Below are 144,179 nucleotides of genomic sequence, written 5' to 3' on the forward strand. Positions count from 1 at the left end.
TTCAGCCAGGATAACTTTGTATTTCTGGAAGAGTTTATTCATGACAGAGACAATGTTTTTCAGAATACATTTTCTAGCATGCAGTTTCTACACATTATGTATAAATTTAATTATGAGAGAAGTGATGCATACTTAGAAAATACAGGGTTAAATGAATATAAAGTTGTCTTTTTCAACTTTAGGATTTTAGGATGTATCAGAGCCTATAATATGTGTCCAGTGAATATCTAAGGACTAATAGAATCTGAAAAATTTAACAAATTTTTTTCTTTTTTTCAAGCCCAGAAAATCATTTTCTTGTGGGGCTAGGGTTTCCTGTAATATGCAATAACATTTTGGAAATGCTGACTATGAGAGAGTTTCATCTCAGTGTTTCTTTATGGACATTGGTGTAGAAATTTTAAATTAATAATTATTAAAATGCCTTGATACTGGAATTTGTACTAATTCACAGTCATTTAGAAATACTAATGAAGACACGAACTGAAGTCTTAGTCAAAGGAGGCCTTAAACATGTTACATTAGCACTATGTTGAACTCTTAGTTATCTCAAATGTTGCAAGTACAGATTACTGGCCATTTAAACTTTGTTTTGCAAGCCTACCTCCCAGTATTTTTCTCTACAATGCATTTTTCCTTTTGGTAAGATCCAGGATCTTGCTGTTACTCCAATGCCAAGAAATTACCTCCACAAAACAACAGTATACAGATTCTCTTCTTAATGTTCTCTGTATCTCACCAATATGACACCAGAATAGCTACGTGTGATATAAATATCTAACTTCTAAATTTCCTGAGCTTTCTTTCCAGCTGGAATTCAGTTCATTTCTGGTTAATTAGCTGTTATGCGAGTTGGCGAGAAATGTTTTGTTGAAGGTTTTTTTCCCCAACAAAAGGAGAGAGGTGTGTGAGATGAATGGTCTTATCTTACAACCTTTGCTCTCTTTTCCTGCCTTTGAACATAGTGTGTGTGGACATGATGATATGGCCAGAGCAGTTTGCCATCACAAAGTTGGTCAGTTTGCAGTCACAAAGTTGAAAAAGTATACACTGGTAATTCAGGGTAGAAGATCAAGAAAACCTAGATTTTTGATGACATTGTTGAACTATTAAAAAACCCATGACAGCTTATCTTTGACTTCTTGTTATGACAGTCACTTGTAATTAGATTTAAACCACACGTGATTTCAATTTCCTACTATTGATAGACCAATGCTTCCTGCCTGGAACAAGGACATTCTAAAGATAGGCCCCTGCATGGGTGCTTCAGAGAATTTGGATGATTGAGTATTGCTTGATCTCATGCCCCAACAACAAATATTTATGTCCCATCTTTTCTTTCTTTTCTGTACTTTGACCTAATATCATAGAAGACGTGCTCTCTGGAAAACTTATTTTAGAACAATAAGATAAAAAACAGGTGTTTTTTTTTTTTTCCCACTCACCGTCACTATAATAGAATATTTTTTTAAAAAATCAAAATATCCTTTCACTACTAAGAAGATGGAGCAGACATACCTTTCTTTATTCCACATTGTAAATAGAATTTACAATTCTGGAAATTATTTATGAAATAAAAAGAGTCTCTGAAAGTGGGAGAGAGGGAGGACAGTTATAGAAGTCCTTGGGACACAAGATAAGGCATACGTATGAGTTGTGTTTTCTTTTCAGCTTTAAATATCCCAAACTTGGGCTGGGTATGGTGGCTCACTCCTGTAATCCTAGCACTTTGGGAGGCCAAGGCAGGCAGATCACCAGAGGTCGGGAGCTCGAGACCAGCCTGACCAACATGAAGAAACCCTGTCTACTAAAAATACAAAATTAGCCGGGTGTATTGTCACATGCCTGTAAATCCCAGCTACTCGGGAGGCTGAGGCAGGAGAATTGCTTGAACCCGGGAGGCGAAGGTTGCGGTGAGCCAAGAACATGCCATTGCTCTCCAGCCTGGGCAACAAGACCAAAACTCTGTCTCAAAACAAAAACAAAAACAAAAACAAAAACCCAAACTTGGAGGTAAAAAAACTGGCAAGTATAGATTAAAAACAAGACCCAATTATTTGTGGGCTACAAGAAACTCACTTCAAATGCAATGTATATACAGGTTTAAAGTAAATAATATAAAAATATATTGTGCAAACAAATTATGTAGGAGTTGCTATATTAATATCACATAACATAGATTTTGAAACAAATAAAATTACCAGAGAAGGACAATATATAAGGATAAAAGGGGCATTCCAGGAAGAACACATAATAATCCCATACGTTTATGTTTTAAACAACATAGCTGATAAATAAATGACACAAAAGCCCATAGAATTAAAGGTTTAAATAGTCAAATCCACAAGTTGGAGATTTCAACATACTCCTATCAACAATTGATAGCCGGCTAAATTGATAGCACGTATATAGAAGAATTGAATGAAGTTATCATGCAACCCAGAGGATTCTAATTTTATAGAAAACTACACTCAACAGCAGCAGAATACACACTCTCTTCAAGTACTCTCTTCAAGTGTGAGGGAACATACAACAAGATAGATCATATCTTCATCCATAAAATCAACTTCAGCAAATTTAAAATCATACAGAACATGTTCCCTGATGATAATGGAATCAAACAAAAAGTAAATAAAAGAAAGAACATGAAAAATACGCAAACACTTGGACACTAACCAACACACTTTTAAATAATCCGTAGGTCAAGGAGGAAGATTCAAGGAAAGTAAAAAGATGTTAAACATCACTAGTTACTAGGGAAATTCAAATGAAAACCACCATGAAATATGACTGCATATCTATCAGAATGGCTAAAACATAATGTGTTGCCGATACCAAAAAAACTGGACCACCTGCACAGTGCCCCCGCCCCCACCGCCTTATTTGCAGATGATTCAAGACCCCCAAATGATGCCTGAAACTGTGGGTAGTACCAAATCCTATAAATACAATTGACTCCTGGACAATATGGGCTTGAAGTGCATGCATCCACCGGTCTATAAATTTTCTTCTGCCTCTGCCATCCCTCAGACAGGAAGATCAGTTCCTTCTGTTGTGCCTCATCCTCAGCCTGTTCAATGTGAGTATGACATGAATGACCTTTATGATGATCAACTTCTACTTAGTGAATAGTAAATAGTAAATATGAGTACATTTTCTGTTATGGTTTTCTTAATAACATTTTATAGCTTACTTTATTGTAACATTACAGTGTATAACGTATACAACACAAAAATATGTGTTAATTGACTATGTTAAGGCTTCTGGTCAGTAGTAGCCTGTTAGTAGTTAAGTTTGGAGAGGGTAAAAAGTTATGCATAAACAGTTGATGCACAGGTGCTGACACTTTAACTTCTGTGTTATTCATAGGCTGACTGTACCACGTGTTTTGTTTGTTTGTTTGTTTGTTTGTTTTTTGATAACCAAGACTGCTACAAAGTAACCGACCTGTAGGTAGCATATACAGCATGAATACACTAAAGAAAGAAATGATCACATCTCAAGCAGGAAAAAGAGCCATAAAGCAAGATTTCATCGTGTTATTCAGAATGGCATGCAATTTAAAACTTATGAATTATTTATTTAATATTTTTGGACCATGGTTGACTGTAACTAAAACCATGGAAACAGAAACTGAAGATAAGGGCGGGACTACTGTACATTACTGTTGAGAGCATAAAATGGTAAATCCATCCTAGAAAGTAACTTGGAAGCCTCTTACAAAACTAAAATAGTAACTACTATGTGACCTAGCAATTCCGTTCTTAGGCTATTAAGAACTAGAGAAATGAAAACTTACATAATAGCCTGTTTACAAATTTGTATAATATTTTTATTATGCACATAAAAGCCCCAAACTGGAAACTTAATATATTATTCAATGGCTGAATAATTAAATTATAATATGCCCATACCTCAAAATACTACTCATCAATAAAAAGGAATAAACTCTCGATGGATGTAGGTGACTCTCCGGAGAATTATACTGAGTGAAACAGCTAATCACAAAAGTTTACCCACTGGATGATTGTGTGACTCCCATCTAAATAACATTCTTGAAGGAAAAATTATAGAAATGGAAAAGAGATTATTAGTTGCCATGGATAATGGGTAGGGGCAGGAGGGAAGTGTGTGTGGCTGCTTAATGGCAACAAGAGGGATGCTGTGAGGGTGGAATGTTCTGTATCTTTACTGCAACAATGTAAAAGTCCTGGTTGTGATATTGGACTATAGTTTTGTAAGATACTACTAGGGGAAATTAAGTAAAGGGTACAGGTGATTTCTCTGCATTATTTATTACAACTGTATATCAATCTACAGTTATTTCAGAACAAAATGTTTATTAGAATAATATCAACAGATGTCTTAAACTGATAATGAATTAAGACATATTAAAAATGGGCTTGACCCCTGAGCCAAAATCTTCTACTTCTTTCAATTATCTTTAATAAATGACTTTAAATGAGAGTAACTGAGGCAAATTGAATGAATAATAGGATTATTAAATACAAAATGCAAAAGCAAAACAACAGAACCAAGTAAATTTTAAAAAGGGATAGCTGAGAGAAGAATAAGTAAAAGTCAAGAGTGATGAAGAGAAGAAAAAAGAAACACAAAAATACGTGAGAATAAATATAAATGTTGAATACCTGAGTATTTATGAAAGGGTTGTTTTATTATAATAGTTTCCTTAAAATGCAATGTCATGCAGTATGTTGTGGTTACCACAGGGATTACAATTAGCATATTAAGTTTATAAAACTCTACTTAGAATTGATACCTACTTAGTTTTAATTGCATACAAAAATTCTGCTCTTATTCCTGTCTCTCCTCCTCATTAGGTTGTCATAGCCACAACTACATTTTATAAATTTCGTGCCCATTAACATAGATTTGTAATTATTGTATTTGTAATTCTTTATTATTGATTTGTATTCATTTTTAAAAATCATATAGGAACCAAAAGAGACTGAAAAACAAAAATTACATTAATATATTAACCAGTTTAGATTTATGTCTATGTATTTACCTTTACTGAAGATTTTTATTTCTTTCTATGAGTCAAGATACTGTCTAGTGTCCTTTCATTTCAGCCTGAAGAACACCCTTTAGCAATTTTTGTAGCATAGGTTTGCTAGCAACTACCAAACTTGGCTTGTGTTAATCTTGGAGTATCCAAGATATTCCAATATATTATTGACTTTGCCTTCATTTTTGAAGGATAGTTTGGTTGTGAATAAAATTCCAGGTTGACATAATTTATTTTTACTGTACTTTAAAAAGTCATCCCATTCTTCTGGTCTCCATGGATTCTGATACAAATATGTTGTTAATCTTATCAAGGATTCCTGTCTGTGATGAGTTGCTCTCTCTTGCTGCTTTCAAGATTTTTACAATATGTCTTGGTGTGGATCTCTTTGCATTAATCTAGAGTTCTTTGAGCTTCTTTATGTTTGGATTTTGTGTCTTTTGTCAAATTTGGAAAGTTGTTCATCATTTCTTTAAGTATTCTTTAATCACCTGTTTCTGTCTCCTACCTTTATTTCAATTATGCATTTATCAGCCTGCTTGTTAGTTTCCCAGACATCTCTTAGGCTCTATTAATTTTTCTTCATTTTTTATTTCTATCTGCTCCTCAAACTGGATAATTTCAATTGGCTTCTATTCAGATCCACTGATTATTTCTTTATCTGCTCAAATCCATTATTGAAACACTCTAGTGAGTTTTTATTTCATTTACTGTACTTTTTAGCACCAGAAATTTTGTTTAGTTTATTTTTATAGGTTCAATCATTTTGTAAAATTTTCTGTATTTATATATGCATAATTCCCCAACTTTCTTTAGCTTTCTTTCCATGGCTTCTCTCAGTTTGCCGAAAATATTTAAGATAATTGGTTTAAAGTCTTTGTCTAGTAAGCCCAATGTGTGTGCTTCTCTTGGGGCAGATTCTGTTAATTTCTTTCTTCAGTAACACATACTTTCTTGTTTCCTTGCATCTTTTATAATTTTTGGCTAAAAATTGAACATTTTGAATATTATAATGTGGGTACTCTGAAAATCTCATTCTCCTTCACATGTTTTTTCTTTTCTTTTTTTTTTTTTTTTTTTACTCCTTGCTATGGACTGTAGCTATATGGTTATTTAGTGACTTTTCTAAATTATTTGGTAAGATCTGTCTGTCATATGTTGTCTCTGAAATCTCTATCTCTTTCATTTTTGTGCATCTAGTGTTTGGCAGAGTTTTTCTTGAATGCCAGAAGCAGAGAGAGAAAGAAGGAAGGGAGGTGGTGGGAGAAGAGGGAAGGTACAAAAATAAAAGTAAGAGAGAGAAAAAGAAAAGGAAAACCCTTCTCCCATTCTTTGTACATTGGTCCCTTGCTGGGGGTGGTGGTAGGATACTCCTTCAGTGCTTAGCCAGTTGGTTTTACGTTCTGCTTTGACACTTAACTTCCTGCTTGTCTTAAGCCTAGTGATTATCTGAAAGTGAAAGCTTAAGGTCTTGGGGGTTATTTTCTGACCATGTGTCCTGTCTTGGGCATGTATACAGCTTTCTAAATTCCTTAGTATGCACAGACAATTTTGATTGCCCTAATTTCACAAATATATTTTCTTCCTTGATTTTCCTCCTAGATTTTAGGTGCTCTATTTTTGGCCTCAATTTTAGTCTCTTGCTCCAAGTAATCACAGCCTTTTCATCTACCTAACAATGTTTATAAGAAATGCCCACTGTTTTTCCCTCCTGAGTTCCACGGTAGGAGAAACAAAGACAAACATCTTGCCATGTAGGGAGTGGTAATAGGAATTAAAAAACAAACAAACAAACAAAAAAAAACAAATAAGAGATCTTAGTTGCCAAGTATATTTCACCACTTAGAGAAGGCATTAAATGAGTCACAATTTTCAGGCTAATGAGGTTGGGGAGTTATAATCTTAGTTGTGATGCTGGTAGGAGAACAACACACAGTTACTGATATTCTTTTTCTATTTAGTCTTTAAAAGGCATTTACTTAAAGCTCTTTTAATCTTTGATCTTTTTTCTATAGAAAATTAAGGCCTTGGATATTTAATATATACATGTATTTAAAAAATTTCCTGTAATTTTCATGTACATTGCATTTTCTGCATTGACAACAACCTTGTTAGAAACATCAATATGCCTTTTTAATTGAATCATCAGGAGACTTAGCTAAAGTTTCAAAGTAAAAAAGTAACAGAGTTAGGATTCAAACCTGAACTTTCTGATTTATCAGTGTTTCCTTTCAATATTTTGGTGATACTCTGTAGAAAACAATTTAGGTTGTTTTTGATTATTTTTGAACTCTTAGTTTGAATTGTATCAGTTTTTAATGGACAATCACATTCCTCATGTTAGTTTTAAAAATGCTAGGTAGTGATGAAAATCAAACCAGAATTCAACAAATGAAGTTTCTGCTGAAAGAAAGATTTGGACTTAAGTCAGTTATGTACTCAAGTCACTTCGGTCTTGAAATATTTAGCCTTTAATGTTGCTTTGAACTACAAAGCAGTGTGTTTCCCATTTCATGATTTTTATTGGTCTGTACTTCAAATATTCGGCTAGGATAAACTATTCTCCAATTACTATTTAAAGTATGTTAAAAGAAGTTCAGGTTTTATGGAAAAAATAATTTGTAGAAACTCCATCAAATAACTAATATATATGCATTGCTGTGAGATGGTAATTCATTCACATTTGTTTTAATTTTCTTCTACTTCCTGCCTGCTACTTAATCACATAAATGTCAGTGCTTCTGAAATATTTAGACTATGTCCTAGAGGTTATTAGTCATGCATCACATAATGACATTTTGGTCAACAATACCTTATTTTTACTACATCTTTTCTAAGTTTAGATATGTTTACACATGCAAATACTTACCATTGTGTTATAGTCCCCCACAGTACTGAGTAGATAACATGCTGTACAGGTTTGTAGCCCAGGAGCAATAGGCTATGCCATATGGCCTAGGTCTGTAATAGGCTATACCATGTTGGTTTGTGTAAGTACACTATAGGATGTTTGCACAATGATGAAATCACCTAATGATGCATTTTTCAAAATATATGCCTGTTGTTAAGCGATGCATGGCTGTGTATGCACCTAGTAGACATAAAATGACTACTGAGCCCCTGTATTTTATGTCATATGTATTGACTTTTCTTTCCAAAAAACCCAAAACACAAAGAAACTCTACTTCAATGTTAATTTCTGCTTAAAAGTAGTTGAGAACATTCTTCATACCATAAGGCACAGGGCATAAATATTTTTTATATGCAAAAGATATGGTTTAATTATTATGAACCAGTATTCATTAAAATAATTTTTCATATAATTTTAATACTGCTTATTATTTAAAGAAATATTTGTTTGTTCTGGAAGACATTATCAAAAGTTTAGTAGGCCAGAATTAAATCCTATATAGTAAGCATGTTCGTCACTTTTCTGGGATCATATATTATAGTTAAATCATCCTGAGAAATGAGCCAGAAAATCTCTGAAAATTAAAAAATTTATAGGACTTTCATTAAATATTTTTAATGATATGATAATATATAATTTCAGTAAATTAAAATTTTTCTTTCTCTCTTTGTCTCTTTTATATTCACATGTATATACATTCTTGTACCAAGCTTATTGTTAGAAGATCACTGGTAAGATTCATGTGGGTATTATGGATAAATCCTAATTCACCACGGTGTTCTCTAAGAATGCATACACAGAAGAGAAAAGGTGAAAATTACAAAGATTTGATTAATATGTAAGCCAGTGCCTAATATTCTGTAATTTATGACTTTCCGGTAAATTTAAATTGAGGAAAGAGCTTAGACTCTTAAGCATCAGGGCTTCTACTTATTACCCTTAGCCAAACAGTGAAACCACACACTCAGACAAAGGGAAGACGGGAATGGTTAGACACTCTTAGTGGCCCCAAAGTTCCCACTTTTCTAGCCATATGAATTGTAAAAGAAGAATGGTGACTACCTGACCCAACAGGCCAGCACTTGCCTATATCTGAGTCAGAAAGTTCAAAGGAGGGAGAGGATTACTGGATTCCCGCCTTTCAGATATAGTAACCCTTGACATTAATGCAATATTACACTATGAATGTCTTTGGCTTTGATACATTAAAATAGGAGTTCCTCTTCCCTATTGAATGAGTTAGGAATAGTTGTAGGAATTACCCTTATAGTGAAAGAGGGATTTAAAAAACTTTCATTAATACTTAATACAGGACAAGAATGTAATCTTTCTCTGAATGAATTTGGGCAAAAAGGCATTTGGAAAGAAATTGATTTCAAGAGAAACAAACCCTACTGATATGTGTTTTCATTAATAGCAATATTTTCAAATATTATAACATTGTAAGTTTATAAACTGTGATATTAAAATTATTCAAGAGATCATAATTTCTTTGTCATTAGATTCAGCTATATCATATATGCCTATAGTAGGTGTAAAGTGATGAATAATTCCCTTTATCTTATGTCATATATATTGACTCTTCTTTCCCAAAAACCTGAAACCACAAGAAACTGGACTTCAATATTAATTTCTACTTAAAGTAGTAAAAATCTATAATTTATGCTGATATTAGAATTAGATTAGGCAAACATATAAAGAAAAGCACTTCAGAATAATAAAAATTCCAGAAGATGAAACATACCAAAAATTACACAAGAAAAGAATGCTGCTATAAGATGGAAAAAGTTACTGAAATTATGTAATTTTTCGAGTAGAACATTTATTTGAATACTTAGACTAAAAGGATTAATGGATTATCCAGAAAAAGTAATGAAAAAGTTCAACACAAATACTGATGATTTTGAAGAATTTTAAAAATCCTACAATTATCAGAAGGAAATTTTAATTTATCAGTGAATTAAATTTTATCTTAACTAGCATATAGGATTTTGGTTTTCATTATATTAAGGTCTGGGAATACAACGATATTGTATATCAACTGTCTATACCTAATTTTGTGGGGAACGTACTAGCCCTTAAATGTTTATTTAGCCTTTCATTGCTTTTCACCTCCTGTGTTCAGGTGTTTCTCCCACCTCAGCCTCCTGGATAGCTGGGACTATAGGCACATGCCACCACACTTGGCTAATTTTTTGCAGAGATAGGGTATATTTGTCTATTTTCATGATGTTGATAAAGACATAGCTGAGACTGGGCAATTTACCAAAGAAAGAGGTTTATTGGACTTACAGTTCCATGTGGCTGGGGAGGCCTCACAATCATGGCAGAAGGTGAAAGGCACATCTCACCTGGTGAGACATGTCTGGTGTCTGGTGACAGACAAGGGAAGAGAGCTTGTGCAGGGAAACTCCCCTTTTTAAAACTATCAGATCTCGTCAGACTTATTCACTATCATAACAGCACGGGAAAGACCTGAACCCATGATTCAATTACCTCCTACTGGGTCCCTCCCACAACATGTGGGAATTCAAGATGAAATTTGGGTGGAGACACAGTCAAACCATATCATTCCACACCTGACCCCTCCCAAATCTCATGTCCTTACATTTCAAAACCAATCATACCTTCCCAACAGTTCCCCCAAAGTCTTATTTTAACATTAACTCAAAAGTCCACAGTCCAAAGTCTCATCTGAGACAAGGCAAATCTCTTCTGTGTATGAGCCTGTAAAATTGAAAGCAAGTTAGTTACTTCCTAGATACAATGGGGATACAGGCATTGAGTAGATACAGCCATTCCAAATGGGAGAAATTGGCCAAAACCAAGGGGATACAGGCCCCATGCAAGTCCAAAATATAGCTGGGCAGTCAAATATTAAATCTCCAAAATGATCTCCTTTGACTCCAGGTCTCACATCTAGGTCACACTGATGCAAGAGGTGGGTTACCATGATCTTGGGCAACTCTGCCCCTGTGGCTTTTCAGGGTACAGCCTCCCTCCCAGCTGCTTTCATGGGCTGGTGTTGAGTGTCTGCAGCTTTCCAAGGCACACAGTGCAAGCTGTTGGTGGATCTACAATTCTGGTGTCTGGCCTTCTTCTTACAGATCCACAGTGGCCTTCTTCTCATAGCTCCACTAGGTGGGGCCCCAGTAGGGACTCTTTGTGGGGACTCTGACCCCACATTTCCCTTCCTCACTGCCCTAGCAGAGGTTCTCCATGAGGACCCAACCCCTACAGCAAACTTCTGCCTGGACATCCAGGCATTTCCATACATCCTCTGAAATCTAAATGAAGGTTCCCAAACCCCAATTCTTGACTTCTGGGCACTGGCAGGCTCAACACCATGTGGAAGCTGCTAAGACTTGAGGCTTGCACCCTCTGAAACCACAGCCCGAGCTTTGCATTGGCCCATTTCAGTCACAGCTGGAGTGGCTGGGATACAGGGCACCAAGTCCCTAAGCTCCACACAGCATGGGGACCCTGGGCCCAGCCCACGAAACCATTTTTTCCTCCTAGGCCTCTGGGTCTATTATGGGAGAGGCTGCTGTGAAGCCCTGTGACATGTCTTGGATACATTTTCACCATTGTCTTGGTGATTAACATTTAGCTCCTTGTTACTTATTCAAATTTCTGCAGCTGGTTTTAATTTCTCCCCGGAAAACGGGATTTTCTTTTCTATTGCATCATCAGGCTGCAAATTTTCCAAACTTTTATGCTCTATCTGCCCTTTAAAACTGAATGCCTCTAACATCACCCAAGTCACCTCTTGAATGCTTTGCTGCTTATACATTTTTTCTGCCAGATATCTTAAATTGTCTCTCTCAAGTTCAAAGTTCCACAAATCTCTAGGGCAGGGGCAAAATGCCACCAGTCTCTTTGCTAATATATAACAAGAGTTGTCCATGCTCTAGTTTCAAACAAGTTCCTCATCTCCATCTGAGACCATCTCAGTATGGATTTCATTGTCCATATCATTAACATCATTTTTGTCAAAACCATTCAACATTTCTCTAGGGAGTTCCAAACCTTTCCACATTTTCCTGTCTTTCTGAGCCTTCCAAATGATTCCAGCCTCTGCCTGTTACCCAGTTCCAAAGTCACTTCCACATTTTCAGCTATCTTTTCAGCAGCACCCCATTCTACTGGTACCACTTTATTGTATTCGTCTGTTTTCATGCTGCTGATGAAGACATTCCTGAGACTTGGCAATTTACAAAAGAAAGAGATTTATTGTACTTACAGTTCCAGCTGGCTGGGGAGGCCTCACAATCATGGTAGAAGGTGAAGAGTACATCTCAGATGGCAGCAGACAAGAGAAGAGCATTTGTGCAGGGAAACTCCCCTTTTGAAAACCATCAGATCTCTTATTCACTATTAGTAGAAGAGCACTGGAAAGACCTGCCCCAATGATTCAATTACCTCCTACTGAGTCACTCCTACAGCATGTAGGAATTCAAGATGAGATTTGGGTGGGGACACAGCACAGCCAAACCATACCATGGGCTTTTGTCATGTTGCCCAAGCTGGTCTCGAACTCCTGGGCTCAAGTGATCTACCTGCCCCAACCCCTCAACGTGCTGGGATTACAGGTGTAAGCCACTGAACCTGGCCCTATTTAGCCAATTTATTTACAAGCAATGGCTTATGAAGTGTACCCCACAGCCCTTAAGAACAGAAACAAAAACACACACACACAATAAAACAGCTATTCAGATACACTCAAGTAGACTGAGATAAACCAAAGAAATCAAATGTTGCAAAGTAATAATCTTAAAGCATGTGATAAGTAACTGTTGCAGAATTACATCCGGGTAATTTTTGTTAACATGATTTAAACAACTTAATATGCCAAAAATAATTCTTGGTATTAAAAAGCACATAACATAGTTTTTCACTGAATGAGACAGAAGTTGAAAAAAGCAAAACCAAAACAAGACAAAGAGGAAAGCTAGAATAAACACTGTCATTTTGGTTTAAATTCCCAGGTATTAGTATAAACTCATGTTTGTTTTCTTAGATATGCCTGCGGACAGATAGATTCTTAAACAAGTATATGCATGGGCTAGTATCTATACATATATCACCTATTTTTGTCCCCTAAGAGAGCCTAGAAGTAGCAACACTCCAGTAGCAATGAACACATCCAGCAACTAGATCTTGATTAATAAATATATCATTTCCTGACAAATGGAAGTAGAGCTCCTCGAAGAAGTGGTTGGTTGCAGATCTGGAGCATGTAAAACAAAAGGTAAAACTGAAGCTCCTTAACAATGCAGCGAACAAATTAAAATAGTATTGGATTATAACTGAAACAATATCTATCTATCTATATAAATCTACTTATCAAAGCATATGACATATATTTTGGGGACAGTAAGGGTGAGTGATTAACCAGATAATTTCTATAATTGTTTTCTTTGTATCCTTTTTTATTCGTTTAGCATTGTTTTCCACTTGTAGATGACTGCCCCTATATTAATAGAGTATTTAAATTTGTGAAATAAGAGTATAGAATTGGCAGCAAGGATATGAGAAAAGAAAACATAAAAAATTTTTAACTTCCACTTCAGCAAATCTGGACTAGTTTAGGTAACTGCAAGGTAGTTAAAAAATAACATTCACGTACAATTTAAATAATGTCTCATATAATGATTTAATTTAAATTTAATAACAGAGTTATTGCAGGTTAATTAAATACCACCTAATGATTAAAAGCATATTTATTTAGATTAACAGCTATTAAATAATCTTATTACACTTCCTATGGTTTTGTTTGAACTATATTTTAAATTATTTAAAATTCTATCTTAGGCCCACTTCTGTTTGAAATAATCTCTTTAAAATTTAAGATGAAATCCTTTTCTTTAACAGCCTCTTTAATCATTTGCAAACTAATTTATCATTAATAAACAGAAAACATTTACTATGAGACAACACATTATGGAGACATGTAAAAGGCTCAATAGAAAAATTAAGGTGAAATGGGAGTAAGCAGATTAATTACGTAGATTAATTTTTCAATGAAGCATGTTCACTTTTATTTAATACTTTTTAAATTATAAAATTTCTCTCATAAATCTCAATATTTGCACAATTTTAAATAGTAATAATAATAGCAAACATTTATTAAAAACATTCGTGTCAGACAGGTTTTTCAGCGTTGCTTTTAGAAAACCTCATTTGATTTTTTTTTTTTTCAGGAGTACATGTGTAGGTTATTTATTTATTTATTATTATTATACTTTAAGTTCTAGGGTACATGTGCACAACGTGCAGGCTTGTTACATATGTCTACATGTGCCATGTTGGTGTGCTGCACCCATTAACTCGTCATTTACATTAGGTGTATCTCCTAATGCTTTCCCTCCCCCTTCCCCCCACCCAAAGACAGGCCCCGGTGTGTGATGTTCCCCTTCCTGTGTCCAAGTGTTCTCATTGTTCAGTTCCCACCTATGAGTGAGAACATGCAGTGTTTGGTTTTTTATCCTTGCGACAGTTTGCTCAGAATGATGGTTTCCAGCTTCATCCATGTCCCTACAAAGGACATGAACTCATCCTTTTTTATGGCTGCATAGTATTCCATGATGTATATGTGCCACATTTTCTTAATCCAGTCTATCATTGATGGACATGTGGGTTGGTTCCAAGTCTTTGCTATTGTGAATAGTGCCACAATAAACATACGTGTGCATGTGTCTTTATAGCAGCAGCATGATTTATAATCATTTGGATATGTACCGAGTAATGTGATGGCTGGGTCAAATGGTATTTCTAGTTCTAGATCCTTGAGGAATTGCCACACTGTCTTCCACAATGGCTGAACTAGTTTACAGTCCCACCAACAGTAGGTGTCATTACCTTCATTTTTTATATATGGAAACTCAGGAACAGAAAAAATTGAACTTTACAAAGAGAACAATTAGAAATTGTCAAAACTAAGGCAGTTTAACATGAATTATCATATTTTTAATGAACAGGCTATACTCATATTACCCATTAAAGTGCCTACATGACTTAGCTGGACCTCTACCCAGCTTTTGTTGCCCAATGCAGTGCCTATGTGACATAGCTAATTTACTACTAAACTTTAATTCTGCTTATTTTTAGGAATTTGGATTTCTGTGGTCAGATATCCTTCTTAGGACTAAACCAGCTAAGGTTGGCAAAATTCCTGATGGCAGTGTACTTCACCTATAGCTTCAGTATAATCCAGTTTCCATGCTAAATGACACTCTCCTTTGTATCATGACAGTTAACAATTACCATGACAATGACCAGAGGAGACTAAGAAAGGCATAAAAGAGGCAGCACCTTGATTCCAGGAAAATCTCTCTCCCCCAACCAAGAAAAGCATGAATGTCCCTCCCCTTTTTCTTAATGACCAATTTCTTAATTAAAAATATCCTATATCTATAACTTTCAGGTTCTCAGGAGCTGAGCTGATTTTCAAGATACTCTCCCACTTCTCCAATGTTGTGGTCATTGAATAAAGCCTACACTGCTTAAGACTTACGTTTGGTTTTGTGTGTTGTCTTTGTAACACTAAATGGAAAAGAATGCCTTTTGGGACAACTGAGACCCCTGGTAACACTCTCACTCTATGATCAAAATGACTTTCTGTGAATTTATTTTTACTTTTAATTGTAAATTTACAAATTATATAAATATATATTTATGGAGCACAAAGTGATGTGATGATTTATAATACAAAGTAGAATAATTAAATAAAGTTAACTAACATATCTATCACCTCAAATATATAGTATTTTTTAAGATGGGAATATTTGAAATGCACTCTGATAGTAATTTTGAAATATAATATACATTATTATTTACTACATTTACCGTGCTTTGCAGTATAACTCAAAAGAGATAAAAAACATTCCTCCTGTCTAATTGGGGCTTTGCACCCTCTGTCATCTCCCCAATTTCCCCAACTACACAATCTCTGATAACCACCATTCTACTCTCTGCTTCTTTGAGTTCCATTGTTTTAGATTCCACAAAGAAGCAAGAATACGCAGTATTTGTCTTTCTGTGCCTGTCTTATTTCACTTAGCATAATATTTTTCAATTTCATTCATGTTTTCACAGATGAAAAAGTTTCTTTTATAAGGTAGAATAGTATTACATTGTGTTTATATGCATCCTTTTCTTTATCCATCCATATGCTGATGGAGGTTGATTCTAAAAGTTGGCTATTGTCAATAGTGCTACAACAAACTTGAGAGGGCAGACATCTCCTCCGCAGACTGGTTTTAATTTTGAGGGGTAAATATTCAGAAGTAGAATTGCTGGAACATAAGCCATTTAATTTTTTAGTGTTTGGAGGAAAATTCTTACAATTTTTTATAATTGCTGTACTAAGTTACATTCCCACCAACAATGTCCACGTGTTCTCTTTTCTCCACATTCTTGCCCACACTTATTTTTACTTTTTGATAACAGTCATTCTAACAGGTGTGAAGTGATACCTTATTGTCATTTTAATTCTTATTTACTTAATGATTGGTGATGTTGAAATTTTTTTATATATAGCTGTTGGCCATTTGAAAGTCATCTTTTGAAAATGTCTATTCATTTCTTGCCCATTTTCTAATCAAATCATTTGTTTTCTTCATATAGATACAATTGTTTAAGTTTCTTACATATTTTTGATATTAGCTCCATTATCAGATGTATGGGTTGCAAAAGTTTTATACCAATTCATAGGTTTGCTCTTTACTCTGTTGTTTTCTTTGTTGTGCAGCTGCTTTTTGTTTTGATGTAATTCAATTTGTCTCTTTAATTTTGTTGCCTGTGCTTTTGGGGTCAAACCTAAAAGTATTATTGCCCAGACCAATGTCTTATATCTGTTTTACCTATGTTTTCTTTCAGTAGCTTCACAGTTTCAGAGCCTACATTTAAGTCTGTAATTAATTTTGAATAGATTTTTGCAAGTGGGGTGAGACAAGAGTCCAATTTTATTCTTTTGAACATGGGTCTCTGGTATTCCCAGCATCATTTATTGAAAAGACTGTCTCGTTTCCAGTAAGATACCAACTGCAAATGGGGTACACCTGCAAAAGATGACTGGGAGAAATGGCCTTCTAATTTGGGAGGTCAGAGTTTGAGATCAGCTTTCTACGGAAGAAAGATGTACTTTCTGTTGAAGGAGAAAATTCAGGGAGCAGTTGATACTGATGAGATGTGGAAACAGATGTTAAAGAACTTAAATATGTAAATGTCAACACTGGGCTTTATATCTAAGAAAGGCATTATAGAGACTGTGCTTGATTTTAACAAAGATCAGATAGGAAAAGTCAGCTTCGTAATTTTTTGTTTGTAATAACTTAGAAAATGCTGAAGGTGTTATCAAAAAAGAAATTCTGAAAGCTCTCAGGCACTGATAGCTGGAAAATTGCTTCTCCAAAACTAAAAGCATCTGACCTAGGAGTTGGTGAAAACCTCACTGATGAGGTGAAGCAAGGAATGATTGTGTAATGGGGTGTTTTGGTGATGAAGAAGTAAGTGAGTAAAAGTTTCTATGATGTAGGGATCATAAAAAAGAGAAGGCTTTAACTCTTTTTTTCTCCTCTGTGAGTGTATGTAAATAAACTTAGTAGCTACATAGGTAGGTTTGCTGCTTCTATTTTGTGAACTCTTGCTCTACATAGAAGAAATAGGATACTACCTCTTCACTTCCCTAACATATTTAGATAAATATTTTCAACTCAATTCATAGTGATGGTTTAAAAGCCTGGATACTATCATTAAATTGATTAAATTTGATTCTAGCTTTGCCATCTAATTGTGACACTTTGCAATTTATACTTTCTGATTCTAGTGAACTTATCTGTAAATTGAGATATCAGTATCATCTTTGTGGAGATCTTATGATGCTTTACAAAGTTACAATCTTTAAAGCACGTTAAATAAAGTCATTATTAAGTAGATTTTAGTATTTTAAAATAATTTTAACTGGATGATTTTATGCATAACTGCTTGTCCATTGGTGTCCTTCATAAGAACAGAATTATTGTGCATTAGGTTGGCAGGACAATCACATTGCATAACCTCACTCAAATTATCCATTAATATCAAGAGATGTTTTACTAAATTCATCAAATTCAACACATATTTTTGGTGGCCGTAGCTTATGTTGTTTCAAGAAGCCAGCTCCTAAATGTGGCCAATAACCCAGTGGTCCCATTGGCCCAGTGATAGTATAATCTTGTTATTCCTTTGACTTATACTATTATTGGACCTAGAAAAAATAAACAGCTTTAAAGTCTAGACTGGTCTTTTGGATTATAGTCAATTGTATGATTTAGAAGATTCTCTGGCTTCATCACACATGAAAAAATTTTGATATGTTTTTGTGGTTTATCTACCTGTTTAATTACTCTCACCAGTCTCTACTGAAATCAGCAGCCTTTCCCCCCCCATTCTGCATGTAATAAAAATGAATTCAACAATTGTCTAAATGAGGTATAAATTATGCTGATAATTAAACTGTCCAATATTTTTAATAATATATTCAAGTGTAAGCAATCAGTAATTTTGATAAAAGTAAAATTAAGAATATAACATTTAATTGTAAATACTCTTTGGAAAGACTATAATAATAGTTCAGTTATAAGTACAATTGTAATGCAAAGCAGAAATTTTTTATTATGGCTTTGTCACAAGTGAGGACTTATTGCTAGGTCAGAGAACACTTAATGTCTTGGTCTTAACTCTCCATCCTTGCTCTGTTCCACATCCACTACTTCCACTTCCACCTCTAGTTCACTGTAGAGAGGCTCCTGCATATAAAGGGTTCTCTCTGTATTTCATAATTCCCAGTGAACATGCTCATTGTAATTTGCACATGTACTGATGTAATTTGTTTTCACTATTGCAAATACAGCCATTTATGGGGGAAAATAATTGATTGCCATTGTATTTGGCTTATGAATAAATGCATTTTTGATTTTATAATTGTATTATGACTTGGCTTCTATTATATTGAAATAAAAAAAATTCAATGGGAAGTTCCCTTCATCCACTGAATTTATTCGTACTTCTACATAACAGCTTCTCCCTCATCCCATTTTTTTCACCTAAATGAACAGTATTGTTTGGCCCAAACATGTTTTTCTGCTTTGGTATCATTGGTGCACAGTATTGACAGAAGAGTATCAAAGATAAGGCTGTGTGGGAAAATGATCCGTTGGCGGATTATCAGTAGGCTTGTGCCTGTGAACCTGTCCAGGAATGTATCACAGGAGCCATTTAAGCAGAGCTATCCCAGATATGCTAGAAAATAAATGTTTTGTAATCTGTAAAACACAGATTAAAACTTTTTTCCCACGTTGAGGCACTAACACCCCAACCCCTGCTCCCAAATAACATTTTATTTCTAGTCAAAAATTTGTCAGTGGAGGTACATCCTGTCTTTATGTACTAGTCTTATGATGTGAAAGAAACTGGAATAGAATAGTTCACTGTTTTTGAGTGGGATTCCAACAACAGACTGAGAGCACTGTGATAAACATGAATAACTGGATATTTAAATTATTCTTGCCTTGGTAAACATTTTTTTCCTAACTTACAGACACAGATTATGAGACACAAGGACATTCACAGGCTTGTCTCAAAGTGGACATGAGTTTGTAACTACACTCAGACATCATTGCAATGCCTCAAGAAGGTTAAATAAACTTCTAGGGATGTGATTCGATTCTTTCTTCCTACTGACTTGAGTGTAGGTTTGTTTCTGGTTTTGTTTTCAGCTTTAAACGAGGGGCACATATACTTTGTTATTTTCCATGTCATTAAAGGGCAATTGATATTGATTATATGATTTAGTGAGGGAAATTTTTCTGAATAGAAAAATAGAAACTCCTAATAAATCTTTTGATATTATATCATAAGACTGAATTCTGGTGGCCCTTCAAAGGGTAGTTTAACAGCATATAATAATAGCACACTAAACCAAGATATAGAAGAAAACTAAGAGGCAATCTATAAAAAAAAAGCTTCCCAATTGTGATGCAGCATATATAGAATATTTAATAAAATGTGTTTGTAATGTATAGAGTGCTTAAGAATTTTCAATGCAGTATTATTCTGGAGGGGTGAACTGATTGTAATTGTGTCTATATCAGGGGTGAGGAGAAGAAATACACAAGCAGTGAAAGGACACAAGTAGTGATAGGACCAGTGCAATTCAAATATTTTATGTTGGGTTAGGATGTATGCATATAGAGAAGAATAGATTTTTCATTTATGGAACCAATTGGAAAAAAAGTAAGAAACATAATGCAATATAAAAATACCATGTATTTATATGTATAAAAATATGACACCTTTCACAAGCATGCATACAAACAAAATAATATACTTTAAGTAAGTAAGAATGGTTGCTGCTGGTAGGAAGAAGATGAAAATATGAACCAAGAGAACAAATGATAAGTTGCTATAAACAGACTCCTAGTCCCCTGACATAAAAAAATGAATCCTATAAAAATTACTGAGAAACGAAAATTCTAATTACAAGGAAATATACAATGAGATTATTTATAAGGATCGGTTTGCTTAGTACAATTCTGAAGTAATGACTAAAAGGACAGTAAAATTCAAAGGAATAAGAAGAAAATAATAAGAATAGCAAATAATATAAAGAATGACTGAAGGTCACTCAAAAATATATTAATTTAAAAATTATTTGTTGAACTTCTATTGTTTTAGGCCTAAGAGACAAAAAATAATCAAGAAGACAAAAACAATCTTGTCTTCACTGGACTTATATTCAAGCATAGTGACATTCCAAATTGTTTGTGTAATATAGTGGTAATGATGAAAAAGTATTTTATACAATAGAGCAAAAAGTCAGACAGCTACACAAAACAATATTTTAAATTGTCATATTTTGGTAATGTCAACTCTTTTCCTAAGAGATTTTTATTGTTGTGTTTATAAATTAAGCATTTATTAATTTGAAATAAATAAAAAAGAAATAAAACATTAAGTATGAATTTTAAAAAGTTATAAAGTATGTTTTTTTTTTTTCTTGCAAACTTGTGAGTTCCTTGTGGATTCTGGATATTAGGCCTTTGTCAATTGGATACATTGCAGAGATTTTCTGACACTCTGTAGGTTGCCTGTTTACTCTGATAATAGTTTCGTTTGCTGTGCAGAAGCTCTTTAGTTTAATTACATTTCATTTGTGAGTTTTTGCTTTTGTTGCAATTGCTTTTGGCCATTTCATCATGAAATCTTTGCCTGTGCCTATCTCCTGAATGGTATTGCCTAGATTTTCTTCCAGGGTTTTTATAATTTTAGGTTTTACTTTTGAGTCTTTAATCCATCTTCAGTTAATTTTTGTATAAGGTGTGAGGAAGGTGTCCAGTTTCAATTTTCTGCAAATGGATAGCCAGTTATCTGAGCACCATTTGTTGAATAGGGAATCCTTTTCCCATTGTTTGTTTTTAACAAGTTTGTCGAAGATTAGAGAGTTGTGGATGTGTGATCTTATTTCTGAGTTCTCTATTCTGTTACACTGGTTTATGTGTCTGTTTTTGTACCAGTACCATGCTGTTTTGGTTATTGTAGACTTATAGTATAGTTTGAAATCTAGTAGGGTGATGCCTCCAGCTTTGTTCCTCTGGCTTAGTATTGTCTTGGCTAACCAGGCTCTTCTTGGTTTCATATGAATTTTAAAATAGTTTAAAATAGTTTTTTTCTAATTCTGTGAAGGATGTCAACTCCATTAAAAAGTGGGCAAAGAATATGAACAGACACACCTCAAAAGAAGACATTCACACAGCCAACAAACATATGAAGAAAAGCTCAACATCACTGATCATTATAGAAATGCAAATCAAATCCACAATGAAATACCATCTCACACCAGTTTCTTAACTTAAAAGTTAAGAAACAACATTCTGGCGCGGTTGCAGAGAAATAGGAATGCTTTTACACTATTGGTGGGAATGTAAATTAGTTTAACCATTGTGGGAGACGATGTGGTGATTCCTCAAAGAGCTAGAACCAGAAATACCATTTGACCCAGCAATCTCATTACTGAGTATATACGAAAAGGAATATAAATCATTCTATTGCAAAGATACATGCACACATATGTTCATTGAAGCACTATTCACAATAGCAAGCACATGGAATCAACCCAAATGCCCATCAATGACAGACTGGATAAAGAAAATGTGATACGCAAACACCATGAAATATTGTGCAGCCATAAAAAGGAATGAGATCATGTCCTTTTCAGGGACAGATGAAACTGGAAACCATTATCCTCAGCAAACTAACACAGGAACAGAAAACCAAACATCGCATGTTCTCACTTATATGTGGGAGTAGAATGATGGGATCACATGGACATGGGAAGGGGAATAACACACACTGGGGCCTGTTGGGGGGTGGAGGGTGGGAAGAGAGAGTATTAGAATGCATGCTGGGCTTAATACCAAGGCGATGGGTTGATAGATACAGTAAACCAGTATGTCACAAGTCTACCTATGTAACAAACCTGCACATCCTGCACATGTACCCCAGAACTAAAAACAATTAAAAATAAATAAATAATAAAGTATAAAGTAAAAAAAGCAGACCTAAGAAAATCAAAATAAATTTTACTTCAGTGTAGAGCATATATTATACTACGTAAATATAATTTACTGTAGTAAATAGTAGTAAAATATATTAAAATGTGTAATAACATCATTTTAACAGAATGCCTTTAAGTGCATCCCACTTTATATTGGAGAGATGAATTAGCACTATTTGAGTTCAAATATAGATTTTGTCACTTCTAACTGTGTAAATTTGGGAAAAATCACCTTTTTCTTTCTGTGCCCTAATATTATCATTTGTAAAGCAGTGATTATAATGGTACCTACACTTAAAGGTGGTCAAAACTACTAAATAATGAGAAACATAAAGCATTCAAAATGGGCCCTCATATTAGTCCTCAGTAAATGACAGCTATTTTCATTATATTATAGAATTATTTATAGGAGGTGTTAGAATATATTTGGATAATTTGTATCAAAAGACTGAAATAGGAATTAGATTCTATTCATAAAATACTAAATAAATTATATTCTGAGGCTGGGAAATATTTACTTGATCATTTCAATTTAGTGGGAAAATTTTACTGTATTTTATTATTAAATAATTGACATTGAGATTAAGTAGCATTCCTTACTTTATTCTAGGTGGCAAACATTGCAGAATGCAAGTCTTGGGTTCTCTCTAGTGCCAGAGATGATTGTTTCTCTTTGCAAACACATTAGAAAACCCTATCACAAGATTGTTATACAGTGTATACTGAAGAACATAAAAGTGTTTCTAAGCACTACTTTTCTGATTGTTCTGGTTTCATTTAATCTGGAGAAGGTTTAGGTATTTTTCCTATGGGTGAGTTATAAAGTTCATGGGTATCAGACTATGAACTGTTACTGCTGCTGTAACGAAGAACTGGCAAGCGGGTGGATACAGAATTAGGATTCGAGCTACCCCTGTTGTGCAGGCTCTCCCATGAGGCTGTCACTTCACATTGTGGATGTGAGATTTAGAGACTTAGGAAATGTCATGAAAGGTGAATAAATGTTGCTTAATAGCAATCCCTATATTTTTGGTTGTATAACTGGCTTTTTTTTGATATTTCAGGAATATTCAAGAATGTATTTAGTTATATAAAAGTTGTATTACTTTTCATACTTTTTTTCAGTTGATAGTTTTTTTTTGAAGAGAATGATAAATAAAGGTTTTTTGTTTTAGATATTTAAAAGCCACAGATAAAACTGGAGTCTGGATAAATTAGTATACAGATATCTAAGACTCAAAACTTTTTTTCTCTGTTTTTATTCTGTTTGTGATCCCTTGAATAAATATTTGGAGAAAAGAACATGTTGTCTAATGCCATGCATTGATTGTGTACTATTCTTTTGCATCTGAGACATGCTAAATAATAGATCAGTTACCTTTGTTCTAAATGTGGGTCATTCTATCTGTCTCAAAAAGGAATCCACAGCTTTTTGAAGCAGGAGAAATTCTATTTCCTGGAAGAACAGGAATGGCCAAGCCTTGTAGGATAAGCTTTGTGAAATGAATTTGTAAATGGATGATATTGAAGTGGATTCAGTTATAAAAGGAGTTAAGTGACAAAAGATGAGCAATGGAGCTAGGCAAGACAAATATGAAAGGGGTCAAATGGTACGGGTCAAGTAGTTAGGGGTGTAAGTTGGCAAATTACTTAACTTGTCTATGACTCATTTTTCTCAACTGTAACATGTTCCCTGTGGGAAAGAATTTTTGAGTGTTAAATGAGTTGGTATATGTAAAGCATGTAGAAGAGGGCCCGCTACATAGTAAGCACTATGCCAATTTTGAATATTTGAGTTCTCATTTTTGTTCTGCATATAGAGACTGAGAATACTTTTGCACTGTGGGATCCTTTACATGTTGGGACCCATGAGTGAAGGGTTGTTTCTTTGGTTGTTCAGACTGCTGAGCTAACCTGTCTTCCTTATATGATCTGTGAATATCACACCTGCAGCATTCTTGAAATAATTCTGGAATACAATTTTTAGGTCCAGAAGTTATGAGATGATTTCTCTGTTTTGATATCCTATCTGTTTTGCTTTTGCAGTGCTGTTTATATGTTTACTTCCAGATTTTCCAAAAGCCCTAGGGTTGCAGGTATAATAATGAATAAGATAAATCAATGGATATATATGAAAAACATACCTACAGTATCAATGAGAAATGGGGCACAAACATTTGTATTAGAGAACATGGGGGTAGAATTTTTATCTTTTTATTTAACTTTTATTTTAGGTTCGGTAAGTGGGAGTTGAAAAAGAGAGTGAGGTGATTTCACCCTAAGTTAAAATCAAAGGGGTGAGTTAAAACCACAGGGTCTTGGAATTAATCCCTAACTAGTTGGAGCTAGAAGTCATGTGGTTCAGATTTGGACAATAGTGTTGGAGCCAGGTAAGGGTCATGGTTTAAAAAGGAAATACTCTGAGCCAAAGTATGCTATATCATCCTGTGAAAAGGAAAGAGCACCTGGAGGAAACCTTTGCCAGGCTTTGTAAATTATATTTTAGGAAAGTTGAGGTAAGGATAATAAAAGACTATTGTTGTGGTCTGAGTGTTTGTGGTCCCCCAGCTTTCAGATGTTGAAATTCTAACCTCTAAAGTGATGGTATTAAGAGGTAGGGTCTTGGGGGGAGACAATTCAGTCTGAGGGTGGAGTCCTCATAAACGGGGTTAGTGCCCTTAGAAAAGAGGCCCAGAGAGCTAGCTCACCCTTTCCATCATGCAAAGACACCTCAGTAAGGCACTGTTTTAGGACTCAGGAAATGGGCCCCTGCCAGACACTGAATCTGCTGATACCTTGATCTTGGACATCCCAGCTTCCAGAGCTGTGAGAAATAAATTTCTGCTCTGTATAAGCTACCCAGTTTATGGTATTTTGTTATAGTAGCCCAAATGGACAAAAACAGCTACTTATCCTAATCAATTCCTACAACCATTATTGGAAGGCCAAAATCCCCCTAATTACCTTAGTGTGACTGAAGATGTTTGGATAGGTCATTCAATTACCAACTATAGAAACCTTAGGAAGAACTTCATTCAACACACACTTTCTTTTTGTCTCCTTCTTTCTCTCTCTCTGCCTTTCTCTCACATACATATATAAATATAAACACACACACACATACTCAATCTTTCTCTTTTTTAAAAAAAAGTGTGAAAAGAGATTAAATTTGGGGACTCCAAATTCATTTAGCCAAAGGGAAAAGTCAAGCTGGGACCTGGGTCATGCAAACCTGCCTCCCCATTTTGGTTCCTAAATAAGATGGCTATAAGATGAAAAGCAACATGCTTCCCCCATATTTTGCCCACTACGAAATTCCTAGTGAGCTGTTAAGATTTCACCATGGCAATTCAAAGTCATAGCTTATCTTTGCAGGTGAGATCATCCCCAGCCCACCAGACACAAATGCATATCTGATTTTCTCTGCCCTGTTTTGTCTGTTATGTTTGACAAAGATACGTCTGTTATCTTAGATTCCCTGCATTTTTCTTGTGCCCCCTTCTTTTATGTCATCTTATGTAAAAAATGCAGATTCACTGAGCCAGACAAAGGCATGCATGACTATTTTTCCCTACCCACCTCTTACATGAAAATTGTATACTTCTCAATATCCCACCCTTTCCCCTTTAAATTTGGAGCCCTCAAAATCATCTTTGGAAAAAGGCACAGACCTGTCTCCCAAGCACATATCATTAACTTTTGCAAATAAATCTCCTAAAATGATTGAGATTTGTCTTGTCATTTTGCTCAATTGACAAAGGTAAAAATGAAACCAATAACAAATTTGATGCCCAGAGGTATGCATAACCAGAATCACATATATCATTGTCTAGAATGCAGCTTTCAAATTTCCAGGCATCTGTTGTTTGTATTACACAAACTATGCTTTTTTACATATCTTTTTTATGACACTTAACTAATATTTGCAAAGTGTAATAGTAGCAAGTATAAATGCCATTTATAAAAAACTAAATGATTTAAAATACAATTTCTCTGCTGTTTATGACAATAGTTGGGTGGGGAATGAGAGTGTGTCAATTCCAAAATTTTCATTAAACTACTTAATTGATTTTGATTTTGCAGGATTTGCCGCCATAGTACATGATGAAAGCTTAATCAAAATGGTAATAAACACTATTAATTTAGTTTCTGCCTTTATGTGCCAAGACAGTTTAAGAACTTTTCTAAAACATATGTTGTTTTTCTATACTGTTACTCTAATGGGCATAAAAACTTTGAATGTCATCTTTTGTGTGAAGCCATTATCATTTGTGTCTGAACAAAGTTCTCACTGATTCCATTAGATTTTCTACGAAATAATGATTGTCTCATATGGCTACAGAATTGTTCTTGGTGTGATTAGCTGTCTATGTTTGAACAGTATTATTTCATTTTGAGTAAAAATACACATTTTAAAAGAGAGTCTAAGGCAAACATAAAAATATTTATAGAATCTAGGTGGTCATACATGATTAACATTTTTTTTCAAATTGGTTACATGTTTGAAATTTTTACAGTAAAATGTTGGAGGGGAATCTGATACAGACACATGGTTAGCAAACTATATAGTATTCTAGAACAACAGTATACAACTGATTTTTATTGGCTTCTGGGATTTTTTTTACTGCTGCATGTACACATTTTTGAAAATTGCTGCTAGCATTAGAATCATTGATGAGTAATATTTTCTCTTAAAGCAACACTAATTAGCATTTAGTTTAGCGTATAGCAAATAATACTTATAGGAAATGTATATTTATGACTGCTATTTTAGTCTTTGTCACTGAGTAGCTTTGAGTAACTTTAGCAGAATTCTAAACTCTTACAGTTTAAGTTTGGGTACCAAATTACATGAGGACAAGGAGTGCTGCTGATAATGACATACCCAAGGCTGGGTAATTTATTAAGAAAAAGAGGTTTAATGGGTTCACACTTTCCACGTGGTTGACGAGCCCTCACAATCACGGTGGAAGGTTAAAGGCACATCTTACATGGCAGCAGGCAAGGGAGACAATGAGAATCAACTGAAAGAGGTTTACCTTTATAAAACCATCTGATCTTGTGAGACGTATTTACTACAAGAGAACAGTGTAGGGGAAACTTTCCCCATGATTCAATTATCTCCCACTGGGTCCCTCTCACAACACATGGGAATTATGGGAACTACAATTCAAGATGAAATTTGGGTAGGGACACAGCCAAACCGTATCAAGGGGTATCTCTATTGTTTACCAGTTGTTCCTCAGCTTTAACACAGAACCTAAAATGGCAGTTTCTTATTCAACATTTGAGGATTTTAAATTTGTAGATAATTTTTTTTCTTCATGGCCATATATCAGGATATTTGGTACTTATGTTTCCAGGCACGTAATAGGTTAATCAGTAAATGTATGGTGAAAGAAGAAGGAAAGAAAAACCAAACAAGCAAGAAAGAAAAAGGAACCAAACGCAGTGGCTCACACTTGTAATTTTAGCTACTCTGGAGGTTGAGGCAGGAGGATGGCTTGAGTCCAGGAGTACCAGACCAGACTGGGCAACATAGCCAGACTCTGTCTCATTAAAAAAAAGAGGAAGAGAAAAGAAAAAAAAAAAGAGATGGAGAGAAAGGAAGGAAAGAAGGAAGGATTGCTTTTTGCTTTGATTTTGCCATTGTCTGTCTGGGAAACTAGTTAAATCCCCTCTGTCTATGCCCTCTCAATATAAGCTACTATTAAAAATTGAATTGAAATAAAAGTATTTTTCTTAATTCGAATCAACTGCCTCTTCTTTCCTCTTCCTTTTTTCATATGTTGCCCTAGATCAGAGAGAACACAGAATGTCATTAGTAAGCTAATGTTTATGCAATGTAAGGGTAATGGAAGAGGGAGGAAAATTTCAGTAGGAAAACCATCAGTTTTCATGTGAATTGCTTTTTTGACTAGTATGCAAGCAGTAAGTTTTAGTGAGGTGAATCATGTTAGAATTAAATCCGCTATATATTATTTGTGATGCTTAAAATTGTTTTCAAAAGCATTTCTATCTGGCTTTTCTAATATGTAGCACTTTTAACAATATATCCTGACAAATTGATCACACTGAAATTTAAATCAATGCATCTAATTGTGTATATCAACTACTATAGGCAATGTGTTGCCTTGTATGTTGTAAAAAAATGTAACGGGAAGAAAAACCAAGCTTCTACTTAGGTCATTGTTATTTTAGAGATAATGGTAAAGAGATTTTAAAAAATGTTAAATTTTGACCTCGGTGCCAGGGATCTTTTATAATAATTAGAAGAAAGAAACAGAAAGAGGTGGGCATTGCATGCCTACCTTACTAATAGTAAATGTCTGTGTCCTCAGGGTTGACCCTCACCTCCCTAATCCACTACACACACAGTTACTTGTTCTACTTTTGTCGGGTTGTAAAACAAATTAAAATCTTTAGCTATGAATGCTGTGGTTGGCAGAGTTAGAGCAGTAGTAGTTCAAAGAATCCCATCTGGCAAGCAAGCTCTAAAAACAAAAATAAACCTTTTTCCATCTCACAGAAGTCCAGAGAGAGAGATTAATTAAAGTCAATAGAGAAAAAAAATACAAAACACTTCCTAGTATTGTGATGATGTTGAGTTTTTTCCTACCCTCTGATGACAAATTCTTTCTGTTTTTACACTTATGTTCTTTGATAAAACAATAGTCTCTTCAAGTAAAATTCAAACATTACAATATTTATAAATAAATCTTGCTGAACCCATATTTTAGGAATCATAAAAGAGTTGACAATATGAATTCTGTCACATTTACGTATTATACTCTTCTTTCTTATCCAGTTTTAACTTCTGCACAGTCATTAATCTTTGGGGTTGGGTTTATTTTTATGTGAGGTTTAACATTTTTCTTGGTCTCTTGACACCCTGTAGCATTGCTTACCACATTTTTCCCTTTGAGCTCAAGTACTTATTTAAATGGCATGGATAGCACTAGACATCTCCCACACTAGGAGGAAATTTGCATAAACACCCTTAGAAGTCTCTGAAGTTCTTGGTGAACATAACGTTGCTCAGGATAATAGGATGCCTGGACAATGGTTTGTCCTTTGATTCCTGACTTTTAGTTGTGGTTTCAGGATCACTTTAGAAGAACCTAAAATTCCTTTAGGTTTTTGTTTCTGTGAGAAGGAAAAAAAATGCTAAATCAAAGCTCCATAGTGTGCTTTCAGTTCTACATTTTAACAGACACTAAAAGCCAAAGAACCAAACTGTCTCTGAAGTATTGTTGGGTAAGATAGCTGGGGAGGAGGGAAAACTGACTGCTTTGTGGTGAAAGAAAGAAATCCAGGGATTCTTTGTGTTGAATGAGATAACACAGCCGTTACATGTTCTCTTACATGCTAGGGAAAATGACTTTCTTCTCAACTTCTTTTCTTTTCCACCTCTTCCCTTACCTCACCTTATTTGCTCATTTGCTCAGTGGGAGAAAGAGTAGCTGTTATGCAAACTCCATGATGTAGTGAGGAGAAAATCCTGAGGTTATATTGTATTTTGTAAGATGGTTTCATATCACCAAACGATGCACAACTGGCAGGATAATTCAGTCTGAAAAATGTATTTCCGTTGTTAAGTTATAAGAGTTCAGGAGAGTAATGATACTTTAATAGCATATGGTTTAATATATTTATTTTGTTTCTTGGTTTTATACACTTGCTTTGATTCAGGTTTTATTTTCATTTTAAAGTATTATGAGATTGTCAAAATATACTTTACATTTTTATTCCTGTTATTTCTAGCTTAAGTCTGCAGTGACTATTACAAAACTCTAAAGATATTTAAAGTCACAAAGGCATTTGTTACACTTCATATTATACTCCAGTACCTCAGATCTTCCTCCCAGCACCACAGTATGGATTAAAATCATGGATCAATTAAAGTTCAGTTTACTGCCACAATATATCATATTAATACTATCAAGTTGCCTGTGGTGTTAGAAGAGGACTAGCAGTTCAGCATATTGGAAAATGGAAAAAAATTCCTTTGTTTTCTTCTTCCTTTCTCAGTTTGAAAGTAAACCATACTGTTTTACAGAAGTGAGCAAAGCTTAAATATGTTTTGATAGTTGTATTAGTCTGTTCTCATGCTGCTAATAAAGACATAACCGAGACTGGGTAATTTATAAAGGAAAGAACTTTAATGAACTCACAGTTCCACATGGCTGGGGAGGCTTCACAATCATGGCAGATGAAGGAAGAGCAAAGGGACATCTTACATGGCAGCATGCAAAAAGAGCATGTGCAGGGAAACTCCCCTTTATAAAACTACCAGATCTCATGAAACGTATTCACTATCATGAGAACAGAAGACGAAAGACCAACCCCATGATTCAATTGCCTCCCACGAGGTCCCTCCCAACAACACAAGGCAGCTACAATTCGAGATTTGGGTTGGGACAGAGACAAACCATATCATTCCCTCCCTGGCTCCTCCCAAATCCCATGTCATCAGATTTCAAAACCAATCATGCCTTCAAACAGTCCCCCAAAGTCTTAACTCATTTCAGCATTAACTCAACATCCACAGTCCAAAGTCCAAAGTCTCATCTGAGACAAGGCAAGTCCTTTCTGCCTGTAAGCCTTGTTTTAGTCTGTTTTCACACTGCTGATAAAGACATACCTGAGACTGGGCAAGACATACCTGAGACACACCTGAGACTGGACAAAAGAAAGAGGTTTATTGGGCTTACATTTCCACATGGCTAGGGAGGCCTCACAGTCATGGTGAAAGTCAAGGAGGAGCAAGTTACATGTTACATGGATGGCAGCAGGCAAAGAGAGAGCTTGTGCAGAGAAACTCCCATTTTTAAAACCATCAGATCTCACAAGACTCATTCGCTATTAGGAGAACAGCACAGGAAAGACCACATAATACAATTACCTTTCACAGGGTTCCTCCAACAACATGTGAGAATTGTGGGAGTTACAATTCAAGATGAGATTTGGGTGGGGGCACAGCCAAACTATATCAAGCCTGAAAAATCAAAAGCAAGTTAGTTACTTCCTAGATACAACGGGAGTATAGGCATTGGGTAAATACAGCCATTCAAAATAAAAGAAATTGGCCAAAACAAAGGGGCTGTAGTCCCCATGCAAGTCCAGAATCCAACAGGGTAGTCGAATCTTAAAGCTCTGAAGTGATTTCCTTTGACATCATGTGGCATATCCAGGTCACACTGATGCAAGAGCTAGGCTCCCATGGCCTTGGGCATCTCTGCCTCTGTGGCTTTGCAGGGTAAAGGCTCCCTCCTGGCTGCTTTCATGGGTCAGCATTGAGTGTGTCTGCAGCTTTTCCAGGTGCACAGTGCAAGCTGTCTGTGGCTCTACCATTCTGGGGTCTGGGGAGCCATGGGCCTCTTCTCACAGCTGCACTAGGCAATGCCACAGTGGTGTCTCTATATGGGGGCTCTTACCCCACATTTCCCTTCCACACTGACTAACACAGATTCTCCATAAGGGCTCCACCCCTACAGCACACCTCTGCCTGAACATCCAGGCATTTCCATACATCCTCTGAAATCTAGGCAGAAGTTCCCAAACTCAGTTCTTGACTTCCTTGTACCCACAGGCTCAACATCACATGAAAGCCACCAAGGCTTGAGGCTTGAACCCTCTAAAGCCACAGTCCACACTGTATCTTGGCTCCTTTTAGCCACAGCCGAAGTGCCTGGGATGCAGGGCACCAACTCCAAAGGCTGCTTATAGCAGGGGGGCCCTGGACCCAGCCCAGAAAACCATTTTTCCCTCCTAGACCTCTGGGCTTGTGATGAGAAGGGCTTCCATAAATGTACCTGACATGCCCTGGGAACATTTTCCCCATTGTCTCAGTGGTTAACATTTGATTCCTTGCTACTTATGCAAATGTATGCCACTGGCCTGAATTTCTCCCCAGAAAATGGGTTTTTTTTTTCTATTCCATTGTCAGGCTGGAAATTTTCCAAACTTTTATGCTCTGCTTCCTCTTGAATGCTTTGCTGCTTAGAAATTTCTTCCCCTGGATACCCTAAATCATCTCTCTCAAGTTCAAAGTTCTATGGATCTCTAGGGAAGGAGTAAAATGGTGCCAGTGTCTTTGCATAGCAAGAGTGATCTTTACTCCAATTCCCAACAAGTTCCACATCTCCATCTGAAACCACTTTAGCCTGGAAGTTATTATCTATATCACTATCAGCACTTTTGTCAAAGTCTCTAGGAAGTTTCAAACTTTCCTACATCTTCCTATATTCTTCTGAACCCTCCAAACTGTTCCAACTTCTGCCTGTTACCCATTTCCAAAGTTGCTTCCATATTTTCATGTATCTTTAAAGCAGCACCCCACTTTACTGGTACCAATTTCCTGTATTGTTCTCATGCTGCTAATAAAGACATACCTGAGACTGGGTAATTTATAAAGGGAAAGAATCTTAATGGACTCACAGTTCCACATAGCTGGGGAGGCCTCACAATCATGGCAGAAGATGAGGGAAGAGCAAAGGGATGTCTTATATGATGGCAGGCAAGAGAGAGCATGTGCAGGGGAACTCCCTTTTAAAAACCATCAGATCTCGTGAGACTTATTCACTATCACAAGAACAGCATGGGAAAGACCCACCCCCATGATTCAATTACCTCCCACTGGGTCCCTCCCACAACACAGGGGGATTATGGAGCTACAGTTTGAAATTTGGGTGGGGACACAGGTCAAATCATATCAATAGTTAACGGAACCTAAATGGTTCTCTATTATCCAATGTTTAATGAGTTGACAAATTGTTGTAGCAGGAAGGACCTTGAATTAGAACCTAGTCAAATTTGAAAAACTACAAACATCTTATTACTTACTAATTGTATGCCTTTGGTCAAGTCATTTTACCTCTTTAGACACCAGTTTCATCGTATGAAATGTATTATTTTAAATTTCTGTAGAGGAAAGATAGAACAATTAAAGTTTCATAATAAAGACTTTGAATGAAATTCCCATGCCATGTCCAACAGACACAGAACACACACACACACACACACACACACACACAATACTGCTGGTTTAACAGCTTAAATAACCTACAATGATCTACAAAGGCAATAAAATAGTCAATTTCTCCTGTCTATTAAATTATAAAGTGCTAATAGATGTTATGGGAATGAGAAATAACTGAGGAAATATTTAAGGAAGATTGGTCTGAACAAATATTTGTTGAGTAAGACTTCAAAAGCATGCGCAAAAAAAGCAAAACTTGACAAATAGGATTACATCAAGCTAAAACATTTCTGCACAGCAAAGAAAATAATAAAGGGAAGGAACAACATATGGAATGGGAGAAAATATTTGCAAACTATCCATCTGACAAGGGATTAAAATACTAAATGTATAAAGAGTTCAAATAACTCAAATGCAAAAAAAAAAAAAAATCCAACCCAAATAATCCAGTTAAAAAAATATACAAAAGAACTGAATAGATATTTCTCAGCAAAAGACATATAAATGACCAACAGGTACACAAAAAAGGACTCACCATCTGTTACCAGATAAATGCAAATCAAGACCACAGTGAGATATCATCTCACCTCAATTAAAATGGCTTATATCCAAAAGATGCAATAGCACATACTGGTGAGTTCATTGCTTTACTACGTCACACTCCTAGTTTGATCTTTGCATGTTTGTTTATTTCTTCACCATCTATGACTTCCTAATTTGGCATTTATGTGTACCCATCATTCTGTACTTACTACATTCACTTTGTCATTTATTGACTAATTCAGTAATTTTCTTTTATTGAGTTTGCACCACCTGTAAGACATTATCTAGTTTATCTCTGTAAATATAAAGTTAAATAAGACATATTTTTATTTTATGAGAAAATAAGTGCAAGTGAGATAAAACAGAATGCAATAAACGTATTAAAGGAAAATGTGGTTATTTAAATTAAAGTAGTGCATAAATATTACATTAAACGAATGTGGTGACTATCAGGATAAAGAAAGTGGTCAGGGAGAAAGTGTTATTTTAGCTGAATTTTGAAATATAAATACTATTTTATTTCACTGAGGAGAAAATCATACATTTCATGGAGAAGGATTGGCACAATTAGTGTATAAGAGCAAGAGGATAAATTATCTAGTGGAAAATGGCAAGTATTCTTATCTAAGGAGAGCATAATGTAGAATAATAATTATAGATAAGGCCTGAAAGGTAGGTTGCTTTCAAATACAGGATGTAAAATTTAAACATTAATCCATTTACAATGAGATCAAGTGTACATTTTTATCAGTGCTCTGTTTGACTAAAATCCATTTTAGAGAAATAAATCAAGCAGGTTGAGGAACAGTATAATAGAAAAATATAGAAATTAGAAGCTAGAAAATCAGTTAGGACCATCATGGTGATACTGACCAGGAGATTAGCAATAAAACAAAAGGTGACTGTGAAAGAAATACAGCAAAATTGCAAACGTCTGGCTGCTACTTGGATTTGAGAACTAAGGGAGAAATAGAAGATAAAAAAGAAGAATGTATTCATTTAAATAAAGAAGCAACGTATTTCAGCAGTAACAGATATACAAATGTAAAATAAAAATTAATGTAGAAGTGTAAAGGAGATTTTGAGGGTTACGTAAGATGACAAGCTTAATATTTAACACGTTGAATATCAGCATATCTAAACTTCTGGGTGAAATTATATTTTTTAAGCAATGCTTCAGCAGTAATCAACATATATGTCAATTTAAATGTGTATTTTTATATATGTGTATGTTTTAACTGATACTTAAATCATATAGAAAGAATACAGTATATAAATTCTACTTTTAAAAGGCTTATAACAGAAAAAATAATAGAGTAATAATTACTACAAAAATTTAATTGGAAAACAGATGCAAACTAAATCGTGTTATATTAACTTTTAGGGATAAAACAGTTCAGGAAACAGTAACAAATTAAGAAGAGGAGGCATTACCTGGAACTATTTCAACAGGTTAATTTCATCAAGTCAGGCAAGGCAACAGCATTTTAAGGAGATAATAAAGTAAAAAAGTAGATACCCTGTATTAGTCAGGGTTCTCTAGAAGGACAGAACTAATGGAATATGTATTTGTATATGTATATATGGTCTGGGATTTCATGTTTTGAAAGTCTCTGCTTATCAAAATAGAATTTGCTAGATACCTGAATATTCAGGGAAAGATATATTATGTATCTATATGCACATTCTGTCTAATAGCCTAAATGACTTAAAAACAGTCTATAAGATCATATGGAAAACGAAACAAGTTATTTGTCCACTCATATGGTCACATTTTAAGATCACAAGGCCACAGTACTTAGGTACTCTGAGAAAAGCCAATCTGTAAATACTGATGGCTGAAATAAATTCTGATGGCTGAACTCTTCCCTTGCTTGGAGTAATAATAACATTTCAAAAATGGCTCATTCTTTTGTAATTAATCCTTGAAGACTATCTCCACGTTCTCTGATTATATTAAGCTAGAATTTAGCTAACTTCGCTTCTCACCTTCACATAACGGCAAGCTTTCCTTCCCCTAGAACACTTTTTTTTTTTTTTTGGCAATGATTTTCTAGGGTAGGTGCTTAGTGTTTTGGTTTTGTCGTTTGGATTGAAAGTTATCAACCAATACCAAACCACAAAATACTTAATATCTTTATAGATACATACATTTTTACAAGAAACAATACTAATAAAGTGTTTTCATTAAAGACAATCATGCCATTTTCATAGTCTCAGATTATACACAAAGATATGAAACATAAAAAATAATTTTTGTACCTAAAATCATGAATGGTTAAATATAAATACTATCTTATTAAAATTTTAAAATTATTTTATTCAACAATTATTATTGACAATCTATTATGTTCAAGGCACTGCTCCATATGCAAATAATATAATTTCGATATAACAAAATGGCTGTTTTCATTGAGTTTACAATCAAACGTGAAAGACAACAAACACAAGTCAATACATCAAAAATATAATCATAAAACACAATTTCAAGTAGTCAAAGGCTATAAAAAGATCAAGAAAAAAAGACTAGAAAATGATGAGTGTATGGAGAGATATTGTTTTATAGGGAATAATTAGAAAGGCTTCTTTGAGATGTGACATTTGATCAGAGATCTGAATGAAATGAACAACTAAGCCCTGGAAAGAACGTGTGGAAGAGAATTTCAGATGAAAATAAGAGCAGATGAGGAAGGCTAAGAAAATGGAGGATGGGAAAAGCAGGAGAGAGATAGATCGGAGGTGAGTGGAATAAGTGAGGGCAGAGGGTTATGAAGCCAAATACAACATAGTAAGCAATAAAACTTTATAGTATAAATAAATGAACATAAATATGGATAAATGGGCTTCATATGAGCTTGAAATAAAGCAAAATGAATAAATATTAGTGATAGAACTCAAAGATCACTCAAGAGAAGAATAACATTATGCTGATTGGCTTAGCTAAAAGCATTGGCCACAGATATCTCATTGCCAGTTACATAAATTTGTGATTTTCAATTCTGGTTTTGAGACACATGGGACACTTTTAATTATCCAAAGAGGTATAACATCATTTTCCAGTCATGTGATTAGAACTTAGAAATGGAAGTGTATTCCAAAATCAACTTAACCTGTCTAGAGTGCCAATAATATAAATGTATGGTAAGATGAAGAGGTAGCATTTTTTTTTAATGAATTTACCTGGCAGTTGACTTTTAAATACAACTGATAGCAACACTGAAAGCATTGTAAAATGCTTCTAGGCACTATCACCTTATTCTGCTATTTCATTTTAGCTTATAACTTAAATACCTGCTTAAAAGTAAACGTGTAATCATGTTTACCTCTAGATTGACTATAACTTAATATAATTATCAAATTTACTTTACTTATTTAGTTCCTATCTATTGTGTGACGCCTAGAATGGCCTTGACAGAAGCATCCTTTTTTAAATACCAAAAGAAAATGATGATGAAGAAGGATATATACTACACCTGCTGAAAGACACTGCCATTTTGTAAGCAAAGCTTGTCCATTTCTTCTTTTCCCTCACTCTATTACAACCTATTGCAACTTTTTAGAAAGGCGCAGTTTCTTTTTTTTTGCTCTAGTTTGTCCTCCAGCTAGGGAAACTATTTAGAAAATTTGTTTCTTTTACTTTGGCCCCATGCAGGCTTGACCTATTTTATCTTGTTACAGTGATGGAGAGCTCCATTCCTGCAAAAATTTAGCTTCAAAGAGTTCTGCTAATGGACGAGATACAGACAGACACCTCCTTACCAGCAGGTACAAACAAAACTTCCCTCTTTAAATCTTTTATTACATTTACCCAATTAATATGTTGAAATATTTTTCAAATTAAGTAAAATGAATGTAGGCTTATAACAATAAATTATTCAGATACAAGTTATACATTATCATACAAAAGATAATGGAGAATTGAGTCATGATTTACATCTACAAATTTTTCTCATTATAATTTTATTTAATATCAATAATAAAAATAATATAATTTATAAAATTAGAGTATATTCAGATTATAATCTTGACAATTTAATTAAAGATCTATGATTAATTATCTTTCTCCCTGTCACTGTTTAAGATAAAAACAAAGATCAAATCTCAATCTCTAGCAAACTCTTTGCTTTTCTCTTTTTCTCTTACAGGATAGTGTATGATATCAATATTGCTTAGTTCAGTTGGTTTTAATATGACACTGTTAGTAGGAATATGCTTAGGAGCATGTACAATGTATGAGTCAAGCTTTTTTTTTTTAATATAAGAACAATTCTGTGCAATGACTAGAGGGTCTATCACTAATCTGGGCCAGCCTTATTTATCTGTCAGCCATTTTTAAAAAATTCACAAGTAAGTGAGTGAGTCAATCAGCATAACCCATTGCCATACTTGGGAACAAACACCAACTGCATATTCCACAGGAAAATTATCTTTTTACTGGAGGCAGTTTCCCAATTATTTGAGTATAATTACTAAATGTTGGCCAAAGTGCTTATTTCATTTTCTCTGTATATTAATGTTGCTTTGGCTGGTAGCTCAAGGTAGCTGAGTTTGCAGTAAACTTTTTTTGTAAAGTCTTCCAGAAGCAAATTTGTGTTATTGAATTTTCTTTAAATGAAAAAATTGGAATTTTGTTCATGGCATTGATTAATTAAGATTCAGGATAAGAGCACACTTTGGTCAATTGATGACACAAGTTGAAAAATTATTCCTATGCTAGTCAATCAACATTAAAATGGGAGTATACATATATTCATATGGAAATACAATGACTAAAATATCATGATTGTATCTAAATAAAATACTTGTTTCTGTTAGGACATGAGTTATTACATTAAGTAATGCCTAAATTCTTGTTTTAAATTTAGCATGTATAGGTATTATAATTTTGATTATTATTATTATTACTATTTTTTAGTTAATTTTAAATTTATTATTAAGAACATAGAAAAAACCTTTACACAGAAGTAAAAAATTTGTTTATATTGCTAGGGAAATACACTTTACTAAACGCATATTTGAAGCATCTGTTCAATGTCTCCAGTTGTTTTTCTCTTACAGTAAGCTTATCAATAAAAGGGATCATTCAGAGAAAATATAACAGAAATTTGTGTTTAAATATATTTAGAAAGATCTCAGTATATAATGTCTAAAAACTCTCAAATAATAAAATATTTGCACTTATACTACGAGTGCAGAAAATTTATAGAACAAACAACTAATTTGGGAGGAAAAGTTTCACATTAAATGTTTCAACTTTACAGTTGAAATAATTTCCCAACGCATGCATGTTGATTCTAACTGTTATAGTAGTTCTGTGTCAGACACTTATGTTTTGACAGTGTCTTTCTGTCAAAGAATTTCTTTTCTCCTCTAGTTCAATCTCCATCTATCCAAACTTCTAAATTTGTCTTGATAATATTTCATTTCAGTTTTTGCCCAATCTTCCACATTTCTGTTTCTTATTCATTCATTTCTTGCATTGCAAATCTCTTTAAAATATTAATGATTATAATAATATAAATAATACTTAAACATTAATTTTGTGCCCTATATTATCCACCTGAGTACTTGAAATTACATTTAATCTTCACAGCAATGGAGTTAGAATTTTATTATATTTATTTTGGAAATAAAGAAACAAAGGCCCAGAGAGGTATTAGATTTTCAAAGTTAAAAATAAGGGGAAAAGATAGATTTAAATTTTGATCCCTCCAAGTTTAAGATTCTGCCCTTTCCATTAAGCCACATGATCTCGCTCGTACCTTTTTGGGGGAATCAATCTTCTTCACATGAATCAAGTACCAGGTATAAGACAGGATAAGTTGCACTACTGGATTGCCTTCTTTCTTGATCTTTCTCTCTTCTTCTGTGTCTCAGTGAGGATTCTCAGTCATCTATGATAAGAAGGCCATACCCTGTTCTAAAGGGAACAGGAAAAATGGATAAACTTTTTGCTAGTATATTTTAGATGTAAAATTTTCCCTTTTAATGAGACCAGATTGAATTATAAACTCAAATTATAAACTCATTTCCAAACATTTTGACTTAATTGGCAAATGATGACTCAAAACATGTATGAAATATTAGAAGTCTGTTTGTTCAAAATCTTTATTTTTTAGTAATAAATTTCATGTTCAAAAGTGAAAAACAAGTTGCTTAAAGTCTATGTCACTCATAACTTGTCATTAATCAGGTTTTAAATTCTTTATTAAATTATATCCTTTGTTGTGAAAGTCTTGTTTTTAACTTATTAAGCTATAAAGATACACAGTATTAACTAGTTTTATACATGATAAAAATTTTTGAAAAACTTTTCAACATAAATTATTTGTATATTGAATCATAGTCCTAAGTAACATAGTTATGACCTAGCATTTATAGTGAAACGTATTTTGAGAGACCTTAATTTTAATATTGGTTTAATCAATTCCATTTTTAAAGCATGTCCTTAAATCAGATTGCAAAGTGGTGATAGTGTGATATAGAGGAAGGTTATGTGTTTTAGCATCAGAAAGTTCTCTATGCGCTGATGTTCGCTCTTGCACACCATATTATATTACTCACGAGTTATGTAGCTGTTCTGAGCTTCATTTTCTTAGTATGTAAAATACAAAGATATTCTTTTGTGAGCAATGTCATAAGAATTAAATATGAACACTAACATAAAACTCCTAACACTGTGATTAGTTCGTCCCCAGTAATTGGTGATGTATCCTTACGGGAAGCTTTTACAACCTAACCCCTGAAATCAGGTTTAGCCCATGACTTATGAGCTGAAGAGATGTGTGTTCTTACTAAGCAGTCATTTTATCCTGTCATGACAACTGACTATGTTCCAAACTGGCTTTCAAGCCAGGTAGAGTATTACAGTGAAGGAGACATGGCTACCTCTGATGAGCATGTGAAGGGAAAGAGAAACAAGTCTTTGTTGTTTTCAGCCCACCGGGCTGATGCAACATTTGTTGTTGTTGATAGTGTTATTAGTGTTAAAGCAATACAATTGAACTTAATTTGGCTGATACCAAAATAATTAGTAAGTGATAGTTATTCTATTAGGCATTTATGATTTACTCCCCAATGTACTGTATTCTTCTAATAGTATGTAAATTCTCTCATGTCATCGAAAATAACTTGATTCACTACAGAGGAGGAACATTTAAGGCTGAGTGCTTTTAAATTATTCCATCATTTCTTTTCAAGAGATGCCCTTTCAGTTGTTGGACTGACTACAGTACAATTAGTTGACTTTCTTTCCCAAGATTAGAGAACCAAACTATGTGGATTAACGTATCGCCAATGCTAGTAAAGTTAAGAAAGTGGTAAACTGAGTTAAAAAAAGTTGAGGCCAGGAAAACCTCTTTTCATCAGGTACACATGACTTCATATACCTACAAGAGTAAATAACCATAATTTTGCAGATGCATTTGGAAAACATCTTGTATACTAGCTCTAAATTTTTGGTGCCTCAGTATCCCAACTGTTTCAAGTTGCTCCTAGATGGAGGATTACACTGAGTCAACTTAGTTCTATGAGGATACAGAGTATGAAGTATAAAAAATAGACTTCCAGATATCTTCTTGAGTTCAAACTTAAGTATCCAAGAATTTTATCTTTGGATTGCAGCCCATAAAATTGTCTAGTAGCACACAGATCTACTGTTTTTATGGAGTTACATTACTAGAGAATGACAAGAATAAAAGAAAGGTGATTGTGTGTCCTTTGAAAATCTGCAAGTCTTTAGACTTCCATAACTAGGAAGCAGGCATCTAATCAGAGAAGCCCATAAAGCTTTCCAGTATTTATATCAAGAGTGTCAGTGAAAAATGACAGACAATGGAGACTCTCCCAATTACTTGAACTAGGATACCCCTTTGGAGACTTGGATTCTGATAAGAAATACATATATATATATATATATATATATATCTATATATATATATGTGTGTGTGTGTGTATATATATATATGTGTGTGTGTGTGTATATATATATATATGTGTATATATATATATTCCTTTGTGGGAGGATATGGATATATTTTATATAAGCATGACCATTTTTAGTGGCTTATATTCAATAAGAAAGATGCATATACACATTGATTAAAATGGTGAACTCTTAGGACATTTGTTATGCTCTACCAGTATTTATTTTCTCCTTTTGATCCGTACTTTCTTTATTTTGGGGAATTCTTATGTTTCAAAGAAAGCTAAATTCAAGAACAAACTAAATTGCCAAATTCCTGGATACAATAATTCAATAAAGAGAGGACATATGATGTGAGTTGCATTATAGGTTCAAGAAATTTTTATGGGAAATCTGAGTGGAAAAATTTCTTCTTTCTGTGGGTGATATTTTGTCCATATATAATTTCTTGATCTACTGCTGCCATTTTGCTATCATAAGAAAGCCAACTTGAGGTGTATATTGACTTATAAACATGAGCATCAGAAAGAGCCAGAAACAAAGATCTCAATAAAAAAACTATATGTTTCACTTCAAGTAACCAGAAAAAGAGGAACAAACAAAGTCTAAATTTTGCAGAATAAAGGAAAGAATAAAGATCAAAGCAGAAATAAAATAAGACTAGGAAAAAAACTCAAAATATCAACAAAAATAGGAGTTGATTTTTTGAAAATATAAACAAAATTTATAAACATTTAGGTAGACTAAGAAAAAAAGAGAGAAGGCAAAAAAAGAAGAGAAAGGAAACAAAAAAAAAAAGAGAGAGAGGAAACATTACAACTGATGCCTCAGAAATACACAGGATTCTAATAGACCATCATGAAAAATTATTCACCAACAAACTGGGTAACTAGAGGAAATGGATAAATTCCTAGAACTGTACAACCTATGAAGATATGAAGATTGCATCATGAAGAAATAAAAAAATTTAAACTGAGCGACAGCAAGTTAGAAGATTGAATCACTAATAAAAAGTTTCTCATCAAAGAAAAGCCCAGGATCCGATGGCTTCACTGCTGAATTCTACTAAATATTTTAAGAAGAACTAATATAAATTCCACTCAAATTCTTTCAAAAAATTGAAAAAGAGTAAATACTTTCAAACTCTTTTTCAAGGCTACCATCACTCTGATACCAAAGCCACTCAAGTACATTATTTTAAAAAATTACAAGCCAATATCCTCAATGGTTTTAGATATACAAATTCTCAACAAACTATTAGCAAATCTAGTGTGTCATATTAAAGGGATCATCAACCATGATCAAGTGAGATTTATCCCTGGGATGCAAAATGTTTTAACATATGCAAATCAATAAATGTGATACATCACATTAACGGAATGAAGGGCAAAAACAATATAATCATCTAATTAGATGCAGGAAAACCATTTGACAAAGTTCAACATCATTTCATGACGAAAACTCTTACCAACTTAGATATAGAAGGAACGTAACTCAATACACTAAAGCCTATATCTAAGATGCCCACAGCTAACATTATTCTCAATAGTGAAAACTTGAACATATTTCCTCTAAGATATGGAATAAGACAAAGATCCTTACTCTCACTATTTCTATTGAACATACTATTGGAAGTCACTTCCAGAGCAGTTTGGCAAAAGAAAGAAATTGACAGCATCCAAATTAAACAGGAAGAAGTTAAATTGCCACTGTTTGCTGATACCGCGATCTTATAATTAGAAAACCTGATGGATTCCACCAAAAAAAAAAAAAACTGTTAAAACTGAGAAATGAATTCAGTAAAGTTGCAGGATATAAACTCAGCAAACAAAAATCAGTAGTTTTTCTATACACCAGTAATAAACTAGCCAATAAAGAAATTAAAAAAGCAATCCCACTTACAGTAGCTACAAAAAAAATACCTAGGAATAAAATTTAACCAAGGATGTGAAAGATCTCTAAAATGGTAACTACTAAACACTAATGAAAAAAATTGAAGAGGACATACACATATGATAAAAAGACACTGTGTGTTCATGGATCGAAAGGATTAATATTGTTAAGATGACCATACTACCCAAAGCAATCTACAGAGTCAACACAATCCCTACTAAAATACCAATGATACTTTTCATAGATATAGAAAAAAATTCTAAAATGTGTATGGAACCACAAAATACTCTGAACAACTAAAGCAATACTGAGCAAAAAGAACAAAGCTGGAGGCATAACATTACCTGACTTCAAAACATGCTACAAAGGTATAGTAATCCAAAGAGCATGATACTGCTGTTACAAAAACAAACAAAGAAACACATGGACCAATTGAACAGAATAGAGAATCCAGAAATAAATTCAGATATGTAAATAGTCAAGTGATTTTCTTTTCTTTTCTTTTTTTTTTTTTTGAGATGTAGTCTCGCTCTGTCACCCAGGCTGGAGTGCCATGGTGCGATCTTGGCTCACTGCAAGCTCTGTCTCCTGGGTTCATGCCATTCTCCTGCCTCAGCCTCCCGAGTAGCTGGGACTACAGGTGCCCACCACCACGCCCGGCTAAGTTTTTTGTATTTTTAGTAGAGACGGGGTTTCACTGTGTTAGCCAGGATGGTCTAGATCTCCTGACCTCGTGATCCACTTGCCTCAGCTCCCAAAGTGCTGGGATTACAGGTGTGAGCCACCGCGCCCGGCCAATAGTCAAGTGATTTTCAATAAAAGTGCCCAAAATATATATTGGGAAATGAGGAAAAGGACACCCTCTTTAATAAATGGTTGTGGGAAAACTATCCATATGCAGAAGAATAAAACTATACCTCTATTTCTCACCATTTGCAGAAACCTACTCAAATTGGATTAAAAACTTAAATGTTTGGAATGGCTATTAATAAAAAGTCAAAAGAAAAAAATAACATGCTGGTGAGGTTGCAGACAAAAGGGAACACTTTTATACTGTCAGTGGGAGTGTAAATTAGTTCAACTATTGTGGAAAGCAGTATGGTGATCCCTCAAAGAGCTAAAAGCAGAACTGCCATTCAACCCAGTAATCCCATTACTGGGTGCATACTCAGAGGAATATAAATCATTCTACCATAAAGATACATGCACATGATTGCTCATTGCAACACTCTTTACAATAGCAAAGACATAGAATCAACCTAAATGCCTATCAACGATAGACTGGATAAATAAAATGTAGTACATACACACCATGGAATACTATACAGCCATAAAAAAGAATGAGATAGTGTCTTCTGCAGGAACATAGGTGGAGCGGGAGGTTATTATCCTCAACAAACTAATGCAAGAACAGGAAACCAAATACCACATGCTCTCAGGTGGGAGCTAAGTGATGAGAACTTATGAACACAAGGAAGGAAACAACAGACACTGGGGTCTACTTGAGGGTGGAGATTAGAAGCAGGGAGAGGAGCAGAAAACATAACTATTGTGTACTGGGCTTAATTCCTGGGTGATGAAATAATCTGTACTACCAACCCCCATGAAGTGAGTTTACCTATGTGACATGTCTTCACATGTACCCCCAAACCTAAAATAAAAGTTTAAAAAATTAAATATTAGACCTGAAGAAGGCCAGGCACGGTGGTATATGCCTGTAATCCCAGCACTTTGGGAGGCTGAGGCGTGTGGATCACCTGAGGTCAGGAGTTCGAGATCAGCCTGCCAACATGGTGAAACCTCGTTTTTACTAAAAATACAAAAATTAGCTGGGCATGGTTGTGGGCACTTGTAATCCCAGCTAGTTGGGAGGCTGAGTTAGGAGAATTGCTTGAACCTGGGAGGTGGAGGTTGCAGTGAGCCAAGATCAGGCCACTGCACTCCAGCCTGGGCAACAGAGCAAAACCCTGTACTCATTACCCCCACCAAAGGAAAAAAAAAAAGACTTGAAGAAAATATAAAACTACCAGAGGAAAACATAGGGAAATGCTTCCGAATATTGGTTTAGGGAAATATTTTATGGGTATGACTTCAAAAGCACAGGTAACAAAACAAAAAATAAATACATGGGAATATATCCAAGCAAAAAGCTTTATCACAGTAAAATAAACAATCAGTAAAGGGACAACCTACAAAATGGCAGAGAATATTTGCAAACTATTCATCTGCAAAGCCATTAATATCCAGAATATATAGGGAATTCAAGCAACTCAACAGAAAAAGAAATCTATTAAAAGTTGGCAAGGGATCTTAGTAGACATTTCTCAAAAGAAAACATAAAAATGTGCAAAAGATGTAATAAAAAATAACATCAGTAATCATCAGGCAGATGCAAGTCAAAACCACAATGAGATATAATCTCACCCCAGTAAGAAACCCAGTAGAATGGCTACCATGAAAAAGACAAAAACTAAACCAAACCAATGCTGGTATTATGTAGAAAAAAGAGAGCTCTTATACACTGTTGGTGGAAATGTAAATTAGTACAACCATTATACCAAACAGTATGGTGGTTTCCCAAAAACTAAATATAGAGCTAACATATGATCCAGCAATCTCACTACTGAATGTTTATCTAAAGGAAAGCAAATCAGTATATTGAAGAGATATCTGCTCCCCCATGATTATTGACGTCAGAGAATATGTGGCATCATCCTTTGTCCATCAACAGATTAATGCATAAAGAAAATGTCATGTATATAGATAATGGAACATTACTCAGCCATGAAAATGAATAAAATTTGTCCTTCAGGGCAACACGGATAAGCCTAAAGGACATTATGTTAAATAAAATAAATCAAGCACAGAAAGATAAATACTACATATTCTCATTCATATGGGAAAGCTAAAAATTTTAAGCTCATTTAAGCTCATGGAAGTAGAGACTAGAAGTATGGTTATTAAAGTTTGGGAAGGGTGGGTAGGATGGGAGACTAGGGAGAGTTTGCTTAATGAATGCACAGTAATTTTTTGTATACTTTCTAACGGCTAGAAGAGAAGATTTTGAACATTTCCAACATAAGGAAATGAGAAATGTTAGGGGTGACAAATATACTAATTATCATGAATTGACCACTACACATTGTACAGATGTATAAAAATGTCACTCTGACCCCCTAAATATGTACAATTATGCATCAATTAAAAGTAAAAAAATAAAAATATACAGTAGTATCATTTTACAAATCTTACACATTCTATGTAAGTTTAATGTTTCGGTTGGCCAGATTTTAACTAATAATTTTAAGTAGGCTTGTTACACTGCTAACAAGTAGAATTCTACTAACTAATAGAATTCTCTTCTAATTTATTCAGTTTTATCAGTAAGTACCAATGTTATAGCTTAGAAAGGGATTTTCTTTTTAAAAACTTGTAAGTAATGCAGTATGATTTACTTCCATTTATTTAGTTTAATATTGGAGAGCAACTACTTATTGTCATCAGTAACAAACTGCAAATGTCCTATTTGCACACATAATATCTGCAATTTGTAGATATAATACCTCTGAATTTAATTAACTTGAAGATTTATGCTAAGATCTTTGCTGATAGAGATTCCAAGATTATGCATTTAAAGTGTATGTACTATTGTATAAAGAAATATTCACATAAAATGTGCTTAAGATCAAAATCTATTCAGAAGTCTAAAATAATATCATATTCACAAATATTTCACTATTATAATTGGTATGAATAATGATAATAAATATTCAGCTTTGTGGTGTGTGTGTGTGTGTGTGCACATCTATGCATATATATTTTCTGGTGTTTGTTAGGCTACAAGTTTAGGTTCTGTGATCAACTTAAACGTCAATGAACATTTTAACGTAACTGACATCTTTCAGGAAATTATTCATTTTAGGGTGATAGGACTGATAATTTACCATAGATTTAAAGATTTTGGACATATAATTCTATATCAGTTCCCTCAGAGTTAATAAAGTAAGACTAGGCCTTGACCAGAAAGATGGGAGAAGCACTTAACCAGTAATAACATGATCTGATAATATTACTCATAAATTAAGAGTAATAAATGTTAGAAGAGTGCAGTGCCTGATTGAGGTAATAAACTTAATTGGCATGCCTGTAGACTTAATAGGAAAATATAGATGTTAGCATTTTATCCGAATTTCTTCTTGTTTTTAGCATACTTAATTATATAAACAAAAGTCTTATTCATCTGAGAATTACGGGTAAAATATTGATTCTCAAATGAGAGAAAAAATAGACAATTTGTTTTCCCATTTTTAAGTTGCCAAAACCTTTAGTCAGACATTGGAAAGGACTAACTCTAACCACCTATTAGAAAATCATGGCGAGTATAATATAAAGCTCGTTCCTGTAATGTAGAGTGTGTTTTATTGGGAGTTTGCCATATACATTTTTAAAGAGATGCTGTGCATAAAGAAACAAATTGTGTCCATCATTAGTGTGGTAACAGCTACAGACCAAGATAGCCAAATTCAGAAATGCTAAGTACCATATAATTAACCAACCATGAAATAATTTGTCTGGCATCTTGAAAGTCTACTTTGCTGAAAAATGATAATGCCAATATTCAGTTTTAAAATGGGGAACCCATTATTACATTTTAACTCAAAGAAATTACATTTTCTGTGTCATCATAGAAGGCAAGAGCCCACAGTTGAAGACAAAAATTTTAGAATTCTATAGAATTCCTGGTGTGTCTATAATCTAATAATATAAAATGAATATTTAAGAAAATTTTTTGAGGTATTGATAAAACATTTATGTTTATGCATGGGTGCATGTGTGTATACTCAAAAACTTTCTAGAAATTAGAGTACAAAAACTCAAAAAATAAATACCAACTTTAGACACATAGAAAGCTATAGTTACTGTAAATTTGCAAAATTTGCCCCTAATTCCTTTTAGGAAGTAAAAGGATATAGTATAGTTTTATGTTAAACAGAGTTTCTTGAATATTACATTATTGTGTGATTATCATACACAACTAATTATTCTAGTCTGACACAGTTTTATAAAATTTATTATTTTCAACATAGTTGGTTTATTATACGTAATATTTAATTAAGTACTAATTTTGAACTCTGAGGCTTTTCTTTTAAATATGTTAGAAAGACTATGATTATTTGAATGTTTCCAAAAAAGTCATTAATGATGGAGAACATTTGACGTAATTTATTTTAAAAAGGATGGCTTTGGAAAGCTCCCATTCAGCAACAAACAAACAAAATATCCTTAATTCATCTTTTGTTAACTATATTCTATGAAGACATTCATCCATTTGAAGGTTATATTACTTCAACAATCACTAAAATTATCAAATTAAATATGGCCCACTTCTCTGACTTCCTTTACCTTCATGTTTCCCTCACCAGCTAATGTTATCATATTTGCCCTGCCATTTTATTTTATATATAATTACAATTTTATAGTATTTTACTGTGCTTTTTATAATGGAACTTAAAAATCATATAGTTTAACATTCTTATTTATTTTACAATATTCAAATATGTGTTTTAAAATTTAAAATAGGCTCAAAAATTAATACATGAACACTCAAGTAATTAAAAACAGCAAAGAAAGCAAAGTTACCCAAAATTCAGATTATTATTGTAAAACAGGATTTATATACATGCACCCACATGTGCCACATACACACCACATGCACACACAATAAGGGTCGTGCCATACTTTAAAATTGTTTAAATATATGCTATTTATCTAATTATTCTATCATAAAATAGTGTGTTGTATGAAGAAATGTATGTATACCATATAATTTTAGTAGACATGTAATATTCCATTGTATAATTCTGTCATATTTTAGTCAATTTTGATTTTAATGAATAAGGATGCAACAATTGACTTGCAAATACATCTTACATACTTGTATATTACCTCCAAAAGGTGAAATTCTAAAAAGAAAATTGCTATTTACAATAATTTACTTATATATTCATCAGTGAGAAACTTGAATACCCAAGAGGCAAAACCTCTCACAGTCCCACATTCCTATCTTTATTATAAAACATATCATTTTATACTAAAGTTAAGATTTATGTATCTGTCTCCCTAGCTCAGCATTTAAGCTCATTTAAGGCAGAGGTTTTAGAACCCTGTCTAATTCATTTTGTAGGAAGAGTTTCCTTATCTATAATTACCCTTCTTAGCATGGTTTCTGCACTCTCTTATTTAAATTGAATACATGCCTTTCCTCCTGATTTTTCTGGAACTCCCAGCATACAACACATGTTCTTTGTAGAGTGTCAGCAATGATATGATAGAGGAACAGATGGCTAAGATTAGGAATAAAGTTATCCCCTTTTCCTCTCAAACCTAGTTTAACAGGCAGGAGGTCTATGGCCATACCACCCTGAACGCGCCCAATCTTTTCTGATCTTGGAAGCGAAGCAGGGCCGGGCCTGATTAGTACTTGGATGGGAAAAGGCAAAAGAAGTAGGGTTGAGGCATTTTCTTTTTTTCTTTTTTTTTTTTTTCTTTTATCATCATTATTATTATTATTATTATTATACTTTAGATTTTATGGTACATGTGCGCAATGTGCAGGTAAGTTACGTATGTATACATGTGCCATGCTGGTGCGCTGCACCCACCAACTCGTCATCTAGCATTAGGTATATCTCTCAATGCTATCCCTCCCCCCTCCCCCCACCCCACAACAGTCCCCGAAGTGTGATGTTCCCCTTCCTGTGTCCATGTGTTCTCATTGTTCAATTCCCACCTATGAGTGAGAATATGCAGTGTTTGGTTTTTTGTTCTTGCGATAGTTTACTGAGAATGATGATTTCCAATTTCATCCATGTCCCTACAAAGGACATGAACTCATCATTTTTTATGGCTGCATAGTATTCCATGGTGTATATGTGCCACATTTTCGTAATCCAGTCTATCATTGTTGGACATTTGGGTTGGTTCCAAGTCTTTGCTATTGTGAATAATGTGGCAATAAACATACGTGTGCATGTGTCTTTATAGCAGCATGATTTATAGTCCTTTGGGTATATACCCAGTAATGGGATGGCTGGGTCGAATGGAATTTCTAGTTCTACATCCCTGAGGAATCGCCACACTGACTTCCACAATGGTTGAACTAGTCTACAATCCCACCAACAGTGTAAAAGTGTTCCTATTTCTCCACATCCTCTCCAGCACCTGTTGTTTCCTGACTTTTTAATGATTGCCATTCTAACTGGTGTGAGATGGTATCTCATTGTGGTTTCAATTTGCATTTCTCTGATGGCCAGTGATGGTGAGCATTTTTTCATGTGTTTTTTGGCTGCATAAATGTCTTCTTTTGAGAAGTGTCTGTTCATGTCCTTCGCCCACTTTTTGATGGGGTTGTTTGTTTTTTTCTTGTAAATTTGTTGGAGTTCATTGTAGATTCTGGATATTAGCCCTTTGTCAGATGAGTAGGTTGCGAAAATTTTCTCCCATTTTGTAGGTTGCCTGTTCACTCTGATGGTAGTTTCTTTTGCTGTGCAGAAGCTCTTGAGTTTAATTAGATCCCATTTGTCAATTTTGGCTTTTGTTGCCATTGCTTTTGGTGTTTTAGACATGAAGTCCTTGCCCATGCCTATGTCCTGAATGGTAATGCCTAGGTTTTCTTCTAGGGTTTTTATGGTTTTAGGTCTAACATTTAAGTCTTTAATCCATCTTGAATTGATTTTTGTATAAGGTGTAAGGAAGGGATCCAGTTTCAGCTTTCTCCATATGGCTAGCCAGTTTTCCCAGCACCATTTATTAAATAGGGAATCCTTTCCCCATTTCTTGTTTTTGTCAGGTTTGTCAAAGATCAGATACTTGTAGATATGTGGCATTATTTCTGACGGCTCTGTTCTGTTCCATTGATCTATATCTCTGTTTTGGTACCAGTACCATGCTGTTTTGGTTACTGTAGCCTTGTAGTATAGTTTGAAGTCAGGTAGTGTGATGCCTCCAGCTTTGTTCTTTTGGCTTAGGATTGACTTGGCGATGCGGGCTCTTTTTTGGTTCCATATGAACTTTAAAGTAGTTTTTTCCAATTCTGTGAAGAAAGTCATTGGTAGCTTGATGGGGATGGCATTGAATCTGTAAATTACCTTGGGAAGGATGGCCATTTTCATGATATTGATTCTTCCTACCCATGAGCATGGAATGTTCTTCCATTTGTTTGTATCCTCTTTTATTTCCTTGAGCAGTGGTTTGTAGTTCTCCTTGAAGAGGTCTTTCACATCCCTTGTAAGTTGGATTCCTAGGTATTTTATTCTCTTTGAAGCAATTGTGAATGGGAGTTCACTCATGATTTGGCTCTCTGTCTGTTATTGATGTATAAGAATGCTTGTGATTTTTGCACATTGATTTTGTATCCTGAGACTTTGCTGAAGTTGCTTATCAGCTTAAGGAGATTTTGGGCTGAGACAATGGGGTTTTCTAGATATACTATCATGTCATCTGCAAACAGGGACAATTTGACTTCCTCTTTTCCTAATTGAATACCCTTGATTTCCTTCTCCTGCCTAATTGCCCTGGCCAGAACTTCCAACACTATGTTGAATAGAAGTGGTGAGAGAGGGCATCCCTGTCTTGTGCCAGTTTTCAAAGGGAATGCTTCCAGTTTTTGCCCATTCAGGATGATATTGGCTGTGGGTTTGTCATAAATAGCTCTTATTATTTTGAGATACGTCCCATCAATTCCTAATTTATTGAGAGTTTTTAGCATGAAGGGTTGTTGAATTTTGTCAAAGGCCTTTTCTGCATCTATTGAGATAATCATGTGGCTTTTGTCTTTGGTTCTATTTATATGCTGGATTACATTTATTGATTTGCGTATATTGAAGCAGCCTTGCATCCCAGGAATGAAGCCCACTTGATCATGGTGGATAAGCTTTTTGATGTGCTGCTGGATTCTGTTTGCCAGTATTTTATTGAGGATTTTTGCATCAATGTTCATCAAGGATATTGGTCTAAAATTCTCTTTTTTTGTTGTGTCTCTGCCAGGCTTTGGTATCAGGATGATGTTGGCCTCATAAAATGAGTTAGGGAGGATTCCCTCTTTTTCTATTGATTGGAATAGTTTCAGAAGGAATGGTACCAGCTCCTCCTTGTACCTCTGGTAGAATTCGGCTGTGAACCCATCTGGTCCTGGACTTTTTTTGGTTGGTAAGCTATTGATTATTGCCACAATTTCAGCTCCTGTTATTGGTCTATTCAGAGATTCAACTTCTTCCTGGTTTAGTCTTGGGAGGGTGTATGTGTTGAGGAATTTATCCATTTCTTCTAGATTTTCTAGTTTATTTGAATAGAGGTGTTTGTAATATTCTCTGATGGTAGTTTGTATTTCTGTGGGATCAGTGGTGATATCCCCTTTATCATTTTTTATTGCATCTATTTGATTCTTCTCTCTTTTTTTCTTTATTAATGTTGCTAGCGGTCTATCAATTTTGTTGATCCTTTCAAAAAACCAGCTCCTGGATTCATTGATTTTTTGAAGGGTTTTTTGTGTCTCTATTTCCTTCAGTTCTGCTCTGATTTTAGTTATTTTTTGCCTTCTGCCAGCTTTTGAATGTGTTTGCTCTTGCTTCCCTAGTTCTTTTAATTGTGATGTTAGGGTGTCAATTTTGGATCTTTCCTGCTTTCTCTTGTGGGCATTTAGTGCTATAAATTTCCTTCTACACACTGCTTTGAATGCATCCCAGAGATTCTGGTATGTTGTGTCTTGGTTCTCGTTGGTTTCAAAGAACATCTTTATTTCTGCCTTCATTTCGTTATGTACCCAGTAGTCATTCAGGAGCAGGTTGTTCAGTTTCCACGTAGTTGAGCGGTTTTGAGTGAGATTCTTAATCCTGAGTTCTAGCTTGATTGCACTGTGATCTGAGAGACAGTTTGTTACAATTTCTGTTCTTTTACATTTATTGAGGAGAGCTTTACTTCCAAGTATATGGTCAATTTTGGAATAGGTGTGGTGTGGTGCTGAAAAAAATGTATATTCTGTTGATTTGGGGTGGAGAGTTCTGTAGATGTCTATTAGGTCCGCTTGGTGCAGAGCTGAGTTCAATTCCTGGGTATCCTTGTTGACTTTCTGTCTCGTTGATCTGTCTAATGTTGACAGTGGAGCGGAGAATGACTTTGACGAGCTGAGAGAAGAAGGCTTCAGACGATCAAATTACTCCGAGCTACGGGAGGATATTCAAACCAAAGGCAAAGAAGGTGAAAACTTTGAAAAAAATTTAGAAGAATGTATAACTAGAATAACCAATACAGAGAAGTGCTTAACGGAGCTGATGGAGCTGAAAACCAAGGCTCGAGAACTACGTGAAGAATGCAGAAGCCTCAGGAGCCAATACGATCAAACGGAAGAAAGGGTATCAGCCCTGGAAGATGAAATGAATGAAATGAAGCGAGAAGGGAAGTTTAGAGAAAAAAGAATAAAAAGAAACGAGCAAAGCCTCCAAGAAATGTGGGACTATGTGAAAAGACCAAATCTATGTCTGATTGGTGTACCTGAAAGTGACGGGGAGAATGGAAACAAGTTGGAAAACACTCTGCAGGATATTATCCAGGAGAACTTCCCCAATCTAGCAAGGCAGGCCAACATTCAGATTCAGGAAATACAGAGAACGCCACAAAGATACTCCTCGAGAAGAGCAACTCCAAGACACTTAATTGTCAGATTCACCAAAGTTGAAATGAAGGAAAAAATGTTAAGGGCAGCCAGAGAGAAAGGTCGGGTTACCATCAAAGGGAAGCCCATCAGACTAACAGCGGATCTCTCGGCAGAAACCCTACAAGCCAGAAGAGAGTGGGGGCCAATATTCAACATTCTTAAAGAAAAGAATTTTCAACCCAGAATTTCATATCCTGCCAAACTAAGCTTCATAAGTGAAGGAGAAATAAAATACTTTACAGACAAGCAAATGCTGAGAGATTTTGTCACCACCAGGCCTGCCCTAAAAGAGCTCCTGAAGGAAGCGCTAAACATGGAAAGGCACAACCGGTACCAGCCACTGCAAAATCATACCGAAATGTAAAGACCATCGAGACTAGGAAGAGACTGCATCAACTAACGAGCAAAATATCCAGCTAACATCATAATGACAGGATCAAATTCACACATAACAATATTAACTTTAAAGGTAAATGGACTAAATGCTCCAATTAAAAGACACAGACTGGCAAATTGGATAAAGACTCAAGACCCATCAGTGTGCTGTATTCAGGAAACCCATCTCACGTGCAGAGACACACATAGGCTCAAAATAAAAGGATGGAGGAAGATCTACCAAGCAAATGGAAAACAAAAAAAGGCAGGGGTTGCAATCCTAGTCTCTGATAAAACAGACTTTAAACCAACAAAGATCAAAAGAGACAAAGAAGGCCATTACATAATGGTAAAGGGATTAATTCAACAAGAAGAGCTAACTATCCTAAATATATATGCACCCAATACAGGAGCACCCAGATTCATAAAGCAAGTCCTGAGTGACCTACAAAGAGACTTAGACTCCCACACATTAATAATGGGTGGCTTTTTTTTTTTTTTGAGACGGTGTCTCGCTCTGTCGCCCAGGCTGGAGTGCAGTGGCGCGATCTCGGCTCACTGCAAGCTCCGCCTCCCGGGTTCACGCCATTCTCCTGGGGTTGAGGCATTTTCTATTGAATATTTTTAAATTACGAACTTTTCAGGTAGAGATTGAAAGTACTTCTAAATTATGGGTGTCTTTATATTGAGATAGATCTATACTATTCAAAGAAATTAACACAAGGAGTGGTCAGAATGTTATATAAACTTTTATCAAGGTGAAAACATAAAAGGCCCAGACTACTCTGCCAAGAAGAGAGAAGTCAAATGCAGAAATCTAGATTCTACATTTGGTGAATTTTACTTATATTATAAATACTGGGAATCTGTAAGAAGTCCCAATATTTTGTCAAAGAATTCCATCACAATTCTTTTTTTTTTTTTTACAGTATTGAAGGATTCTGAATTTTACTACATATTCACCAGTGAATTCCATACTTCCATATGTTTTTATGACAGTAATTATGGGAGGACAGTTTTGGTCAAAAAGCGAAAGGATTTTGGGGAAGATTTTTAAAAATTAATACATTTTATTTTTTAGAGTAGTGTTAGGTTCACAGAGAAATGGAGCAGAAAGCACAGAGTTCATCTATAACTGCCATCCTCACCACACACAAACACAACCTCCCCCATTATGGCATCCCACACCTCAGTGGTATAGTTTATGTTTGTTTGTTTGTTTTATGTTTTGTTTTGTATTTTACAATAAATGAAAATATATTGGCACATTATTATCTCCCAAAGTCCATAGCTTACATTTGGGTTCACTCTTGGTGCTGTACACTCTATGGGTTTTGACAAATGTATAATAACATGTATCCACAACTGTAGCATCAATTAGAATAGTTCTACCGCCCTAAAAATCCTCTGTTCTCTGCCTGTTCATCCCTCCTTCCCCTCAACTCCTGACAACAACAAATTTTTTCCTGTCTTCATAGTTTTGCCTTTTTCAGAGTGTCATGTAGTTGGAATCATACAGTATGTAACCTCCTTATATTGGGGCTCCTTTCATTTAGTATTATGCAAAAAGTTTCTTCCCTGTCTTTTCCTGGCTTGATAACATGTTTTAGTGCTGAATAACATAACATTTTCCAGATGCCTCACAGTTTATTTATCCATTCACCTACTAATGAGCAGGTTATTGCTTCCAAGTTTGCGCAATTAGAAATAAAGCTGCTATAAACATTTGTGTGCAAGTTTTTTGTGGACATACATTTTCAATTCATTTGGGTGAATACCAAGGAGAACAATTTCTGACTCATATGATAAGAGTATGTATAGTTCTGAAAAGAACTGCCCAAATATCTTCCAAAGTGGCTGTACAATTTGCTGTCTACCAGCATGAATCAGTGCCCCTCTTGAACCACATCCTTGACAACAATTGGTATTGTCAGTGTTCTGGATTTTGACTATTCTAACAGGTATGTAGTGGTATCTCATTATTGTTTTAATCTGAAATTTCTTAATGACATATGATAGTGAACATCATTTCATATGCCTAATTGCCATTTGTATATCTTATTTGGTGAGGTGTCTGTTCATATCTTTTGTGCATTTGTTAATTGGGTTGTTTACTTTCTTATTGTTAAGTTTTTAAGAGTTCTTTATATATTTTAGATAATAGTCATTCATCAAATGTGTCTTTTGCAAATATTTTCTCTCAGCTTGCAGCATGTCTTCTTCTTCTCTTGGCATTACATTTCTCAAAGCAGAGGTTTTTAATTTTAATGAAGTCTGGCTTATCAACTATTTATTTCATGGATCATGCCTTCAGTGTTGTATCCAAACCACAAGTCATTGGCAATCCCAAGATTATCTAGGTTTTCTTCCATTTTGTTTTAGCATTCTGTAGTTTTGCATTTAAATCTATAATTCATTTTTAGTTATTTTTGTGATTGGTATAAAGTATGTATCTACATTTTTTTTGCATGTGAATGTTCAGTTGTTTCACTACAATTTGTTGAGAAGACTGTCTTTACTCCATTGTATTATCTGTGTTTTTTTGTGAAAGATCAGTTGACTATATTTACATGGGTATACTTTTGAGATCTCTAGTTTATTCCATTTATTTATTTGTCTATTCTTTTAGCTGTACCATATTACCATGATTACTGTCGCTATATAGAAAATCTTGAAGTCGGGTAGTGTCAGTCTTCCAAATTTGTTCTTCTCTTTCAATAAAGAGTTGGTTATTCTGGATCTTTTGTCTCTCCACATATACTTTAAAATCAGTTTGTCAAGCTGTGGGACAGCTTGCTAAGATTTTAACTGGTATGGCATTAAATCTACAGATTAAGTTGGGAAGAACTGACTTCTTGAGGATTTTGGATCTTCTATCCATGAACATAAAATTTATCTCCTTTTATTTAGTTCTTTGATATCTGTGACTTTTTAGTCTGTCTTATACAGATATTGTATATATCTTGTTAGATGTACACCAAAATATTTCATGCTTTAAATGCTAATGTAAATGTAATGTGTTTTTATTTTAAAAGTTCACTTGTTCATTGCTGATATATAAAAAAGTGGTTGAGTTTTATATATTAACCTTTTATTCTGTAACTTGGCTGTAATTGCCTTTTAGTTCAGGCAGGATCGTGTGTGTCTGTGTGTGTGTTTTGTGTGTGTGTTTATGTGTGCTTTTTTCCAAATCTTTTGCATTTTCCTCAAAGATGATGATGTTATCTGTAACTAAAGTTTTATTTTTTCCTTTCCAGTGTGAAAACTTTTAGTTTCTTTTGCTTGACTTACTGCATTAGCCAGGACTTCTACTATGATGTTGAAAGTAGTAATGAGTGGGTGCATCATTGCCAGGCTCCTGAACTTACTGAAAAACCTTTGAGTATCTCACCACTAAGTATGATGTTGCCTAGGCATTTTGTGTATAGATATTTGCTATCAAGTAGAAGAAGTTTCCCTCTATTCCTAGTTTACAGACAGTTTTTGTCATGAATGGATGTTGGAATTTGTCAAATGTTTTGTTTCCATCTATTGATATAATCATGTGATTTTTACTTTTTAGCCTGTTGATGTGGTGGATTACATTAATTGATTTTCAAATATTGAACCAGTCTTGCATGCCTGAGGTAAATCCCATTTGGCTGTGGTGTACAATTCTTCTTATATACTGTTGGATTTGATTTGTTAATAATTTGTTGATAATTTATGCATATATATAATTATGAGAAATATTGGTATTTAGTTTTCTTTTCTTTCAAATAAAATCTTTGTCTGGTTTTGGTAATAGGGTAATACTGGCCTCATAGGAAATATGCCCTATTCTTCTATCAACTTCTAGAAGAGATTGCAGAGAATTTGTATAATTTCCTTCCTAAATATTTGGTAAAATTCACTACTGAACCCATCTAGGCCTACTATTTCTTGTTTTGGAAGGTTATTACTTATTGATTATATTTTTAAGTAGATACAGGCGTATACAGATTGTTGATTTCTTCTTGTGTTATTTTTGGAAGACTGTATCTTTTATGGAATTTGTCCATTTCATCTAAGTTATTAAATTTGTGAACCTAAAGTGGTGCCTAGTAGTCTTTTATAATACCTTTAATTTTCACAGGATCTATGGGAATATAATCTCTTTTATGTCTAATATTACTAATTTGTGTTCTTTCTTTTTGTCAATTTTCAGGCTTGTCAATTTTCAGGCTTATCAATTTTATTGATCTTTTCAAAGAAACAGATTTTCATTTTATTGATTTTCTTTAGTGATTTCCTGACTTCAATTTTATTGTTTTCTGCTTCAATTTTATTATTTCTCTTCTTCTTCATATTTTAAATTTAATTTGTTCTTTTTTTCTAAATTTTTAAGAGAAGAAGCCTTCAATTATTGATTTCAGGTCTTTCTTGCTTTCTAATATATTCATTCAATGCTATAAATTTTTCTGTAATGCTGCTTTCGCTGCATCCCCCAAATTTTTATAAGTTTTATAAATTGTGTTTCTATTTTTATGTAGTTCAAAATTTTAAAAATCTATCTTGATAGTTTTTCTTTGGCCTATTTTGTAAATGTGTTATTTAATTTTCAACATTTTGGGCTTTTCAAGCTTTCTTTCTGCTATTGATTTCTAATTTAATTCCATTGTTGTCTGAGAGCAGATATTTTTCCATCCTTAGGTGCGACGGGATGGCTAAAGGGGAAAAAAGTTGGGTATTTCGCTTTCCCCACATGGAAAGCTAGAGCTGGCTGGATTTGGGCATTTCTCTTCCCAGGTAGGTCAGGCTGATAAAACCTAGTAGGTTAGCCTCTGGTAAAAATAGTTTCTCCTGCAGACCTTGTTAAAAAGAATAGAATGCCGTAGTGTATTTCAAAATGATTCCTTTTCCCTTCCTCCTCCAAGCAGTAAGAGGGAATTTTTTCCCTAATATTTACTGTGACCACCTGGTAGAACTACTGGAAGTAAAACTCAGAAAATTGTCGGGGCTCTCCTATGCCTGTGATCCCCTGGAGTTTTTAACTTTCTAAATTATGATCCACCAATTACAGTTTAGGATTCCTTATCCTAGCATTTGTTCCCATTGAAGTTTCTTCCTGGGTTTCTGCTCCAGCAAGTTATGATTCTCTGGATCTGTATGTCTGTCTCTCCAATTTGGGGCACAGCAATTTGCACTGTGTTCTCACTTCTCTGACAGCTCTCAGAAGAGTTGCTGATTTCTCAGGTTGTTGAGTTTTTATTTAGAGTAGCAACTTCTAAGCTCCTTCCATGATAGACCTGATAAATTCAGAGTGGAAGTTTTTGATGAAAGATGGCATGAAGATAGTAGAAGCTCTGTGGGATGGAGTGGTAAGAAAACCATAAGTGCTGAGGATAGCCTGAGAATGTTATATAGACTCAACACAGTCCAGTCGTTCTGTGTGTAACTATGTCACAGCTGAAGAGGTAAAATTTCAGACAGTAGTTGGGAAAATTGGAGAGAACAGGCTCAGACATTCTATATCCTGCATATGAATGTTAAAGGGTCATCATGAGAGGCTCTCAGACAGCAATGTTTCTATTCAATTCTGAAATATCTGCAGGGATTTTTTTTTTCCAGATTGATTGTTTTGCTTTTTTGTAGCTTTTATAGAGAGCCTTTCAGTAGCACAATATCAGCCACTGAGCCTGCATCATCATGGCATTTCTCATATGCCAGAAGGTTTATATTGCCAGTGTCCATATTGATCCATTTTATCTGGTTTACCTTTATAGAGCATTTCACATCTTTGTTGATAACATTAACTGAGTTGCTGCAGGATTGAAGCATTGTTCACAGTATATTGCAATAAAGATTGTAAAGTGTATTCAGAATGTAGCAAAATTGACAGGAAGTAGAGCTTATGATTCTGAATGCACTGACAATGGGCCCTTTAGATGATTATCTCAAATATACAGAGTATATTTAGTCTAAATCCAATCTGAAAATTTCTCAACTGCTGTCTGAGTCACACTGTATGGTGTAACATTTCAGAATGCATTCTCTAATAAAAGCATGCGGTAGTACCTTTTCTGTTGCTATGGTTAGTGAAATTTAAAAGTTTCCTTATGGGCATTGTTCTCCTGCTTTACCGGGTAGTTTGTAGATTATTTTCTCCACTGGATTTCAAAATCTACATTTGTCAGCTTTGTTCAACTACTATTTTCAAACAGATACTTCTAATATATACTTTTTTGAAACAGAGTTTTGCTTTGTCACCTAGGCTATAGTGCAATGGCACAATCTCAACTCACTGCAACTCCCGCCTCCCAGGTTCAAGCAATTCTCATGCCTCAGTCTCCCAAGTAGCTGGAATTACAAGTGCGTGCCACCATCAATTTTGATTTTTAATAATCAAATTCTCTCTCTCTCTCTGTATTAAAACGTATACTACTACTGACTACTACTCTTCAGTCATACTATTCTATTATTCACAGCTGGTTATAGGTATACTGTTTTTTTTTTTTTTTTTGAGACAAGACTCATTCTGTCACCCAGGCTCGAGGGCAGTGGCATAATCATGGCTTACTGCTGCCTTGACCTCCCAGGCTAAAGCAATCCGCTCACCTCAGCCTCTCGAATAGCTGGGACTACAGGCATGTGCCACCACGTCTGGCTAATTTTCTGCATTTTTTTTTTTTTGTAGAGATGGTGGGTGTGGAACTGGGCTCAAGCAATCCACCTAACTCAGCCTCAACATGCTGAGATTACATGCACGAGACACCAGCGCCGGCCGGTGTATCCTATTTTTAAATATAGTTACATTAATATCGGAAATTTCCACATATAAAATAGAGTCAAATAAATCCAGAGCCTGTTTTTCTCTAGAGGACAGAGATTTTTCAACTCTTTCAGCTACTCATTTTGGGATATCCAACCATATTGTTAAATAGCATGCTTATAATTATGTTAATAACTTTTTTTCCATTTTAGATAAATCTTTTCTTTGTGGAAAATAAATGGTTTTCTTTTACTTTCATTGCTTATACCACTCCACCACTGGCACACATGTTTTCTGTTCTCTTATCCTTACAATATAATTATTTATTAATTTTGGTTAGATTAAACTTTAGAATTCATGACAATGCAAACATAATTTGCATATTGTATATCAAAAGTATGCTTTTTTTCTTGCACTCCTGTTTTCTCTGAAATTAGTATTCTGTTTGTGCGCTTTCTTTGTCTTCTGTGTATTTAACACTTATTTAACTCCAAATACTATACCTCATACTTCATCTCTTCCATTTTCTTTCTTCTCTCTTCCTAAAAGTATTATTTACATAGTATTCCTCTGGACTGGTCCTAAAACTGTCTTTCATTTTCATTATCCATTTGTTTATTTTTTTTTATTCCAGGATACTTTCTCAGCATTCTCTTTTATCACTTCCATGTACTTTATCTAATTTCCAATTTCATTTCCAGTTTTAAAGAAGAGCTCTTTTTTTGTGATCACCAATTTTTTTTCTTTTAATTTCCTGCATTAGTGTTTTATAAAATTATACTTCAAGTTCTGAGATACATGTGCAGAACGTACAGGTTTGTTACTTAGGTATACATGTGCCATGGTGGTTTGCTGCACCCATCAACCTGTCATCTACATTAGCTTTTTCTTCTAATGCTATCCCCCAGCAGCCCCCAGCCCCCAACAGGCCCTGGTGTGTAATGTTCTGCTCCCTGTGTCCATGTATTCTCATTGTTCAACTGCCACTTATGAGTGAGAATATGCGGTGTTTGGTTTTCTCTTCCTGTGTTAGTTTGCTGACAATGATGATTTCCAGCTTCATCCTTGTCCCTGCAAAGGACATGAACTTATCCTTTTTTATGGCTGCATAGTATTCCGTGGTGTATATGTGCCACATTTTCTTTATCCAGTCTATCATTGATGGGCATTTGAGTTGGTTCCAAGTCTTTGCCATTGTGAACAGTGCTGCAATAAGCATACGTGTGCATGTGTCTTTATAGTAGAAAGATTTATAATTCTTTGGGTGTATACCCAGTAATGGGATTGCTGGGTCAAATGGTATTTCTGGTTCTAGATCCTTGAGGAATCACCACACTGTCTTCCACAATGGTTGAACTAATTTAAACTCCCACCAACAGTGTAAAAGCAGACTTATTTCTCCACATCCTCTCCAGTTTCTGTTGTTTCCTGATGTTTCAATGATCCCATTCTCACTGGCGTGAGACAGTATCTCATTGTGGTTTTTGATTTGCATTTCTTTAAGGACCAATGATGATGAGCTTTTTTTCATGTATTTGTTGGCTGCATAAATGTCTTCTTTTGATAAATGTCTGTTCATATCCTTTGCCCACTTCTGATGGGTTATTTTTTTTTTTTTTTTTTTTTTTTTTTTGAGACGGAGTCTCGCTGTTGCCCAGGCTGGAGTGCGGTGGCGTGATCTCTGCTCACTGCAGGCTCCGACCCCCGGGGTTCACGCCATTCTCCTGCCTCAGCCTCCCAAGTAGCTGGGACTACAGGCGCCCGCCACCTCACCCGGCTAATTTTTTGTATTTTTAGTAGAGACGGGGTTTCACCGTGTTAGCCAGGATGGTCTCGATCTCCTGACCTTGTGATCCGCCCGTCAGATGGATAGACTGCAAAAATTTTCTCCCATTTTGTAGGTTACCTGTTCACTCTGATTATAGTTTCTTTTGCTGTGCAGAAGCTCTTTAGTTTAACTAGATCCCATTTGTCAATTTTGGCTGTTGTTGCCATTGCTTTTGGTGTTTTAGGCATGAAGTCTCTATCCATGCCTATGTTCTGAAGGGTATTGCCATTCAGGTTTTCTTCTAGGGTTTTTATGGTTTTAGGTCTTACATTTGAGTCTTTAATCCATCTTGAGTTAATTTTTGTATAAGGTATAAGTAAGGGGTCCAATTACAGTTTTCTGCATATGACTAGCCAGTTTTCCCAACACCATCTATTAAATAGGAAATCCTTTTCCCATTGCTTGTTTTTGTCAGGTTTGTCAAAGATCAGATGGTTGTAGATATGTGGCATTATTTCTGAGGCCTCTGTTCTGTTCCATTGGTCTATATGTCTGTTTTGGTACCAGTACAATGCTGTTTTGGTTACAGTAGCCTTGTAGTGTAGTTTGAAGTCAGATAGTGTGATGCCTCTAGCTTTGTTCTTTTTGCTTAGGATTGTCTTGGCTATATGGGCTTTTTTGGGCTTCCATATGAAATTTAAAATAGTTTTTTTCTAATTCTATGAAGAAAGTCTATGATAGCTTGATTGGGATAGCATTGAATCTATAAATTATTTTGGGCAGTATGGCCATTTTCACGATATTGACTCTTCCTATCCATGAGCATGGAATGTTTTCCCATTTGTTTTTGTTCTCTCTTGTTTCCTTGAGCATTGTTTTCTAGTTCTCCTTGAAGAGGTCCTTCACATCCCTTGTAAGATGTATTCCTAGGTATTTTATTCTCTTTGTAGCAATTGTGAATGGGATTTCACTCATGATTTGGCTCTCTGTTTGACTATTATTGATGTATAGGAATGCTTGTGATTTTTGCACATTGATGTTTTATCCTGAGACTTTGCTGAAGTTGTTTATCAGCTTAACGAGATTTGGGGCTGAGACGATGGGGTTTTCTAAATATATAATCATGTCATCTGCAAACAGAGACAATTTGACTTCCTCTTTTCCTATTTGAATACTCTTTATTTCTTTCTCTTGCTTGATTGCCCTGGCCAGAACTTCCAGTACTATGTTGAATAGGAGTGGTGAGAGAGGGCATCTTTGTCTTGTGCTGGTTTTCAAAGGGAATGCTTCCAGCTTTTTCCCATTTAGTATGATATGGGCTGTGGCTTTGTCAAAAATCGCTCTTATTATTTTGAGATATGTTCCATCAATACATAGTTTATTGAGAGTTTTTAGCATGAAAGGGTGTAGAATTTTATCAAAGGCCTTTTGTGCATCTATTGAGACAATCATGTGGTTTTTGTCATTGGTTCTGTTTATGTGATGGATTACACTTATTGATTTGTGTATGTTGAACCAGTCTTGCATCCCAGGGATGAAGCCGACTTGATCGTGGTGGATAAGCTCTTTGATGTGCTGCTGGTTTCAGTTTGCCGGTATTGAGGATTTTCGCATCAATGTTCATCAGGGATATTGGCCTGAAATTTTCTTTTCTTGTTATGTCTCTGCCAGGCTTTGGTATCAGGATGATGCTGGCCTCATAAAATGAGTTAGGGAGGATTCTCTCTTTTTCTGTTGTTTGGAATAGTTTCAGAAGGAATGGTATCAGCTCCTCTTTATACCTCTAGCAGAATTCAGCTGTGAATTTGTCTGGTCTTGGGCTTTTTATGGTTGGTAAGCTATATACTGCCTCAATTCCAGAACTTGTTATTGGTCTATTCAGGGATTCGACTTCTTCCTGGTTTAGTCTTGGGAAGGTGTGTGTGTCCAGGAATTTATGCATTCTAGGGATGCCACAGAAAACAAAACTCGGAAGATATGGATAAATTCGAAGTTTTCTTTTCTATGGCATCCCATTCTTATTGATGCAATATCTTCTTGTGTCTCTTTGAGGTAAATAATAAAATCTATTTTTAAAAAACATGTTTTTCCACTGACATAATACCAGAATCCTCCAAATTGCTTTTTTTAGATAATTATTTTGTTCTCCTTTCCTATCATATGTTTTACATATATATCTGGCAATTCTTTGCTATCTGTTCCTACTTAAAAGTGGAAAGTAGAAATCTGATATGGCAGACCTGTCACTGTGATCTTACTTTTTAGGCAACTTAGTCAGAGTCTTTTCTTGGGAACATCCTATGTGTTAGTATGTACAAGCTTCTTGTCTTTTCTGATACCTCATGGAAGCCTCTTCCACACAACTGACTGCTAGGTATGCCACTAGCACACTGGAGATGAGCAGAAAAAGAATACCTGGGTCACAGCATCTGGTACGAGAGCGTTGTCCAATCCTTTGATTTTATAAACTACTCTCTCCTCTCCAGTCGCTCTTGTTTCCTCTCATCTCTCTTGCATTTATTTTTATTTTAACTCTATCCAAGGGATAAAAATCTTTTGCCTGGGAGGAGAGGGGTCAGTTAACATGCTGAAAGGATAAATAATTCAGGGATTCTTAAAAATACTCTAATTCAATTATCTTGATTTATTTCCATACTTCTCCTTTCAGAGGAAATGGTATGGTTCATTACAAAGCTTTTTTTTTATTGGTGGAGGGCATTATAAGATGAAAGTTATGCTGTTTTCATTTTTTTTTGGTATGGCACGTTAAGGATTTTCTGGTTTACATTATTTTGTTATTGCTGTTGCCTCTTCCACTCTCAATCTCTGGATGGTATTTATATGGTATTTTTAAAAAGTACATTTACTAATGTATAGTTTACTAATGTAAATACATTTAATAATGTTAGGACAGTTTCAGTAAGTGAAGGGAGGTAAATATGTTTGCTTAATCTATCATACTTAATAACAAATCTTCGCTCAATATACTTTTGTAGTTTTTTGATAAATCCATTGTTCAAATCCTTTATTACGTAGAAGATTCAATGAGCATTTAATAGTTTTTCAGAGATATGTTACGAGAAAAGATATTGTTTAAAGACTGATTCTAAAAATCTGTTTCCGAGTATAAAAATACTTGGTGTTAATTATTTTTTGAAAGTTAAGAATACAGAAAAACTAAGAAAGTTGATCCTTCTCACCCACAGTGTTACCACGGTTAATATATGCCAACAGTGAGACCATGTTTTACTTTCCAATATAACTTTTTAGGCTAATACAGTATGTAGCTAATAAAATTTATATAACCAGCATTTCAATTGATGATATATAATTACAAGTTTGTGAAAAAAATAATTGAATAACATTGTTTTAATAAATGTTATTCTTCCATACAGATATATCAATAAGCATATACATCTATTATTATTTATGCTGAATATTTAGAGTTTTTCCGAAGTTATACTGTGAAAATCATTTTTACATTTAAGAAATATCATTGAACTCAGTTGATAATTAATATGAAAAACAACTCTTGTCAGAAAGATCAATGTATAAAGTCAAATTATATTTGGTAATCAGTTTTTAAATTGTATTTCTTTAGTTCAGATAACTACACATAGCTTATGAATCAATGTAGATATCTATGGGTATGTTTTGACATTACTTCATCTCATTGGCTTGAAGAAGAAATTATTTTGCATATAAATAGGAGCTCAAAGGGAGCACTATAATGCTTCTTTGCAGCTCTTGTAGACAATTGCTTAAAAAATTAACTGGGTCTAAGTCATTTTGATTTTCAGTGTAACATTTTAAAGACACCATGGGAAATGTATTCATGTATGCAATAGATTCAAAACTGCTTCCTATAGGAAATTTGGGATTTGCATTCTCTCGTTCTTATGAACTTCCCCGGAGTTTTTTAAAAACTTGAGCCTTCAAGTTAAACTTTTCAATTGTCATTATGATTTGTACCACTTGATTATTTTTTGTGTTAAGTATATGAGTTTACCTTCAAACAACAACATAAATTATAAGTAAGAACATCACTGAAATCACAGTTTCAAATCGTCAAGCATGCAGTTCTATAAAAAATCTGATTGACAAAAATAATGTTTATGAAAGATTGTTGTATATGCAATCTCTTTTTTTGCAATATAAATTTATGTTCCTTAAATATGGTTATTTAATCAAATTAATTCACCAACAGATTTGCCTTTTGGTAGGGAAACATTAATATTTTTCTTGGCAACAAGAAACGGCCACATGAAAACATACTTATATTGTAATACAACTGTTTAATACACTTTTAGCACATTATTTATGATTCCATATATAAGCCACATATGAACATTTTTTTCAAACAATTAGGTGCTCTGAAGATCTAATATGAATGTCATGAAAAGGTATCATGAATGTCTTATCATTGTCCCATCTGCAGTTTTATTTATAATGTGTGTTTTATACATATTTTAGAAAAAGTAAAAAGAATAATTGTATTTGATTGTATGCATTTTTGCTTGACAATTATTTCAGCCTTAATGTCAAAAATAATGATATGGATAAATGAGGTTTCAGTGTTGTTGAAGTAGAACAGATTGGGACAGAGGAAAGAGAGAGAGATAAAAAGAAAGTGTTGCTTTACTCTTAGAGTTATGGTGGAGGCCGATAACTGCCTTCACTTGTTACCTCTCAAGTGTTTCTACAATTTAACATCATTTAGTAAATGTGAGAATTATGCTCATTAGATGACCGCTTACATTATTTAGTAATAGTTTGTGTAACTTGGTTTCATTCATAGTTTTGTTCTATTTTGTGTACTCTTGAAATTCTGTGATTTTAAAGCATGTTAAGCTAGACAATATTTTTTTCATAATCATTGCTCTGAGTCCTCTTACAAAAATCAATTCAAATAATAAAGAATAGTTAGAAAAATCTCCACTAATGCACATTTTACTGTCATTTCCCATTTGGAAAGGGGAGAAATATTAGCTAAAGATATATTAAATAGCTATGGTGACACATCTTCAGTCAGCTTCAGTCTGCTTCTATTTAGTATAACAAAAAACATAGACAATCCTCCCAAGTATGTAAGTTAGACAAAATGGGAGATATTTTAGTTTACAAAGCGTATGTCAGTGTTTGTAATTTCTGCATCCTGCCATGTATTTTTATTCAGAATGCATCATTGATTTGAATGGGCAATTCCGTATATGGATTGATGGTATGATATGGTGAATAGCTCTAAAAAGAACCTAAATACAAAATAGCTTGTGGCTAAATGCCTTATCTAAAACGTTAATCCATCTGTTCAAATTAAGCCAATATATGTCTCAAGAAAATAAACTACAAGTAAATAAAACTGAATGATGAAATAACGACTAGATTATCTCTGGGACAAATGTGTTGTGGATATAAAAACATCATTGCTTTTTTTTTTAGCCTATTCTGAAAGGCTGTTTCTATGGTTTTTCACATTTAAAATGGCTGTCTTGAGATAAACACGTCAGTAGTGATAAAGTTGCGCTGAATTATTTTAATTTTACATTATTCTATAAAATGGGCCATAAATACATACAAATATATTCTGTGACACATTCTATATGAATCTTAGAAGTTATCAGCAGTACACATTACATCCTATTCTCCTCCTACATGAAGAGTGGGCAATTGGCACATCCAGATAGAGCAGGTGGTTGTGAAAGGAGTGCCAAGCCAGAATGTGGAACATTTGTAGACATCTGCTATTCTTTTCTGCTACCCCAGGTCACTGATACGAAATAAATGAATTTATCTTATGACTTTTGAAGTCTACTATACACTGGCCTTTAAAAGTTGAAGTTATATACAGGGTTCTATTTGCAAATCTGAAATGATTTTTAATATTTGCGTTGCATAAGTAATGCATGATACAAGATAACATTTTCCCCCAATATGTCAATTTCAGAGGTTAAAAATTTGAAGAAGACATAACTAGAGGGTAAAGCTTGGGTGTTTGGCTGACACCTTGAAAGTAAACTACCTATCAGGTATTATGCTTATTACCTGGGTGGCAAAATAATCCGTACACCAAGCCCCATAACACACAATTTACCTATATAACAAGCCTGCACATGTAAACCTGAACCTAAAGTAAAAGTTTAAAAAGGGAAATATTTAAAAAAGAATGTATTCTGAAAAGAGGGCTAAGGCTAAGGACATAGAGGAAAGGTGTAAGTTAATATTTCATAGAATATCCCCCTTTTCTTGGTGTCTGGAATACTGTCCCCTGGTTCTCTTCTTTGTCAGATCAGTAATCAATACCTCTCTCTTTTCTTCTGCCAAATCCTAAACGTTTCAGATCCTTCATACTTCTGTTCTTGGTCATTTTATATTCTTTCCTTATTGAAGGGGGCTTTTATCATCTCTTGAACCATTCAATACTCTATACTTAGAACTGCTAAAATTTTATTCATGGCCTTGATATTCCTCCTATCTCCAGTATATGAATTTAGGCAGAATGTAAATAAGAGAGAATAAATTGCTACGTAAATGCACTACAGGTAATTTCAAATTCAAAGTGAGCAATTATATCCATTTCTTTTGCCAAATCTATTCTTAGTTTTATCTTTCCCATCTTAAGAGTATTATCAGCTATTCATTGGCTGAAGCAAAAATAATCGTCCAAATGTGTCAGTTCCAAAATTCTAAGTTACTCAATTATCTATATTCCCTTACTAAATATTATCTATATTCCCTGACTAAAACATATGCTGCAAAAGTCTTCTCTCCCTTCAGCATCCCTAACCCCCTTAGCAGATCCTTTCTATTTCTCATGAATAATTGCAACATAACCGTCTTACAGCTTTCTGTAATTTTATTATTTCTTCTCAATCCATTCACCATATTGCTGCCAGAATTTTTACTTAAAAATGCCAGATTCAGTTGTCGCTTTTCTGCTTCAAATCTTTCCATTTTTCTTAATTATTTTTTAATAAATTAAAAGGGTTCTACCTAGCATAGACTAAATTATTCTCATTATCTTCCCTTTATCTTCCCATCCTAAAACAGAGCCACACTCCTTTGTCTTTTCTTGGTATATCTCTTTAAATTTGGTAAATCTGATGAACGCATTTGATAAACACCTATTTCAAACTCAAATTCAAGTGTCATATTTCCTCTGTAGCGTTTTCAATAGCACTGCACCAATTCTGTTCTGCACCTCTATTTTCCCATCAGGTTAGGGCAATCTCCAATTTTCACAGCTGACAGTAACTATATGCTTAAGTGGTAGCCAGACTCACTAGACGGTAAACACCTAGAGTACAGGAATCATTTAAAAATCATGTTTGTATGTCCTATGTGCCCATTGCAGGCACTTAATAGATATTACTCATTGAAAAAAACTGAGCTTGTGACTTTTCCAGTTAAAATGAAAAAACAAACAAACAAACAAAAAAAAACACTAGCAAGCATCTTCCCAGAAAAGAGTAAAAAATGAGCTTGGTGTCCCAGCCAACATTCTTCCTATCAACAAAATGGGCTCTAATATCCAAAGGCAAACTCTCACAGAGCACTCACCTAACAGCTTTAGAATTACTCAGACTGAAATTTCTCCACATTACAGAGCACTTTAAGGGGTGCCTGTGGAAGGAAATGTATACTATAAAACCAAATTCTCATCTCTTCACTGTGTGCAACTCAGTGATAACTGGACTGTTAGAAAGAAAACATTTTGTATGGTTTCTAAGACTTCTGAGTAGTTTTTGTGCTGTTTCAAAGTAATTTAGCTCTGGGGAGGAAGCAGAAGCAACAATCATCAGGCCAGTATCAAAATTAATAGGCTCCGTATTGGCCAGACACAGCTCTTTACTCAGAGTTCTTGCCAGAGTCAAATGTAACATTTCTTTACTTCTAACTTTGATTGTCTTCAGGGACCATCATTGAAAGATGTGCAAGTTGCAAAGTATTAGTTATCTCATTCAACCCATCAAAAAGCAAAGAATAGTATTTTAGGTAAATGAAAACAATGTGGATCCTGAAATCTGAAAGGAAAATTCTTAAAGAATAATAAAGAAAAGAGCAAAATAGAAATAAATGAAAGAGGAAGATTTAACAACTTACCATTTCTTACCCAAGTCTGCAACGGTTTTCATTAACTATTATACTCTTAGTGTCTTTCTAAATACAGTAACAAAGGTAAGAATTTTGCTCCTTGCTTACAAATCTGTACTAGGAGTAATTGTAGTTCTTTTAAAATGGTTTATTTTTTCCACGCCTTCCTCACTTAAGTCAGTGGTAGGATTTACATATAATACCATTTATAGCATACATTTGTGGAATCAATTGTACTGTTTGACTTAATGGCTTATTTCACATTTTACTTCATGGATTATTTCCTTAGTCAAATGTTTATTTTATGTTCAATAATAAAGATGAATGAGAAAAAAATTATTACTCAGTTTCTATTGTATTTTCTCTCATGTGATTTTTTTCCCCTGAGATCTTTGAGTAATAATTCATTTTTGGTAATTATATTTAGATCAATAATCATAAAGTAAAAATTGGAAATTTTATACAGGAGAAGGAATAAAGAGCAAAAATTGAAGATATGAAAAAATTGAAACATATGTAGAATAAATGGCTCAGTGTGGGACTGAAAGCAAACATTTTATTCAAGGCTTATTTTACTTAATAATATTAGTGATTTCCATTGGTGGGAAAGTCAGAATCTCATCTATACCATCATCAGTATTACACCATGATGTTCCTTTGACTAAATTTAATAAAAAATACTTAAATTTTTATCTGATTCATTTATTTAATATCTAAATTTATCATTTAAACCATTTTAATCCCCATCATGTTTGCTGGTTTAAAATAATTAGCTGTGTCATAAAGGCAAATATATATGGCATTCCAACCCAATAAAAGTGAAAAAAAGAAAAAAGCTCTAAACTTTTTTTTATTCATATAATACCAAGGAACCGATTTAACAGTTCCCCTTGCTTCTATGGCCTTTAGTGAAATTATCTTTCTAAAATTAATTATTTTACTAATCCTCTTGGCGTTTTTCTACACAATCCTTACCCCAGATTTTCACACTATCTAGCATATATTAGAGAATAACAATTTTATAGTGTTTTATACTTGCTTGCATATCTGCTGTTTGACTCTAAACAATTTGTCTTTGAGTTATATATCTTTATTGTCTAGCCTATGACTGACATTAAAAGTGAAAAAAATCATTGGTAAAAAATGTTAATTTTATTTATTTATTTATTTATTTTTATTTATTTATTTTTATTTTTTTATTTTTTGGAGCCGGAGTATCGCTCTGTCACACAGGCTGGAGTGCCATGGCGCGACCTGGGCTCACTGCAATCTACGCCTTCCGGGTTCAAGCCATTCTCCTGCCTCAGCCTCCCGAGTAGCTGGGACTACACGTGAACCGCCACCACGCCCGGATAATTTTTTGTATTTTTAATAGAGAAGGGGTTTCACTGTGTTAGCCAGGATGGTCTCAATCTCCTGACCTCGTGATCCACCTGCCTCGGCCTCCCAAAGTGCTGGGATTACAGACGTTGAGCCACCGCGCCTGGCCATAAATGTTAATTTTAATGATAACTATGGGAGGTGGGACATGGCAACTCTCAGAAGAGATTGTCTACAAATGCTTAGTCATGACAGGACATTTTTTCTCTCCACAAAAATTTCTTAATTGTCCTCCTTTTTTAAATCTTCCTGAAAAACCATTACTATTTGCCAGAGGTAGCATTAGACAGAGATAGATCTTTTTATTGTATTTTATTTTTTAATAGGAACTGTTGGCAAATAAAATGTATAGTACATATGAAAGACCATGTCCTTTTCTATGAAGAAAAACACAAATTTAATAGCACTGCGTGTATCTTATCTCAATGTGCACCATTCTTCCCAGGTTAGAGAAGAATTTTCGTATAAAACCACATTATGTTTCAAGTTATTCCTAGACACACACAGGAACTGTAAAGTCATAGACACACATGTCCTCATCTTACAAAATGTATGTAATTATTGGCAATATATTGATGTCAAATAACAATGCACAAAACAAAAAATGTGATAGAATATTTACTATATTTCCTGTGAAGTATTCTAAGCCTCTCTATGTGATCACTTCTTGGAGAGTTTAGTTTGTATACTAAGAACAGCAAAATCATCTCAATTTCTCTTCATGTAGGGGCGAAACAATTTGTTCCTGCTTTTATTTTTTTAAGTCAATTTTTTTCTGTCTATGTAGTCAACATATATTGAAGATTATTCTTCAGATAATTTATATAATAAATATATGATTATATTTTATAAATGTGTATCATGATACATGTATCCACATTTACAAATATGCGTCTATTCCTGTGTATAGCTTTAAATGGTTTTTGTTTTCTTCTCAATGAAGTTATTTCTCACTCTTCTGAATCCTTTATTGGTCTATTGTCATTGGATTTTACACTTACAAAAATGCCTTCCTCCACCAACTTAAATTCCCCCTTCCAAGGATTACTTAGCTTTGGTTATTTCAGTAACATTGGAAAACATACTCTACAAAATGAATGGGAAAAAAGTGAGGTTGGAGTGGTACATAGGAGCCAGGACATAAAAACACACGAAAGACACGTTTATGAGTTAATTTTTTCTAAGATAAATTTTTAAAATCAGTAATATTTTGGTGGTGGCCAGGCGCAGTGGCTCGTGCCTGTAATTCCAGCACTTTGGGAGGCTGAAGGGGGCGGACCATGAGGTCAGGAGATCGAGACCATCCTGGCTAACATGGTGAAACCTTGTCTCTACTAAAAATACAAAACATTAGCCGGGCGTGGTGGCTGGGGCCTGTAGTCCCAGCTCTTTGGGAGGCCGAGGCAGGAGAATCACTTGAACCCAGGAGGTGGAGGTTGCAGTGAGCCAAGATCGTGCCACTGCACTCCAGCCTGGGTGACAGAGTGAGACTCCATCTCATATAATAATAATAATAATAATAATATTTTGGTGGCATGTTTAGTGTTGATAGTTTAAGGGGGTATTTAACCTGCTGTGTGGATAATAAATATAGAGGGGGCACAATTGTAGAGGAGGTGAAAGTTGTTTTAGCAATCTAAGCCAAAGTTGATTCTTGATGTAACATAATGATGTGGCAGGTGTCACAGAGAATAGGCATGGATTTATGAGATTTAAATGTGAGAGAGGGAGAAATACTTGATACCTGGTAGGTTTCCATCTTGCTAACTTCATGGATGACAGTAGTATACACAGAGTTAGAGAACAAAGGAATAAAAACTTGTATGCAGAACAGTAACTTGAAAGATTTTATCTTAGTTTAGGTTGCTTCTAGAAACAGATGCTGAGGAAATTCAAGTAGCTAATTTGGAAGACGATTGTAGGAAATACTGATAGGTGAGGAGAAACTGAAATAGGGATGAAATGCAGCAATGAAGAAGTTGTTATCTGAAAATTATTACTTAAGTTACTATATCCAGTTTCCAGTAGAAAACTGGATCTTGATCCTGCTGGGAAATTGTGGGGCTCTCCATGTGTAAAACATGCACACCATTGTTATCTCAACTGGGAGAAAAGGAAGCTAATATATTTAAAGATCACACAGCTATGTTATTTATAGAAGATTTCTCCTTGGGTATGTTAATTTCCTTCCACTTCTGGCTTGCATGAAAGTGGCAAAGTGGGTTCCAGACACTGAAGTCCTGTGCTGGCAGTTGGATTTGGAGCCAATGTGCACAGAAGAGGAAAAGGAAAAAGAGATGTGTGGGGAAACAACAGCATCTGCCAAAGAATGGATTGAAGAAGAAAAAAGTAGTAAGTTGAAATTCAGGGGAATGGATTTTTCTCCAGAAACAAATATAAAAGAAAACTTCAAGAAAGGTGGAATTATAGCATTGAATCCTTAGGACTCAGGAGGGTTGGGAGGGAGGGATATGGACTAAAGGTAATCCTAAGTTTGTTACTTATGACTTTGCATGAAAACTTTCAGATTAATAGTGCAGGTGAAGTTCATATAGTATATAGTTTTAAAAATTTTGTCTTGTCGATTGTAGTTTGTTGACTTATTATCAGTTGGTGTCCTAATCGTTACTATAGGTCATCAAGTTTCAGTTCGCCTCACTTTTAGACACATAACAGAATTGTGGTTTTTACACTTGAAATTTATGTGGCTTGCTTTGGCCAATTAAGTATGATAACATAAAGTGATACACATGGAACCACTTAATTACCTAGACATCTGCTGCAACAAACCCTAGCAATGAAGATTTCAAATTTTTTGTCTTGGTGGAAAACATACATCTGAATTTCATTCTGCCTTTCTACCCCATGAGTAATTGTTAACTATAGACCTTCCCCTTGAAATATGGCAGGTAACAGGTTCATTCCGTGTATCCCCCATCAATGTCTCACGTTTTGAAGATTCTAAGTATTGCCTCTCCCTTGCTATTCCTTTATTCTTTTTTCCATCTCTACTTTATCTATAATTTTCTAATGCTTTTGCTTTAGTACATTTTTTTCTGGTCATTTTAGTGTAGATTTTGGTGTCTGGTAAATCACTATTTTTTTTCAATTCCTTTAATCTACTGTTTATTACTTTTGTTTCACTAAAACAGACTTTTTTAAAAAATAGCTAATAATCTCATATGTCCAAATGTAATGGTCTTTTAAAAGTCGTTTTAAAAACCCTTTTTATCTATTTGACATTTAAAAAAAATTAAACTATGATTTCTTCCAGTTTTTTCCTCTTTTTGCTTATGTAATGATATAGCCTCTCTTTTCTTGAACATTCTCTGTACTTCAATTTATTCCTTGTTTGTACTAATTTACCTCTTGTACATTAATAATCATTAAATTTATTTTTTCCTCAAATTTACTATTGTCTTCTTCAATATCCAGCCCCTGAGAGATCCAATTAATACTTATTAACTTGGACACTGACCCTTCTTCAGTGCCATATTTTTATTTTACTGGTTTACAAACAGATTATTTCCAGTTTCCTCTGCAAATGACCCTAATTCAGCAAGTGAAAGAAATATTTTGAAGAGCATTTTTCTTATCTCTTCACGGTTGCAAATGTCACTATACTACACTCACTCTGCCATTCAGTGAACTAATATATTTAGTTCGGGGATCTAAGTCAGTGTAAATATTATCATGATATGACAGAATGTAATAGCACACTAAAGAGAATCTATATATAATGCAACAAGAATACGGATCTCTAGAGAGTTGAGCTGGTGCCTTTCAGGCTTTCTAACAAGTAATTTACTAAATACGACTGGTTCTTCTTTTGAGAATTCTCTCCAAATATTATTTTCTTTTCATTCTTACTACTACCTGTCTACCTTAGGACATTTAGATTGTCCTACAAAATCAGGTTATTTTCTTCATTGAAAACATGATAACATAATTGGTTTTATAATCTGATTTTAAAATTTTATATTGACCCTTTTCTCCCTTGTTAACATATTTGAAAGAAATCATTATATAATTCAGGGTCTTCAGTTGAATGTACCACTTCTCTCATCTCCTTGTTTACTTGAATAAAACAACTGCTTCAACAGGCAGGTTAATTTTACCTCAGCCACTTTTCCTTTTTTTTAGTTCTCTATGTACTTGATATTCCAATTAAAAAAGAAAAGTCATTTTTTTTAGTTCTCTACATACTTGATATTCCAATTAAAAAATAAAAGTCATAATTGACATTGCCTATGAGTCGCGCCCCCCCACCACAAAGTATCCTAACATTTAGCTCATGTTATAACTATCTCTACTACAAGGATTTAGAATTCTCTGGTAGTTTCATGATCCTGTAAATTTTTGACTTATGCAACTGTGTTCTGAACTCCAAACCAGTTGCTGTATCTTCTAATGATTTTGCATACTTCCAAGAATTTTAAAAGCAATTGGACTTTCAAAAAGTATTTAATCAATGTTTTTTATGTAATTGAATAAGCGAAGAGTTATCAGATTAAGACAAGCATTCACAATTAACATATTTTCCTTTATATTTTATTTGCAGTAAGAATGCAAAGATGCAAAATGTAACACATTGCTGTCTTCTAAAATATACAGGGAACTAATGGAAAGGAAACTTTAGGCTTAATGTTTCCAGATAATTGCACCTGTTCTCTATTTATCTTTAAATAGGTGCATAATTTATATTCAAACAAATTTTCCTAGTATCTAAAAAAGTAGACACAATTGGAAGATGAAAGCTCTCTTTTAGTAGTATTTAAGAAACAAATCACAATACAAGAACATCATTTCTCACCTATAGTTTTACATTCATGGTAATTTTACATGAGGAAATTAATATAAAGAATATAAGCAGTAACCAATTCAATTTTGATTTTGCAGGTGTAAGATACAAAGATTTTTTAAAGGTTTACTTAATAAGTAAGTTTTATATTATTTCTTTTGTGAATTGTAGTGTCTTTAATACATCATTCATTCTTTTTTTATATTAAAATATAAAGAAATGAGGGTAAATAAGGAAGAAATAAGGGATGCTATGAATTTCAGGGTGCAACAATTATCCCATAGAATATTTCTTTTCTGAAGTTAAGTCAATTGTTAATGTAATCATTGGAAATAGTTTTGGGCAAGTATTTGCTCAATGCTTACTTACGATGTGCAAGGCACCATGCTTTTAATTCCTATAATACAGCATGGCACATAGGTGGTGCTAAATAAGTATTAGTAGAACACATGAAAATGAATGTGCTAAAACTGGTGAGACAGAGATAATACTTAAACGAAATAATCAAGGAAATTACCTCTACAGCAATCTATTTATTGCTAAAAGTCATTCAACAAGTATGTATTTAGTGCCTACCATTTGACTTGTAAGACCAGGAACATGATGGACAAGATGAATCATGAGGTTTATACATTAGTAGGGGAAATAGATAAAGAAATAATGTGATTTTTAGATATGACACCTGTAATCACTATAAATAAAATTAATTAAATATTAGAAGAGTGGGTCAGAGGATGAGTGGGTAGGGAAATTAAATAGGCATTTTCAGGGAAGGCCTAACTGAGGAAACAATAAATGATTGATAGAAAATCAAGACAGCAATTAAGAAGAAAGTAAAATGATAGTTACCTTTTGGTAGCTCATAGAGTAGTTTTTGGTTAAAATATCTTGAACACTCTTAGATATTTCAATAAATAATAAACTGATGTGGGGACATTGAAGGGAAAGGTTTGAGGGTGAGAATAAAAGTATGTTAAGAACAAATCGGAGAAATAATTTTATTGAAGCCCAGCTCTTATGCATGCTCTAGAGAAACACAAGTTAAGTGTGCACATTCATATTTTACAGATAAATTAATATTATATTAAAAACAATATAGTCATTGTTAAGTCAGGACTAAATATTATCCATTCCTACAATCTATAACAATGACCACTTCTTGCTAAATTAAAAGGGAAGATTAGGTTATTATATTTCACAAATATCTCTTATTCTTACTGTTATTTCTCAAGAGATTCTTTGGAACAGAAAGAGGTAATAAAGGGAATAAAAGGAAAAATGCAAAGCCAAGAGTTAAGATGGAAAAAGATTCTTTGCTTGGCCAAATTTAGCCAGACTTCTGAATCTTCTATGTCCACCTGTGCACTTACTTGTAAAATCCAGTTGTAGCAAAGAACCCTGCCAAGGCAGTTTAGCCAGAACCCCTCATTCATCATATCTGATCATCACTGATAACTTATCAGATTCCTTATCCTTCATCATCCCTTAGGCAATATCTGATCACCCCAGTCTGTCTTCGGCAAGAATCTTGTTAGGTCAGTTTAGCCAGAATACTCCTTACACTTGATGTTTCTTGTTTGTAATTTCCTTCCACTGACCCTCACACTGCTCCTTGGCTATAAATTCCCACTTGCCCATGCTGTATTTGGAGTTGAGCCAAATCTCCCACATTGCAAAACCCCATTGCAGTGGTTCCTGCACTTATCATGATGGTCCTGAATAAAGTCTTTTTTTTTTTTTTAACCATGCTTTAAAGCAATTCAAAAATAAAAGTTGGAAAAGAAAATAGTATCATTGAATAACATTTTTCTTTACCAGTTAGGGTGTGCAGACTTGGATTGAATCAGATTCATCGTGGATCTCCAGGACTCTTACCTAGATCCTAAGTGCATGTTTTGAAGACTTTGTCGTCACTCCTGACTGACTGATAGGGAATCCACTGGCAAGTCAGATTCCTGAACTATTGCTCCACTCCAAACAATTGTCATTGAAACTGGTAATGACATATTTTGATTCCTAAGCCATAAGTGAATTGTTTGAAGCTGGGTTAGAGTTCCAGGCTTTTTTATAAAGGCACCTCCTGTGCTGGAAGTTCTTCTACCTGGTTCCTGATCTAGGTAGGGATTATTCCCTGACTCCCTGGGCTGGAAATCTCTGCTTCTTGAACCTCTGTGAGACAACTCTATTCTTTTTATTGGATCCTGCTTCTCCTATGGGAATTTCTCTGTCACAATCTTCCTGAATCTCTGCTGACTATATGTTCTTTCAACTCTGTTCACCCCTGCCAGACCCTTTTCCTTCCCATTTCAAGCTGAACTTCTCAGCCGCTTGAACTTTATTATCCCTAACCTTATACTGGGGGCTCTGGAGGGACATAGTGGCCCCTCAAAAGCAATCACCCAAGGCTAAAAAGGGAGAAAAATAGGAACAGTTTGGAAACTGAGCAAATGAAAAATCCTAAAGGTCTCCTCCACAAATATTGACAAAGAGCTTTTAGCCCTTATTGAGTAGATAACCTTATCTTGTCCCATTTTCATCAGCAATATAATTTGAATTTAAAAATATAAAGTATAGATAAACCAATGAATTTGTATTACTCTCTTTTACAGCCTCACAACACAAATTTTAAAATAAATAGCCATAAGATCTGGTTGCATCTGTCTGCATGTTTATGTATGTATATACGTATATATGTGTGGTTTTATCTTATGTGTATGTGATAATTTCTTCTGGTAGTAATACCAAACAAATTTATAAAACCCCTTAAAGGAGTGCCATTCAAATGGCCTGAAGATAAATGAGCATGCTGGGTGTGGTGACTCATACCTGTAATCTGGACACTCTGAGAGGCTGAGGCAGAAGGATCGTTTGAGTCCAGTAGTTTGAGACCAGCTTGGCACCATAGTGAGACCCCATCTCTATTTAAAAAAATAATAATTCCTGTTTCTTAAAAAAATAGATAAATGAACACTTACATAATTTAAGTACTCCTAAAATTCATGGAAAACAAAACTGCCTCAAAAGATGTTTTTAAGTTTGTGTGAACCTGAATAATCTATGGTAAATAAAATATAATTTTGAACTTCTTGGTAAAATAAAAATATGACTATTGCCTGAATTGGCAGCATTTAATATAATACATACATACATACATTCTTGCCTGGATTTTCTGGTCAGAAAATTTTGTGTTGTCTCTGCTTGATGTTTATGACCATAAAACTATGAATTCCACCTATGAACAAAAGGCACAGTAAAAATAATTTCTCAATTGCTCAATGCGTGTCAGTCATGGAAGTAAGAGAGAGAGAGAGAGAGTAAAAGACCATGTTTAACTTTTTAGTTTCCTTGCTTTTTAGATTTTTTTAAATAATTACCTGATTTGTTAATGGGGAAAATGCTTTAAAACACTGGCTAGATTTGTTTAATTTCTCATGGAATTTTTCACAAACAATTCAAACACAATTGTTGAAAATAAATTAGATGAATGCAAAAGGAATAAACTTTACAAGTAAACATTTCAGAAACAATTCAACTTTAAAAGTTCTACTTAAAAATAATTTCAAAAATCTTTTATTTTTTTAGATAGCTTGCAACCTTAAAGTTGTGTTAAGTTAAACTGAATAATAGGTATTCATTAAAAATATAGACCCAGCTGGGTGCGGTGGCTCACACCTGGAATCCCAGCACTTTGCGATACTGAGGGGGGTGGATTTCTTGAGATCAGGAGCTTGCGACCAGCCTGAGCAACATGGTGAAATCCTGTCTCTACAAAAAATTAGCCAGGCATGGTGACACATACCTGTAGTTCCACATACTTGGAAGGCTGAAGTGGGAGGATCACCCAAGCCCAGGAGGTCAAGACTGCAGTGAGCTGTGACCACACACCACTGCACTCCAGCCTGGGCAATGGAGTGAGACCCTGTCTCAAAAAAACTACGTATCTATATCTATATACATAGATATAGATGATAGATATAGATATAGATATAGATATATAGATATAGACATAGATATATATGGACCCAACCATGGAAAAGTAATCTTGCCTAGTATGGTCAAAGCTGGCTATAATTGGATGGATTTATTTATATGATTTTATTAAAATTAATTTTATTAGTATAGTTGACCCTTTAATAACATAGTTTTAAACTCTATGAGTCCATATATATGAAGAAGTTTTCCCAGTAAATATACTGGAAAATTTTTTTTGAGATTTGCCACAATTTGAAAAAACTCACAGATGAACCATGTAGCCTAAAACCATTGAAAATGTTAAGAAATCGATGTGTCATGAAGGCATAAATTATATGTAATTATATGCTATTTTTTATCTGCTACCATAAAATATATGCATCTATTATTAAAAGTTGAAATTAATCAAAATTTATTAACACAAACACAGACTGTACATGGTGCCATTTGCATTTGAGAAAAGAGTAAACAAATGTAATGATGCATTAAATTATGACTGCATACAATTAACTGTAGTACATACTGTACTGGTGTAATAATTTTATAGCCACCTCCTGTAGCTAGTGCCATGAGCTCAAGTGTTGTGAGTATCCACTTTAAAAGCCATGTGACATTAATTATCTCTGCACGAGCTGTTCAACTCTCCGGTATGTTGAATATCACAGTATAAGTAATCTCTTCTAGTTCTTGTGTATTTTTCATGATGCTAAGTTCAATACTGAAAACCCTGAATAACACTATAGGACCTATATTATTTCTCAAGAGATTCTTGAAGTGCCATTAGTGATGTTGAAAGTGCCCCCAGGAAGCAGAGAATAGTCATGACATTTCAAGAAAAAGTTTAATTGCCTGATATGTACCATAGACTGAGGTCTGCAGTTGTGGTTGCCCACCATTTTGGATAAACAATTTATCCTACAAACTGATGACATACACATATGTTATTAATAAATACAGTATAGTAGTGCGCATGTATTCTCTTTTTATTAGATTTCCTTAGTAACATTTTGTTTTCTCTAGCTTCCCTTATTGTAATAATAAAGTATGTCATATCTATAACATACAAACTAAGTATTAATTGACAGATTAGACTACCAATGAGGCTTTTGTTCAACAGTAGGCTACTAATTGTTAAAGTTATCCACAGATTTTCAACTGTGCATTGGCTCACTGCCTCTAAAATCCACGTTTTGTTCAAGGGTCAACTGTACATTAATGCAAAAGTAAAATTCGGTCTTTGTTAAAATTACAAAGTTTTCATGGAGTATTGATCTGAGAATGTGAAGGTTTTTTTTTTTTCCTTTTAAGTAATTGGCCTAGAAAATAGAGCTTTTGTGTTTTATCAGGATAATTTCTGTGTTTGTTGTTGTCTTTCATTAGGTTTTAGATTACTTAGGAAAATTGAGTCATAACTGTGTAATCTTCTGTATTTACCTTTAAGATATTTTATTGCCATTTTAAAATATTTTATTGAAAATATTTATTTTCAGTCATTTTAATTAAATAGATAACCAAGATAATATTTAATCAAATGTTTTAAACTTTTTCACATTTTGACAAACTTCTCAAAGTCAAATTTGAAATTAATTCTTTTTGACCTCAGACTAACTTTGGGACAGTCCAGAGGGCTCCTGTAAGGTCTGAAAGCACCTATAAAAGAAAGATATTAAACTAATTAGGCTTATTTGATTTGTTAAATTATATGGGAAGCATTGTCAAATAAGAAAAGATGTTTAACCTTCCTTGGGTTAAATTTGTATACCTGCTTTATTATTGTATATACTATGTGTTTCACATAACTATTGTTATTGTATAAAATTCTTAGAAATACGATATGCTTTCAGTCATAATTTGATTATTGTGATAAAATGTTGTATATCACAAAAATAACTAAATTTCCTTGTCAGTTGTTTTATTATACTAAATTCTCATGAGATTTGTAACCATGCCAGTCAAGGCTTTGTCATCCGTAGACAATTATTTTGTTACTTTAATTCTTCTCTAAAAGTGCTTGCTATCAGATAAATTTCAAGATGGCTTCTTCTTCAAATCGATTCATGAAAGCATTCTGATAAGTACAAGTTTCTGACAACTTTAAGATCATGCCATTGATAAGGCATAAGTAAGAATTTTCAGAATTCTAATGTAACTGATGGGTTCCCAAAACTGCTACCCCAAGATCAAGCAACACAATAGATTAAATGTGGCTGAATGAACAAATATGCATAATTTTTAATGGCTTTTTGTTTGAAACATAGATGGTTCTTTAAGTGTTTTGTTTTCCTAATTAAACTTTTTTTTCTTTTAAGCTATTTATAACTTACAGCAATTTGGTAAAGTATAGTTTGTGAGCAAACATTGAAACATTTACTTTTGTTCTTTACCTGATATTTTCTTTTTTTTTTTTTTTCTTTTCTTTTATTATTATTATTATTATACTTTAGGTTTTATGGTACATGTGCGCAATGTGCAGGTAAGTTACATATGTATACATGTGCCATGCTGGTGCGCTGCACCCACCAACTCGTCATCTAGCATTAGGTATATCTCCCAATGCTATCGCTCCCCCCTCCCCCCACCCCACAACAGTCCCCGAAGTGTGATGTTCCCCTTCCTGTGTCCATGTGTTCTCATTGTTCAATTCCCACCTATCAGTGAGAATATGCGGTGTTTGGTTTTTTGTTCTTGCGATAGTTTACTGAGAATGATGATTTCCAATTTCATCCATGTCCCTACAAAGGACATGAACTCATCATTGTTTATGGCTGCATAGTATTCCATGGTGTATATGTGCCACATTTTCGTAATCCAGTCTATCATTGTTGGACATTTGGGTTGGTTCCAAGTCTTTGCTATTGTGAATAATGCGGCAATAAACATACATGTGCATGTGTCTTTATAGCAGCATGATTTATAGTCCTTTGGGTATATACCCAGTAATGGGATGGCTGGGTCAAATGCAATTTCTAGTTCTAGATCCCTGAGGAATCGCCACACTGACTTCCACAAGGGTTGAACTAGTTTACAGTCCCACCAACAGTGTAAAAGTGTTCCTATTTCTCCACATCCTCTCCAGCACCTGTTGTTTCCTGACTTTTTAATGATTGCCATTCTAACTGGTGTGAGATGGTATCTCATTGTGGTTTTGATTTGCATTTCTCTAAGCTTTTGTAAGTATTCTTATTTTTATGTCAACGTAGTTATTTGCACAAGTTTAGTAAGAATCCGTTCTCCTTGTAACAAGACATAATTGGAAACACTGGTTATATTACCAAGGTTTTGACTGGAATGAAGTATTTTCAGATATGACTAAACAGCTTTAAAAAACTAAGGTTGACTTTATGGGTGCAATTATGTCCCCCGTGGAAAAACTTGTCCGAGGTTTCCCAGCTTCAGAGGTGGGTAAAGAATGTCACTTCCTCGCAAGCCCAAGAAGCATAGGATATTTGGAGAACCTTGACAAGAGACAAATTCACCCAAATCTATAGGTGTTACAAATATAGACCAATGACAAGCCTTTGGTTTGACTTCCTGGCCTCAAGAGGATTTTTACAAGTCCAATCTGAGATTCCTTGTCAAAAGTTCCTGCAAAGCAAACTTAAAAGAGCCTATATAAACAGTCACTAGTCTTGCTGCACTTACATAAATAGTAGTTCAAGTTCATTGAGACTAAACTTATTTTACAAACAAATTAGTCTTAATTTGATTCGCTTTGGTAGAAATGGCAGTAATTGCAGATAGAAATATTATGTTTCAGAAGAAAATCAGAGTGCACCAAATATTAGATTCTAGCCCTGTTCCCTTTTCTTTTGGGGGTTTTATAATCTACCTGCAATCTGGATTCTGAATTCTTCTAGTTTTTCTCCAATATCTGGCTATGACTCTCCAAACCAATATTTCCAGTTTTTCTATTGCCCTTCTGGCTTGGAATTACTGAAATTAAAATGCCTCTTTTCTGAAGTATGGCAAGCTGAAGCTGGATGATTTGATATAAACTTCTGATACATCACAGCAGCTTACGTATGGAAAATCTTTATGACATTTAAACTGCAAACCAGGAAAATCTGGGTGATCGCCACTGCCTTTCATCACTCCAACTGAAGATACTTGAAGCCCAGGACCTAGAAATCTTGATGGGCTGCTCTCTGGACCCACAAACTGAGTTTATAGTTTGCTCCAATTATTATTTTTTTGTTCTTCTTTTATTCATAGAAACCAAGCTCCCTTCATTAAAAGCCTGATGGTTCACACCATCCCAGTGATTGATATCTGTTACTACAAAGTTCCAACGGAAAATTCAACTGGTCCTTAATGAACAAAAAGTGACTGAACAAAAAAAATAGACTTATATTGTTCAAAGAAAAGAATAATGCAAATAACAAAACAAATATTGTAGGGGAAATATGTATATGAACAAGGAGCTAAGGTGAAATAGGGAGTGTAGAGATGAGGCTGTTGAGGTGCTATAGATTAGAATTTATGGGGAAACAATGTACTTAGAACACTAAAATCCGGCAAGCAGCACAATGAGTCAATGGAACCAGAGGCCACCCATATGTCTACAGGTGAGAGCACCAATGATCATTTCACTGATTTGAGAGGCAAATTGATGCAAGCAAATTTGCATGTCCTTTTTGAAACATAAGCATCCAGTCTCTTTAGTGGGACCTCTGAAATTATTTTTGTATGACAATTCTGAGGGCAGCGTCTGATACTAATTACTACAACACATATCAGACAAATGGTGATAATTATATAGAATATTAAACATATAACCATTTCTTCAGTGAAACATGGTGGAAAGTTTTTGCCCAAGGGAAATCAGACTTTTTACTGCCGAGGCAGAGCTGTTTGCCAAGCTATTTGGAGAAAGCTTGTACAACAAAACATCTATCTGCCCTTTGACTGATTTAATGCTTTGTGAACATTCTATTTACCTAATATATGAGAAAAATGTGTAAAGGAAAACTGTGTAAATTGAATTGGAGTTCAAACCAAGATGTAGTTGTCAATTATAATAAGACTGTGAGTGCTATATGACCTTAGCTTGCAGCAATGAGCAGCTCTTACAGTGACTCTAGAAGAAAGATGATAAAACAAATCATTATCTTTCACAAATATCAGGTTATAATATTAGTGCAGATCAAGATCTCTGAATAGCATAGGGAAAATGTGCATTTTAATGAATATTGCTCTATGATAATCTTTGTAGGCGTGGATGTTGATTGACAACTAAATAACAAGCGCATTATATTGTATATTGCCTTATTTTACCATAACTGCAGAAGATAGAAAATGTGGTATTAAATTTGTTCAAACACAGAAACAATAAAGGAATAAAACACATTATTCAGAAAGAAATTGATGGTAATCTGAAGTTCATTTTATTTCTTTCTCTCTTTTTTAAAATCTCCCCTGAAGGAAGCCCTGCTAATCTTCTCAGATACAGAATAATTTGTCATCTGTTCCAATCCAAACATCAAATGAAGGACACCAAATTTAACCAGTCAGCAAGGCTACCAAGAAATTTAATGTAGTATTGGCAGAGCTGAGAGTGAGTTCTTAAATTGAGCAGAATGTAGGGAACTTCATTTGTTCCCATGGAAAAATTGAGATTTCAGAATAAAAAAGTCTCTGGTTTGAATCATGGGGGAACAGGCAGGTCAAAAAGCTTCCCTTTTAGAAGAAGGGTTTCAGTTAAATCTTAAATCTTCCCAAACAGAAGAAGGTTGATAAATTAATCTCAAATAATAATGTGTATTTTACCTAAAAGTTGAACATATAGCTTGTAGATTTTGATCCAACAGAGAATATATTATTTGTTGAGTTTTAGAAAGAATTCATCAGAAGCTAAATTGTATATATCCAGCAATAAAGTCAACATAAACGGCCTTTATTTAAAAATTATGATCTAAAATTAACTTTGAGCATAAAAATAAAAATGTAAGAATTTGATTTTTCAGAATGATTCAACAATTTACAGGCGAAAAAAGAAAAAATAAGGTAGGTATGTGATCAAATTTTACAAGTAGTTTTGCTATTTTGAATGTTGTTTTTACAAAATATTTTTCCAACAGGATGATTGCTTAGATGAATTTATTACGGTATGTGGCCACATGCATAGAGAGTTTAAGGGAATGGTTAGATATTTTGTAATACAATATTTTCAGAATTATCATATTTGAATAAATTAATCACACTGCCAGAGCACAACCTGAATTGTGTGCAAATAAATAAATCTATTTTGCATAATTCTTTCAAATGAAGTACTTTTTTCCTTTGGGGAATTAAGGACTCTGGATGAAAAATAGAGTTGATAACATCTATAAATGATACCAGAAAGATAAAACCATATTTATTTCCTACCTAATATCTGATTAAGTAAAAAACCCTTATTCTTGAAAATACAGTGTTATATTTTGGAGTTTAGTTATTAAAGCTTAATTTACATACCAGAAATTTGAACATTTATTATGAAAACAAAAATATTATAACTTAACTATACGAATGAAAGTATTTTGACTTGATTTGATTTTTGTTGTTGATTTTTGTTTTTGAGACAGTGTTTCGCTCTGTCTCCCAGGCTGGAGTGCAGTGACGCCATCTCCGCTCACCGCAACCTCTGCCTCCTGAGTTCAAGTGATTCTTGTGCCTCAGCCTCCAGAGTAGCTGGGACTACAGGATCCAGCCACCAAGCCCAGCTTTTCTTTTTCTTTTTCCTTTTTTTTTTTTTTTTGTATTTTTAGGAGAGACAGGGTTTCACTATGTTGGCCAGGCTGATCTTGAACTCCTGACCTTAAGTGATATGCCAGTCTTGGCCTCCCAATATGCTGGGATTTACAGGTATGAGTCCCCTCTCTGGGCCCAATGAAAGTATTTTTTAAAAAATAAATGGAATTTTCAGCGAAGCCTGTAAAGAATGATACTTTTAAACATCAGTTAAATAAAATCTATACTTTGAAAAAAACTTTATTCAAGGGTGTTAAATTTATATTTAAAATGAGTGTCCTCACCCAGGCACATTTTGTAGACTATAGGATGTGTTTGAATGTTTTAAAAGGCTTTGGTTGATAAATGCTGGCGTGAGGGAGTTTCCATGACAGGTGTCAATAGCCTTTCTCTTTCAGACAATAGCCTTTCTCTTTCTTATTTCAACTGTTTCTCGAATATTCTTTGATGCTGTATTGGTGATTTTAGCTTTGTTCTGAGATTTGATGGTATGACTCCTAGTCATCTTTTCATTCACAGATCTGCTATCAATTTTTTTGTTAGTATTGATGGAACCTAGTCTAATACCAATTGATGAGGCATGGGCAATAATGTCACCATTAACTGCAAGAATCAAAACATTTAAATATGAGATAGGTCACTACTGTAGAGTTTACCGTTACAGGAAAGCTTTGAACATTGAGAGTGGAACATTGTCATAGATTTTCTCTACTGTGGAAATTAATTCGGAAAAGAATGTTTAAGATCATTCAGAATAGTCATATTACTCAGTACATTTTTTTAAATGGGATTTTGTTTACCTCTTTTTTTCATTTCCATTTACTTTGTCATATGAGAAAACAAGTAATTTATTTCTCTCAAAGAAATTTTATCTTTAAAATCTGGTACAACTCCATCCCTGCCCCCAGCAATCAGGCTTGATTAGTAGGATGTTCTGCTAGAAAAGGCAAGACAGAGAAAATCAAACTGAAAGTATTGATTTTTCCTAATTGTATACTATCTTCAAACTCTGGAACTACTTAGGTTTCTGAGTGGTCCATATCAAGCTAATTTATTATTTAATGCTAGAGAGATATGCATACTTCCAAATTGAATGAGAGTGCTGTTTTTATTCACTATTCAAAATAGTTTTGATTCATATTATTTTAAAATTTTGCAATTTATAAAATACTTTCCTATATCATTTCACTTGATTAATACTACAGTCAACCACCTTTCACCTCACTGTTACTTCAGATAATGTGCCAAGGGAAAAAAATAAGACAAAATGATGAATCTGTATTAGGCGTAGTATAAGAAAAAACTTAGGGCAAAATTATTTTTTCCTCCTAGTTCTCTTTTGTTGTTTTTTAAATGTGTTTGGTTTTGCACTTTGATTTTGCCTTATGGCAATTCTTTGCTTTGGGAAATTACTAGGAACAAGAATGAGCATTAAAAAACAGCATTCATAGTATTTTCTGCCATCTGTCTCTTGACCTGAACTTAGGTGGGAAGAGTTGAGAGTAAAGGAGTCAAAGTGAATTACGTTAAATAATATGAGAAATATTTGGTGTTTGCTGCAGAAATCAATCCAGAATTCAGCATGTATTTGACTGAAGTACTCATGTGCTAATCTCTCAGGAATTTAGAGCAAAGTGGTTGGCTGGATGGTCAGTTGAAAGCAAAGAATCTCACTTCTGGCAAAGCCCTGACGATGTGAATCTAGCATAAGATAAATCTATAATACCTTTATCTTTGGCAGCACAGATTCCCAAATCTGGATATTATTATCATCTTCAGTTTAGGGATAAAAAAATAGTACTGTTGTAATAACATAAGTTAAAGAATTTCTAGGGCTCTAACACAAAGTTTTTGTACTATACAATGAGTTCTAGGAAGAGTGAAGCACAGTTTGATAGACACACACACAAACACACGCATGCAAACACAAACATATACATACACAGTCAGAAGACAAGTACTGTATAATTTTTAAAAATATGCATATTTTTCAAGTATTAATAGATCACATATCCTTGTGTTTGACTGCGTAGTAAATATTTCAATGTCACATTGAATTAGGTGAGGGGAAAGGAATGTAGCAAGGGTTTCAATAGACATGATTATATTTTCAGTGGATTAACAGTGATGGCTTAAAAATTATAAATCATATGTATAACTTTCAAAACAATACATTATTATTATCTCGGAGTAGCATATTTGTTAAACTTTAGTCAGCTAATTGCCATACAATGTGCATTTAAATGGTAATTTTGCAATGATATTATTATTTAAGGTAATATTTATTATTGAAGGTAAAGTGTTTCTTCACTCCTCATTCTCTTTGTCTTTCTCATAAATGTTAAGAATGATATATATTGCACTCAATTACCTCATTGCCTTCTAAACTGAACCCAAACCACATTTACTTTACCTATGTAGTTTTAAATTTTTATAATTTACTATAGATTGGGGAAAATTTATGTGAGTCAACCATGAGAATATTTAAGAATAAGAACATTCCCATTACCTACTTACATTATTTTTAAAAAAGGAATCTAAGAATCTCACACTTTGAAATGGCATTTCACGTTTGTGCCTCAAAATATTCCACTCACTCAGAACTTAAATAAATATAAATCACTCTATTAGCAAAGAAAATACTTTGTTGTCCAAGGGGAAATCTAATCTTTAAGTGCAGAAGCTAATGAAAATGTAATTTTTCACTCTTACAAAAGGTCTGTACAAATTACATAAAATGCCTTTATACTATATAGTCTTGTATATCTTTATATCATATATGTATGTCCATTGGACTATATAGGGTAATCTACAAAGTGTAAATATATTTTCTCTACATAAACATACACACAGAGACACACTCACCCTTAAAAATCTAAATGATCTATTTTATGAACCTCCAGCCTAGAATTCTTTTATTTTCTGTTTTCTAATTTCTTATTTTTCTTTAAATGTTAGTGCATACCAGTGGTATTCTCATTCCCAGTCTCATTTCACTCTGTCTTATCTTCCTGAGGCATCTCTGTTACTTAGAACTACCAAGCTCTCTTCCGGGACTACTGTATCAGAATCTTTTGGGTGAGATGTTCTTGAATTCTGCATGTTTAATAAGCACTGTAGGTGATTCTCATTCAGACCTCCTAGGAAGATACCTATAAAATTTCTGTTGTAGATGCTGATGACACCATGTCCCAAACTCCATTCTCAATGTATCTTAAAAGATTTGGACTCACACATAGAGGTGCTGACTGCAGTCCTTCAGGATTATCTCAGAGATACCACAAATCCTTAACAAATACACATCATATCATTCCCTGCATTAGGTTCATTTTGTGGATTTTCTAAAGTAGGTGTCAATAAGAACACCTCTACTCTCCCCAGACAAGAAGACTAAAATTCATCCACGGTTTAGTACTCTTCTCTCACATATTAACAATTTATCATTGGTATGAAATGCTAAATACTTCCTGAATCAGTTTCCTCATACTGTCTCTACTGCCACAATCCCATTCAAGATGACTGTATTTCAACTGCTTTTACCCTGCATTCCCATCTACTGTCAGTTTTATTCCTTTCATATCCCCCTTGTCCATAACTACCAAAGTGCTCACCTTAAATCCAAAATAATATGATATTTTTGATATTCATTAAAATTCTTTATTTTCCTTCTGTCTCTCCATTATATATTTGTGTAATAAAATCCCTCCTGATCTACCTCCACTGTTCTACATTGTCATTACATGCCATTCATCTCATTCTCCTGCTAGACAATGTTGGTCTTAATTCTTTGCAAATAGCATGAAGGTAAAATTTGAAATTATTCATTTTTCCATGTTTTTGCTTAGGCTAGCTTGAAATGTCCCCATCTGTCAGCACTGCTCCTCCTTTGACCTCTGTAATTCTTATTCAGGCTTTCACATTCTGTTCTAATGACAATGTCTTCAGTAAACTTTGAGCTCTTCCCCTAGGATTTTAAGGACTCTTGTTCTTTGTATTTTCAACATGCTGTTATCTCTATGTCTTTACATGTACTTAGTTTTATATGCTTCATCTGTCTGTGCCACTGTCTATCCTGGTGTGTTCATGTTCTATGACTTTACTTAGTCTATCTATTTTTCTTGAATACCAGCAGAACATCTCCATATAAGAGATTCTCAATAAATAACAGGAGAATGAATGAATGAAAAGTGTTTGTGGGTTTAAACACTATGAGAAATAATATGGTTGCTTATTGATAAATTTGTGTTTAGAAGCATGCTACGGAAATTTTAGTTTGTATTACCAAAAGGAGAAGAATAATCAGAAGCTGAGCCATGTGTAGTTTTCTTTTGTTTTTTTTGTTTGTTTGTTTGTTTTTTGTTTTTTGTTTTTCTGACAGGAAGCTAGTTACATCCATTTCTCCTGGAAATGATATTCTCTCTTCTTAGTTTAGGTACATTTAGAGTATTCTAGTTTATTATAACCCGTATTTTCTTTCCTCTCTCTGCTGTAAGTCTTTTACATTTTTCATAATAAGGGCAAATCTTTAGCATCTTTAGCATTAAATATTTATTTTATAGGACTTCCTACAATCACAAATAAATGTGTTTTTACATCTTATAAAATGAGTTGTTTATTTAAAATTCTTTAAATTATATTGTTTATGCTCATAATCTGACAAAATGCCATTGAAACTGAATAATTGTGATTTAAAAAGGAACATATCTCTTTTTTACTTTAAGTGATCTTCTTTAAGAAAAATGTAATGTCCTTGGAAAATTATTAGTAAGAAATCTATCATGCAATCGCTACATTGTTTTAATTCACTTTGTTCTCTAAAATATTGTTGTAGTTTTGAGATCTTCTAAAACTAATAAGTTTTAAATTATTGGCATTATGTGGATCCATTTTTAAAATTAAAATAACCTATTTCTAGTATCTGTGATATCTAAAACGGACTAAGATTTTTAGAACAGCCATCAAGAAATGACGATTTTCAGTTTATCTTTAAGTGCTCTCTCTCAAATATCTCATACAGTTAATACTGAATTTGGTGGCAGTTTGGGTTCAAGACTTTGTTCTCCCACATACTGGCATTGTGAACTTAAACAAGTGAGGGCACCTTGTAAAATAAGATCCACATCCATTAAACAGGGCTGAAAAACACTGTTCTTGTTATCTTGCAGGCTTATTTTTAAAACCAAATGAATGACGCTTTTAAAAGCACTTGGCAAATAATAAAGTATTAACTGGTGCAGTATATACTTTTTGTTATAACTTTTTATTTTAAAGGGCACACATTTTTATTGTAAATGAAATCTTGTTTAGCAAGCATATATAAAAACTGAGATTTAAAAAATTGACTCCAAGTAATTAAATTTCAACAAGGATCTTTAGAAAACAGAGATGGTGTGCTTCCAGCAAGATAAACTCAGTGACAAGTAAAACTGCAAGTTATTGTATAAAATTACAGACTATCTGCTTCTGCAGTAATCCTCTTTATGGCTTCAAAGAAAAACGATAATGTCAAGGTCTTGGGTGGCTCTAGGACATTGATTGCCAAACCAAACCATTCTTCCAAATATTAGTAAACTAAGGACAACAGGCTGCTGCAAGCTATTTTTCAGCCAAAAGGATTAGATTTGTCTCTTCGATGGGTCTGACATGTGATATGGATTTCCAATGGGTTGAGGTTTTCCAGTCACAGGGTGACTTTCTCAGAGTTGCTGCTTTCTGAGGGTGGAGAATGGCCCCTACCGGGGAAATGAAATTTAATATTTTGCATAGGAATGCCTTTCTCAGTAAGAAATTCTCTGTTGAGCTCACTCTCTGACAATGACAGTCTCTCAGAGATTTAACTGTATGCTTAATACATGAGAACATTTGGGATGTAATAAATAGGAACACTTCCATTTCTTCTGTACAGAACTGATGCTGCAAGATTCTTGTAATAACAATGATAACATTTAAACAGTGGTTGCTATGTGCCAAGCCCTGGTCTAAGTGCATTACATATATTAATGCTTCTAATTCTCACAGCAACCATAAGAAGTAACTATTATTACCATTCTAATTACAATAGAAGAGACTGAGACATAGAAACTTTAATTAATTTGTCCAAGTTCTCACAGCCAGCAAGTGACTGAACAGGGATTCAAATACAAGCAGGATGTCTAATTCTGGAAACTGAGCCCAGAACTATCTTACACTCCCATACAGGGCCAGATATGATTTAAACAAAAAGAAAGAGGAAATGGTACCAGTTAAAAGCTGCACTTTCATATGTGGTTTTTTTTTTTCCACTTTAACTTTTTTTTAACTAAGAGCAAGAAGAATCACATTAAATGCTCCCTACCCACATATAGTTGTGCTTTTTGGGGTACATATAATCTAGAAAACCTTGGTGGGAAATACTTCTACATTTCCATGCTTTGCATATATGAGGAGACCGTCCTCAATTCTTCCAGTAGAGTCCAGAGACGGGCATGTACACTGTCATGCTCCAAAGTCTCTTCCTTTTATAATTAGAGGGAAAGGATATAAGATTATTTCCTATTTCCTTCTCTATCTTTCAGACCCTATGCAAAGAAAACAAGAGAAAACATTTATAATGAAGTAAAACTGATAAAACATGTTCAATTCCATTTCAAAAGTGAATTTCAACTTGTTTCTCTAAAGATATCACCATTATTTGTATAAATAACACGAAGTGTATTTGCCATTTAGCCTTGTGTGAGATTTTCCATATCACTGAGGTTTAGGGAATACCACTTAGGGGAAAAAAGCAATTTTAAGGTTATCATATAAGTAATAAAGACATTTATCTGACAAGATATGCTCAAGAGACCCCAGATGCAGCTGTAGAATTCCTTTTGGCTCTCTCACCCGTAATTTCACGGAGCTTGGCATAATTAACACACTTCATGGGATTTAAGTAACATTTGTTGCTTCTGTATCAGAATGCAAATTTGAGAATGATATGGATCTGCACAGGAGACGGGGACAACTGTTCTCGAGGTAATAACTTGTGCACTACTTCCCAATGCAGAAAGAGGTGACAAATACAGCATTACTCAGGTTTTATTAGGGAGGTAACATATGTTTTATTGAAGCTACAAATGCTAAAACCAGATATGTCATAAAATTAACTAAAATTAAATGGTTTATTGTCATTTTGGAATTCTTAGTCTCCATTTTCTTAAAAACTATATGAAATAAGAGGATCTGCTATGGTTTGATGACTGTATATGTGTGTATACATGGGAATATAATCATCTAACCAAAAAAATTTTTCGCTAGGTCAGCAGCTTCTGTTTAGACAGGAAAAAATTATCTCAACAATAGGAAGTAATTACTGCTGGGAGTGTGTGTCTGTGTGTGTGTGTGTGGGTGCACGTGCGTGTGTGTGTACACATTAAATGGTGATACTACAGTCAAGCTTTCTTACCATGGGACTCATTTTCTTCAATAATAGTTGGAAGCATTGGATATAAGAATCAATTATAGAACTGGTTTATTCCCTTGTTCTATATTCATGTAAAATGAAAGCAACGTAACCCAAATATCTTATTATATAGAGATAGGATAGCCTGATTTATTTAGTTTTTTTTCCTAATTCTGAAATTTGTGTGAAAAAATCAGAAAAAATACGCAAATAATTCACTTCATGATAAATCTTTTGAAAGGATACTCTGATATAGGAACAAAATTGACTCTACATACTGTTTTTACTTACAAAAATTGAAAGCAAAATAATACATCTTCAAATACATTTCTTATATCTGTACAATGCATTTCTGCATTTGTATACATGTAATATGTATAAATAAGGAGGAAATGCTGGATATATTATCTAGTGCTTCAAGTTTTGTTATTTTTTTAATTAATTTCTTTAGGCTCATTGTCCACAGTAATTCTACTGACCAGGTTTGCTCACATCTATTGCTCCATCATCTATGACAAGAATAAATAATCATGTAAAACCAGAAACATGCTACAAATCAAGTTTGCCTTGATGCGCTTGGTTTTGGCAGAACTCTGATCCAAGAGAATGCTCCTACGCTTTTATACGCATAAAACTGTATTGAAGGCTCATTTATCCCATATGTCTCTTATTTTTATTTAACCACAGACAAATTATTTTAAGCTTTCAAGATCATTTTAGGGTACTACAGCAGTAGTTCTTTATATCAATAGAACATTTCAAAAATAAATTATGAGAAATGTAGTGGCTAAGCTAGTATGAACGGCATACTGAATAAAATCAAAGTCTCATTATCATACCACATGAAAAGAAGCTAAGAGCCCCTAAGTAGAAATGGTGCTTTTGAATTCCAAACTTTACTCTATAGACCATATATCAAAGCATACTGAAAAGGAGAAATCTACTAGAAAGAATAAGAAATGAAGTCTATGTAGAAGTCAAGCTTTCTTGCAAGTCGTCAAAGGGAAGTACACGACTACTGAAGTAAGTGAAGTAGGGGGAAAAGTGAACAGAACACATGCGGTTCTACTGGAAGTGCAGAGCTTACGAAGGGATAAGAAGTTAAAACTCGTATGTAAATTGATGCACTGCTTCCTTCATCGAGAATATCTTGTTAAGTAAAGTGAAAGAAAGGTCTAACAAACTAAACAATGAGCTGAGTGACTATGTTACTTCACATTTTACCATAAGTTCTTTAACAGGTCATAGACTGGTAACAAAATTTGGGATGAGTAACCAGTCCAACACCATACTTTAAGTACCCTTGCAAATATATTTCAAGTTTTAAATGATTAAACTGTAACACTAAAACAAATATTTCTTGCAGTTATATAGTGGAATTAAGGTGGGAAATAAAATATTCAAATTTAAGGGTATAAGTAAATAAAATTTTAAATAATAAATGATTATTTGTAATTAATATTTATTTTCTTTGGAGACAAATAGCCATCTCATCTAATCTTGAGGCAGAATTGTTTCAAATTAATTTATCACACATATCCACTAATAACAAAAGTTGAACTCAGGTAAAGTATTTCTAATGTAATATGAAATGTATCCCTTCTGTCATTTTTAAGCCAACATTTGCTTTATGTGCATATTTTAGCTATTAGTGCTAGGTCATTCCATATGAAACAACACAGTATCAAGCACTTAGTGACAATTCTGAGGAAATGTATTTTGTTACAGATATCTTAAATGGCATCTAAATTTTGAACGTGTGTAATTGTTATAACCTCTTGAGAATCATTCTTGAAACATTATTGAAATCATTCTTGAAACACTTACTAGCTGCATTCTCATTCACACAATTTTGTGTAAATGAGATACTGGTTCTCAGATATTTTTCTCCCAGTTATCACCAATATTGTTCAGATATCTGAGGTTTTTTCTGTGACACAAAGCCAAGTTCTTCTCTACAAACTTCACGTGAAAAATCAGAGGAAGAAAATTGTCTTCATTCTTATTTGTGTACCAGTCTACAAAGAACCTCTGGATTTATCTAATGATATATAAGCTATTTCCAGACAATAGAGCTTTAATATTTAGCAGGTTTTTAACTCCATATTTATGTATCACTTAAGTATCAAATAAAAAGACAATGTTTTATTCAATATATGTAATCTTTACAATTTCATTAAAAAATGATTGATCCATCTCCAGATTAATACATGTTAGATCTTGGCTCAGGTTTTGTTTCTTTTTTTTGTTTTTTTTGTTTTTTTTTTTTACAGAGTCTCACTCTGTTGCCAGGCTGGAGTGCAGTGGTGCAATCTGGGCTCACTGCAACCTCCACCTCCCACGTTCAAGTGATTCTCCTGCCTCAGCCTCCTGAGTAGCTAGGACTACAGGCGTGAGCCACCATGCCCAGCTAATTTTTGTATTTTTAGTAGAGATGGAGTTTCACCATGTTAGCCAGGATGATCTTGATCTCCTGACCTCATGATCTGCCTGCCTCAGCCTCCCAAAGTGCTGGGATTACAGGCATGAGCCACCATGCCCGGCCAGCTTAGGTCTTAAAAGTTGACCTTAAACCATAACAAAAATTGCAGTTGCAGATGAATACTTAAGAATTACATCCAGATGGTCTGAAAAGTCTAGAATAGTGTATGTGTGACAATTGGCCCTTCAAGTTTCAGTGTGGATTTCTGTGATCATATAATTCTCATCTAGTCGGCCTGATAATGCTCTTGAAAAAGTTCTACCTTGCAAATTAAATTTATGGAAATTACATTGCCATTTTTCAAGATAGACTAAATGTTTGATGTTTAAAATATCAAGTAAATGGTCTTGGAAAAGAAACTCATTGCAATGGCATGTCAGATTGATTCTAATCTACATATTTACCAGGGTTTAGTCATGTCTAGATACATATGGGGATTAGTGCTGTGCCTTCCTGCCCAATCTTCAGCTTCATTATTTTTATATAAAGGAATAAAGGATCTCTTGGGCTACATCACCTAAAGTAGACTGTAGATGCACAAGTGTAGTTGAAAAATCATGTCTAAAGAAACACACTTTTAGAAAGGTGTCAGTGCATCACAGGGCCTATCTGTTAGATCTTCCTGTGTTAATCCCCTGAAGTCATGAATTAATCTTAAATCGAGAAGCCTGTAAACAACAAAAGTAAGGGGAAAAATGGTTTTTACACATTGCAGTGTGCATTTTATGCAATTTTGAAAAAACAAAGTGGTGTCAGAATTTCTGACAATTTCTGAAGCAAAAAGGTTAGAAATTTCAACTTTAGCATCTCCAGAAGACAGCACCCCAGGTAGCTATTAGCGCCTTTCTCATTGTCCAGCACTGTTAATAGAGATATTGGTAGTCACTATCAAGACTAATGATGACTTCAGTGGGCACCAACTGGTCACTCATTACTTCTGACATTGTCATTAATAGGTAGCAGAAAGAGTAGGGAATGGAAATATTTAGGGGGTTTCCAAAATTAGATAAGATATAGTAAGAGAAAGACATATTCTGGATTTCTGCTGTGACTTATTCAGCCTTACCATTCTCGAACTCCCACTTATTCCCCTTCCAGAGTCTGTGGCTGGGTAAATAAGTGCTACATCACTACAACAATGGTAGAAACAGCAGATGAAATCAAAGTTTAAAACTTTATTGCTTCAGTTTGATTCAACCTATATTTTTATTGACTCACATTTAGTGAAATTTTAATAATGTTATTATTCTAGGCTGGGCACAGTGGTTCACACTTGTAACCAAGATGCTTTAAGGGACCAAGATGGGAGGATTACTGGAGACCAGGAGTTTGAGACCAGCCTGGACAACATAGCAAGACCCCATCTCTACCAAATAAATGAATAAATAAATAACCAGACATTGCAGTATACACCTGTAGTCTCAGCTACTTAAGAGGCTGAAGTGGGAGGTTCACTTGAGCCCAGCAGTATGAGGTTATAGTGAGCTATAATCCCTCTACTGAACACCAAACTGGGCAACAGAGTGAGACCATGTCTCAAAACTATATATATTACTACTCTAAGACAAAAATAATACAGATTTTATAATTTTTATTTTATATTATCTCAGTGAAAATAATTATAAATATCATGCATGTTTAGAGTCTATTATTATGTAAATTTGGATGGTGACTTTCCATAATGGGGCATTATCTTTGAGTATCCTTAAGACATACGTGTTGAATCACAGCCAGTATCAGAAAGTCCAAGACAGGGATAAACATGAAAAAAATAAGTTTTGCTGTATCTCATGAAAAATGTCCAAATAATTAATATGCATAAGCAAATATAACCTGTAATATAAAAATAAAAATTAAATTTAAAATTTTGACTAAAAAATGCTGATTCAATAGCAAGTCATTTAATACTTGGTAGGTAGACTTTCAATAACCTTTCTATAATGATATCTGTTAATAGAAAATATATAGGTATTCTAGTCAGAAATAAGCATAATCCACATGTTTGGCATTAATTTATTTTAATGAAGAATTTTTTCTGTTTTCCCTGTAAACTCAAATGACAGTTCTCTGATATATCATCGTATAGCAACAGAAATATTCTTCCATATGTGGAGGTGAAAAAATTTATGTAATTCTCCCTCCCAACAGGCTTTTAATTTCTAACATGCCTACCAACCCTCCCATTAGAATTACCCTCCCTCAGAACTCAGTAATTATTGACCAACTAGTTTTTAATTATAAGGAACATGTCTTTGAATTCTACTAATCACACTATTTATTCAGTAATCCTTAATCATAATTTCAGGACTCAGGGCATTAAAATTAATTTACTCTTTAGAGATGAGAACAGATTGCCCATCAGAAGAGGAAAAGTTTAAATGTACTTTTTATAAGAAGCTTAAAGGGCTCGCAAGGCATTGATAAAGCCTTAGGGCGATAAAAAAAAAAAAAGTCATCTGACAAATTAAGTGTATGTTACTCAAATACAACATATATTCTTCTAATTACTTTTTATTATATAAATTTAGAATTTTTTGAGTTTCTAGGGTATCCAGAATGATTGATGAATTATCTCTGCTGATTATGCAATCTTATGGAGATGAAAAAACAAATACTCCTCTTTGTTTTGATAGTTTAATCTTTTACCTAAGCAGCTATATTTTACCCACTTAAGTATATTTAATTTTGAAACCCATAATCAAAAATCAAATTTTATTACTCTTTAATCTTTCTTTTTGATTCATTATTCCCTCTGGTATCTCAAAATGTTTTGATAATGAAAATTCCCAACACACAATTATGAGATAAGGGCTCACCAAAAACATAATCATGAAATATACTTATCTACTCCTTGATGACATGATAGTGATTTACATTCAATCCAAAACATGTTAATAAGTGGCATATTTCATTCTGTCTGTTCATGTACAATATGCTATTATTACAATCCATTAGTTATTTTCACCTTTTTTGTTATGTATATCATATTTTCCCACTAACAGCCTTTTTTTTTTTTTCACACTTCTCCATCTGTTTTGGTTTCCCACATTGAAATTCCTTTCAAATATCCCCTAGCCAATATCTAGTTAAGCCATGCGATCTCCTGTGTTTCCTTACAAAGTGCCCTGATTATGGTAACTGTGCAATAAATGCATACTTTTGAGATATACTAATACAATTCCAATCAGTATGTCCCATGATAAAAGTCTTTATGTACTCTTAAGATGATGTAGTAAAAACTATCTTCTCTGTAACAATAAATAAAATAAGGCATTACATATAACAATTGTTGAAAAAATATAGTCAAGACAGAACAGAACTTTTTTTAAATTTCAAGTGGAGGCTTTGAAGAACATTAGGTTTATCCAGGCTTTTTTAAAGCAAGTGTATTGTGGATTATTACTTATATCCCTTGACTATTTCCAAATGATGGAAGGGAGGCTACATGGTTTACCCTGAAAAACATTTTATGATGCCACGATCATCTTGAAAGCAACCCATCTTGACTATATCCACAATTATTTGTTTGGACTACTTAAAAAAACTGTTACTTATTATAAAATTTGTTTTTGTATTTTTTCATTTAACTTGTTACAACGTATATTCCTAAGTGTGAAAATGTTGTCTTACATTAAGCATAGTTACAAGATAAATAAAAAACCAAAATCACGATATTGTTTTGAAATAAGAAATTTAACTTTATCAAAATTAAAAACTTATCTGCAAAGGACACTGTTGAAATAAAGGAATGAAAAACAAGCCACAGAATTGAGAACATGTTTATATATATATGTATGTATATATGTGTGTGTATCTATCTATCTATCTGTATCTGACAAAGAATGTGTACCTAGAATATATAAAGAGCTTTTAAAATGCAATAATAAGAAAATAAGTAACATAATTTTTTAAATGGGCAAATATTTGGACAATTCACCAAAGACAATATGCAGATGATAAATGAGCACATGGAAAGATGCTCAGTATAATTAGTCACTGGGACAAATGTACATGAAACTGTGATGAGATACAAGTGTATACCTATGGAATGGCTAAAATTGAAAAAGATTGATGATATGAAGTTATTTCAAGGGTCAGAACAACTACAATTCTCATATGTTGCTGGTGAGAAGGCAATATGTTAAAATCACTTTGGAAAATATTTTGGCAATTACCTATAAAGTTAAACATATATTTTCTAAACGACCCAGCAATCCCAACCAAACAGCAATGAAAATTTATGTTGATGCAAAAACTGAACACAGATGTTTATAGCATCTTTATTCATAATTTCTCCAAACTGAAGACAATCTAAATATCCTTCATTGTTGAATAGATAAACAAATTCTGGTCCATAGGATGAAATACTACATAGTACTAAAAAGGAATAATATAGTTATATATACAAAAGGGATGAATCTCAAATATGTTATGCTAAGTAGAAGAATCCATACTCAAAAGGCAGAATTATACACTATGTTATGTTATTTATATGACATTCTGAAAAAGGTCATATTTTAGAAACAAAACAAATTACTAGTTGCCATTAGGTGGGAAGAAGAGACACGGAGTACAATGCACTAGAAGGTGGAAGAACTCTTCTATATCATGTTGTGGTGGTTGTAACTCAGTTGTCTGTGTCAAAGTTTATAGAACTGAATACCAAAAAGAGTGAGTTTTATTCTATACAAATAAATAAAAAGAGAAATCATAATCATACTAGGTAAGTTGGCAGTGACCACATGTAGAATATAAAGCCTGCCTTCACTATGGGTCGGCTTTAACTTGTGAAAACACTATGAATTCAAATAGTATGTTATGTCTTTGCTTTTAAGTTAGAATACGTTGTTATATTGAAATAACATAATAATTGGAGCTGGTTTCTCAGCCTGTTCCACCATGTGTTTGGATTTTAATAACCTTTTTATTTAATATAATATCTAACCATTATCTTTCTTTGGAGAAATGTGTACAAAAGTCTATTTTGACACACCCTGAACTAATCATTGTACTGTTGGCAATAGTTCTCCATTAAGTGTCACGGTCATAGACTTAGAAAAATAATACAAAATGTCAAAAATGTGTTAATATTGTTCATCTGTAGCTACACAAGTTAATTTTCCAAGTCAATTAAATTTCAAATATTTACAATCACGGAAATAAAGTGACTAAAGCAGATGACAGTAACTGATGAACCTAAGGTATGGAGGTGCTAGAGAGTAAGTTTGGAAATGGTATAATCTTGAAACTGAGAGTCCCAAGAAAAGTGTGTGTGTGTGTGTGTGTGCGCGCACGCATGTATGTATGTGTGTCTGTGTCTGTGTGTAGTGTGTTTTCAATGAAGCCATGTTAAGTTTGCTGGAAAGCAGCAGTCTACCAAATCATCACTACATCCCTCATAGATTACAGTCAATTTAGCAAAAGGTTAAAAAAGAAAAGGGAGGCTTTTGGGTTTATTCTCTATCCACAAAGAGAATACTTCATCCCCTTTCAGGAATTAAGAGAGAGAGATCACAAAATTTAGAGATTTCTGCAAAGAGTGAAACTGACATTTTCTGATCTTCTCTTGTGAAATTAAAATGGGAAAAATGAGAATCAAGGACACATAATGACAGCTGATGACTGCTAGAAAATAAGGCACTTGGTTCCCAGTTCCATAGATTTATGAAGTTGTATTTATTCACAGGGAAACTCTACCCTGACTGGGAGTAAGCTGTACGTGAGTTTGGGACCATTTTCTTTCCTGGGAATACTACAGATGGGACCAAAAGTGTATGCATAAGAGAAAAGTGGTGTTAATTTCCAGGTAACTCAAGCCAAGGATATGGTTTAGCACCCTTGGGGATGATATGTGTCTAGATGAGCTTCATTTGTGGGAGCCCCACTTCACCGAGGCCCATTGAAGCCATTAACTATATACACTAAACCCATACACCATAATCAGAGATGGAAATGACAGCCAACTAAAAAGAGGACTGCAACTTGATCATGGTAGGTCAACTAACGAAGTGTCTCAGACTTTCTTCTTCATTCCAACCAACCCAGACCTAGAGGAACTAGTATAGGAAGTTGGAGAAAGAGAGTGAGAGTACCTAGAACTTATGTCCACCAGAGCCACAGGTCTAGTCTGATATTAAGGGAGAGGAGATGGGCTTTAGATAAAGTATGAGAAAGGTTTTTGAAAATGAATAGGAATGAGCTTTTAAGAGCTAGAATGAGACTCCTCTAAAAAATCCAAGAATCACTGCACAGTTATGCAAATAAAATCAGCTGTTATTAAGGGAAACTACTATCCAATGGGGAAACGGCAGGGTTAACTGCAATTACTGGAAACATTTGTTTAATGTTTGTAACCAACGAATTATAAAATCTCAAAAAATGGCTACATATGTAATCCCATTTTCAAGTTAATGCTTATAATTGAAGAAATCTTGACTCAATATAGGTTTAATTGTGCTAATTTGGAAGAATGAAAGAAAAAGCTTGCTTACATAAAATATTTGAGAATTCATAACAAAAAGGTCAAATAAACATGGAGCATCAAAGTTATAATTTTTTCTTATAGCCTAGAAGAATTTTCATTGAATCCTTTCATTTAGATTGGTTGTTCAGAGGCAAGAAATGTTCAGATTCTCAATCTGAATATTAAATAAAGGAGTAAACCTGAGAAGTAGATACATACAGTGTAAATATTTGTGTAGCTCAGATATGTGCAAGAGGCAACGGGAACAGAAGAAGCAATTCTAAATATAATCGTTATCAAAGAAATGCTCTCAAATCTACAGTGTAATTATCGAATATTCTCTAATGCAGACAACTTTAAAAACATTATAAATACTAATAGTCCCACTATATATTTCTTGATGAAATTTTAATAAGCTATTTATCTTTTATCTCAGGTTGAAAAGTGGCCCTACAAGAAATCAACCAGTTTGAACTTTGTTTAATGCACTCTTCCACATGGATAACTGTCCATCAAGCTCCAAGATTAGTTATATTTGGTAGAAAATAATGTCGACCAATGGATGCCAGTCACTTCTGTTTTAAGGACATGGGGTATACTTTGTTGTTTATTTACAAAAATTTTTTGGATCATAGTCATTGGAAATTTTCAGATTTTTGACCACACTGCTTGGATCACTGAACTGCTCTTAGTGACTACTTCACAAATTTGTAAGTGCAATATAAAAACTTTATCTTTGTCAAAGTGATAGATTCAACTAAATAAAAAAGTATTGAGCAGCTGTAATACGACGAGTCTTGTGTTGGATTTGGGGAAGTCAATGATAAAAAATATAGGCTCATTTGAGAAAACAGCAAAGCTAACATGAAATACTGAACCTGGCAGGACCATGGCTGCTATCAAAGGCTAGTAAGTGCCAGATGACATAGGATTTTATACAAGAAATGAACCAAGCAATAAATAAAATGGTGTGTCAGAGGAACAATACATAAACCAATATTTAAAAATCCACAAATATTTATTTTTACCTCCAAACAATCCCTTTATGGAAGAGCCTTGATGTTTTATGAAAAATACCATCCCTGATCATTGCTTTACTACCTGATAATTCATAACAATTTTCTTCAGAAAGATTGAATGTCTTATCCTTTATACCCTTTTCTGACCCTAAACCCTGATTTCAACAAAGTCTGATGCACAGAAAAGGTAGATCTTGTCTTCTTTTCATAAGATTTCCGTTCTGGATATTTGCCATAATTATATTCTCAAGTATATTTAATATTAAACACTTGATCTTATATTTAAGATTTTGGATCATTTGATCACCACAGATCCAAGAGAAAGTTATTAAATAATATGTATGATAAGTTCAGTATTATATCAAAAGTATTAAAATTAAGTTTTAAATATATTTCTGTGTAAATATAGTCCATTGGGCCAAGCTTGTCCCTGGGTTGTAAATTTGAGCAGTGCTATGCTCTATGACTAGAATATGGGTGCAACCAAACATACTCCTCATTTGGCTCAGGTCCTGTGAAACATATACTTGATATATTCTTTTTATTTAGGGCTCATGACAGCACACTTCATATAATCTTCAGAGCAATCATTTCAACTGAAAGGGTATTTGCTTTGTTATTTTCTTTCTTCCTTTTTCTTGGTTTTCCTCCCTGTGATATTTATTCAAATAAATTAACTTGGAAAAAAATTAACTTGGAAACCTGGAAGCCTAAGTTTCTTTTTATAGATTTAGTTTCATTTATTTGACCTATTGGCTGCCTTGCTTTCAGTTTTAGTTTCCTAGGGTAGACATGTGAAAAAACACTGCGGATTGTTGTTTAACCTCAAATCTATCACCTGATTTCCTGAAATAATCACGCCTACTGCTTTAGTGTCCTGGGGAAAATGGGGCAGGGTTTCCCATTTCTAGGCAGCTACTCATAGAATTATAGAACAGTAAAAATCCTCAGAGTTCATTTGATTCCTTAGTTTGCTATAGAGATTTTTTCTTCCTTAGATATTTCAGGACACAAGAGCAACGGAACTCAGCCCTGAATCAATTCTCGACCACATAATCATAACAATCAATTGCCCTTCCTTCATCATGATATATAAAGGGTATAGTACAGCATCCAGGTGCTAAGAAAAAGTGTCAATATGCCTATGAAGGCTGAAAATCTTTGAAATAATTGAATGGTATAGGATCTGTAAATGGCACAGTGTGAAAGCTAGTTAATTGGGTACTCAGTTGACTGAATAAATTTTCTGAAAAAGTGATATTACTACATAAAGTACGTTGGGTTTCCCACAATAACTAAGAATAAGACTTTTATTCCTCTAACCTTTAACAAACATGTGGCCTAGAAATTCCATTATTTCAGGTCTTTTTTCTTTCATTGAGTAGCTCTTGAGACTAGTTCATGATCAAATAACAAATTAAGTAATAGAAATCTAGGGCTGAAAGGGATACTGGGAATAGTCTTATTCATGTCTCTCTTACTAACAGATTTTAAAACTAAGACCTAAAGTTGTTAGCTACTTCAACCAAATTCCCTCATATAACTAAGGAGTATTACCATCACTCAGAAATCAAGAAGTAATCTTACATATTTCAAGGAATATATTGAATTTAGTATGATAAGGAAGATGATTTAAAGTTCACAACAAATCTGCTCCAAAATTTGTTATTAAATAAATAAAATAGTAAAGGAAATAATTATTTAATGAATCCTGGCTTGTAAAAACAATGTTTGATCAATCAGAATCATTTCTGACTGATTCACATTCCTTATGGTTGGCTAAAAGAGGTTGTGGCTGCTCATCAAATTGGCAGGTCTCCATGGTTGGATGAAATAGGAAGATAATCAGTTGAGTATTTGAACTAGATTCAACAACGATTGTTGAGTAGAGCTTCATGGACTTGAGCATAGTATAGTGATGTCTTGAAATAAATAGAGTGCACTCATTTATAAAATATTGAGAAACATGTACATTATTAATCATTTTATTTTTTACAATTTGATAAATGCATAACCAATATATCTCTTGCCATGTTTGTATGAATGTCTTGATTTTAATTAGATCGTCTATTCTTTAGAGGTTAGACTTAAGGGTTTTGTTGTCATCTCTTTTTGTATGTGGTTTAGGATAATGCATTAAGGAATTTTAAAATATAAAGAGCTGAAGGTTTAGGAACACTTTTTTAGGTGTATTTTATTTTGAAATATGGGTTTTAGCATTAAGAGATAACAGAAATAATTTTGTTTGGCTAACCTGTAATTTACAGATATTTAGCTTAAGCTTTTCATTAATTAAGCAGCTATCTAAATCATATGAAAATAGAGCTTTAGGAACAAATCCTTTCTATTTATTTCAATGTTTTCACTATTTCCTTGGTTTTATTCTCTGTCATTTATTCAGAAGAACTGACAAGGCTTAAAAATATTACTTCTCTGAAAAGTTTTTTCCCTCATGTAGAGATGGGCATCATTTATAAGATGCAGTAAATCACAATAAACCTTTACTTAAAAAGTTTGGGACTGGTAGAGACCTATGAATAATCTTAAGTTGTAGATATAAAAATTATGAATAATGATACACAGTGGCATTTTAGCTATCCTTTTGTTGGAAAGGAAAACAAGAAAGTCACTAGCCCTTCAGAGATTTGGAAAACCAAATTTATTAAGATAAGGAAATAGAGAATGATTGATGATTCCAAACTAGATGGGTTAAGGGAACCTTTTTAGATTCACAAACACTAACTTTTTAAACAAGAAAATTGAATATTCAACAAATATTTGTTGAGCATTTACTGTGAATGAGACACTCTGCTATATGCTGCAAAGCATAGACAAAAAGTAAGACACGATCTCACTCTATAAATTGTATTGCAATCTAGGAGGCAGTGAGAAACCCATATAAATGAATAATTATTTATTTAAATGTCAAAACATGATACACACCACAGAAAAGACATAAGTAAGGTACTATAGGTTTCAGGGTCTACCTTCTTACCTCTCTGGAGATGACTTTAATAAATTTGAATCTTTGTTTCTGCTGTGTGACAGCTGCTGACCCTTGAGTGACTGTGGTCTGGTGTGGAGTGTAATAGGTTGAGGCGTTAAGGAGATGGTAGCTGAAAGTACAAGGAGGAGGAGGAACAAGGTGAGTGAGAGAGCTGAATATTAGGAATGTAGAGGGGTGGAAATTAATGGGTCATGGACATAAATAGGGGACTGAGGAACCCAAGAAACAAAGAAGGAGGGATTGAGTTAACGGCAGATTAGGAAAATGAAAAATACACATAGTAAGGTCATAGAATACGATGGTCAACATCTAGTTGGACAATTTTGCGCAAATCACTCTACCTCTCTAAGCTTTTGGTTTCATCAAAGGCAAAAAAAATTTCAGTAAATATTTATTGAACTCCTACTATGCACCAGGCTTTTTTTCCAGGACTCGAAGATCCAAATTTAATAAGTCATAGTCTCTGCCTTTAAGGAGGCTGAAATGACTGTATAATACAAAAATAAAATTTTTGTTTTAAAATCAAAAATACAAAATGAATAATATTAATAAAATCATTCAAAGTTAGTTGAATTTCTATGGTACACTAGATTTACATGGTAAGGAAGTAGTAAGGTGCAAGAGCTTTCAAGTCATGATAGATCTTGATTCAAATGGTTTCAGTCACTAATTCCCTGGAACACACTTAAACCCTGTCAGCCTGTTGTTTCTTGCTCTGGAGAATGTGAATAATCACATTCCCGTGTAACAAATAAACTATGTGAGTTATTTATTATTTTTTGTTTGATTGTTTATCCATCATTGCACACCCTAGTGCCCAGGACAGTACCTTGTCCAGTAGTCAGATAAAGAATATTTGTTGAATAGAGCTTTTGGAAAGATTAAATAATGATTTGCTTAAAGTGCTTATGCTCAGGAAACAGCAAATATAAATGCCAACACATGTTTATTAATTTAAAAATATTACTGGCTTTCAGCTATCATATCTGTGATTTGTTGAGGAAGAAATAAATTTTCGAAGGACATATAGATGGGGGCATCATTCAGTGAGAAAGTCTTAAAATTAATTTTATTTTTTAAATATTTAAATTACTAATTGGAAAAAATAACTTACCCATATATTGGGAATGATTCTTTCTACCAGTTTAGAAAGGCTGGTCACATATAAGTTCTTAGGGAGTAATAACAAAATTTACTTTAAAAGAACACTTTAATGACCTCTGAATAAATAAAACACCTACCTTTTTCATTATGCCTTTCCCCTTAGGATCAATAGACCTGGAGCAACATTTATTATTCTAGGGACCAATACATTTTTCAGATACTCGAGGATTCCTTTCTTGGTACCCTTTCCTTTTCAGGAAAATTGTCTAACCAATCCAAAGAATGGAGAACTCACATAAAGCCCATAAACTTTGCATGTTGCACTATCACATATAAAGGAGAAAGACCAAACGTGAAATAAGGCAGACTGTCTTCCTCAGAAGCACAACAGTAAGCATATTTCTTTTAAGCAGATAGAGAAAGTTGAATCAAAAATAATATCAGGTGCCGGATGTGGTGGCTCACACCTGTAATCCCAGCACTCTGGGAGCCCGAGGTGGGTGGGTCACCCTGAGGTCAGGAGTTTGAGACCAGCCTGGCCAAGATGATGAAGCCTCGTCTCTACTAAAAATACAAAAATTAGCTGGGCGTGGTGGCGGGCACCTGTGATCCCAGCTACTCGGGAGGCTGAGGGAGGAAAATCGCTTGAACCTGGAAGGCAGAAGTTGCAGTGAGCCGAGTGCATGGAGTGTCACTGCACTCCAGCCTGGGAGACAGAGTGAGACTCCGTCTCAGATACTACTACTACTACTACTACTACTAACAATATCAGGCATTTTAATGGATGTACTATTTTTTAAATACTATGTAGTGTTTATACTTGCATTTAATAAGTGATGAGATTGAATCTTTGAGATTTGAAATGACTGGGTAAATTCATAGAGCTTGTTAGTGGCAGCAATCATCATATTAAAACAAGTCTTAACACTGCTATTCCTTCTGTACTATAACTTCTTAAGGTTATCATTACATTTACCTCGGTTGTAGACAATGTTTCCTCCACCCTGAAATTCGGAAAGCTTTCTACTAAAAGAAGAGATTCTTATCTATTCTGAGATATCCAATTATTTTCCAAGGAAAAATTTATATCAAAAATAGCCTTTTAATAGGAAGCATTTTTCTTTGTGCATTATATGTAGAAAATAACTAGCACATGTATTACATTTTCTTAGTAATCAATAATCAATACCTATCCTCAGCTTATCATTATCAATGTGATTACTTGTTATTAATATACACACTGAAGGTTACCAAATGCTATTACTTCATAAAAAAGAAAAAACAAAGCAAGAGGTAGAAAAAAAACCTCTCAAATTCCTTTGTTGGTACTTAGTTCATTTATTTTGACAAGTGCAGTTTAATTTTAACAACTGGCTTAATCAGCCTTAATGCTGACTCACTCCAGGGAACATAAAAGAGAAAGCCAGAATCAACTTAAGGGCAGGAAAGGTCTTCTCTGCCTTGTGGTAGAACACAAAATGTTTACTACTTCCATTTATTTTATGATAGATTTTTTTAGACTAACAATTAAAACATTTACTGAACATCTTTTATATCTGTAAAGCTATGAGAATTGATACTAGAAATACCTTTAAGATTTGTTTCCATGACCCAAGTAAAATTCTATGAAAATTTATTTTTTTTTTCATTTCCTTCCAAGTTTGGACAATTCCCTAGTTCATTTCTGAAATTTACCTTACTATTCTGGGTTTGGTGAGGGCTCCAAGTCCTTACTGATTCTAAGATATTTACACAATGTCTTCTTTGAATGACAAAATAGCATGCAATGTAATACTAAGGCAACCACCATTCAAAGTAATAGACAAACAAGCTCTCCTGCATTGCCTGAAAGTACAGACTGTCAATAGAGATGGAAAATTAAATTTAGAGGAAGCACTATTACATATTGTTACAAAGGGTTAAATCATGTCCCTAGGAATATAAAGACAGAAGAGCAGGTTGAGTCTATATGTATATAAATAAATAAATAAGCAAATAAAGTTAAGAGATATTTTTTTCACCCAAGCTGGGGATAGAACATATTCAGAAGTGAAATTACCATGTATCATAAAATATCATTAAGCATAGAATAGTGCTTAAATTTAAAGGAATCCATTACACATATCCTGTCCAAGGCCCTGGTAGAGGTGGTGATGAGGGATCTAACACTGTATTCCCATCATCACATATTTTTGTGACATTTTAAATTTTATTAAGTGAAATTCACTGTAATATTTCACTTCAACTTCACCTCCATCATAATCTTCCTTGTATTAGTGGCCTTGGAGTGACTGGTGGCAATTTGGAATTTGTCTAAGGGAAGTTGAGTTGGAAATGCACTTGGTTTGACTTAAAGGGAGAGATGTTTATATGGTTCACTGTTGTTTTCTTATTATGAAGTTACCTTAAGGCATGAAAGTTTTCCAGCAAAATTTCTACCATCTATTGTTTTAACTTACATGGCATGTCTACGAACTCAGAACTTCTGGCAAAAGCCAGAAATCAAAAAATAAGGTGGACATATTTTTTCTCCCCAGCACTGCATGTAGAGCTATATGGGCATACTGAAGTAAAATGTAGATTTAACAAGGTTGGAATAAGAAGCTAGTGTGTGGGAAATTCTTCCAATAATCACACTTAACTTACAATTAAGAAGGGGATTTTAAAATCTAGTAAAAACATCAACTCTCTTTTGTCACAAATATACTCAACGACATGGCATGTACAATCATAAATTCACCATATAAGAAACTTACTTTACTTCTGCGTGAAATTGATATAAATTATTCTGACACCAAGAAGAAAATTGTAACACAAATTTTCAAAGCATAACAAAATCACTTATTCAAATATTTGGGAAAAAAGTCATGAATAGGCTCTTGAATTGTTTAATAATACAACTAGTAAAAATGGATATGTTCTAGAGATCTGCTATACAACAAAACGCCTATAGTTAACAATAGTAGATTGTTTACTTTAAATTTTGTTGATAGGATAGATCTCATGTTAAATGTCCCTAAAATAAAAAAATTAAAATTAAAAACAGAACACAAAGAGGTGTAAGAAAACTCTTATAGGGAATGGCTATGTCTGTTACTTTGATTGTCCTGATGGTTTCATGAGTATGTCCAAAGACATTAGCTTGTATCATATTAAATATATAAGGTTTTTTGCATATCAATTATACCTCAATAAAGCTGCTTAAAAAAACTAGTAAAAACTGTAGCATATAAATATACTGGAAAACTTCTAAAAATTTGAATATTTCAATTCCTTCCTATGTAATAATGGTAAATGAATATAACATACCACTCATAATATACTACTAAATGCAAATAACAATAACTTGATTAATGAGTTACCTGAACTAGAAACCTATCATTTATCATTGCACAAGAAAATTTTAAAAGCCTTAGAGTTTTATATAAAAACTTGACATGCATATAATACACTATTAATAGTACTATTAACATGATATGGCTTGGATCTGTGTCCCTGTCCAAATCTCATGTTGAATTGTAATCCCCTGTGTTGGAGGTGGAGCCTGGTGGGAGGTGATTGGATTATTGGGGTGGATCCTTCATGAATACTTTAGCACCATCCCATTAAGTGATGTTCCTGAGATAGTGAATGAGTGAGTAATTGTGAGATCTGGTTGTTTAAAAGTGTGCGGCACCTCCCCTCTCTTGCTGCTGGTCTGTTCACGTAAGACGTGCCTGCTTTCCCTTTGACTTCTGTCATGATTGTAAGTTTTCTGAGGCTCCCCCAGAAACAAGCCACTATGCTTCCTTTACAGCCTGAAGAACCATGAGCCAATTAACCTCTTTTTATTATAAATTACTAAGTCTCAAGTATTTCTTAATAGCAATGCAAGAATGGACTCATACAGAAAATTGGTAATGAGAGTGGTGTATTATTATAAAGATACCTGTAAATGTGGCAGCAGCTTTGGAACTGAATAACAGGCAGAGGTTGGAAGAGTGTGGAGTGCTCAGAAAAGACAGGAAGATGAGGAAAAATTTGGAAATTCCTAGAGACTTGTTAAGTTGTTATGACCAAAGTACTGATAGTGATATGGACAACGAAGTCCAGGCTGAGAAGGTATCAGATGGAAATGAGGAATTTATTGGGAACTGGAACAAAGGTCACTTTTGTTACACCTTGGCAAAGAGCTTGGATTGTGCCTCTGCCATAGGGGTCTGTGAAACTTTAAACTTGAGAGAAATGATATAGGGTATACGGTGGAAGAAATGTCTAAGCAACAAAGCTTTTAGCAGGTGGACTGGCTGCTTCTAACAACTTATGCTCTTGTGTGAGCAAAAAAACTAGAACTTATATTTAAAAGGGAAGCAGAGCATAAAAGCTTGGAAAATTTGCAGTCTGACCATGTGGTAGAAAAGAAAAGCTCATTTTGGGGGAAGAATTCCAGCAGGCTGCAGAAATTTGCATAGGTAAAGAGGAGCCAATTGCTGATAGCCAAGACAATGGGTAAAAGGCTTCTAAGGCATTTCATGGACTTTCTTGGTAACCCCTCCCATCATGGGCTTAGAGGCCTACCAGGACAGAATGGTTTCGTGTCATGGCCAGGGCCCTGCTACCCTGCACAGCCTCAGCATCCTCATGGCCCTGCTCCCTGCATCCCAACTGCTCCAGCTCCAGTTGTAGCTCAAAACGGCCCAAGTACAGAGGGTGCAAGCTGTAAGCCTTGGCAGCTTCCACATAGGGTTAAGCCTGCTGGTGCCCAGAGTGCAAGAGTTGAGGCTTCTGAACCTCCACCTAGATTTCAGAGGATGTATGGAAAAGTCTCGATGTCAAAGAAGAAGTCTGCTGCAGGGGCGGAGCCCTCATAGAGAACCTCTACTAGGGCAGTGCAAAGGGGGAAAAGTGGGTCTGGAGCCCCCACACAGAGTCCTCACTGGAGCACTGCCTCCTAATGCAGCTGTGAGAAGAGGGCCACTGTCCTCCAGACCCCAGAGTGGTAGATACACCAACAGCTTGCACCTGTCACCTGGAAAAGCCACAGACATTAAAAATGTCAGCCCTTGAGAGCAGCCACAGGACTAAACTCTGAAAAGCCACAGGAGCAGAGCTTGGGAGCCCACTCCTTACACCAGTGTGCCCTGGATATGAGATATGGAGTCAAAGATCATTTTGGGGCTTTAAGATTTAATGATAGCCCTGCTGTGTTTCAGATTTGAGTGGGGCCTGTAGCCCCACTCATTCTTTTGGATGATTTCTTCCTTTTGGAACAGGAGTATTTACCCAACACTTAAACCCCGATAATATTATGTTAAAAATATCTAACATGTTTTTATTTTACAGGCTCATAGATTGAAGGGGCTTGTCTTGTCTTAGATGAGACTTTTGACTGTGGACTTTTGAGTTAATGCTGGGATGAGTTAAAATTTTGGAGGACTGTTGAGAAAAGATGATTGTATTTTGCAATGTGAGAAGAATATGAAATTTGGGGAGGGCCAGGGGCAGAATAATACGATTTAGATCTGTGTTCCTACCAAAATCTCTTGTCAAATTGTAATCCCTAGTGTTGGAGGTGCAGACTAGTGGGAGGTAATTGGATCATGAGGGTGGATTCTTCATGAATGGCTTAGCACCTTCTCCTTGTTACTGTTCTTGTGATAGTGAATGAGTAAGTAATTGCAAGATCTGGTAGTTTAAAAGTATGTGGCACCTGCCCTCTCTCTCTTGCTCCTGCTCCAGCCATGTAAGACATGCCTGCTTTCCCTTTGCCTTTTGCCATGATTTTAAGTTTCCTGAGGCCTCCCAGAAGTAGAAGCTCCAATGCTTCCTTTAGAGCTTGCAGAATCGTGACCCAATTAAATATCTCTTCTTTACAAATGACCCAGTCTCAGGTATTTTTTATAGTAATGTGAGAATATTACTATAAAAGGTCAAAATTGGTTCTGAAGGGGAAGAAATTTGGCTGGAGGAGACAAATTGTGTGTGAGACACATGATATTAAGTAATTTGGTCTTAAATAATTTATATTATATTGTTTAGGCAGTGTGGAGCCATTAAATATTATTGTGAAAGTCACTTAAGCAGTACTAATAATACTATCCTTGTTTTGTTCCTACTGAAGACAGTATACATGGGTGAATGACAGTCTGATATGAATATGAGGGAAAAGATTCATGTATTGGATGACTGAGTATACTAGATTAATTTCAAGGTCATTTTTCTTCTTTGGATTTTATGATTGAAATTTACTTATGTAAATTACTTATGAAAGTAAATAAGATGTTTTAATTTTTATTGTTGTCCTATTGAAGGGAAAATACTGCTTCAATAATTTATTTTTAAAAAATTAAAATTTCTCCTCTGGTTGTTTAAATATCAGGTACCTAGAAATAATATTCATAAGAACTGAAGTTAAACTTCATTTGCCAACTAATTATCATTCATATATTGGATGATTGGCTGGATAACTTACTATGTTTATGTTTACCCTGATAGTTCAGTCAGTCTATATTCAAAGGGAAGGGAAGAGCTAAGAGCTTCAGTTAGCCATCAAATATAAACCTTAAGTTACTAAACAAACTAGAAAACACGTAGTATTGATCCATTATGAAACTTCATTTTCAAGAATTGAAGGAAAGGATGGTGTTTCAGAAATAAGACTCTATGTTGAACTGCTTGAAGATGTAATTTCCAGTGAATTGTTAAAAAGAAATTTGACCAAGAATGATCCCATAATCAAGTAGTTTAATTTCTATCCCAGTAATGTTTCATCTGTTCCATTAAACAAAGCACCATTTTATGAGCTCTATTTGAACATTCTCCAACAAAGTCTTTTATTCTAATTTCTTTATCTTATTGGTAAAAGCATCTAATAATGCCTATGAATTTGAATAACATCTTGTTTTCTTAATATAAAATTATGGTTGTTTTATGTATGTCTAAACCATATTAAAAATATATGCTTAATGAAACCCCTAGGTCTAGTGAAGCAGGATGATACTCTCATAGGCCTGTCATTATTTACACCTCTATATATCTGCTTTTTTGTTGTTGTTTTCTTCTCACAGTTACTCAAAGCCAGAAATCACCATCTTTACTTAGCTGAAACCAAGATGTCTGTGGACCCCTTGCTTCATTGTCATGGCTGTTTGTACCTTTTAACTTTACATAATACAGAATTAATATTGTGCTATTCTAATAAATGCCATTATTCTACACTTATTTCTACCTAACACTAACTTAACCAGTTTAAAAATTAAAATAGCAGTAATCATGTATGATAAACTACCATTTTGACTGTCCATATTTTTATACAGTATTATCTGGGTAAGAAAATGCAAATAAAATGTCAAACACATTGTGCGTGTGCTTATTTAGCCTATGGACAATCTTTTTAAATGAAAATCACAGATAAATCCAGAAGAAGTCAACCTATTCAGTAAAAGGGAAAAACTCCTGATTTCTTCCAGTAAGCATGCAGCTAGTTTTAGACAACACACTAAAGGAAAGTGACCATTATATAAATCCAATTCTAAAGATAAAAAAAAAAATTATCAAATATCCAGTAATAAAGAGCTACCCAACCTAACTTGAAATAGTAAACACACAATAGAATTTCTGTAATTTGGTTGTTATCCTTACAAAATGGCAAAATATTGTTCCTTTATTGATCATTATTTTGGGGGCCATTTGTACTAACTTACTTATGACCCATTTATTCCTTCTTAAGAAATATTAGTCAACATAATATTTAATAATATTTTAAAATCCTGTCTCTGCTATATTTAATGTTTAATATCAATTGAAATTTTAAACCATACATAATAAATAACATTTATTTCCTTTTTGGAAATCTCTCACACTGACAAATATTTCATTCTTTTCTAAGTCATCTGTATTCCCAGATGAACATAAGGGCATAAATTCCCAGTTACATGAACTTAAGGGTATAAAGCAACGCAATGACATGAAAATTCATCTGATACATACCTCTACAAAGTGTCTCCACTATATACTTATCCAGATGTTAGTGTTCTGGTTAATATATGTCATCAAACACTGAATCTAGTTGACAAGGATTTCTAATCCAGATCTTACTTACTATTAATACATTCGAAGTGCTAGCATTTTTACATTTACTATAAAACTCACATGAGTCATCAATAAATTTAATTTTCTATTTATGACAAAATTAGCTTGTTGATTTCTCCAAAAGTAAGACAGAGATATTCATATGGCAAAAAATACTGAAAGCCAATAATAGTGAACTCAGTCAAAAGACAGATTGATAAAATTTGCTATGCCTGATCCTACATATCAGAACTGTTTTGGGTAAACTCCCAGTAAGTTTAATCATTTGGAAAGACACCAAATAAATTAGAACATACATATGGAAAATATGATCTTGTAAACAATCCATATTTACAACAGTGTGCATTGCTTGATTGCCAATCTGCTGGTGGGATTTACGTATCCTCTTTGCACTTATCTGTTATTTGTGAGTATACGGATTTCGAAACTAATATTTCTCTCCTTTCTTCCCATCAAATAAAGAGAGCAGTAATTGTGCAGTGTCATGTGAATAAATGTTCCTTTCCTAAAGGTGAATCAAGAATCTTAATTTTGAGTCTATGAAATAAATGAAAATGAGGAGAACACACTTTATAATCAGTTTCATAAATAATACTGTTGTGCTCTCATCTTAAAAGCTTTAGTATCAAGTTAATTTTATTTTTATTAAATTAGAAACAAATATATAAATATACAATTCTGAAAAGTATCTTTTAACAATATTGGTGTTATTGGTTATTTTCTTGCAAAATGTGCTTATTTAGGCCTAAATCATATGACAGATTGCTGTAACTCTCTACCCATGTCATGTAGGTAAAGAATGCTATGAAACTATTGCTCCTTTATGTAATAAGGAATTTGATCTCGCCCAAAGAGAGGTCTGGCCTTGTCCTTGGCTAACCTCCAAACTCCTGTAATTTTCCAAGGGACAGGACCGTCTCTTGCTTTTCATGCTGGGTACCTGAAAGTTTATGCTCACAAGGTCACTCAGGTAGGCCGATGAGGCTATATAATATGTCACACCTTTTGGGGGTGGTGGTTAAAGTTCAACCAAATGAGTCATGCATCAACCAATCATGCCTAGGTAATGAAACCTCAATAAAAATTCTGAAGGTCAGGTGAGCTTCCCCGGCTGGCAAAACTCTGTATGTACTATCACATGTAACAGTGAAGAGGAGGTGAGACAGTCTGTGTCTCCATAGTGAGTGAATAAGCAGAAGCTTCCTGTTTGGGCCCCTCCCACACCCTGCCCTATGTGTTTTTTCTTTTGGTTAGTTTTAATTTGTATCTTTTTCCTTATAATAAACATACTGTGAGTATATCATTTCAGTTGGTCCTGTGAGTCTTGCTAGTGAATTATCATACCTGTATGTGGTCTCAGAAAAATCCTGAACTTATTGGTGTTAGAAGTCTTGGGTAGACTTGGCAGCCTGGAGAACTGCCCGGTAACCTTGCTGTTTGGTTAACTCTGGAGACACATGAGGTCAAACTGTTGTAGAGCATTTCTTTTTTATTTAAAATAGATTATAAGCAAAGACTATGTAATCAAGGCATAAATCTAATTATGAATTTCTATTTCTATGATGAATGGTAGCCACTATAAGGTAATAGTTCAGTATCCTCAATTAATTGATTTCTGAAATAATGTATTTGGTTTTTTTAATTGAAAATATTTTTACATGTTAAAAACTTTTCAGCTTTAAAAATAATGTGTAAGCACATAATTTACAATATATTTGTTTAAAATAATATGGGGTGAGTTTTGATTAAGAAAATTTTTAAAAATACAGAATTGTATCTATATAGTCAGTGCATTTTTGGTTTTCTTTTATATTTGGACCACTAGTTGTCCACTAGTTATTGTTCATTGTGATCCACTAGTTTATTATTTTACTGAGACTATATAACTTATTTTTACAAGAGCTCTAACAATGACTAAGAGCAAACAAATTCTGATAATATCAAAACAATTGTATTTACTTCTAAAAGATGCCATAAGCAAACATAAAAAGAATTTTCAAATAAAATATAAAATATTTCATAGATATGAATTGGTATTCTAACAACATTAGTGAAATACCTGCTAGGACCTAGCATGAAGACAATGCATCCTAAAAGCTGCCTGAAAGACTAGCAATAATGCTGTGCTTTCCTGGCCATTATTTTAAGAGTTTAGGAGACAATTTCAAAACACTAGAAAGCCAGATAATCTTTCATTCTTTTTTTATTTTACTTTTAAACTCAAAGCTGGCATACTTTCCCAATAGGTGAAGAAAAATACTCATTTTTATTTTTGAATGATCAAATTTTCCATTCCCTAGTGGCTTTTTCCATTTGGATAATGATCTTCAGATCTTTGTAGTGAGAAAGAGACAAATTGCATCAATGGGAAGTGTTCCAGAAAGTGAGCCACAAAACTTGACCCAGTGTCAAGCTGGAGTCTGGCTGCTTTTTTTTCCCACTTTAATGATGCTAACCTACAGTTATGATGGAGAAATAGAATATATTTCTTCATGGAGACCTGTTGTTCAGTATCACAAAACCTAGATGCTATGCAAGAGGATTAATGACTTAGTAGAAAAAAAGAGTTGAACTCTTCTGGCTTCTAGCTACAGAGCTCATCAATCTATTAAGTTAAGATCAACAATGAGTAGGGTTTTGATTTCTAAAATGGGGAAAAAATACTTAGCAGAAATACTTTTAAGAACCAAGCAACAAAATCCTTTTCTAAAGTCACAAAAAATTACTAGAAGGCAAAGTAAGTTTTCTGTTTAATATGTGAAATAAAACGTTTCCTTTTAAAGTTAGGTTACCCAAATATCAATAGTATGGTGAAGTATTAATGATTTTCTGTTAGTTAAACTTAGTGCTTGAAAATCTTGCCAAACATGGCAGGAACAAGAGCAGATGGAGTTAAGATGATGAAGAAACTTCTGCCTAAGCCCTTGGATACATTAGCAAATAATCAAACACTTTTAAAAATTGAAATATGTTCTCGTAAAAGATGTGGAAGGATGCCAGTTTGTACAGAACTACATTCTTTTAAGAGAAAATACATAGTATGGGAAAATTATTATGGCGTTATCTTTGGAACTGTATTTTAAAAATGTATTTCCACATACTATGAAAAAAACACAATATTTTAAAATAGTAGAAAATAGTCGACTAATTAAAATAAAATACAAGAGCAATATTTCATTAAGAAGTATTTCCAATATCCTGAAATTCAAGAATATAACTTTTCTGACCCAAGATTTCATGGTGAATTAAAGATAATTTTTAAAGCTGTCTCCACAAAGTAGTTTGTATGTTTGCTGTTACTGACTCTCCTTTTCTTATTAAATATAGCAGTTTTCTTCTCGATAATGATGGTAGCATTTTTAATGTAATTATTTCTGTTTGTATTTTGATTGTAATCTAGTTATTTTTAATTTGATGTCTTGTTTCCCTGTTCATTTTTTAAGCTGATGGCATGTCATCAATTATTTCTTATTTTTCTTTCTAAACAAAAAATGCAGTTATTTCCCATCCTCAAAAATTATTCTCAAACACAGGACAAAATATCTTTATTCCATAAGACTTCATGCCAGAGTAACGTGATAAATAAGTATTCCTGTAAGTACTAATAACAGATCATCTTTTCTCACAAAAAATATAAAACATATGAAGAAATGACTATACTTAATACTGAAGTATTTTTAAAGCATCTGAGTTTTTCAGTAGACAAGACTAATAGTGATATAAATGAAGCCCTTCCCTGATTTATTCATTAATGTTTCATATATCAATTGTCTTCAACAACCTTAAAATATTTTTGTGTCATTAAGAAAAAAATAGCAACCTTACTTGATAAACACATGACTTGAGAAATCAAACATAGTTTTGGTTGTTAAAAGATTTGAAAAGCAGCCCTAAGAACAGATTTGAAAACAGGAAGCCAAAGTAGTGGGGACTTGTTTTTTTCCAAATCCTCAAAATGTTTGCAAAATGGCACTAACAACTTCCAAGTAAGATTTCTGGAACTTTATTTTTCACTGGGAAAAGGCTTAGAGTTTAGAAAAAAACAAAGTCATCTCATGAAAAAAGTAACTTTTATTATTATTAAATTCAATAACTTGTAAAGCTTGGACTTTCACCTCTTCTAAATAATGTATTTTATCTATTTAAATATGGATTTGCATTTAAAAACTTAATTCTAGAACATTCACTTTAATCCCTCTGATACCGAACGTTCCTGAGTCATTTCTCCTGAAAAACTGTCCCTGTTAGTGTTTTACTTAATCAGCATTTTAGGCAATATTTACATTTTTTGGATAGTTTCTATAATAATCAGAGTTAGTGTAATGAAATGTAACTTGGCATTTTTCAATCATAATTGACCCTATATCTATGTCCAGCTTTACTCAACAACAAAAAAGGAAAATTGTCAACTTTTATATTTAGAAAGTTACTCTTCTAACTGCCCAAAATATCAGGAATTAAAGCTATTCTCATGACAAAAAAAAAAGAGAAAATAACACTCATGATTTTGAAATCAATAGAGAATATTTAATGTGATTAGGTTTTCAGGAAGTCAAATATGGGTACTGAGATAACGTTCTTTAGAAAATGAAATAAATTTCCAAAGTTTCTCACACATTTTCCCCAAACTGCTTTAAGTTGATAAGCAGTAGTCAAGCTCTTCATCTTTTAGATGATAAAATGTTTTGTCTTTATTCTGAATAATAAATTATAGTAGCTTAGAGGGGGAAGAAACAAAACAAAAAATACAAGAATCTGAAAGCCCTCACAACTAGAATACTGGCACAGAATTTTTATTAATGACTTTCAAGTTTATAAATTCCATTACATAGAAATTTTATTCCCTTGAGACACCAGGGAAAATAGTGACTGTCTAAAGGGGACCGTCATTAGTCTTGGGTCTCTAGGCACAATTATTTTCTAATAGCACCTGATATTTTCGAAGGGAATTGATTCTCTTCCACAGAGTGTAGTCTTGCTAGAAAAGTACCATCTAGTTCTGTACTTCTACTTCCCACTTTTTCCATTAGATGTCTGGTGGGCCAGATCCTTTATCCATCCATACTTGAGACAGACTGTGGCTGGTGTGTGACCAACTGATAATGAGATCCTTATCATAATGAAGTGATTATCACTGGTGGGAGCTGAAGGCATGGAGATGATAACAGCAACAGAGATGTACTTTTCAAGGTAAACTGACTAGTCATTCCTACTATAGATGGTGTTTTTCTTCCTGCTTTCTGCTTCGTAGCTCTCAGGGAGCTTTTGTAATTTCAGCAGTCCCCAAGATTGCCCTCCCAGACTTTGTTTGATTCCACAAGTTCCCCAATTTATCTCCCATTTCTTACAAAAATCCTCATTTGCCTTAAGTTATCTGGAATTAATACTTGTCACTAAGAGCACTAACTGTCGATACTACCTTCCTACTAAAAATATATACACTGGAAATTGAATTCATTCTATGTATTTCTTATTTTATAATTTTTTAAAATTATTAATATCAATCTACTTTATGAGACCGGCAGTATTTGACCTATAATTCTATATCTTTGTTATATTCAAGTCAATGATACAAGATACTAGTGATTAAGAAAAATATTAATAATATTGCATTACATTTTAGACAAACATTTTTAATTATAAATATACTTCCATATAAATTGTTTCATCTGATCATCACAAAAGCTCAACTTGAAGAGAATAAATTCTTATTTTCTATTTTACAAAAGAACTACCATTTAGTGAAGTAAGCAGTTTTCAAGTGTAGGACATAATAAGTGCCAGAACTTTAAACCACATTTTAAACTTCATATTTAGTGTTATTTAACATACAACCACTGCATCCCTGCACTGTGCATGGGACAATCAAAGAACAAGTCAGTGGGATATGTTACTATCAAATAAAAAAAGACAAATAGAGGAAAGTTTGTAGGCATTGTTCTTAGAACAATGTATTAAATCATATAGAACAGCGTCAAGGGTTGATTGTAATGTCAGATTTCATTGACACAGTCAGAAGAAATCTATAACAACATTATCAGATTATTTCTCTTACATTTCAAGGGGCCTTGTAGAAATGTCACTGGTCTCCAGGAATCTCCTTCTGCCAGGGTCCTTTACCAGGACACTTTCTCTGGATAAATATGGGGAACTCAAGGTCTTTGGCTACATGAATTTTAAATTTCTTTCTCTCCATAGGCACCCTTTTAGGCCAAGGACTCTATTTATTGTGTCAAGGGTAGAATATCTGAGTATTGATAGAGAGTGGCTGACACAAAGAAGTATTTAACTTCATTTGTCAATTTTAATAATTGGCATGTATTTGTAGGCTTTTAAGTAATATACAAATTTTAAAATCCCATAACTTGGGTCTTCAAAGGAGCCTCCTTCCAAAATAGTTTCCAATAGACATAAGGAGAAATGAAGGATGTGACAATATATATGTGAACCAGAATTGTATTTGGATTTAACAGGTCAATTATTCAGCTGATATTTCTATTTGAATACGCTTACACAGGAAAATGTAGGGATAAGTTGAATTTATGGTGATGAGGAGTGGAGCACGTAAGGTCAGGGGTAGCACCATCATCCATGGTGCTGAAGGGCCAACAGGTCCCAAAGGCTAATGGATCAAAAGCAGATGATAACATTACGTATCCAGCACCATGCTCCTAAGACCTTGCACACTGTGTGAAAGGTGACTACACTGCTGGATGAAATTCCAAGTGGAGCGGCATACACAGATTCTCTTAAGGGAACGTTTGAACTTTTGATCAAAATACAGGCCAGTGAATTCTGGAGAAAAAGAGTCTAAAAACCATCAGAATATTTTTGTTCTAAAGAATGTACAGTCTAGTCATATTGTATTGTGTCTTGTCATATTGTATTTTTCATAATATTTACTCTGATGTGATTTGCTATTTGAATGCTGTTTCTCTCCATGAAATATGGAAAACTTGGATCCTTCTTGACCAAATTACTGTAAACAATGACAGACTTATTGGACCTTACATAATGACATTCAAACAGAACAAAATTCAGCCCTGTGTGAGGAAGATGAATACTTCCAACAGACCAAACAGAAAAACTTAATTTTTCCCCCTGCCTGAGTCATACATCCCCAGAATACTCACACTACATATTTCCTCTCTACTGGGCTGGAATTGGGCTAACTCTGTGCTTACTTGCTGCTATTATGATGTTTAAACAGCAGGTCACTGAAGGAGATAGGAAAATGGTCAAATAGTATCCACATCACATCTACTTACAGTAGTGCTGGAGTAACATAAAGCAATTCTGTAGAGTTGTATAATTTTTCTATTATTTATTTATTAGAAACAGGGTCTTGCTCTGTTGCCCAGGCTGGGAGTTCAGTAGCACCATCACAGCCCACTGTGCCCTCAAACTACTTAGCTCAGGCGATCCTCCCACCTCAGCCTCCCAAAATACTTTCTTAAATACAACATGATGTTGATTTCTTTGCTTTTACTTTTTGGTGAGCTCTAGTGCTGAGAAGGGCCTTCTCCCTCCATTTCTTTCCTGTTCCTAAACTCTGTTTATCTAAATAACATAGGGATAAAACTGAAAAGCAGGATATTACTAGAGACAAGGTTTTGAGCATTTGTTATTTATGCTGTCACAGCCATGTCTACAGAGAATTAAGGGACAATGCCTTTTATATGTTTAATTTTATTTATTACTATAAGATCCAGCTACAGGTCCAAACTTGATTATAATTCGATTAGCAGAAAAAATATCTGTCCAAAGGAAACTACTAGAATGACAATACTCTTTTAGGACACTTGCTGTTATCTTGTAACTGTTAAAATAAGATTTCTCTGTTTTACATCAATCAAAGGATACAAGTTTCAGATTTTGCCATTGCAGTATGGATTATATTAACTGGTGTTTTCTTGATTTGTGACACTGTTAGATATTATTTTCATCACTGTACCAAGGGGTAACTGAATAATCATTTGGTCTAGCCACTTCTTGTAGGTTAGCGAACTTCTGAAAAAAACATGCACTTAATAGACCATGCTGAAAGCTATAAATACCCCTTAATTATTAGCAAAGCTTGTGTTCCAATCCTGGCAGAAAGGTCTCTGTTAATAAACTCAGTGTGTGTTTTAACTCCAGAATGCTGAAAAAAATAGACATTTTTGGTCGGTCTGAACGCAAACCAAATATCTTGCCACCTGTATGCAGACCCAAGAAAAAAGAAATCTCATTGCTGAAAAAATAATATTTTACATTACAGATTTTTTAATGAATATAAATATGTTTAAATATTATTACATTTGAAGATTATATAGCACAAAAAAGTTGTGAAACTTTACATATAAACAGGAAAGAGTGAGGAAGAAAGAAGGGCAGGGGAAAACACCTTAACACACCATGACCAACCCTACAAAAGTGTGGTCAGATCAAGGTCATAGAATGAGATCAGAATCTGATTAGCAATTTCTCCTCCAAGGATTTAGTCAACTAAGCAGATGCTGCATTACCGTTTCATTTATTGAGCCAGTATTGATTTTAAAATCTAATAATTCCAGCCCAAATTCTTTTGTTAGTTTCTTTTCAAAGTTATTTTTTATTGAAGGGTGACATAAGTGAAGAAAATGTATTACTCATAAGTGTGTAGTCTGATAGATTCATGTAACTATATAGATTGAGAAAAGGGGATGTCATCTAGACTCAAGAAGCCTCCCATATGCTTCTGTACTGTCAAAACATTTTCTAGACCAGGTGAAGTGGCTCACGCCTGTAATCCCACCACTTTGGGAGGCTAAGCCAGGTGGATCATCTGAGATCAGAAGTTCAAGACCAGCCTGGCCAACATGGTGAAACCCCGACTCTACTAAAAATACAAAAAATAGTCCAGTGTGGTGGCACATGCCTGTAATCCCAGCTACTAGAGGGTGCTGAGGCAGGAGAATTGTTTGAACCTGGGAGGCAGAGGTTGCAATGAGCTGAGATCATGCCACTGCACTCCAGCCTGAGTGACAAAGTGAGACTCTGACCCTCCCTGCAAAAAAAAAAAAAAAAAAAAAAATTCTAGCGTAGGTAACCACTATTTTGACTTTTAATGTCATAAATTAATTTTACCTGTTTTGATCATTATAAATTGAATTACAAATACCTTGGGATTTTTTTCTTTACTGTTTTCCAGTAATCATTAGTATGTGATATTTTTTACACAAGAAGAATTGGTTGCACAACAGATTGTGGTTGCACAACAAAAGTTCATTCATTTTCATTGCTGTGTAACATTCCTCTTTGTGAATATACCACAGTTGCATTGCTTATTTTACAGTTGATGAACATGTAAACAGAATTCAGATTGGGCTGATTGTAAATGCTGCTGTACGTGATGATATGGTTTGGCTGTGTCCCCACCCAAATCTCATCTCAAATTGTAGTTCCCATAATCCCCATGTGTTGTGGGAGGGACCAGGTGGAGATAATTGAATTGTGGGGGCAGTTTTCCCATCTTGTTTTCATAATAGCATAATAGTGAGTTAGTTCTCATGAGATCTGATAGCTTTATAAGGAGTTTTCTCCTTCACTGGGCACTTATTCTTCTTCTCACAACTGCCATGTGAAGGACATGTTTGCTTCCACTTCCACCATGATTGTAAGTTTCCTGGGGACTCCCAATCCATGCTGAACTGTGAGTCAATTAAAACTCTTTTTTTATAAATTACCCAGTCTCGGGTTTATTAGCAGCATGAGACAGACTAACATATGTGAATACATTTACATTAATACATGTCTTTGGAGGTTCGGCTGTACTAGTTTATCTTATGTAAATTGAAAGAAATGAAATTCCTATAAGTGAGATTATACGTATGTTTAACTTTATTCAGTATTTACTATCAAAGGGTTTTCCACAATGGTTGGTCCAAGCTTTATACCCATTGGCAAGGTATGAGAGTTCCATTTACTCTATGTTAACACCACTTCTTATTGGCTTCTTTAGTTTCTTTTTTTCTGGGTGTGTATTGGTTATTTGTGATTTTAATATTAAAATATCTTTGCCTAGCCTAAATCATAAAAACACTTTTCTGTAATATTTTCTCAGTTATTGTTTTACATTTCAAGCTTAGTTTCTTATTGATGTGAAATCGATACTTGTGTAGTTGAGGAGATGAGGGTCAAGATTATTTGTTTTCCACATTGATACCCACTTGGTCCAGCATCTTTAATCTGAAATGTCACCCTTTATTCATTGTACTGCATTATTGAATATTTTCATAAATTTTGCATTAAAATATTTTTTCTTGACTCTATTTTGCTGCATTAGTCTATTTTTCTTCCCTGTGATATTACCCTATTATCATAATTTCATTTGTATCATAATAATTCATGATATATGATAGACCAAATTCTCCAACTTCATTGCTCTCCTTCAAGATCTGTTTGCCTATTCTTGCCTATTTGCAATTACATAAATTTAAGAGTTATTTCATCAATTTTGGAAACACTGATTATATTTTGATTGGTTTTACATTAAACCCAATAAATTTGTGGGAATTTAACATATTTATAATGTTGGGGACACTGATAAATAGATGTCTTGAAAGCTTCTGTTACATTAATACGTAGGTTGTTCATGTTTGTTAGATTAATTACTATGCATTAAATGCATATTATTTTTAAGTGTTCTAATCATTTGTTGTTAGTATGTAGAAATAAAATTGCTATTTGTATATTGGTCATCTTTGAGTAAAATTCTCAAATTCAGTTGTTTATTTTATAATTTGTCTGTAGATTATTTTGAATTTTCTTCTTAAACAATCATATTGTCATCACATAATATTATTTTCTTCCTCTCTAATCCTTGGGACATTTATTATTCTTTCCTTGATGCATTAGCAAAATTCTCCCAGGATAGTGATGAACAAAAGCGTTAATAGTGGTCACTCCAGTCTCATTCCTAAAGTCAGGGGAAGTTTTCTTTACTTCACTATTAAAACATGATGCTTTACATATTTTTTTGTAGCTAACTCTTATCAAATCAAGAAAATTATTTTAACTTTTTGAAACATTGGTTCATAAGTCAAGTCAACCTAGTATTCTTCAAATAAATCTAAGCTATTGTGATATACCATCTTTTTCATGTATTTCAATACTACATCTGCTAATATTTTATTAGTTTTTTGCATCTTTGTTCATAGGAGAAGGTGGCCTGATTTTTGCCTTTATCGTAATGTCTTTGCCAAGCTTTATATAAAGAGTATGGATGTCTCATAAACAGGTTTATAGATTATTCTTTGTTTTTCTATTTTCTGAAATAATTGTATAATAATTATAATATTCTTTCCCAAATATTTGGAACCATCTTCTGGTAAACCTATATGGAGTTCACTTTAAGGGAAGGCTTAAATTATTGACTACATCTCTTTAAGAAACATAGGACTTTTTGAATTTTATATTTCTTCTTGAGTCAGTTTTGCTGAGTGTTTTACAAGAAATTTTCTCATTTCCTTTAACTTTTCAATTTTTTCAGCAGAGTTGCATATATTTTATTTTGATTTTAATATCTTTATTTAGTCTCTTTTTTTATCCCCCTTACTGATATTGAGTTTTCTCTCCCTCTGTCTGTTTTAATGTTCTTTTCTAAGCATTTATAAAATTTTATGAATATTTTAAAGGAACTAAATTTGTCTTGGTTAACTTAGCTTGCTATGTTTATTTTCTTAATTTTTTATTATTAATCGTAATGGAAAAGGCCAGGTGGAAGTAACCAACGTTTAATAAAATAAAAGCAACATAATTTCCTGCAAGCTATGATAGAGATAAAAAATCATCCTTAAGTATTTATATAGAGATAGTGGACGCATCATACCTTGGCTTAATTTACCAACTTTGCCCCTGCAGAAATGGATGGATGCTGGATGACTAGAGACTAACTCAAGCTCATCCAGTAGTAGCCCCAATCACAATGACTGTGACAGATGTGTTAGGTGAGTGTTATGTGTAGTAAGGTCACAGATAAATGATATGCAACAACTGATTTTGAAAATGTGCTCTTTTTTATCCTAATTAGAGAAGAGTTCGAATTTTTTTAATTAACATTAAAAGGACAAATTATACACTTATAGTTTTGTTCCAGGGCTATGTAAATTCTCCCACTTTCTTTTATAATATAGTTCAAAAAAATCTGGACTGTTCAGATGGTCTTAGTATATCATATTGAATCATTATATCAATGCCATTATATCAGTTGGGCAGAATGAGAAAGCAGTGACTTAGAACTTGAAAAGATACATGCATTTCTAAAGGTTAAAAAAATAAATCTGGTGAAGATTCAGAAGCCTGCCACACTCATAAAATGTAGGGGTTCTAGTGGTCAGAGTGTGCCAAAACATCCCCTTATAGTAATAGATAATGATTAAATCTTGCAGTTTCTAAACCAAAGAACAAATCATAGTCCCAGGTGTGCTTCTTCATGATGAGAATCAGTCTGTTCTATGCATGGGGACACTTACCTGCTCCATTTTTTGAATGACGCAAAAATCTGCCAGCTTTGTTTGAATGGGACTCAGAGCAAGAAAGACTTTGTTCTGGGTCCAAAATATGGTGGAAGCAGCTTTGTCATACAATCTCACTGACCCTATGATTTTAGAAGTATCAGTGGTGATAAAAGATGCTTGTGGCAAGATCTAGTGGGAAAAAACCCATTGCAGGGGTTCTCGAGCAAGTCCATGTCATCTGTAAGCCATTGTCACTTTTTGAAAAACAATACCTTGTGCTATTGAACTCTGGAAGAGAAAGAATCTCTAACCACAGGACACTGAGTAACCATGCAGCCAAAATCGCCTATCATGAACTGGATTCTGCAAAACTCACAAAGATATAAGGCAGGGGAAGTCCACATACAGTCCATTGTATGATGGAGTGGTATATGCAGGATCAAGCACTAGCAGGGCCAGGGAACATGAGCAAGCTGCATAAGCAGGCAGCCTAGACCACTGCAGCACTAGCACACTTCAAGCTGTTCATGCCTATGACCAGGAGAAAGAAGAGGAAAGTGCCCAATCTTGGTTTACAGATCTGTCACCTCAGTGTGTGAGTTCAGACCATAATAATGTATGGTCATTGCATTATGGTTCAACTAAAGAGTATAGTTTTAGACATTTGTGAGATAAAGTCCTCAGAATCATCAGAAATTCAGGTAGTGGATCTGGTCATTAACTTGATTTGGAAGAATAAATAGATAAATAAGTGGCCTGAAATTACAATATATAGATTCATGAGCAGTGGGAAAATGGCTTGGCAGGCTGGTCAGGGATCCAAAAGTTTTAACGAAAAAAGGAGAGTAGGGATAGTCAAGGAGATGGAAACCTAAAGGAAAGGTTTATGGATAAACCCATGAAATTGGACAAGAAATGTGATGATCTTTGCATTTCATATCAATGCCCATCAGAGATCATTTACTGTGGAAGAGGCATTAAACAGCCATGCACAGAAAATGACCATGCCAGTTGGTATCAGCCTATGTTTATCTTTGTCCACCAGTGCTGGCATGATGGGCCCATAAATAGAGTGGAAATTCTGGCAGAATTGAAGCCTAAGTACACGCACAAAAGCATAAACTTTAAGTGACCAAACCTGATCTAGATGCTATATCACAAAATGTCAAACCTACCAGCAATAGAGAGTGTTTGATCCTCCAGCGTGAGCTCCCACATAATATCATGTTAGACTAGGGAATCAACTTCTTACTGAAAGAACATGCAAGAGTTAACCCTGAATTCAGCGTCTATGCTCTGGTAAGATTCTACCTTCACATCACAAAAAGTTGCTGGCTTGATAAAATGTTGAGATAGCTTGCTGAAACACAAATGAAGAGCCCAGCTGAAGGCAATACTCTTTCAGGATGTGGTATCATCCTCCAGGATATTACATATATTGAGTCAAAAATTATTATATGGCCTTGTTGCCAGTAAAAAGAATACATGGGTCAGGAACCAAGCAGTGGAAAGAGAAATGGTCATACTCAGCATCTCTCCCAGTGAGCCACTTTGGACTCTGCAATGTTGCAAGTCCAGGAGATATAAATCAATCATGAACTCCCACTGCCACTGAGTACTTTGGACTCCTTATGTTCATGGACCAAAAGCCAATAAGTGAATCACTTTCTTAGCAGTGGCAACTAACCCTGATCATCAGGAGAAGGGAAGGACCAAGAAGGAATATGTATGCAAAAAAGATGATCCACTTGTGTGCCTCTTGGTATCACCTTGCTCAATTGTGTTGATACCATATTCAGGAAAGGATATCCTGAACAGGATATGGTAACCAGGAGGAGGTAAGGCCCCTCCAAGATGTGTGTCTGGATCACAGTTAATCCAGTAAGGAAAAATTGAGACTGGATAGTGGAGATGGGACACAATGAGTGTCAACTGAGGATCCCAGATCTGCCTAAGGGGTAGGAACTGTGGTTCTTCTGCCTAAACTCACCTTTCTAAGTTTCTGCTCAGGAAAACAGGTCCTTGAGAGGAGCTGCTTCATCACTATGTAGGGAGAAGTGGATTCAAGCTGCACAAAAGTTGAAATGTGAAAGAAGAGGGAGGGCAGTACCCAGCTCCCCTTCAAAGAAGGATGAGTGCCCAGACTTGGGAAGGGGATTGTTGGCAGTTATCTTCTAGCTAGCCGCTCCCTTGGTGTCTACCTTTCCTTCAGAAAAGCAGCAAATCACACCCTTGCCAAAGCAGCCCATGTTGGGGACTAAGCAAGGCAAGGGGTAGAGATCTAGCCATTTCGACTAGAGCCAGAAAACAAATAACAGTCTTTTCTTACTCCAGAACTTTCTACTGGGTTGACTCATTGTACTTTGACCATTTTCTCTGACATATCTTGCTTCCACCACCTTACTTTCACAGGCATCAAGTCTTATAAGTATCTTGCCCCCAAACTCTGAGTGTATGTTTCTAAAGAACACAAGCTGTAATGCTCTGAACCCATGAGACTGACAAAATCTCCAAGCCCCTGCCTCTTCTTGACTCTCCTCTTTGCTCCTTATATATTAGCAAGTACACTGAAGAAAAAAAAAAAGCAGAAAATGTCAGCTTCACCACAACAAATTTTACCTCTTTCTAATATCTTGGTTCCTCAAATCTGACCACCTTGACTGCCTTCCAATGCCTGTTTTTGTATTTTATCTAGCTATATTGGCTATTTTTGGCGGGGAGCTTGAATTAGAATGTTGTTACCATGTTGTTTCAGTCAGTTCAGGCTGCCATAACAAAATTCCTTAAGTTGAGTGGCTTAAACAACAGAAATTTATTTTCTCAGAGTTCTGGAAGCTGGAAGTCCAAGATCAGGATGCCAGCATGTTTGATTCCTCTAAGGACTCTCTTCCTGTCTTATATAGACTGACACTTTCTTCCTTGGTTCTCCTCACTTAGTGGAGTAAGATAGCAAGCTCAAGCTCTCTCTGGGGTCTCTCTCTCTCTCTTTTTTTTTGAGACATGGTCTTGATTTGTCATCCAGGCTGAAGTGCAGGTGGCACAACCATGGCTCACTGCAGCCTCACCCTCCTCCTAGGCTCAATCAGTCCTTTCACTGCAGCCTCCCAAGTAGCTGAGGTTACAGATGTGTGCCACTATGCCTGGCTGAGTTTTTGTTTTTTGGTGTTTTGTTTGTTTTAGTTTTAATAGAAATTATGTAATGTCCTTGCCAAGCTTTATATAAAGAGTATGGATGTCTCATAAACAGGTTTATAGAGAAATGCTATCTCACTATATTGCCAGGGCTGGTCTCAAACTGCTGGGCTCAAGCAATCCTCCTGCCTCAGTCTCCTAAAGTGCTGGGTTTACAGGCATGAGCCACCGCACCTGGCCTGATGTATCTTCTTGTAAGGACACTAATTCCATCATGAGGGTCCCACTCTCATGACCTCGTCTAAACCTAATCACCTCCCCAAAGCCCCATCACCAAGTACCATCACATAGGATTCACAATGGGGCTTCAACATAAGAATTTAGGGATGAGTTCAATTACAGCATGATTGCTACAATTCAATCCACAGCATATGCTATAAGTAGATAATTACAATTTTATTTTATAGTATCATAGGAAAATACCTTTAAAAATTAAAGTAATGTTTAAAAGTTCCCCAAGCTTTCCCATTTTATCTCCTTTCCAAGAAGAAATGAGTATTTTAATCATTTCACCTAAACTTTGGAGTTAATGTCAGGCTACTATAAATTATCATAAGCATTTACATGTAGATTCAATTTTGACATTGTCTGTTGATTCTCTGTGATGGTAAACAAGAACACTAGTTTACTTATACATAAAATCCTTCATCCTACCAATGTAATTCTCTCTCAAATTTTATTAAATTTATATTTCATGTTTTAATTACTGTGTCTATGTGAATATCATTATGGCTGGGTCAAGTGATACACTATCCATTTCTTAAATTTCTTACACAAATTTTCTCAAAAAAATGTTTAATTATAATTTAATTATATACCACCTCTCTTTTATTTATTATTATTTCACATCTAAATAGCCTCCTTATACTTTTAAAAACTCCCCCAAATTATCTCCGTTTAAATTGATATATGGAGAAATCTGTTGTGATAACTTATCATTTCCATTTATTTATTTTTTTTCCTGGAGGCGGCCCTCTGGAGCCTTCTGACTTCCTACTGTAGTCTTACCTGTTTGCTCACTGGGTCCTTTGCACAGGTCTCATCCTGGGCTTACTTTTCTGTCATCCTGAAAATTCTCTTCCCCTCTCTTTGGTGTGTGATCTCTTGTTTTATACTTTCATTTATATTTTTCTCACCACTTCTCCAGCCTTTGTCTGCTACCAAGTCACAAAGCCAATGTTACATATTCCAGGTTTTTGTTATGGTATTACCCTGCTAGGCATCAGTTCCTGAATCAATTAGCCTCTATCTAAAATCACCACAAATCACAAGCACTTAGCTCATGTTCTATGGGAGGTTTGGAAGGATCGGGAGATTTTTCTGTTCAGAGCTAGCTGGAGTAATACCTGCTGTGCTCGAGTGAGACTACACCTGAAAAAAAAAAAAAAAAAAATACCTGCTGTGCTCATCTGTTTTTGGCTAGCAGACTGGTCAGCCTGCAGATAGGTGGTATAAGATCACCTAATCATGGCGGGTGCGGTAGCTCACGCCTGTAATCCCAGCACTTTGGGAGGCAGACGAGGGTGGATCATGAGGTCAGGAGATCAAGACCATCTTGGCTAACATGGTGAAACCCCGTCTCTATTAAAAATACAAAAAAAATTAGCTGGGCGTGGTGGTGGGTGCCTATAGTCCCAGCTACTCGGGAGGCTGAGGCAGGAGAATGGCGTGAACCCGGGAGGCGGAGCTTGCAGTGAGCCCAGATGGCGCCACTGTACTCCAGCCTGGGCGACTGAGCAAGACTCCATCTCAAAAACAAACAAACAAAAAATCATCTAATCACATGCTTGTTTTCTGACAGATTGACAACCAAGCTGTGTTTGTTCTGCCCCATGCAGTTTTGCATCCTCTAGTAGAATGGCTCAGGTTTGTTTACATTATGGTCCAATGCTTACAAAGTGATATAGTTTGGATCTGTGTCCCTCACCCAAATCTCATGTTGAATTGTAAACCTCAATGTTGGAGGTAGGCCCTCCTGGTAGGAGGTGATTGGATCATGGGGGCAGTTTGTCATGGTTTAACACAACCCCCCCTTGACCCTGTTGTGGCGATAGTGAGTTTTCATGAGATCTGGTTGTTTAAAAGTGTGTGGCACCTCCCCCCTCTCTCTTCCTCGTGCTACAGCCACTTAAAGTGCTAGCTCCCACTTTGCTTTCCAACATGAGTAAAAGCTCCCTGAGGCCTCCCCAGAAGCAGATGCTGCTATGCTTCCTATACAGCCTGCAGAACCATGAGCCAATTAATCCTGTTTCCTTTATAAATTACCCAGTCTCAGGCGTTTCTTTATAGCAGTGCGAGAAGGAATACATGAACACACCACAAGAGCAAGCTCTAGTGCACATGAACGTTTGATGCTAGAGCTTCTCTCATATTTTTCCAAATCAAATGGGTCAAAATCAGTCTCAGAGCTATCACAGAATTAAGGGGTCATGGGAATGGAAGGGAAGAAACTTGAGCCCTATTTGCAGTCTATCACTTTCTCTTCCATAGCAGTACATTTTCCTATCTAATACAAAATTTAGGCTGAAAACTTTTGAATCATTTGTGATACTTTCTATGTATCATCAACCTATGTATTTACCTACCTATTTTTATGTATTTGTTGATTATATATTTACAAATACTTCTAAATAGCTTAAAATTTGCCACATATTGTTCTAAGTCTTATTTGATAATTTACCCTCCAATCTGAACATATCTATAAGGTACCACTATTAATATTCTCAAATAACACATAAGGAACCTATGGCCAAAGAAGTTAAGTGCATGCCCAATATCACAAGTGGAATTTGAAGCCAGAAAGTCCAGGTCTCAAGTTCGTTTCCTCATTGTGGCTCTCACATTTGGCTTTTGGCCATGCCACAGCTGCCTGCCATCACTGTATTTAGAATTTTCCTATCTATGACATGCACTTATCACTTCTTTCTTTTATGGACCACCTTCCTAATTTTTCTTAAAAAATACTTACAAACTCACCATGAACTACTTTCCTATCCACCAGTAAGCTAGTATTTTCCCTTTCTCTGAAACAGCATGACTTTTTTCAATTTCCTTACATGTGATACTCACCCATAATACTAACCTTTCCCTCAGCATCTTAACAACTAAAATACATCACAATATCTTCTCTTCCTCTCCCAATCCTTTCCATGTTCAAACCTCATGCCCCCTTTTTTTTAAATAGCCATCTGTGATGTTTCAGTTTCTTTATGTTTCCATCTCTAGGTATGTGCTGAAACTATATTAATCAATACTCCTTTTGACAGATCGTTGGTACTTCTAATAATCATGTTCTGTTTAGAAGTATAGTTTTTTCAAATACAATCTAAATTTACTTCATCATTAAAACTATTTCTTTGTTTATTATTTCTTTTTTATTGAGCATTGCAAAAAGAAATTACAGAGAAATTATGCTTTAGGGCCTCATGTTCAAAGATAACGAAACATGTTATCTTTAATACATGTGTATTATACATACAGATATATAGTACTTAAAATTGTTGAATAACAATGTAAACCAGAAGCACAGCCTTTTGAACACAATTTCCCACTAGTAGTTGGCAAGGAAAGAGTTGATTTTAAAGGATGAATCCTTTGGAGAACTACTCAAAATAATTTTAGGGAATTATTAAGATTTCTAAATTTATCTGAAGGTAAATAAAAATGTGTGATTAATTGAGAGGATAATACTATTCTAGGATTAGGGGAACACAGTGAGAAAATCTTCAAAGCTTGGTTTATGCAAATTGTAAGCAGAGTGGTGAATAGGAAAATAGGTAATAATAAGAGAGGAAAAAGGTCACATAGTGAAACGTATAGTAAGAAGCCCTAGGTATAAAAGAGAGCTCCATATAAAAGTACAGTTACAGCTATTTGTTGATCTGTAATTATTTCTGACTGGCCAATTGAATGCCTTCTGCTACAAGTAGGAGAAATAGTTTTAAAGGCATCAAAAACTGATCTAATAGAATAATCCTCATTTAAACTTCATGAGAAATGTGTTACCCTAATTTTCAGGTCTGTTTCTTTGAGAAATAAAGAAACCTCCAATCTACTTTTAGATATTCTTTTATTGTGAGCCTGTCTTAGAAAACACTGGTTAACTTCTAATTTGCCGGTTTTATAATACCATAGCTTTCTTTCTTATTCTAGCTTTGAAAGATAAACCATCACAAAGTGTAGTGTAATAGCAATAGAACCCAGCCAATAGTAAAAAAAACAACAAAACTCACCCTCTGGGAGACATGATTGAATAAGATCTGCTGCTACAACATAGCCTTCCTAATTTCTCAAATCTTACAGATAGATTATAGCAGACTTAGATTGTATCTGACTACATAATATGGTAGAATAAATATTGGGAATGCAGTTATAGTTTTGGATAAAAAAGATCCAAATGTATATTCATCCTTTTACTTAGCTAAAACAGCTCAAACAAGTAAAAATTAATTCTCTAAATGTAAATATTCTTGTGTATAAAATTTGAAAATGATAATACCTGACATTGTTAAGAGTTATAAATATGAAAATAGCTAATGCATATTAAGTGTGGTGGACACTGTGTTATGTGCCCAAATTCTCTTTCAGGATTAAAGATGTATTTGTCCAACCACTGAAGGTGCCACTATATGACAGCCCTCAGATATTAGACTTGACAAATAATTTTTCTAAACTGAAAGAACGGTCTCTGCCTTATGTAAGATGATACCCTTCCTAGGGCAGCCATCATCTAATAACTCGAAATACAGGATGTACTTACTAGAAGAATGGAAATTTTTTTATCCAGTGGCAAATATTTGATTAATGTTTGTCCCAGAGCAATTTTGGAAGTAGATGATTTATCACATGAATCTGTATCTCTAAGGGAAGAGGATCTAAAAGAGATTGTTAGTTATAGCCATCAATCGTTGTTGGCAAGATATTACGGAAAGCTTTGTTACCAAAATTGTCTGAATATATATCTTTTTCAACTCTTCTACTACTGCCATAGTGCCATTCATTTATTCTAAGCCAAAGTGAGAGATTTCAAGTCATCTTTAACTTTCCAGTGTTTGAGTTCCCTCATCTAATTCATCACCATATTCTACTTTACTTCTTCCAAAATGTCTTAGATGTTCCTTTTCCACGGAGAAATTGGTTATCATGTTAAGAAGCAGAAAGTGTGATATAAAAGGCCTGCATTTTAAACTAAGCAGATGGGATTAAAATCTAAGACCTAACCCTGTGTAGTCTTGGAAAAATCTTAAAACCTTTCTAATTTTCAGTGTTCTCATCTTATAAATGAAGATAATGACCTCTACATTTCCAATTTTAGAAAAAATTTAAAAAACAGTAATTAACATGCATGTGCTCAGTCACTGCATAACACATTATAAGTACTAAATTCATAGGAGCTATGCGTAATGGCACAATTGATGTATTCATTCTGCTGTCTAGTAAGATAGAAGCTCCTACCTAGCCAGCTTGTCTCCATTTCCTTACCACGTACTTCATATAATCATTTTACATGAAATATTCACCATTATTATAAAGAGCTTAATATATTATTTTCATTATGATAGTCCTTTGAATTCAATGAATTTTATTGGCTAACCATCTTTTCTATGCTAACTTTCCCCTAAATTAATTTTTCCTGAATCTCCAATATTACCCTCTATTCCAGTAAGAAATTCCTCCTCATTATTTCCCAATAAATTTGCTAGCTTTTTATGCACTGTGCCTTTTCTCTTTTTCTGCCTAAATCACATCAATACTTTAAAATTCAGTCAATATCTACTCTATAAGATTTCACTTGATTAAATCATGCTTTACTAATCTTTTTTCTCTCATAGTATAATGCATCTATTCAATTGCTCTCAGTTTGATATAGTTAGTTAGATACTAATCTACTTGAGGAGAGAATACTTGAATTCAATTATTTTATATTCTCTCCAGAACATGAAACAAAGCTATGTAAACATTAAATTCTAAAACAGTTCTATTGGTAGGTAGTTCATTTTTTCCTTGATGTTAAATTCACTAAGATATTTTATTTTATGTAATATTATATGTTTACTGTATTCAAAATTAACAGGTATACATAGAAATACTAGTTGATTTTTGCTTTATTTCATTTTCACATTAAAATTAGATGTATATGTAAAACTAGAGAGAAAATTATTCTGTTTAGGACATTTTCAATTTAAATGATCACAAATTATATTTTGATACTTATGCAATATTTAGGTAAAAGATAACATAAACTTTCCATTTAACTTATGTGATTTAAGCTGATACTTAAGATCTGTAAGGAGGAAAATTAGAATTTTTTTCTCATAAAATCTGAATGGATTTTTTTCCCCAACTTTTAAAAACTCAACATTTTGGAGGACAATAACTTGATTATTTGAATAATTAGGATACAAATCTATAGCAACTTTCTGGCATGTAAATTATTCTGACAATTGTAGAAATTTTTCTATCTCTATTTAGAAAATATAAACTCTTATACAACTTTGTTTATGCAACTAATTCTGTTTCTCTATTAGCAGAGTTGCTCTTGTTGACAGATCAAATAGAAAATAAAAAATAATGAACAATATGTATTTTATTTAATCTTTAACTTCTCTAAATAGCAAACATATAGGAAATTTCTATTGAGCTACAGTAATATTAAAACTTACAAAAATATTCCAGTTTATTTTCATTTCTCAACACACAATTTTACTGAAAAAATACTCATAATTATTGTGTATATTGGTAAGTGCTTTATACTTTCCAAGTGTTCTCATCTCCAGTGTATTTTTCAACCTTCAGAGTTACACTGGGAGAAAAATCAATAGAAAAATAATTGACCCCCAAAAGGTTAAATGATTGGCAGAGCACGCAACTAGTAATTGAACCTCAAAATTAAAATCAGGTAATCTGACTATTGATTTTGTGGTGCATTTTACAATAGGCAGTTGCTATTCAATTCAAAGACATTGTCATATGTGAAAAACTTACTCTTTTGTCTTTTATATTTCAAAACCACTCACAAGAAATTGAGCAAACTGTCTCACTCTGCCGAAACATTTGTGATAATTGACCATTTTTTTCTATCGTGCTTTTTAAATTAAAAAATACATATTGGATATTGTAAATCAGAATAGAAAAATCTAAGTGACAGATATATCATCTTCTTAATTTCAGCCTTTTTGAATCCTATTACATATAAGAAGAAAATTACATATTGAAAAAGTAAAGAGATTAAGGAAAGCAGATAATCATGGTAAAATTTCTGCTTCTCTGAGTTCTCCCTATAGCTCATAAGTTTTTCTTAAGTCCTAAATCAGTTTGACTCTTAGATTAGCCAGAATTCCTGACAGTGTTTTGTATATCATTGCTAATAAGCTATTTACTATTTTTGACGAAACCCTTGAAGAAATTCTTAGGAATTTTTTTTTATTGAGATGTCATTGACATATAAAAATTGTATGTATTTAAAATACATAATTTGATGTTTGGATATACATATACCTTGTGAAATGGTCACCATAATCAACCTAATTAACATATCTATTTTCTCTACATAGTTCCCAGTGTGCATGTGTGTGTGTATAAAGTGTGTGTTGAGATTTAAGGTCTATCCTCTTAGCAAATTATAAGTAAGCAAGACAAATAAAGAGAAATACTGAATGATATTACTTGTATGTGGAAAGTAGAAGAGTCAAATCTGTAGAAGCAGAAAGAGGAATGGTGGTTGTCAGGGTATGGGGGAAGAAAAGGGAAAAGGAGTGATGTTAGCCAAAGGGTGCAAATTTCCACTTATGCAAGCTGGATAATTTCTGGAGATCTAATGCATAGTATGATGATGATAGTTAACAATGCTCTATTGTGTATTTGGAAAGATGTCTTGTGGTGCAAGCTTTCTGCTTATTGTGTTTGCTATATTGATAGCCTGTTTTTATCCTCTGCAGATTGTGAAAGATTAATAGGATGACATCACTGTTATTATCTCAATTTCTATGCAAATTTCTCTCTCTCAAAGACAAAATTTTGAGTTGTCCACTCTGCCTTCTTTATAAGGTCTTCTCGATCTCTATATACTCTGTTTAATATTTATATACCTACATGCTATCTACTACAGAAAAATTAAGTTCTGTTTATGTTTTATGTATTTTTCTAAATCTACATATTAATTCTTGCATTCATATAACCAACTTACCCAGTTTATTGAAGATTTTTTTTTTGCCACTTCAAATATTTTTTCATGAGCTGGACTTCAGATTCTGCATATCAATGCAATATCTCAAGGTAGTAAAAAGTTACTTACGAAATTCTGAAGGAGAAGAGCATGATCCCTATCTATATATCCTTTTACAAACCAGAAACCAACAAAAATATATTGAGCCATTTTTGAAAATAAAATAATGATGAAATCTAGCTAGTCAAAGGGTAAATCAAAGAAACAAATTTTGAAATATAGAATCCAGGTAGAAGTATGGATGACCAAGATCTATCAATGCATTCATCAATCCATTTCACCCATTTATCTACCTATTTATCCATTCATGGATGAGCAACTAACAATCGTATAGAAACAGAGACAAGCAATTACGGACATCAGAGTTTTTCAAAGAAGAAAAAGTTATTGAGTATTTGAAAACTAGGAAATAGTTAATTTCTATATTTCACATTATTATTCTTATTGAAAAATAGATATTCTCTAATGTAGGACATGCAGTTTACAAAGATTAGTGGCTCTAGAGTTATTTTTCTATGCCTTGCAGACAAGATTGAGGAATTAATACTTAGTTGTAATGAAATAATTATACTTCCACAATATACTCCATTTTGTTTTGTTAATTGGTGCTTGTTTACATGCAAGCAAAATTAAATTCAATAAATTTTCACCAAAATTAAAATATGATTAATGTTTTCTAAAATATACTTTGAATAGATCAATTTCTCCTTTCTTTCATTTGCTTTTTTCTATTTAAAAATGTCATCTGCGTATCACATAAGTTGATGATCTTTAAATGTTAATAAAGATAATTTCTTAGTGGTGGGCTTTTTGATATTGTATACAAATTATTTTCAGGCTGGGCATGGTGGCTCATGCCTTTAATCCCTGCACTTTGGGAGGCCGAGCAGGATCACTTAAGCTCAGGAGTTCGAGATCAGCCTGGGCAACACAGTGAGACCCCATCTCCATGTTTATTTTAAAAAACAGAAAAGACAAAGAAAAAATTTATTTTGTGTTTTTATATAAGTTATTTTTAATTTGCATATACTTTATGTTATATTCAATTTAATAATGTTAAATTCGTATTTGGAAGATAAATTATAAATTCCAATAAAAATTGACAAGAGAAAGTGATTTTTAAGGGCTATATTGTAAGAAAGTATTATGGTTTATTTAAAATTTCAGCTTTTTCTTGTAGATCTCTTTGGATTTTTACATATAACAGATATTGGGAAGCCATTCTAATCAAACGAAACAAAATGACAAAAATAATTTCTTACAAAAGACTGACTCTGGTTTGATATAAATACAGTGAAGATATTAGTTTAAAGTGTAGAATGCATTGTAGAGTTGCAAGACAGAATGTTAGGAAATTATTTTATTCATTTCTCATTTATTCATCTGTTCATTCCTTTGACAAATTTGTATTTAGTCTCTATTGTAAGCCAGGCATGATTTTAGCACCTTGGTATTCATTAGTGAACAAAACACAAAGATCTCTAGTATGTTGGACATTGCATTCCATTCCCGGGGTAGTGGAGACTGAGTGTTGTATGGGGATGCTAAGTGGGCCTCTGCTACAGTAATGACATAAGCAATGGATATAAATGAAAATATAGAAAAGACAAATTAGCAACATTGCATATGACTAATTAGTTATTCAGGAAATGTGTTACTCCCAGTAAGCATGTGTGGCAGACTTGTGCTATCATTTGTGTATGAATTATCATGAATTCCACCTAAATGTAGTAATTCCCCATTGTGATTGTGTGCTTGTTTACTTACTACAGAGTTCAAAAAAGGATTTAAAGAACCTTACAGAAATATGTATATTAAAACAGGATACATCTCTGTACTCTTTTGTTTTTTTTTTTCTAAATTCCCTGGATATCAAGTTTTTCTAACAAAAGTAATCCCCTTATCAGGATCACATAACTATTCATAAAACAGAGGGGCCACTAGAAAATTGTGGTTTTTGGATCACTAAATAATTATTTTGAGGATTACATGCGTCTATAATTCTTATTCCATTGGAATTTAAGGATTGATGAGCTCAGAATCTGTTAAGGATTTAAGAGCTTTTCAAGGAATGATCTATATAAATACAGGGTTTTACACTACAATATCTTCCCTTTCTACTGCCATGTCAAGGTGGGGCTCACTCAGAGAGCAGCTTATGTGGCATTTACTCCATAAGCTGCTGATTATGTTCTTTAAAGTCTGCGAGGCTCAGTTTCTCACAGATGGTACCTGCTGTACTCACGACTTCTGAGCATGATTTGTCAGTCACCACTGGATCT

The sequence above is a fragment of the Pongo abelii genome, chromosome 14 (assembly GCF_028885655.2).
Source record: "Pongo abelii isolate AG06213 chromosome 14, NHGRI_mPonAbe1-v2.0_pri, whole genome shotgun sequence".
Taxonomy (NCBI): Eukaryota; Metazoa; Chordata; class Mammalia; order Primates; family Hominidae; genus Pongo; species Pongo abelii.